Consider the following 141,564-nt stretch of genomic DNA (forward strand, 5'->3'; position numbering starts at 1 on the left):
GGGGGTCACGGTGGGGGGGGGGGGTCACGGTGGGGGGGGTCACGGTGGGGGGGTGTCCCGGCCCCACCACGGCCCTCGTGGGGAGAGGTGGGGGGGGGGTGGTGGTGGACAACCCAGTGCCGACCGTTGCTCGTCCTTCACCCACGGCGTACAGCGGCAGACGGACGATACCGAATCACCGAGCACCTCGCCCACCCAACCACCACCAACAACAACAACCACCACCAACAACCTGCACACGGCTCTATTCGTGGACGCGACTCACAGCGCCGGGGCCGTGCTGGTGGGAGGAGAAGGAGGGGAGGGGAAGGGGTGACCTGTCACTCGTTATTTTTCGAAACTTTGGAGAGTGGAACCTCTGGAGATCACTGATCGACGCGCACGAAGGGGGGTGGGTGTGGTGCATTATCACCGCCACCACGTGCGAGTCCACGTGGAAGTTTTGGTTTCTGCTCGCCCCCGTGCTCCCTCGCCAGCATTCACGAGCCCCGGGTGGAGGTTTTGAATGTTATTGTTGAAATATATAATGGCCACCCCGTTCTTTTTTTGTTTGCGATTCACTCTGAACCCACCCCCAAATATCCTCGAACACCGCATGCCCCACACACCACCGGTGACCCCAGGCGCTCGCTCACATTGCCAGGGCATTTCGTGTGTTCGGGTACCGTCAAGTTCCTAAAAAAGACGCGCCACTACCACCCCCCGTGTCTCCACCCTTCCCTAGCCAAGCTAAGCCCGTCCACGCTAACAACCCAGCGAAGCGCGTTCATTGGGGTTGTCGCGGTTGCCACCGACTTCTCTCTCCTCTCCTCCTGCTGCTTACCCCTGCGTCTCCTCATTCCTCCTCCTGGCGGAGATTTCCAATTCAAACGGCGTGTATCGCCTCTCTCCGTGCCACACAATCTGACTCGACACCGAGCTGAACGCAAGACGTCTCGAGGTGATAGAAGCCCTGAGCCTGCCCCGTGACCTTCCTTACCCGGTCCCACTCCTTGTCCCACCTGGGCCCTCCCATTCGCTTGCCCCATGCGGTACCCCAATTCATGTTGTTTCGCTGCCCATGCGGCACCTCCTACGCCCAGCCATCACTCCTCCTTCAAGACTCCAAGACTCTTTCTTCATGCCCTGTACAAATCCAACAGTGCCTGAATACACCCCCCCCCCCCGCGTCCTCCTTTCACATCCCGCCGAACCGACAGATTTTTTTCGGAGGTAAACATTCACCTCGGGGGGAGCGGAAATTTCGTCTTTTCGTTGTTTGTTGTCGATCACATTTGGAGCGATGCGACAATCTCTGGCCTGTGAGTGGATTAGTAGCAGTGGTTTGTGTGTGTGTGTGGTGTTTTCTTTTGTGGAGACAATTTACAGAGCGGGCGTATTTGGGCTCCTTAAAGCGTTGCGGCGTTTGCGGTGCCTTTTTTTAATGTTTTGGGGATGAGCTTTGGGACGCGTGGAGGCCGTGGCATTGAGCTGCGGCCCATGCATCGGGTTGCGTTGTACAGGGTTCGTGTTGGGGCTTGGCACGTCCGCGATAAAGAGCTTATTCTAGAGCTCATCGGATTCCTCCGGCCCAAATAGAGATTCTGCCGGTTCTAGATTGGTGTTTGTCAACGCAGTGCCCACCACCCCTCCTGCAGTCCGTCATGCGAAGTGACCCCCGTGAGCCGTGAGACGGGGGGGAGTGAGTGATTGTTTTGCCTTTGTGGCTGGGCGCTTTGTGGTCGAACGCGTCTAACCCAACGTGCGTGGCGCGTCTATTGAGGACGTGACGGTAGGACCGGACACACTGTGGCCCCAACACCCTGCTTGGTATAGTAATATGTTTTTACCCTTTCAACTGGTACAAAAACTGACACCTTTATACAAGGCATCATGTTTGCAATAACCACAACACAAGCAGTCAAAATGCAAACAAAAAGAAACAACTCTGATGATGATAATGATATGCACTGTCCTTGAAGTTGATTGGTCCACACCCGAGACAGCTTTCTAGAGCCTAGTCTCCATTGGGTGTTGGACCAGATGACGCCAAAAGGGTAAAACCTATTACTATATTTTGCCACTGGTAAAGGAGGTCTCATAGTGTAAAGAACCCAGGTTGGTCACTGCCCCCCACGACACCCCCACCACGTTGCTCGTGAAGCTGGGAGTTCTCGAACGAGCGCTCGCTTCTTGAGGATTCTGGCTGCATGAAACCGCGGCCACGTGGCCTCCCCTCATCCTCCTCCACTGCCCGGCACCACCTCATTCACCACCCACATCATCATCAACATCAACAACAGCAGCAGCAGAAGCAGCACCATCGTCGGTTACAACGCAACATCGCTCGTCCGCTGCACGCGTGCGTGTCACTGGCTCGTACAACAACGCGTTCTGGAGACGCACTGGCCCACGTGCGCGAATGCCATGGCCCGTCGAGATTAACCCGTTTCAAAGGGGGCCAACTCCATTATTTTGAGAGAGAGGGTAGGGTGGGGTAGGGTGAGAACTTCTCAATTTTCCGCCAATTCATAAATATTTCTCATCGCTTCGTTTTGCGAGCGAGGAGGCTGTGACGGTTGCGAGCGCGCGCGTTCCACGTCGCGATAGAGCGAAGGGGCCACGTGGCAATTGTCGAGAGTTGGGGCCAAAGTCACGGCGATTGGTGGTGTGGGGAGAGGGGGGCCGTGAGAGGCTGACGCTCCTGTCCGGTCGCGGGGAAGACGCGTCCGCGGGAGAGGGGGCCCCCAGAGCCACGCGTGTACAAGACGAGAGACAGAGAGAGACACCACAGGCAGCCTCGAGCGTCGCGACACCGATCATTCGCGTGGTCACACACGACCGTCGTCGTCATCATCATCATCACCATCGCGTGGGGCCCCCGTCTGTTCAAGCGTCAAACGGATAGGGGAGAGTGGTGGTGGTGGTGGGGGGGATGGCTTCGGCCAGCGCTTAACGACGGTGCTGAACCATGACAAACGCCGCCACCACCACCACCATGGCCACCACCATGGCCACCACGGGGTAAAAAAAAGCTTTTCTCGGGCCGAGGAGGCCGGCAACACAACGCGCGGGGGCAGGAGGGGTGAGGGCCCCCATCGGGCCCGCAAATGAACCTGCCACTATTTTGGTTTGCTTCGTTACAACTCCCCCTTAAACTTAGCGCATTCGTTATATATATACCCTTTGTGGTTTGTTTTTTTTGTACACACGCAGTTACAGCTTTGAAAACGCAAAACATTTTTTTTCAAAAAATAATTGTAAAACAAAAAAAAGTAATGTTTCGTTGTTATTGTACAATACAACACCTGGGTTTTTTGTTTTGTTTTAAACTCGTGCGAAACATTTCAGCAAATGTAGATTTTTTTTTCTTCTTCCGTTGAGGTGACCCAGAGGCATTTTTGAAGTGTGCTTTAGCAAAAGTTGAACGTGGTTAAAGCGTTATAAAAAAGTGTGATCGGCTCCGTTATTCTTATTGGTTTTACATTCTGTGTTCCCCTGATATGTTCTATGGCTAGGTAAGGTACTGTGAATAAAAACTTGAATGTGTATCTCTTGTGTGTGTGTGTGTTGTGTAACAGACAAAAACAATGAACGAAGCAGAAAATTTTAAAATAAAAACCTCCACACAGAACGAACCGTGCAATAAATACATTCACTGATAGCAAAAAAAAAAAACCCGAAGGAACGTGAGGAGAAAAATAATGTGAAATAAAAACTAAATTCCGAGAGTAATCGATGAAAACACTGTTTCCGCGTGGTTCTGGCCTGAACATGAAAGAAAAAAAGGTCACGGCGTTTATGTCGGTTAGTGAGAGTGCTACCACTTTTCTTTTAAAAAATACACTGTAAACTTTTTTTTGGTTCTTATAAAAATGAGGTTTCGATTTCAAAAAAATAAAACTTTGGTTCAAAAAATTCACCCATGGTTTTGGACAGAAGCTGCTAAACAGTTTTGAAGTTTGAGCTGGGTTATGTAACACTGAGAAATATTTCATCTTAAAACGTTAAAGAGAACTACGTAAAATTTTAAACCCTCCCCCCCCAAACCCTCACCCCGCCACCATAACTCTTATCATAAAAAGTACGTACACAATAATAAGGACTAGTGTTATTTTCTTCCCTCTCGTTTTGTTTCTCTACTCTAGATCCCTGCAGAAGACTTCAGCGAGCTGCAATACTGCATTTCAAAAAAAATGTCTTGAGCCCACAAAGTCGTACAAATCCCTGCATCGTGTTAATCGAGACGCCGCGGCGTGGCGAAGGGTCGGCAGGGTGGCACGGGTGTGTGGCACCGAGTCACCGGCGCTCAGCAACAACACCGACACGCTCATCACACAAAGCACACGCGGCACAACACCGAGACACAAGCCCACGCTCAACACACAAAGCACACGCGGCACAACCCCGAGACACGAAACCCACGCTCAACAAAAACCACACGCGGTCTCAACACAATTCATGCGCAAAACAAAACTGAGACACCCACCACTCTCAACACACAAACCAAACGCAGCACAATACCGAAAAACACAAACCAAGCTCAACACAAACCACACGCAAGATAACAAAGATACAGACCACACGCTCATCACAATAGAAACACAAACCACACTCAACACAACACAGACAAATCATACGACAAATATTATAACACCGAGACAGAAACACGCCAAACAAAAACGCTCAATGACAAACCCCACTCGGCCACAACCACCACGCTCAGCACCACACCAGAGACAATCCGCACTCAACACAATCCACACTCAACACAATCCACACTGAACCCAGCGATGCAATGCAAGCAGTCTGTCCCCCCTTTGGCTGGAAACTCGTTTGAGTTCAATTGTTTCTAATTACAAGCTAACAACTGTAACGAAGGCGGTTAAAACAACAGGAGATGTGTTTACCCTACTTGTAATATTATATACACGTTATCAATTTACAATATGGCAAGTTTAATTTAATTGTTAGTCTATGGTCCGTGATTCGTTTGCTCCGTAATACGACCGATATCTCTACATACCATTTTTTGTACGATTTAACGGAATCCGATTCAACATTCTGTAACGTCTGGTGTCTATATTGCTTGTGACACGGTTACATTTAAAACACACAATACTCAAAACGCCAAAAAGTTCAAGGCCTCTTAAGTGTCAGGGCAACACCTTGTACATCCACTGGCAGCGGCACGTGAGGAGAGAGCGATTCGCTTGCGAGGTCGTGCGTAACTGAGCGGCAGGCATTCGAAGACAACAACACGGGGGACAAAAAAAAATGAAAGCTAATATAATCGTGTAGACTGCTCTCCGCTGCACACATTTAAGACATGAAAAGCTTAAGATCTGAGGTAGAGTTTGTTTTCATTTTGTTTAAAAAAAAAAAAGCTTATCGGTATAACAGCCTATCTTTCTCGCAAGTTCTTTGACGGCAATGGCTAAAATGAAAAGTGACAATGAGACGCAAACTAAAACGAACTCCTTAAACGTTATTCCTGTAAACAGCTGGACAACTTTGCAGCTGAATTTAGCTGCCAGAGTTAAAGCTGACATTTTATTACAAAATATGACTCTCAATATTTTTTTCTCTTCTTCTAAAATACCTCATCACACCCTGTTTGTATAATGCCCTCCAACGAAGAGTTTTGGTTCATTTTGTTTTTAAATAATTTTTTAGGTTTTTTTTTTCTCTCTCTTTCTCTTTAAAGCAAACGTCGGCAGCGGTCTGCTACCTCAATGACGGCGTCACGACCCAATACCCTGGCCCCAGCCCAAGGCGCGGAGTAAAAACCGCCACCCGAAATCTGCGGATAAAAAAGAAAAATATGCGTCGATAACGCAAAATCTGCGTTAAAGGGGGGGGGGGGGGGTCCCGCCCGCAAGCGCCAAGATTTGGCAGTGAGGAGCACGCTTAGCTACGGAGGTCTGGCCACACCAGCCCGTGGCGGCGGTGGCGGGCGGGCGAGCTCCAGAGTTTGTGGGGGCGGCGGTGGCGGGGGGGGGTACGACTGCATTGCCTCGCTGGGAAGAACGGCGGAACCGTTCCCACACACGCACGAACAACGCACGGATAACAACACGCACGGACGACACACGCACGAACGACACACGCCAACACCCCGCGCTCGGTGCACACAGCCGGCAACTCTCCTCCCCGCCGTTCGGAAAGGTAAGTGTTGTATTGTTTGGAAAGGGTTTAAAGCAGCTGGTTTGCTTGCGATGGGTCAGGTGTGGGCTTTGGAATAAAAGGGAAGGGGAGAAAGGGGAACTTAATAGAAAACAACAAAAAATATCATTAAGAATAATTATTTAACAAAAAAATTAAAATTATAGGAGAGTGTTGAGGGTGAGTGAGAGAGACGGAGACAGACAGAGAGAGAGAGAGCAGAGGACCCATAACGTTATACGCCAACAAAACGTACTGCATTACTAAGCAGCTATCCAACATAAGTGCTGTGCAAGAACCATGCTACTGTCAAGACAACACCACAGACACCGCGCCGGCTGTCACCGCTACCAAAAAACAGACACAGAACAAAGCTAATACGCGCGCAAAAAACCAGGTACGTACAAACGAGAAAAAGCATGCTAAAATATACACCTTCGTTATTATCCTTCGCAATTTTTACATCCTTATCATGAGCCTGCCATCACTGCTTTGATCCAGAGGCGTTTTGGTCAACAGTTGATAATTGTTGTTATTAATAATAGTTTTTTTTCTTTTCAAATCTTCTTCCTCTAAGTGACTATACAGACATTAGGACATTGATTAAAAAAAAATGAACTGCAAATAAGAACAGGTTTTCGTCACTTTCGCCACAGAAAATAATGATCATGGTAGGCGCCAATTTTGGCGTTGGCAAGCGGGGGGGTGGGGAGAGGGTGGGCAGGGGGGGTGGTGATCGCCACCACCCCCCCGTGCCGGATTCTCGGCAAGAGCCGGAGAGAAGCTCCACGCTCGCGCAGCCAGTGCTGATGTTGAACACGACACAGTTTTAACTGTAACCGAAACATCGTTCCCCTATTTAGGAAAACATCTCTCGACAAACATTTTTTTTGTACACATTTCAATTTAACCAGTGAACATACGTTCTTTAGAGTCCTGTGGACAAACATTAGGAATATTTCACCTTTTGTTTTGTAGAAATTCAAAACGTCTTGATATTACCGTTTGCAAAGAGCGAGAGTATCCTATATATATATACTTTTTACATCGCAATGTTCACTGAATTTTTTTGCAGTCAATGATTTTACGCCCCCCCCCCCCCCCGATTGCGAGGAAGCGAGCGAGCGAGCGAGCGAGCGAGCGGAGGACGAGAAAGGGTCTGGGGGGTCCTCGAGTGTCTCGTTATGACATCAGCCGCTGCGTGTCCCGTGGGACGGCCTTCGTTGCTCGGGAGCCGGGGCCTTGCACCAAAATGCACCAAAATGCCTTGTGCCCGCCACGCATGTTACACTGCACATATATAAATATATGTATACCTGCATACATATATTCACAGACGTACAGCATGTGTTCAAGGGTTTATAGACGTCATCTCGAGCCTTCTGCTCGCAAAGCGTATATTATAGAAATAATTTTGCATATAATTGGTATGTTTATGTTTGGGCGTGCGTGTATCTATCTACACACACACAATTTTTCAGTGCTGTGCTACATCATATTAATTACCAATTCAAACCTTTATAAAGTGGCATTTATGATTCATGTACAAAAGCCATTTGGCCAAAACGAATGTTGGTGGCAAGTGCTTTTTTTTCTGCGAGCATCTATCAGGACCAACGCTGCAAATAAGGTGGTGGTGGTGGTGGTCAGCGCCACAAACTCGGCCACCACCTTTGTCTGCCAGGTGCCGATGTTCGATTGCACAGCACCAGGAAAAGTTAACCGAAGGGAGCCCCCCCCCCCCCAGGTCAGGCTTAAGATTCCAATTGCAAGAGGAATTGTGCAAGGGCAGGGAAATGGAAGCTAGGTGGCCGGAGTCATGGCGCAGCGAGTGAGACACTCCACATTCATCTATGTGCATAGACAAATATCCCCACCCCTTTACAGATTAAATCTTGACTTTACAGATTGTTGGTACAAGTGCTGTTATCAAGCATCTATAAAGGCGGGCACGGCACACGAGGTGGGGGGTCGGTGGCCAGCACCATGTTCGGCCACCTATGTCTCTCTGGTACGATGTTTACGCGTCTTACTGGGTACTCATTTGAGGCTGAGTCGAACTACGGGAGGCCAAGGATCGCTTCGAATATTCGTTATTGGTGTTGGCCGTTGAGTGTTTGCACACACGTACGTTCGTGCGCGCGGCGGACAGAGGAGATGCTTTGCAAGGGAAAAGCATGGCCCGAGTTCACTCTACGTGCGCATTCACCTGGGGGACAAACGTTCCTGTACGCTCGTGTACAGTACACGGGTAGGCTCACGTAGACGTGTGTGCGTCTTTACCATGATCATTATTTCTGCTGTATAGCCACTCTTCCCTCCTGCATTTTAAATTAGTTTACAAGTCACATACACTTACACAGAGTGCCTGTCAAAGAGTCAATGTAGGGCCTCCAATCATATAAATATATATACCGTATACCATTCGTAACAGAGATTAAACAGATAAGACAAAAAAAAAACCTCACTACGTCACAGGTAGTGTAAGCTGTTCCCGTTTTTTGTTATTTTTCTTTTTAAAGCCTGCAAAAAGGAATGTGCAAAGAAAAAAAAAAGACAGATTCAATTCATTGGTCAAAATCGAGAGGACACGGTGAGGGGTTGGCGATACCGGCACAAAGCTTCGGGAAGCCCCGCCGGCGGGCGCCCGCACAGTCTGCTGCGGCGCCGCGCCTCGGGCAAAGCGGGGCAAGTTTTCGTTTTTTTTCTTTCTCTCTTCCCGTTTTTCAAAGACGATCCGACCCCTCGCGTCGGTTGACCCTGTCAGCCACTGGTCCCATGCAAACCACCGGCCATTAAACAACAACAAAAAATACCTCTTTGTTTTGTTCCTTTTTATGTTTTTTAAAGAGTGGCATTGTATCGCCTCCTGCCTGAGTTGCGGGGGTCGTGTGTGCGAGAGAGGGCGAGCGATGCCATGGAACGGCGGCTGGAGGTGGTGGCGTGTGAGCTGGCGGGTGAGCTGGCGGGTGAGCTGGCGGGTGAGCTGGGGCTGCGCACGATGACCGTACACACCTGTTGGTTGGCGCAGGCCTCACGTGGCGATGACTTCGATTGGTTCAGACGGCAACCAAGACCCTCCACCTACCCATCCCCACCACCCCCTCGAGCCTTAATGACATCTCACGATATGCGAGCCGTTCGCTCAGAGCGATCTTTTAGGACAAATCGACATCACTAAAATTAATTAACCGTTTTCGTAAAACGAAAATGCACCAAGCCCAATTATGACAGCCCAACACCTGTAAAATTATAACCTTTAACATGTTACTTTAAAAGGGACGTACACTCATATAAAAAAAAATAACGCATATAAAAACCATCGTAAATTTTGGTCCATGGATTTCTTAAAATCAGGTTATAGGTGCTGCTGGCGCAGTGTCACGAGGTTAAATCTGTTCCAGCGGCAACGCCGATGACAAACGGACGGTTAATCGAAAACCCTACAAACTGCGGATGCCTGCTCGCCAGCTCACAGACTCGGCCCGATGCAAACGCGCCGGGCTCACCGGCTAGCTCGCTCACCTCCACGCGCCGGCCACCACAGCCCATTGCGCCGGAGGGGAAGGGGGGGGGGTCCAGAAAGAAAGGGAGCGGGGGGGGCGGCCTCACATGGCCTGCCCGGCGCTGTGCATCTTCATGTGGCTGATGAGGTTGCGCTGCTGCGCGAACTTCCCGCCGCAGAGCTGGCACTCGTAGGGCTTCTCGCCCGAGTGGATGCGCATGTGCTCTGTGAGGCGGTACTGGCGCGTGAAGCGCATGCCGCACTCCTCGCACGCGAATGGCTTGAGGCCCAGGTGGCTGCGCATGTGGCGCGTCATGGTGCCGCGCTGCGTGAACTTCTTGCCGCAGATGGCGCAGGGGTACGGCCGCGTGAGCCAGTGCGTCTTCTCGTGCTGCCGCAGTGTCGCCGCGTCCTTGTAGGCGCGGTCGCACGCCATGCAGCGGTACGGCCGCGCCTCCGCCGAGTCGTCGGCGCAGCCCGCGTCGAGACCGCCGGGCCCCCCGCCGCCGCCTCCCCCGCACGCCGAGGGAGGGCCGCCGCCGCCCCTGCCGCCTCCCGCGCAGCCGCTGCTGCCGTCGTCGTCGTCGTCGCCGCCGCCGCAGCCGCCGCCTCCTCCGCCGCAGCCGCCGCCTCCTCCGCCGCCTCCGCCGCCTCCGCCGCCGGCCTCGCGCTGGTAGAGCTCCTCCTCGGTGTGCGTGTCGACGTGCGCGTTCAGCTGCTCCGAGCTGGGGAAGCCCTTGCCGCAGGGGATGCACACGTAGAGGTTGTCGCCGCCGAAGGCGTCGGGCTCGCCGTAGGCGGCCGCGTGCCGGTGGTGGTGGTTGCAGTGGGCGTAGCGCTCGAGCCCGGGCTCCGAGCCGCCGCTGCCCGTGTCGCTCATCCCGCTCTCGTCGTTCAGGCTGCGGTTATCGTCGTCGTCGTCCTCCTCCATGGCGGCGACACCGAGGAGCGAGCGTGTCGTCTGGTAGAGCCCCGTGCCGCCGCCACCGCCTCCTCCACCGCCGTCGGACTTTGAGCTTCCCGAATAGACGACGACGCCGTTGCTTGGCGGCACGGGCACCTCGTCGTCATCGCCGGACGCCCCGGCCCAAGAGTTCGGAGGGGTCTTGTGGTCGCCCTGAGCTGATGGCCCATGGTGCAGGTCCTGTGTGAGAAGCGTATTTACACACACGCACGTACACACAAATACAAAGCTAAAGATCCCCTATATAGCCTTCAACAGACTGTCGTGACAAGTGCGCGAACCTATTAAGGCCGGTTAGGGCACACGACCAGCACCATGCCCAGCTCCCTTTGTCTCCCTAATTCTTATATTTACACACGCAACCAGGTACTCATTTATGGCTCAGTCGACTTAGGGGAGGCCCAGGGCCAGTTCGGATATTCATCACCCAGAAATGCGCACACCCAGTGCTCGTGCAGAGGGCTGGACAGCATCGCTGAGGAGAGTGAGCTGGCCTCATAGGAGATGTGGGGGCCCGACATTAATGTAGGACAAAACATTTCATTTAATTCACTATGTTTCTGCAGAAGGGGCAGGGTCTGGGGGAGGGGAGAGAGACAGGACACCATGGAATTTGACAGAGAAGGTCCAGGATGTACGTAATATTTTCTCCGAGTGAAAATTGTGGGTAAACAAAGATTAAATCTGACCGCTCGCCTGGAGCTGTGAGAGCAAAAGAGCGTACGTGCACACAAAATGCACCCGTGTCTCTGCCCCAGGAAACGCTGCCGATATTCTTTTCTTAACCTCGTCGCGAGTTCCGCCCCAGGCACTCACCTGATCCTTCCGGTCGCACGGCCGCTCGGCCGGCTCCTGCTTGAGCCAGCTCGTGTTGAGAGGCAGTGGCAGCCCGTCTGCGGCGCCGCTGGAGACGGGCAGCTTACTTCCGCCGCCTCCGTTGCCGCCACCGCCGCCGCTGCCGAGCGGGGACGGCGCCGTCCGTCGGATGAGGCCCAGGCAGGCCTCCGCCTCGCCTAGTCCCGAGCCGCGGCCCTCGTAGCCGTCGGCGCCGGAGGGGGCGGGCGTCGGCGAGTGCAGTCGGTCCGCGTGCTCCGCACCGCCGCCGCAGGACGAGCGGGAGTCACGAATCGGACTCTTCTTGGAGAGGTCGAGGCCCACGAGCTGGCTCCGCTCGCTCGACGAGACGCCACCGCCGCCGCCACCGCCGGCGCCGCCGCGCAGGTCGAGCCCCGCGTCGTCCGGAGCCACACGCGATGGGAAATATTCGCCGACGCCGGAGCCCAGGGTGTGCAGCTCCCCGACGCGCTGCAGCTCCCCGACGCGCGGAACTTCCCGGCTGCGGAAGACGACCCGGAGAGAGCGGCACTTCAGGACGGGGCCCACGCAACGCGCACGCAAACCTGGCCCATGGGCGCAGGCAACCGAGCAGCATTTTGTTTGACTGCCCATACCCTGCTCACGCGACTTCTCCCCGAGCTTTGCTGCTTAAGTTTTGCTGAAAAAACCAAGTCCCTGTGATCCACAGCTGGATGATCCCTTTAAAAGTTATTTCATTTATACTTGGCAAAACAGACCCTTTGCTATTTATTACCGCTGGATGGCTTTTTTTATTTTATTAGTCCAGACATCGGCATGAATGCAACCTCTCTATGAATTCCGCCGTAGTGATCAAAGATCAACGCTTTCTGAATTTTAGATAAGAGAACTAAATAGAATATTAACATTTTAAATCCAATATCCGGTGGATCGTCCTTAACAGCAACTAAGTCTTATATCGGCAAGGTGTGGGGCCAGACAAATCACTGCAAATAGGCAGCTCAACCACAACAACCGTAAGATACACAAACGCCACGGGACACACGCTGAAGGCGCAGCGGTGGGTCGCCGTTGCTTCTGGGAATCGTGGTTTTCGAGAGACTGCCCGTGGACGGGGAGAATTGTTTTGCTTTTGCGAACGCGCGCAGGCAACCCACGCCCATTCGTGTTTTCACCACAAGTCGCCGAAGCAACGCACCCCTACGCGTGACTCGCGCGCGAAAACACCCGCGCACGTGTTAGTGCGAGGTTGCCATGGTGCCACCGGTGGTACCGACACGGGCACGAGAACAACAGTGTCCAGCTGCCATCGCATCTCCCAGCGCGCCCCCCCACCCTGTCCGCCACCGCCGACACTATATTCTGGTGTCAGCTAATCGACAGGCTTTGTCCGAATCGCACCCGAGTGGAGACGGTTTGTAAACATGGACCAAAGGGGGAAGGGGGCGGAAGGGCACGTTTTGCGAAAGCTGCGACATTTGGAACTCTGCCCGTGGCCGGGTCCAGCCTCGCTCGTCCGACGACAAAAAAAATGCGGGTTCAGATCTTTACGTTTCCCCTTCCCCACTTTCCGACGTCAACCACAGACATCTCGTTTTCTCTTCCGACAGAAAGCCACCCGCAACCTCCGATTAGCACGGTTGGCAACGTACGGTGTGAAAGAAGTTAAACTTATGTACCCCCCCCCCCACCACCCAATTTCCAAGAAACGATAAAAACTTAAAATGTACACACTCACACCACCACTCAGTCTGAAAGCCTTGAGGCCACCTCAGAGAACATTCACAGAAAGCACGTCTGCCGAATGGACGCGTAATGAAACAAACAAGGCGACGGCCACAATATCTGCGCCTATTGTAAACGTAAACGTTCGCTAAGTTCAGCTTAATCTTTCAAGATACAAGAAGAGTCTCTCTCCACACACGAGGCTGTTATGACAACACTGCCCCGTCCCCCATTCTGCTACAACTGGTTAACCCTGCACCAGGCTCTCTGCGGTATGCGAGTAAAAAAGAAAATGACCCGATGCGTCTTGTCAACGCTTATCTGCAAAGGCATGCGACTTCACTGTCATGAAGCCGACACGAGCACGAGATGGGCAATTGACACCAACACCCCCCATAGCCTCCCCCAGATGCACGTATACCAACGCGGACGTGTGCAACGTCCATTTATTTGCCCAGAAAAGCCTCACCGAGACACCAAAACGTTTCTGGGATGGTTCGGACAATTCCATTAATGAGTGCTTGGCACGTGGCAGGAAACGGGAGAGAATCCGGAGAAAACCCAAGTGTACGAAGGAGGAGGGCGACACTTAAAACCTCCGCGTGGATTGATTAAAGACCCCATTTGTTGTGTAGGCCGCCTCGCAGCGCAAGGCTACAACACCTTGTGTATTCCCAGTCACTCTCCCATCCAAGTACCAAACCAGGCTCGCATGCGCTTGCTTAGCTTCTGAGATCCGATGGGTTTGGGGCATTCATAATGAGTTGGTGGTATATTATTATTATGCAATCTTGATTTGAAGCTTTCGTGACTGCAGGAATCTATACTCTTTGCTTCTTTCGGTAAAGTCACGTAGATAGAAAAAAAAATCTACGTGACTTTACCGAAAGAACCAAAGAGTATTATTATACATCAACAGCATCATAAAAAAACACAAGTCTGAACAAACTATTAAAACAGTTTAAATTTAAAAAACGGCCAAAAACCTTCACGTGAGATTATACTCGGCTCAACATGATACAAACCAGGAAACGAATCGGTGTCCACGTATTTTTTTTTCTTTTAAGTTAGCGAAGTGCGCCCTTCTCCACACCCCACCGAAGAAGACCGCACGAGGTGGGAGGCGGAGGGGGGCAGCGCCACACTCGCCCAACTGGCTTTCCCTCCTCCCTAGAGCTTGCGCTGCCTGCCCGCACACCTCACCATACCTCACCAGGTGCTCACCGTCAGCCGACTTGACCTAGGGGAGGCGGTTCCCCAGACCAGGTGAAACCCCAACTTGCCACTTGATGTGCGTCGCTGGGAGTTTATTGCCGTATATTGCCCGCAGCAGCAGCAGCGACACTCAGCACTCATGCAGCCGCAAGCACGCACGCACAGGCACGCATGCACAGGCACGCACGCACAGGCTCGCACACACAGGCTCACACACAGGCGCACACCCACACGCAGAGCGACGTTGGCAGCACTCACGTCGAACGAGCTTGCGCGGGCATCACCTACAGGCAACTGGGGGTCTCTCTGCCCAAAGAAATGTGAATGTAACAGCAGCGTCATTGCACTGGCTGCAACTCCAGGATCACTTGGGACTGCCTGGACCATGTGGTCCTGTGCCGATTCCCTGAGCAATAACTTGAGGAGTTAATGTATTTGCCGCAGCACACCGGAATGAATGGGATATGCCAACGCTCGGCTCCGTATGCATCACTCTTCATTGAGAAGGGGCAATAGCGGCGGTGGCTGGGAGCATAATTCTTGGGCTATACCCAGAGCATGGATGGGTATGGGACTGCTGAAGTTTAATCTGATAATATGATAACATCTATCGCCAGCACACACACACTTAAGCACGTGTGGAAACACACTTACTAGAACAAAAAGGCACCCAAACACAAGCCCACACACCCACAAAGGTCTGTCACTAGCAGCCAAATCGAGGGGACCCTTTCTTGCTGTTTGTTGTTGTCACGTTCTTACCCGCCCCTACTGGACTTCTGTGAAAAAAAGCTTTAGAGCTCATCGGATTCCTCCAGTATAAATATTGATTCTGTCAACGTTGCCGCATCTGACAAAAACCCCGTTTTCCTGCTACACCTCCATGAGCCACACGCCAGGTCTCGGTGAATCGCTCCGAGCTCTAGGAAACAAGACGCCCTCTCACTGTTCTGCACGCTCGACCACTGACCCTGCAAAGCTCTCCCCTCTGGCAGCAGCCCCCCCCCCCCAGCCTGCCAAGCTGGCGTCAGTCTCTAACATCACGAGCTTCTTTGGAAAAAATCCTATCGGGTTTCTCTTTCCTACCTCGGGGCATTGGCAGTTACGACTGCAGGTCCTGTCTCGCCGCCTGTGACGATCGGGGCAAATACTGCCACAAGCTCTCCTCCCGAGTCGCATTTGTTGCAAGAGGCACTGACTGCTGCAGTGCCCGCATCCGGAGCCTGGCCCAATCATCTAACAATGCCGCCGCCATGTGTCCCAAGGTCACCCACGAGCAGACCCTTGCTGTGGCTCCTGCCCCCTCGATCGGCCTTCTGGTCTCCGCTCGCAGCCGGCCGATTTTTGAAGAATCTCCAACTGGACCTGTGCCGAGGGAGATCCCAAGGTGTTGCAGGCCACCTCAGGGGTTAGACCCTTTGACCCCTTCTAACAAGGAGGTTTAGGATCTTCTTCTTGGTTCTTTCGGTAAAGTCACGTAGAAGGGAGATAATAAAATAATAAAAATAAAACATAATAAAATAATACAATTCTCACGACGTTTCGGCCACAACGCAAGCAGCCGACCTCAGGTGAAGAACAGGTCTGTCGGAAAGACAGCGTCTGAATAAGGTTTAGGATCTTCTCCCCCCCCCCCCTCACCAACGCTGGTAGATAACCGCCTTCATGTCTTTCACTAGCACTCTCTGAGGCTTCTTCTGCACTCTTGAGAATTTGCCCTCCTACTCTTCTTCTGCCCATTCATCAGTTTCCTTGCACTCTCCCTGGGCCCTCAGACTCCTCAGGCGAGGGGCTGTGGGCCCTCCTCTGACCGTGGTTCTCACCACCACAGGTCGCTTTCTGTTGAGTGGCCGCCGAGTGCCGGCCCCGGACCGCTCCTTTCGAGCGGCCGCATTCACAGAGATTCTCTGCCCGTACTTCGGAAAACCGTGGCTCTGACCGACGCCATCGTCCTCGTCACCACCGTCAGTGTTGTCTTGTAATTTCTCCGTGGCTTCGTGGGCGCCAAATTTTCAGCTTTGCACGAGCACTCTGCCCCATCTCTCAAGCAGACAGGGCCATTGCATCAGACGCATTCTCCCATTGCGCGTCCGTGCCCCAGGCGGTGGAGGCCTTTAGAGAGACACTCGGCACTCTTGTTACGCGCACGGCCGTGCCCGCTGAGCGCTAACGCTGCCTGTTTCATGAAAGAGAGCGCGCGTGAGCGTTCCCTCTGCTCCGTGGCTGGGGTCGTCACCGAATCTAACTTTACTCACCTAAACTCAGCTCGCAAAATGACTGAAGGCTCTAGCCTATGTGCAGAAGCTACACTAAACTCTGGGCACCCGGCCCAGAGAAAACTAAAACACTAAGGAAATGGTGGGGGGGGGGAGGGAATCATATGGTGCAGTACGGGGGGTTTCCCCCCTCCCCTACCACCCCGCGTTTATTAAATTAATATAATATGGATACAAGTTTTGTGGGTGCCCGTGACAGGATGTTGTTCATCTGTATAGAGTCGCAGTGCGTCGGTGACCACCATTAAAATAACCTAACACACACACGCATCACTCTCGCACACTCGCATACGTACACACACTCACACTCTCACATGCACACAACAAAAACAAAGGTTACCTATATAGTCCTCTATGCCACTGTTGGAGCAAGTGCTGTTCGCGAGCATCTATTAAGGCCACCAGGGCATGAGGGGGTGGTTGGAGCAGTACCGCACGCCCGGCTGCCATCGTCTAAAAAAAATCGTCATTTACACACACAAGGAACTTATTTAAGGCTGAGTCAACCCAAGTGAGGCCCGGGTTATCAGTGCGCTAACCGCTACACTACCGCTCACCACACATGCACACAATAACCACTCTTCACCACTAAGTAGTGGTGACGTCACCACGGTGCTTGTGCCAGGCTAAGTGCACCTTGAGGCCACGTGAAGTATCGACGGCTCACTGCTGACAGGTCACAGGACCGACCCAGGTGTTATGAGTTGACTGGCAGATGCACCGTCTTGTGCTCCCTACTGTGCCAATAGAGAGTGCGCACAAATACAAAGAGCCCCTTGTAGCCTCAACAAACTGTTGCGGAAAGTGCTCGTAGCGAGCACCTATGAAGGTTGGCATGGCACAACAGGGGGTGTGGGTGGCCAGCATCACGTCCGACCGCCTTTGTCTCCCCAATGGCGATGTGTACACACTGCCCCAGGTACTCATTTGAGGCCGAGTCTACCTAGGGGAGGAGCGGTTCAGATATTCGGTCACCGATGTTGGCCGTGAGCGGGAATCGAACTCGGGTCGCCGGCCTCCGCAACCAAGCGTGCGCTCACCACTGCGTCCACAACTCACAAGACGGGCACGCGCACGTTCACGTTCACGCGCGCGTTCACGGGCACGCGCGCGTTCACGGGCACGCGCACGTTCACGAGCACGTTCACGCGCACGTCCACGGGCACGTTCATGGGCACGCGCGCGTTCACGGGCACGTTCACGCGCACGCGCACGTTCACGAGCACGTGCGCACGTTCACGGGCGCGCGCACGTTCACGAGCACGTGCGTGTTCACGGGCGCGCGCGCGTTCACGTTCACGGGCACGCGCACGCGCACGTTCACGAGCACGTGCGTGTTCACGGGCACGCGCACGTTCACGAGCACGTGCGCGTTCACGGGCACGTGCGCGCTCGCCGCCACTCGCCCCGCCCACACAGCGCCAGGGGTGGCTGCGGCGTTCGCCCATTGGCTGAAGCGCCGCCTCTCCAAGGCTGTTGCCAGGCAACGGCGCCACCGCTGCCGCCGCCGTCGCCCCCCCCCCCCCCTTAGTGACGTAGGCCAAGGCCGCCGCACTCGCCGCGGGGTGGGGCCACAGGCAGGGGGGTCACAGGGGGTGCTGCTGTACAAGTTCAAGGGTCATCGACATGGCAACCAGGTCCACTGACTGCCCACCATTTCTGTGCCACGTGGAAGGGCTTTTCAGGGCGAGCGCTCTGCCCCTGCGAGCCGACGATAACATTGAGAGGGGGGGGGGGCGGTGAAACCGTGCGTCGTTCTTTAATCTTTAATCGACGATCAAATTAACGTCGTCAACGTCGAGCTCCTTGGAGTCTGTGCGACGTGCACTCGAGCAGTAAACGTCTCGGTGCTGCGTCCCGGTCTAACTCACAGGTTGAATTATACTGGTAGGAACCTCCTGGTTACACCAGCCCACAGGGGATTATTGTGTCCGTCGTACAGGGAAGGGCTGGGTGGGGAGGGGAGGGGCTGGGTGGGAAGGGGCTGGTCACCCCGTGGTGCCCTTATAAAACTCAACGTTTAACCTACTCACGCCGGCTTGTGCCCGCCCTCACAGTCAGGCATATTTGCGGAATACACCACGCCGCCGTTGACCCTGGCCATTGACCGAGCAACCCAACGTTCCTACCAGCTCCCTCCGCAGGAATGTGTTAAACTGTCTAGCACCGTTTGAGACGAGGCTCAAAAGAAAACTCTCTGGTGTGGACCAATCAGTTTCAAAGACAATGCATATATTATCAAGAGTGTGTTTTTTGTTTGCATTCTGACCACAAGTATCTGTGGTTAATGCAGACATGATTCCCTGTAAAAGGTTCCAGTTTGGTGTTTTAACATCTTAACACAGCTGTTTTGTTGCCAGAAAAAGGGGAAACCCTATTCTTATGCGTTTGGGTTCTTCACCAACGTTGCCATTGTAGGCACGCAACAATACACTTGACCATTCGGTACACCTGTAACTTAACACAGCCAATGCACACGTGGTGGAAGTGTACGCAAAGACCTTGACAGTGATATCCTACTTCTTCGCCAGCTATCCTTCAAGGGCCTCACTCATCAACATGAACTCTACATTGCCCCCTCTGAAGCGATTACAGATACGCGAGAGTGGCTCTCCCCTCTTGCCTGCTGGATAAATACCCCTCTAGGGTCGTTCTCTGCCGAAGAATTAAGAGCAAAAAGCTCCATCTTTAGTTGTATTACTATGATGGCGGCGTTGTGCAGTCACCGGTGAGCAGCGGAGGCCATCAAGCTCGCCGCACTCAAGAAGCCTCTTCTATAATCTCGGGCGGGAGCCGGGGATTGGAGACCCTGGAGGTTCTCCGTGGTGCTGGCTCAGTGCTGCTCCGACACGGGCCACGGGGCGATAACCCTCTGAGCCACCCGGCCACCTCAGCAATCAGCTTGGCTCTTAATTACGCGCCCCATTCACGGCGGTGACGGTGGCCGGCCGTGCTAAGCCGACCGCGGACTCGCATGGACGAGCGGCTGCCTTCCCCCCCCCACGCTAAGTCGCCGTCGATTTCCTCTTGCAGGTGTTTTTGTGCGCGCGAGGTTACGTCAGGGCGCCGGGGAATGCGTCAACACAGGGCCCACAGAAGGGCAAAGGTCATAACACAAGGTCACCTGTACCCACATCGGGGAGGGCATGACGACTCCGCGTGTTGACAATGCATTCAGTCTCTTGGGTTTTTTCGGTAAAGTCACGTAGGTAAAAAATCATGATATAATAATAAATTAAAATAACTAAGTTAAATCACGACGTTTCGGAGGCATCATAAGCTTCCTTCATCAGGTGTAAAAAAGGCACAGCAAATAACTAGTGAGAGTTATTTGTGATGGGACATTTGTTATTTAGGGTAAGAGGAGGAATTATACATTCAGTCGTCAATTCAAATCAGTTCGTGCGCTCTCCGTACACGTGAGTTGAATCGCACGTATGTGTGCGTGAGAATTGATTACTTAGGAATTATACAAATTATACGTTGTTACGTTTATGCTCATGGCGTGAACAAATCTGCACAAACGAGACAAAATCATTACATGCCTGACAAACACCCACCGCATCGCGACGTATGGGTGTGACGATACAAGTAAGCTCAGAGATATTTGCTACACGATCATTAATGCAATTGGACAAACATCCCAACGCAGGGACCTCCTGAAAGAGAGTATTAAAACTCAATTGGGGCATTACTATTGTCATGACAGCGTGATTATAAAGTTAGAATGTAAAAACTCAACTAAAACTATTTTTTTTATTTACCAGCTAAAGCTCTTTTTCAGAAGCGACCTGGCCACAAATGTATCGTGTGGACATTTATAGCAGCCAGATACTCTAAACACGCGCTTCTAAATGTGGAGAAGAAAAACGGAGGGCCTGGACAAAAATCCATGTGACCGAGGGGAGAACATGCAAACTCCAAATATACAGCAGTCGTCAGGGTCGTAATCGAACCCACAACCTCCTGTATACCAGGCGAGGAAGTTAACATCTCGCCACCGTGACTGTAGACCAGTGGTTCCTAACCTTTACCGCACGAAATGTTTTTATCATGTAAATAAATTCATAACTTTGATGAAACAAAGTAGTTGTACTGACGTGCCCGTGCTTAATTTGTGCTTCGATGGTTTACCTTAAAAAAAATCTGGCCATGTCTCGCACCTCGAGAAAGGGCATCTCTCGCACCCCCCAGGGGGGGGGGGGTGTGTGAACCTCAGGTGAAGAACCACTGCTCTCGACTCTAGTCACGTGGAATAGTATTACCACAACCGCACTTCCTCTCCACCAACTCAATGGAATTTCACAGCGCTCATCTATCGTCTGTTCGTCCGCGTGCTTCAGAAGCGACGAATGGCGGGGCAGTATCTGCAGTCACGCACTTAATATTTTATCTTTAGTAAATTTCTTGCATTACAATTTACAGCTGGTGATGCAAAAGTGTGATTGTTTTACATTTTGATTTTGACCGACACTGCTGTGTAATCGTTTTAAAACACTACTTTTTGTCAGAAATTATAAGTTTAAATGATTTCTGTCCTATGATTTAAAGCTCTCCCATGTAAAACAGTGGTGCCTCTCAGTCAACTCTCAATGCATTCTGAATGAAATACACCTGCATGATATAGCTATTAAATCACCCACATGCATACTCCAAGCACCTGCCTTCCCATCCTGTTCAAAATACCTAAATACCTACTCATCTGCCTACCAACCTACCTACCCACGCACCTACCAACCAAACTACCGATAAACATAATTACATTCATACCAATACACATTTAAGTGCATAGACGTATGCCAGCATGTGTAATAACTGAACTCCGCACCTCCGATTAGCACGGTTGGCTACGTACGGTGAGAAAAAAGTTTAATATACGAACGTACAAACTTGTGTAATGAAATAATCCAGAGCCCTTTGTCAATCCACTCCCCCCATGCGTGTCGGTCGTGGGGGTTGTTTGACCATACTTCACCACGCCGGTCAGTGCTGACGGGTGAAGCGGGAGCTCAGGACCGGTCCGGTTATCGGGCACCACTTACGTTAGCCGTGGTCAGTAACCAAACTCAACGCCGCCAGATTCCTCGTGCGGTGAGCTACCCGCCGCTCCCCCGAGCTGCTACACTATGACTAATAGTCAAATAATGTTGCAAAATAACGCACCATATTAACCGCAATAATAACACTGGTCGATAATTTTTAGACGTCTGCTTCAGAGATTAAATGTGCTGTTTATTATGGATTTTGATGTGCTTAAAATAACCGATTGGCTATCGTTCCCAAAATATTTCAGTTTTTACATTTTACGTCTATGTATAGTGTAGATAGTATAGTTTTACTCATAAATTGTAAACCTAGGTCTTTTTATGTCTTTATGGTTGCTTTACATGATAACATGTCACCTGTCCTGTTCATGTAACACTTTAAAAAACAGCAAAAGGGTTATATTAATAAATGAAAATATGAAACAAAAGGCAAAAAACGATTATGTTAATATTAGAGTACGTAGTTTAGTCCTTATTCAGTGTCTACTCAGCGCGTCTTGGCTTGTCTCTTGTATTCATTAAATGGAGCATCTCTCGTCACTGTCCAGCAATAGTCTGGAAGCATTGATGGGCTCCATTTGCCCCGATAGCGTGTCTCCATTGTCGCAATGTCCTGGTGTAATCGCTTGCCATGCTCGTCGCTCAAAACATCTAGGTGAGAGTGCAAAACATATATCTTTAGTGACATGTTGCAACTAAGGCTTTTGTATGCCTTCAGGAGGTTTCCACCAATTCCCTGTAGTTGTCTTCCTTGTTGTTTCCGAGAAAATGTGTTGCCACTAACTGGAAGGCTTTCCATGCCGTCTTTTCCTTGCCATGCAGTGCACTGTCAAATGCAGAATCTGGAAGAAGTTCACGAATCTGAGGACCAACAAAGACACCTTCCTTTATCTTAGCTTCACTTAACCTTGGAAAATTCCCACGGAGGTACTTGAAAGCTGCCTGTGTTTTGTCCATGGCTTTGTCAAAGTTCTTCATCAGACCCAACTTGATGTGTAAGGGTAGTAACAAAATCTTCCTCGATTCAACAAGTGGTGGCATGCTGAACACTTTACCACCTCCCAGGCTCCAATGACTGTCGGAGAGGCCAATCTATCTTGATGTAGTGGGAATCTCTCGCACGACTATCCCATTCACAGAGAAAACAGCAGCAGTACTTTGTGTATCCAGTCCACAGACCAAGCAAGAGAGCAACAACCTTCAAATCGCCACAAAGCTGCCACTGATGTTGGTCATAATTTATGCACCTCAAAAGTTGTTTCATGTTGTCATAGGTTTCCTTCATATGGACTGCATAACCAACTGGAATTGATGGCAAAACATTGCCATTATGCAGAAAAACAGCTTTAAGACTGATCTTCGATAATCAATGAACAGTCTCCACTCATCTGGATCATGAACGATGTTGAGCGCTGCTATCACACCATCGATAGTCGCAGGCTACAAGATCACCTTTCATGAAGAAGAATGGGGCAAGATCCTTTTGACGGTCACGGAACATGGAAACCCTAACATCACCTGCCAGGAGATTCCACTGCTGCAGTCTGGAGCCCAACAGCTCTGCCTTACTCTTGGGTAGTTCCAAATCCCTGACAAGGCCTTTCAGTTCACATTGTATTATGAGGTGTGGTTCAGAGGAGGAGGATTGGAGAACATCTGGGTCATGTGACCTTGATGGTTCAGGACCAGAAGCTTAATCCTCTTCCTCAGTCTGACTCGAGTGAGAATTATTCTGGTGCATCTGGAACCGGCAGTCCTTCTCTGTGGGCGTATAGCCGATGGTATGTTTGGATAATGCACAGTCCTCTTTTTCTTCTTTGACACACCTTTCCCAACTGGAGGCGCCATGCAGAAGTAACAATTGTTGATACGATCTGTAGGCTTTCTCCAAATCATTGGCACTGCAAAAGACATAGATTTCATTTTCCTGTTCAACCACTGGCGAATATTTGTTGCACAAGTGTTGCAGCATGTGTGTGGCCCACATATTGTCCGGATCTCCAATTTTCCAGCCAAAATCAAGGTGATAGGCTTTCTTAACATAGTGGTTATACTGTGCTTTTGTGATGCAAAAGTCACTTCACCACAAACATAGCAGAAGTTATCTGCTTTGTTCACACAAGTACGAGGCATCTCTGCTCACTTTGGCTAAACAGAAATGTTTCCCTTTGCAAAATCAAACACTGACAAATAAGAGAGCTGATATCAGGCAATTTGTTCAAAAGAGGGATGTACGCCTAGTTATGATTGCATCATCCATGACTTCTAGGAATAACATGATGCAATTCATATCATGTATGATGCAATACCAGGTTCAAATTGCATCATTCATTTTTTTGCTCAAAGAGCAAGTACTGTCCAAACCCAGTCATAGATTTATTCATAGATCCAGTCAAATATGTATTCGAGTAATTTCTGGTTGAAATTGAGATCCCTTCCCTTGAAAACACATCCTCTGCCATTCCCAAGTCAAGGGTCGTATACACTCAACCAGTAGCATATCTTGGAAACTAGAGGCAATAAACAATTTGAAGCATAATTTTCAGTCTCAGTGACCCAGAATTAGTCAAGTTGGACTACATTCATTTCGGAAGCATTTTGGCTGTAGACCAGTGTAATCAATACATCCAAGATCGATTAGGAGATGGCTATTAACAAATACACTCGAAAATGTAAGTGTCATGTATACAAATGTTGTGGCTGTTGCCAGTGCCTTTAGGTTGCCGGGGCCTCGTGTCACGCTCTCGACTCTCCACGCAGCGGAGTCCCTAACGTGGCGTCAACGAACACCTCGAACCCAGAGGCCAAACGTGTTTCGTGGTGGATCACGCTGCGATGGAGCCTGCGTGCCTCCACACCTGCAGGAAAATGACGGACCCAAGCAGGTTGCCGACGGGACATCCGAGTGGAGTGAGGTGTGGAGCTGAGCGGACTTTCTGAAGACCGGTACCAGCGGTGTCAAGGTCGACCTCTGTGGTGGAGGCTCGTGAAGGACGCTACTTGGGTAGTTGGAGGCAGTTGCCCTTAAACAACAGCGGAGGGCAGAGGGGCGATGCTCACAACAACGAGTGGAGCGGTGGGCAGCTAACATGCAGAAAGTTGGCACGGTAGGGGGCACAGTTGGTGCATTCGACCAGTCGCCTCAGTCAGTCAAGCCATGGCACCTGGGTCTGTCCAGTGACCTTCTGTCGGCGAGTCTTTAATGCTTTACGTGGCCTCAAAGTGAACCTGGCCTGGCACAAGCTCGCTGGTGACATCACCGCCACTTCGTGGCAAATGTTGGCTATTTTTTTTTGGGGGGGGGGGGGTTTCAGACACCTACGGCACTGCAGAGGTTATCGCTAAGCTGTGCTATGAACCTGACGACCCGAGTTTGATTCCCACTCATGGCCAACACCGGTGATGATGGTCCGAACCGGACTTGGACCTCCCCGAGGTCGACACAGCCTCAAATGTGGAGTAGTGTGTAAACATCGGCACGAGGCCAAGGGTGGTCTTGGACACCCAACTCCCTTCGTGTTCCGTGCCGGTCCTTCATGGATGCTACTCGCTCACAGCACTTGCCCCAACAGTATGTTAAGGTTATACATGGGATCTTTGTGGGTTTTTTCAGCAAAAATGGACACGCATCGTGGTGCAGAACCCAACCTGATGCAGGACCTTCCTGGAAAAGTCTTGAGACTCAGTGAGGTTTTACTGGACACTTGGGGAGAGTACTGAATAGTATTATTACATTTTTAAGAATACTTAAAGACAAAATGTACTCGACCGACATGTAAAAAAGTGAACACTCCGACCCAGTCTGTGCCTGCGGCCCACCGGTTGCTCAGACAGAGACGTAGTGTATGAGGCATCACTGCAAATAAAAGCATTAAGACTGAAATGCAAGAACCTTGCGCGAGAGGTAGTGCCCCCACATCCACATCTGTGACCCCTCTCGCCCCCCTGAGCTCTTGCTCTTTTCTGCCCCCCCCCCCCCCCAGCATCACAGGCCAACTCCACCCCGAGCCCCCATGCCTTCCCGGGGAGGAGGGAGAGAACCTGTTTGTGTGGAGTCACCCGCAGGCACAGAGGTCACATTCCTCAAGCCGCAGGTGACGGCACTCACCACAACCGCCATCACCATCATCACCCCCATCTCTACCACACAACCACCATCAATACCTCCACCACCGCCCCAACTCCCCTTGGTCACGCCATCATCACCTCCATCACCACCCCATCACCACGACCATCACACTCACCACCGCTTTTACCATCCCCACCCTCATCACCTTCAATGCCTCCATCACCAAACCCATCACCACCACCATCTCTGTCACCACCGCCATCCCCACCACTACCCCCCCATCACCACCAAAACACACCACCAGTCCTACCATCACCATCCCCATCACCACCATCAACCACCACAACACCATCACCTCCACCCCCCCCATCACCACCTCCACCACCCACATCACCTCCGATCATGACCACCAGCACCGCCGCCACCCACCCCCACCCTGTACTCAACGCTACCTCCACGCTCTCCTAAATCTCTCAAACAAGCTCACCATCTGTTCTCCCACAGGCGGCCCGGGCACTGCCCGCAATATCCTTCACACACGCCGTGACAGTGCCTTCTGCTTTTTTCCCCATTTTGTGATTCTGACAGGTCAGCAGCTGACCTGTCTGTGCCGAGTCGGGAGCGTTCGCCCTCTTGGGGGTTTCTCTCGGTACCCGGTGTCCTCCCGCGCATTACAACACGAAGCAGCTCCCAATGAGCATGCCCAGCCCAACGACCCCGAGCAGTTTCCTCCCAGAAAAAGGAGCAATCAACGAGATGCATTCCAGATTATGTGCACATGCACGGCACACCACTGCATATGCGGCGCATCAAATCAGGAGATGCGTGTCGCCGGCTCCACTATCCCATTTTCCAAGCACAACAACAAGTTCCTCGACAAGTTCACTCTTGACTCAAACCTCATCCCCTTTTGACAGGCCCACCAACCACAGAGTCAGATTCTCCCAACTACCACCTCGGGGCGCCCCGTCATTCACGTCCACCCATCGCCACCGAAATCGCCAAACATCCTCACTCGCACTACGACTGCAACCATCTCGTCCGCATCGTCCTGGGCTAGATTCCCAACGCCTCCCTCCGCTCCCTCCAACCGGCTTCCCATCGCCATCAGGGCCAGCTACAAGATCGCCTGCTTGTGCCACCGCGCCTCTACTTTCGTTCGTCCACCGTGTCCCTCTTTCGTTGCTGTCGTCCTGCGAGTAAAAGCTCAGAGTGGAACTCTCCGCAGCAGCGTGACTCACAGCCTTCTTCCCCCCCCGCCCCGCTGCCTAGAACGCCATCATCCTGCCGAATCAGAAATATCAGAATATTAATTTAAAAGGCCCCCCACCCCACCCTCTTGCCTAGCTTTTGAGCGACACCGAACTTGGCTCCACGCAACGCAGTCAATGGTCATCCACGTCGAGAAAAAAAGATTGTGCGCGTCACTAATTGCGTTATTGTTCTATCCGGACACAGGTGGCGTTGGCAGCTGAGCAAGTGGCTCGCAGTCAGAAGGTTGAAAATTCAAATCTCGGTTCGGGAGATGGACTCAACCCATCGGGGTCCCTTCGGGGCCAACAAAATGAGTATCGCTTTGGTGGGGGACGTGAACGGCAGTTGTCGGCTCGTCCCTGCCACAGGAACACATCATTTCGATCGCCGGCTCAGCGCTGTAAAAGGGAGGTGGAGCACCGCCTCAATATTCATTCGAGCGGAAAAATCACCGACTCAGGCCCCCCCCCTCCACCCTCCCAGTAAGAGGGGATTGGCACTGGCGGGAACGGATGGACGCAGATTAGCGGCAACGGCGTACAACGTGCCGCGCGAGGTTGGGGGGCGTCGTGGAGGGGTTGATGGTGTGGGAAGGGAGGCCCGGGTCGTGTCCTCCACATCGCGTGAAAACAACAGAATGGGGCATCGCGTAGAAACAACAGAATGGGGCATCGCGTCGTCCTCTCTGCCGGCATCGCGGCGTTCCCCGCTCGGGGTGGCAGTGAAACCGGATGCAGGTGCCCCCCCCTGCCCAACACAGCATCACCCGAGTGATTAATCTCGTCAAATTACACCGCAGCAACCGCCAACCGCCATTCACTGCGCCTGACAAATGGCCGCCGATACAAATTTCTGTGAAGAAAGAAAATATAATGGAGCAATTGCTCGTTTTCATTAATCATGGGTGCCGGGCGGAGGGGACGCGCGCTCGCAGGGCCGGGCGTTTATACGTCAGGCTCCGCTTCACAAATCCATCGGCAAGAAAATGAAGAAATATTAAAAACAGTTTTACAGATGTTTTTCGCTCGCGGTAGTGATACGGGTTGGCCTGGTTTCATGGTCACGTCAATTAAGGTTGCCATGGCAATGCGTTTCTCTATTAGAGGCTGAAGCATTATTTTTTCTGGCGTTGGGGAGCAGTGGTTAGCGCGCTGCGCTATTATGAACCTGGCGGCGTTGAGTTTGATTCATTCACGAGCACGGCTATCACCGGCGGCGTGTGATAACGGACCCGCGGTCCTGAGCACCTTTTCTCTTCGCCCGCCCACACCGTGGGCAAACAACTCCCACGACTTGACACGCGTACGGGGAGGGCATTTATGCGGCAGTGGATTGACCAAGTGCTTTAAATCATACATCGCTACACGTGAGAGAGAAGCAATAATGAAAGTCCGACCATGTAGAGCTTAATGTTTTTTTTTTAATCTCTGCCACCGATTGCTACCGTATTGTATAACCAAACTGTCGTCATTTCCCCTGCACCTCCGATGAGCGTGGTTGGCTACGTACGGGTGCGAAGGAAGTTCATCATACGTACATACAACACGTGAAGAAGTGTCTTTGTGGAACGTCTTCAGTTGGCCAACTCTCGGATCAAACCAGGGAACCCTTACTCTTTGGTTCTTTCGGTAAAGTCACGTAGGTTTAAAATAAAATAAATCACGACGTTTCGGGCGCAACACAAGCGTCCGTCATCAGGTGGGAATCCTGTTATAGTCTCGCGTACGGCAAATTACGTTCAGGAGCTAAAGTTTCAACGTTGAGAAGGAACCAGGGAAACGTTCGTCTACCATGACGCAGCAGTGGACATCACTGCAACCGGTTGTAAACCAATATTCTCGCACGATACACGCGTTTACTCATGCATCCCCCCCACCCCCATTTCAATTGATCTCCCGCACTCAACTCGAGATGGCGCACGACGGCGCTCTCCATAGGGGGCTCGCGACGTGTCAGTTCTCCTGTTATATTCTGGTCAATGGCACGTGCTGCTACCCGTCAATTGTTGCGTAATCACACGATGTGGTGGGGGGACAGGCGAGCCATCGAACAAAGACGGTCACCACATCGCGCGGCGCTTTCAGATGCGCTTCCGCGGCCGTCTGGAACGCTCTTCCTTCCGATATTAGGAAGCCACTGGAGCTATGCACTATTAAATGTAGATTGAAAACTAATTTCTTTAGTTTTGTTGTCCTTCCCCCACTCTCCCCCCGCAGCTCCGATTAGCACGGTTGGCTACGTACTGTGCGAAAGAAGTTCAACATGCACACATACAGGAGGGGGGTGCGGGTGCTCGGAGTGGGGGGGAAGCTGACTAGTTCCATTGTCTGTGGTGACGGTAATTCTCTGCAGTCTGCGATAACCCCTGGGTTGGTGTAAGGCCACCACAAAAGGACAAAGATCCCCTGCTCCGTACAGCCTAAACAGACTTATTCTGGGCAAGTGCGGTGCGCGAGCACCTACGAAGGTCGGCACTGTGGCTTACACGAGGGGGCGGGTGGGTCAGCACCACGCCCAACCGCCACTCGTTTCAACGCACCCGTCTCGGCCGGTGGAATATTCAAGAAGAAACAGAAACGGAAGTCTCGTTCATTTTACTGTGCACAGTATACTACTCTTTTTAACCGTAGACTGTTGTGGGTAATCGAATGAGAGGTGAACAGCCGAGCGTTCACTTTCACCGTGTAAATCGGCTTGTCGGGTCTTCTGGAAAACGATGTTTTACAGCCGCATTTCATTTGACTTCCTCCGAGTGTCACCAGCGGAGTGTGTGGCCTGTTCAGACAAATGCTGTTGTGTTACCTGGCGTTCTCGACACGTGCCCTCCCACAAACACGGTTGGTCTCAGTCAGTGAAGTACTGTATAGCACCCTACACTCTTTAGGATTTCTCCTTTTAGCGCTCCGAAACGCCTTTGTGTTCCAGGAACCCGTTCCACTGCTTCTAGGAGTACCTTCAAAACACACGTGGAGTGACCAAACATTCCTACACCCTCCCCCCCGACCCCCCCCCCCCGACCCCTCTTCAACGAAATGGACCGCTCTGGAATAAACACTTCAAGTGCCGCACCGCCGAGCTTGGCCCAGAGGTCGCAACCGGGTACCCGATACCCCTACCCTACCCGATACCCGGCTACCCGTACCCGGCCAGGTACAGGTACGGGTACCCGTTTGCGACCCTGGTGCGGCCGGGTACGGATATGGGTAGGCCGTGAGTCACTGGTGAGTAACCGTTTGTCACTCATTTCCCAACGTCTTGTCTCTTCTCACAATTCAAGTTCGTAGAATCAACTCACCCGCGCCTGCAACATGGCTTCATCCCAGAGGTCGCAATCGGGTACCCATACCCGTACCCTACCCGATACCCGGCCGGGTACGGGTAGCCGGGTATCGGGTAGGGTACGGGTACCCGTTTTCGACCCTGGTGTGGGGCCAGGTACGGTTAAGGAATCAAAACCCGTTTGCGACCTCTGGCGTGGCCCAAAAAAACGGAACGTCTCATTTCATCAGAGGGGGGGTGGTGAGTTAGGTCGTGCGGAGTCCTCACCGCTTAGGTCGACGGCCACACAGTCTACAGTGTAGCTCGTGACTACAATAGCTACAAAGCAATGTTCTAAGCGTACTTATTTATACCACTGACTTTCCTGATTTTAATTGGGGGGGGGGGGGGGGGAGATGGACAATACTTTTCATGGACTCTTCAATGTTCTAAGCGTACTTATATATACCACTGACTTTCCTGATTTTAATTGGGGGGGGGGGGAGATGGACAATACTTTTCATGGACTCTTAATGTCAGGCTCTAAGTCTAATCGCGCGCACTGGGGGGGGGGGGGGGGGGGGGGGGTGCTTCGTCACGTGTTGGCAGAACCAACTTTTCCCACCGTTTTCCGTATAGAACCCATGACCCAAAAACACTCTTTTTTCCCTTCCTTCCACTTGCACGGTTCAAATCTGCCTTTGCTGGGCGGATAAGTGAAGAGTGGGCCCCCGTTGCGTGATAGAGGCATATACGTTGTACCCGATTTTCAGTTTTGAAATCGGAACGAACACACCGCCGAAGTTTCTCCGAAAGAAGCGATACCTTATCCCGAGCGGACTTCCACCTGATTATACGTGCAACAATTATCGTGCATTCCTCCCCCTCCTTCCAACCCTGCCCCCTCCCCACCACCCCCCCCCCCCGTGTAACACAGCACCCGCCTGTGTCTCTGTCCCAGGCAGTGGGCCCACACACACGCAACCAAGCCAGCCCGTACCAGTTGGACTCCAAACACCGCCTGATAACGAATTCGGGTGTCTATTATTATTGTTGATCAAAGCGTGCCATGCGCTGTTCAGTGGCATTCAAACATTCATGTGACATCGTTACATTGTAAAGCAGACATTAAACACTCAAGAAATATGATGATGATAATGACGATAATAAAAATAAAGACTGCCCCCCTATTAGTTTAGAGGCCCGCCTGATGCCATCAATAAACTGATGAGACTGTAGAACAGAGAGACGTTAAATCACCTTGAGCCAGCCAACACAATAACATGATAATTACGCAGTGTTCTCATGCGGCACGTTACATTCATAAACCAAACGTGTAAAGGGGTGGGGGGCGGTGGAAAAAAAAAACCTCACAAACCATTTCCTTAAAACCCTAAAAAAGCTAAACCCTACCACTACTACGAATGACTGGAAAGCACAAACATAACTCGTGTTACGCAACACGCACGCGAGTGGGGAGGGTGGGTGGACATGCCCGCAGCCCTTTCTCTGCCAGGGGCTCTCTCAGATTAGATACCACGAGGTCCGGCACCAAACCGTCCACATTCCCCCCTTTCTCACCCGCCAAGCCCTTTTTTGAGAGCGTCCCCCCTCCACATTTCACAATTCGCGGCGGGCAACAGACCACAGACGTGCGACCAGAGGCGCTGCCTCGAACGCGTTGGGCAGGTAACGGCGCGGCAGGGCGTGTGACGGGCAAAGTAAGAGGAGGCAAGAGAAGAAACTAGAGTTGGGGGGGGGGGGGCTCGCGGCGAGCGCACGCAGCCCCCCTCATTGGCAAGCGACCCGTCCCCAGCCGGCCGGGTAACGTCACTCGGCGACAATCGCTCCGTGACTGCGACCATGACTATTGACCATGGCACCGTGACCGTGACAGGCACTGTGTAGACCAGCACTCCGTGAATATCATTCTACGACTAGGAGGACTGTGACCGCTCTGCTACAATCACTTTGTGGCTGGGACACTGTGACTAAGATTCGGGGGGGGGGGGGGGGGGGTTGGACAATGGATTGGGCGTTGAAGTGACCGAATTAAGCCTCCACTCTGCTCATGGAAACAGATCACCCCCCCCCCCCCCCCCCACCAGCAGAGCGAGCCCTGTGATCTTTCCAGAGCTCCGTCTGAATCCCAGTCGATCGGACAACAAGATCTCAGGCGGCCGCTGTTGCCACGCTTGGCACTACCCCAGAATGCGATGACGTCTCAGCAGAGTTGCTGACACACCTGGGTAGCTCCCCGCTCTAGAAACTCTCTCTGGGTTGCCCGGTTTTAATCGAGACTTTGATCCCGCAGGTAGATTACCTAAACTTAGGCATGAATCAAAAGTCATCACCCTGCTTGAGCAAAGGTAAGGACCCACAAAATGCAGCCAGATATCATCAATATTTCTGCTTGGCATCTGCTGCATGGTCCTGGAAAGGAATAATCATCAACGGTGGGCAGCGTTCTCGTCAAAGAGAAAGCCATTTTTTTTTTACGTGCCAAAGCTGGAGCGCACCTGTGGACGAGTACCAGCACTAAACAATCTTTGAAGGAAACGGCTTCTCCGAAAAAGGGACTTGAAAAAAGGGACTTGAAAAAAGCGAGCGCCGTGTGTGTTGATCTCCGCCACACCCCGACACGTCGGTCAACTCGTGAAGCGGTCGCAGTCCTGCCAGGCTGGGTTGTAAACTCGGTGGGGGCGGACCTCTGCTACGAGACTATCGGGTTCAGAGTTCATATGGGGCAATAAAAACCAGTTCATGGTGCTCTTGGGTCAATGATCTACCTCGTCGTGGATCCGTTGTGGCTCAAACTCTCCGATACATCACCAACCTACAGCACTCAGTACCGGCAGGTTATTCTATGCAAATGACATAGAATTTTCACCGATCAAAGAAGGCACTCTGAACTCTGACCTGGCTGTTTTAGCCAACTACTGCCATAAGTGGTACCTACTGCCCAACTTGTATTTTGAACTCTGACCTGGCTGTTTTAGCCAACTACTGCCGGTAATAGCGTCTACTGCTCAACTCACCTAGAACTGTTCCGAAAGTGTTTAATCTTTACCATGCTAAAGTAGATCGTGAAGGAACCAATTCCTCAATTTGAAATCAATGAAAGCACAAGTCTCAATCCGGTTTACCAGGATTCACTCTTGATGGGATACTGATAAATCATAGCCACCCATTAAAGCCGGCTGCCAAAGTCAAGACCCAATATAATTTACTTAAAGAAGCTCTCTTCATCCACATGGGGAAGATCACACCGGAACTCTCGGGACATCTGCCCTTGCACTCTACGTTAGTCAGTGGCCGAGTACTGTGATCCAGTATGGACGCGTTTATCACACACAGAGCTTGGTCGACATAGAGCTCCACTCAACAATATCTCTTCGGTGGCTACCAGTCCAGGGCTGCCTACCACTGCCCCTCCACACACCCGGCCAGCAGTTAGGTAGCCAAAGCCAAGCCGATAGCAAAGCTGCAAGATACGACAAAGCTGCCACTGGTTCTCATTCTTCTTGCATCCTCACCCAGTGCTCGACTTCCATCATCACCAAAACACCGACTGAGGTCTGAGCTTCCGCCCCACAACTTCTGTATGTATGTTTAACTTCTTTCGCATCGTACGTAGCCAACTGCGCTAATCGGAGGTGCAGGGAAGGACAACAAACTAAACACAAAAAGCTGTTCTAAATAAATTAGTTTTCAATGGAGGTTTCAGAGTGCACAGCTCCAGTGGCTTCCTAATATCAGAAGAGCGTTCCAGACGACCGCACAAGGGCATTTGAAAGCGGCGATGCAGTCTCAACACTGGACAACAACATTCTCTGAGTGGCATCTAAAGTGGCGGGCAGAATGAGCCTCGTCAACAATCGCAAAACAATTTTTTCATCCTGAGAAAACGAGCCCGCCACCACTGCCCGTCATCCATCTTTCCGCCTGCATGCAGCCTTTGCCGTCCGTGGGTTCTGCCGAACCGTTCTCTCACTCGGCAAAAGCAAGGCCACACGGAGCACACGGAACAGCCCAGAGTGTGAACGCACACAGGTGCAGCAGACTGTGACGCACATACGGTAGTGGAAGAGGACTGCATGGAACACTTACAAACACCGACGATAACACCGTGGGTCTGGCTCGGCCAAGTATGCATACGCGAGCAGGACTATACTGCAACTAGCACTCCGTGACTGTGATTCTGACCATGAATCCATGACTCTGACTCCTCAACCTTACCTTGGACAATTCACCCAACTGAGTTGAGATGGAACGGACTCGGTTGAGTCAAGTTGCCGTCTACTGCGACGGGTCAACCTATGGCGTCTGATGATCGAGGCGGACACAGCGGTTTTATTCGCGACGCCTAATCTCTCGGGCCTCACAGACACCTTCGTCCAGCGGGAAAAAAAAATCACTGGGGGGAAAATAACCCAAGCGAGCAGAGCAGAAACCGAGCCCTAACAGCACCGAGCGGAGAGTGTCCAACAAAGCAGACATTGGGAGACGGTTTGCAGGAATGTGTATTGCAATCCTCACTCTGTACCTGCATGGACATACCAATGCGCCATTTGCATCTTTGACAGAGCATGAGCACGAAATGGCAAAATACCCACTATGGCCATAGCGTGGTAATCTCAAGAAGATGAACAGAATTGTTTCGCCATGGGATCTCCCCTTGCCAGTATCAAAATATGAGAATAGGTTTTACCCCTTTCCGGCAATAATACAGGAGGTGTTAAGATATTTAAACACCAAACTGAAACCTTTTGCAAGGAATAATCTACTGCATTAACCACATATGGTTGTGAACATGCAAACAAAAAAGCATGCTCTGGTAGTATGTGCGTTGTCTTTGAAACGGATTGGTCCACACCAGAGTCAGCTTTCTTGAGAGACTAGTCTCAAACACCACAAGTATCTGTGGTTAATGCAGACATGATTCCATGCAAAAGGTTTCTGTTAGGTGTTTTAACATCTTAACACCTGCTTTGTTGCCAGAAAGGCTAAAATCTATTCGCAAATAATTGTTTTGATTTCAATAACACGATGTTAGAGATATTATCGGGCAGTTACAAATGCAAATGTTTTAGACATACATTGTTTTACACGAATGCACCCAAATGAATGGTTTTCCGCTTTAAATTAAAAACAATAGGACAGTACTAAGCGTATAATAATCTGAAGGTTCGCATTTTACCATGTATTTATCGCAATGTACATTTGCCAAACTGCGCATTCTGTGCGGTTGCCATATACGCATTCGGAAATTTGTCGATATCTTTGCCCGTACTCTTAGAAACTCAGCTCTCCCTAGGAAGAAAAAAAAAGACTTTTGGTCCCAATGGGTAATCTCAGCTGATCAAAAACAAAGGTCATCTATCTATCATTCAAAGCTAAATGAAAGCAGCATCATCTCTCATCAGCGCACAACGGTCCTCTCCCGGGGCGTAGTAACGCCGCAGGACCGGAGACCATCCCGAGCCAGGCATCACCAACAGCGTCGACGTTCCCGTTCCCAGGGCCGCCCCCCCCCCCCCCGTCAACTCTGTTGGGAATTACCAGAGCTGCACCAACCGCTGGTCAAGTGGACATTAAAAAGACCCTTGTGAGATCATATATACCACATTTTTAAATGTCAACATGCTCCAAAACAAATAAAATCTGACAATTATGGAAAAACCGAACAAAATTAATCCAGCCACTTTGCTTATAGAGCCACTCACTCGCACGGTCACACAGGACTACCTGTCTGAATAGAAATGGTGTCAAAATGGTCCTCCTTACTAAGAGTCCTTTGGCAAGAGACATTTGATTGCTTTTGAAATACCAAAACGCACGCATTTGTGGTCGACTGCTCTGGGACGAGAATCTGGTTTCCCGATCTTCCGGCCCGCCTCGCCATGAGCGACTCGCGTCACTCAGGACGACGGGAGCCTGCATTCTCCGCGCGCAGGAGCCACAGCGGACTGTGTAAAAGTGCAGGGGCACCCCCGCCATTGCGATTCATCATTGCGCTTTTTCGATTCATCGGTGTTGCACGGACACCGATGAGCATTAATGCAGCCTTTAAAAAAAATACATCTTCCACGAAACTACAGCGGAGTGTTGATTAACAACACACATTAATCTCTTACAAACGCTTTCCAGATAAGAACCAATTATTATTCGATATTGGTCTAACCAAAAATGAGGCGACGGTTTAAAGAGCTCCTAAATATGGATGTTAAATTGACCCCCCCCCCCTGCCGAGTATGATAAATACATTTTCTGGCTTTACGTTCACCGCCAAAAAATGTATTTGTGCCCCGGAATGGATTTTTGACTCTCTGCTGCCTTGTAAATTGCCATCGTCGACGCATCTGCGCTCACAGCGCAAGCGTCGCCCCCCTCTCGGTGCCGCCATCGAGGGGTCCTCGTTGTCACCACGCACACGCTGGGACGCGAGCGCTAGGCCCCACGTGAGCGCGCGCGTGCTCATCAGTATGCACGAGCGGCGAGCGAGAGCCGGGCGGGCGAGAAGGAGGAGGGGGAGGGGGACGCGAGCCGGAGGAACGAAGGCACGCGCGGCACCCACAGCTCCCACCATCAAACGCAACAACACACACCGCTACGATGGCTTTTGTCAATAGTGTAAGAATTAATTGCATTTCGGCAGCCCTGATAGGCGAAGGGCCTGCCCTCGCACCGTGTCGGCCACGTGGCTTTCCCTGACCGTAACTTCAGCACGCCGCCAGTTGAAGCGAGTTTGTCGAAGCAGAGAACCGAGGAGTGGAACCAATATCACTCGCAACTAATGTTAGCCATGGCTGGGAATGGAACTCAGGTCTGCGGGTTCAAAGCACAGACTATGAATAGGTGCAGCACCAGCCACACCCCCCACCACTCCCCGAGTTCAATGTATGTCTCTTTAATATTTTGTGCTCACACGCTTCACTAGCTATAGACGAATTACTTCCGCAAGTAACGGGAGCCATTATTGCGCCATGCAATGAAGTGAAGTTACAGACTCTTACCCAATATCCTTCAATGGTCCATCGAACTCGAATCACTTGTGCAGCTGTGCGGGGACGACTGATTGGGTCACCGTGACCTCAAAAGTGCGCTCAACCAAATCCAGAGGAAACCCTGGAAAACCCCAAATTCTCTCTTGGCTGCACAGTCACTCGTGACACAGCTGACGTGAGCAAGTCCCAACCACGAGGCCCCGGCGCCCCTGGTTGTTTCGTTTAGGAGCCCAGGATCCCAGCTTCCGTAAAAGCGACATCGTTGCTCAGACGCGTGACGGAATTGGCCCCCCGAGCCATCGTGGTTGTCACGGTGGCTCGGAGATGTTAACTACCTAGCCTGGTATACAGGAGGTTGTGGGTTCAATCCCATCCCTGATGCCTGGTGTATATTTGGAGTTTGCATGTTCTCCCCGTGGTTGTATGGATGTTTCTCTGGGTCTTCCAGTGTTTCCCTCCACATTTCGAAACATGCGTTGAAGAGTATTTGGCTGCTATAAATTTCCACGTGATAGGCCACTTTGTTGAACTATCATTTGTGGCCAAATGTCGCTTCTCGAAAAAGAGCTACATAGTTCAGTGGGCCTTACCTGGTAAAATAAAAAATAGTTTAAATAATAATTCGAGTTGTATTTATCTGATGTGCGTATACCTCTCAGACTGGGTTTAATTGCCCCTAACATGCGCTCTCGAACGGTGTATGTGTGTGTGTGTGCGGACTTGAATGTATTTGTGTTCTTTTTGCGCGTTTGCCTACCTGTGTCTGTGTCGCTGTGTGTGGAGATGTTCGTCTCTGTGCCGATGCGTGTGTACGCACGCGTCCGAGGGAGCAGTGGGCCCCAAAGTTGGGCACTGGGCTACGATGTCCGCTCCTAAAATTTCAAATCTCCAGCAACAGACCGCAGCAGTTGACTGTGTCTTGGGCAGCTTATAGGGCAACTCCACCTTAAATGGGTATCTGTTGTGATGTGTGACCATCAGAACGTGGCAGACAAAGGCATCCAGGTGCGGTGCTGGAATACCGCACCACCATCTACCACCACCCTCTGCACCATAAATCGCTAACAAACAGCACTTACACCGACACTTTATAATAACACTGTAGGGGGATCTTTATCTGTGCGTGCGTGTGCACGTGTATAAATAGACGAATGTATGAATTTCCATAGCGGTAATGTAATCATGCCTCGCCGCTTGCCCCTGAGAGTTCTGTGCGCGAGGATTTGTGTTTGCGTTTCAATTACGGTCCCGTGCCCGGAGTGAGCGCCGCAAATCGCAAATTCTGCTAAAGCTGCCGACTCCCCGCTGCTGGCGTCTGCGGCAGCGCAGGCAATGCCGCAGAGCCGCGTTCGCAGGCAGACGCCCGGCTCGCAGACCGCTCCCATCGGAGAGAGAAGCCGCGTTCCTATACGGGACCCAAAGCCTTTTTTCAAGGAGGGGTACCTCTCTCTCTCTCAAATGACAGCTCTACGAATACAAATATCTACATATGCCCTAATTATTAGAAAATAATAGGTTAGTTTGCGAACGCGATTACATTTCCCTCAAGCCGACTGGTTCGAACAGATCACGTGACCTTTTATATTCCGCACTATTCTATACACGTAGCCATAGCGACAGTTTGTGCATGCGCAGTCGTTCCCTAGCAACCAAAAATATGGTGGAGGGGAATTGAAACGCGCTGCCGAGAGGCCGAATTAACTTAAATTGGTGCCCCTTCCTTTCCAACAGCGATGTTAAATGAAAACAACTCTCACATGCGCGTACACACAAATATAAACATCTCCTCATTAGCCTCATAAATTACAAGAGCAAGTGCTGTAAGCATGCACCTGTTACTGTGCACAGGCTTTTATGAAAAAACAACAACAGCTGCCATTCGCCACCGAGTGGCATTGATGTCACCACACAGCGCTTGTGGCTGCCTAGGTACACTTTAAGAGGCCATATGAAGTGTCCGAGGTAGACCCCGGTGTTGTGTGTTAACTGACTTTGATGACTGGGAGATGCAACACTTGTGCATTTCAATGCACCAACTTTTATGCATAAGTATGTATGTTGAACTTCTTTCGCACCGTACGTACCCAACCGTGATGATCGGAGGTACGGGGGAAGGACAACAAACTATAACACACGCAACATACTGTTGGGGCAAGCGCTGTTAGCGAGCACCTATGAAGGCTCATGAGGCACACGGAGGGGTGAGTGGCCAGCACCACGCCCGGCCACCTTTGTCTCCCGAACGGTGATGTTCACACATCGCATCAGGTACTCATTCGAGGCTGAGTCATCCGAGGAGAGGGCAAAGACAAGTTCTGACATCACTCGCCACTGAAGCTGGCCACGGGCACAGAATAGAACCATGGTCACGGGTTCGTAGCGCCGTGCGTCGATCACCGCACCCGCGTTCCCTGCTACCCACGCACGCGGCCGCGCTCGCGCCTTGCCTCGGGGTTGAGGTAGAGAAATACGATTGGATGACGGGGGTGGGCGTGGGCGTCCTCGTGCGTTCCTTCTCGTCGCCGCTCCGCTCCAGGCCCGGCACGGCCCCGGGCGGCCCCCCGACTCCTGGCACCCCGGCCGCGGAGCCGGTGGAAGCGGCGGCCGCCGCGGCAGCGGCCGCGGCGGCCGCAGCGGCGGCGGCGCGCACGGCGAGGGCCGCGGCGCCTCCTCCGACTGCCACGGAGGGCGGCCGGCCTGGCCCGATGCGGCCGTTACGCTTGAGGCGCTTGCGGCACAGCGCCACGAGCTCGGGCAGCTGCAGGTAGCTGGCGGCGGTGAGCAGCGCGGCCAGGCCCGGCTCGCTGCCACCCACGCCGGCGCCGCACGCCGACACGGCGGAGCCGCCGAGCCGGCCCGTGTAGATGTACTCGAGCACGGCGCGGAACACAGGCGGCGTGATCACGTCCGAGTCCAGGTTGATGAGGTTGTCGTGCACAACGAGCGACTTGAAGTAGAGGCTGCTGGCGGCGAGGACGGCCTTGTGGGCGCGGAACAGCGCGTTCTCCACCACCACCACGACATCGCACAGGAAGCCCTGGCTGCGCTGCTTGTTGAGCTGCGACAGCAGCTGCTTCGCGTGGCTCGGGACCTCCATCATTTTCGGCGGCGCCGTTGGTGGCGAGAAAATGGGACGGGTTTTCCTCTTTTGTTTTTGTTGTTGTTTTCTTTTGTTAAGCTTCGTCCTCTCTTCCTGCGTCGCTCCCTCCCCCTCTCCCTCGCTCCTCAGCAGCGACACACTCCGTCTAATTACACACACACACACGCGCACAGATTAAGGAACCTTAATGAACAGATTCTAGTTAATAGCACCGTCCCCCAACTGTCATGCCCGTGGTCCCCAACAACCTGGTAAGATTCACATGCACCGTCTCCCACGAGCAAGGAGACGCAGCGGCGTCTGGGGTGATGAAAAACTGACCAACAGGCTTCATCGATAGAGCACCTGCAGGGCACAGCACTAATCGAAGGGAACCAGTGGGGTAAATCTTGGCAGTGCCTGGGAACAGTGACTCCAACAAGAGAACCAACAACACTTCACGAGCACACTGATGAGGTAGCAGGAGACTGCCATTTGCACGTAGACAATAACCAAGGGGCATGAACCGGGCACTGACAAACGATGCATCAAATCGTGAACTAGAAAGGGACCCATTGAGTAGCCAATAGCACAGGCCTGCGGTCATAATAGGGCATCAATAGGCACAGACATTAATAGAGCATCCTTCTGATACCAAGAGGGCGGTGATAACGCACCAATAGAGAACCGATACGGCCCCATTACGTTATCAGTGGCACAAGTAGCGTCTCGCAGCGGCGCGTTAATACGGAGATGAGAGGGCATCAATAGGCAGCGATAAGGCGCGGCGGCGCGAGTGTCAGCGGGGGGGGGGGGGGGGCCGCAACGCAGCGAGAGGGCCGGCAGCACCGTGCCTGGGAACGCGCGATGGTTGGCAACTGCCGCTGCTCCCCCGCGCAGCCGCCGGCAGTGGTGGGTGGAGGCGCAGGCTCGCGGCACAACCCCCTTGACACGTTTGTCACAATTACCATTTCAGATTTTGAGAGTGTCCGAACGAAACCCGCATTTTCAACAGTTGCGCGAAAAAAATTTGAGACAAGCGAAATGCGGGCAAAACTATACGATTATGTCTACTCTATTTGTTTAGGGAGAAGAGACGGTTATGGGCAGTGGGAAACGAAGGTGCCTTAGCCGTGATCTTGAACAAGAACAGTGACTCTGGCAGCATAGACGACCGGCGAGATGGTATCGCATACTATGGCAGCAGCAGCGGGCTTTGTAATCAATAAGCTACTGTTCTCGGAACTGGAGCAGTGAACTCAAAAAGTCAGAAGACTGTGGTTTTGAGATGCAGAAGACTGCACTTCACAATTGCTTGCTCTCAGTGTGCGGCCAAAATGATCCGCTCCTGGTTTTGCAGATGGCCCGTGTCAGACTTTTCCAGCAACAGTTACCGAAAATCACACCGACAGTGCCGTCAAATCATTCAATTAACCTTGTGACGTGGCTGCCGTGAAACACCCGCGGGGGCCGTTAGGCTGCCACCTCTCATTTCAGCAGCCGGGCACCCGGTGTAGAGTTTCACCACAACGATGATTAAACAACAACAAAAATTTCTCTAAACAAATCGGCCGTGTAATTACGGCACGACATCTCGCACCAACCAACGCGGTAGTTCCCACACGCTGTCCCCCCACGTCCCCACCCCCCCACCCCACCACTGTTCAGCTTTTCACGTCTGCCAACCTTCTCCATACACGTGGAAGATTAATGCGCGTCGCCCGCTCATGTGGGCTGGCAGGAGGCCTGACGGCGAGGTCGGGAGGTCGAGGGAAGGGGGCGCTGCAACGGGCGTTTTGAGGCCCCTTGGCGGGGGAGCTGCAGGCGAAGCTCCTCCCCCCGAGAGCTCAGGACCTCGCTAACGCGGTCCAGAGCGTGACACGGCGGTGGCCTCGTTCCACCGCCAGCCAGCGAGCAAAAGGGAGCGAGACCCTCTCCGCTCACGAGCACCGCCGCGCGAGAGCCAGGGCTAGCGCCCGCAGGGCACGCAAGAAAACCCAAGATCCACCAGATAACCCATGCGCCAGCGGGGCAAGCCCTATTAGTGAACGCCGATTAAGGCGACCACGTGGTACGGTGGTGTGGTTAAGCCTCGGACACTGGCGAAACAAAGGCAGCCGGTTTGCAGGGTAGGGTGCTCTCACCGCAACACCCTGTGGGGGCCCAGGCGTGACTTCTGCTGTGGCTGTGGGGTCATTTCCCAGGGGGAAGCGTACGGGAAACGCTCCCAACGCCTTCACTGCAACACGGCGGGTTTTTTTTGTTATAAAAGTTCAACCGTGGTGCGGTCACAAAACTACCAACTTCTTTTCCCGACGTTGTCAAAGGTGTTCATACTGAGCCTAGTTTATGAGCTACACTTACATCATCAGCTGGGTAGATTTGCATGCAGAGCAGATGCGCGAGGCTGAGGAGGCATGTAAAGTGTTTGTAAAATGGGAAAAAATGCATTGAAGTTTTTTGTTTAAAGGTGCGGTAAAGGATTTTATTATTATTGTTTAACGTGCAGACGCCGGCGGGCTTTGGTAAAGCCCCAAGAAAATGATGGGGCGGTCACGTGAATGGAACTTTTGAGTAGCTGCTCAATCGGCTCGGCAGCAAGGGGTTTCTGTCACATCGCCATGTGCCAGCAGAGACAAACAAGCAACTTGAGTGGCTGAGCGAGTGTGTGGCCGAGCTGGTGACTACTGAGTGATTGACCAGTTGACTTGAGCGACTGGGTAGGCAACAGTACTGGCTCCTCCCTGCCACGGCCACCGCTTTGTCGACAGCGAGCCAAGTGCCCAACATCACGTAATGAGGTTTAATATCTCCCAGCAAACTGGACAACGAACAGGACAATCAAGTTAGGCAGGACCCTCCCGAAAAAGAGCCTTGAGGTTCATGCATATTTTAATTGGTAAATTAAGGACAATTATGTCCTTAAAAACACGTTCAGCAAAATGTAATCCTATTGGTTGAATGAATACTGTAAAAAGAAGTATATTTTTTGTGGTGTCATTTTGGGAACAAATATTAATACAGAACAGAAAAAAAGCGGTAGAGCAGGGGGAGAAATGATGCACTACGTGAATAGCTGAACAGCACGTCTTACGGTCTAAGTGGTGCATGGAACAGTGAGCGTGGCGCCAGCTATGGAGCGTTTGAGGGGCCAGTGCCACCTGGTACCATTTTTGTGGTTGCCAATCAGCGGCTTGCGCATGTGCAATGTGATGGCGCCTTCGGTCAAGGGAACATTGCCCACAGAACGGCGGTCAGTGGGGCAAAGTACAAAGGTCACGTCCTCACTTTAACCAATCAGCTGTCAGGAAATGGCAGACCGTTGCAAATTGAAATACACGTAAAAACCTAAATTGTTCACAATCCCTATTATCCACAAAAACTAGAATCCTTGTTTTTGTTCTCTCCCCCCTCCCAGATAACAAGAGTTGTACTCTTAGGTGTTTTCGGTAAAGTCACGTAGGTAAAAAGACTTAATTAAAATTAATAAAAGTAATAATAAAAATAAAATACTTTTATTCATTTAAATAAAAAATTTTACCTACGTGACTTTACCGGAAAAAAAACCTAAGAGTATGAATCCTTGCAGTCACGAAAGCTTCAAATCTAGAACAAGACTTGTGTTTATCTGTGGGTGACCATGCAGATATCTGGAACAATTTCTACGGATAAACGAATAAGAGAATCTGACAATAGCGCGCGCCACGACAGACCCCATCAGCGTCGCCAAGAGGTGTTTCAACAGCTTTCCTGCAGAGAGCTCACCCTGTGAAGCCAATCACTGTCTCCCCGTCCCCCTTCACGGTGGCAAGAGAAGCGTGGTCCTTGAGGAAGCATCCGCACCGGAGATGGCTGCGCCGCCCCCCCCCCCCCTATTTCTTATTCATGTTTTTTAATAACCACGGGCGCGGTTGCCGGGAGACAGGAAGGTTAGCGGGACACGGCGGTGGAGAGTGCCGTGTGGCTGCTGGCTTCGTCAATCGAGGAGAGGGCACGGAGGCACCGCACGGCACCGCAGCTCGCCCGACGCGGCGCTTCCAGGATTTGGGAGATTGTCCGTCTGCATGTAAATTATTTAAAGTGTAAATATTTCGAGTTAAATTTCAAGTTTTTTTTTATTTAGCACCAGATCCAGAAATATAATCCCAGCATCCCTCCCTCCATACGAAGCCTCTACCTCCACAAGCAAATATCAAAAAAATACACATCATCAACATCAGTCTCAGTAAAAAAAAACACACACAACCGGGGGCTAAAAAATCTTGCCACCAACTAAATCTAAAAAAGCATCGATCAATATTGTTTGGTAATCCACACTGAGCAGTGTGGTGAAGTATGGTCAAACAAACCCAAGTGCACGGACGAAATCGCAAGCAGGTGTGAGTAAAACTCTGACAATGCGCCGTACAGACGCCTGACCAAAACAGAGCGTGTCCAATCGCATGCCAGGCAGCCAATAAGGATTGTGGTTCAAATGCTGATTTGCAAATGCTGATTTGCCCACAACCAATGGGGGTTCGGGCACATGACGTGGCCTGTGACGCTTGGAAACGCCGCAAAGGTTCAACGCTTCCCATTACAGTGTTCAAATCCAGCCCAGGTCAAATGACCCAGAAGCCAGCGAATCAGAGCACAGACGACCCCCATGTGCTTGCCTGGGTCGGTCACGGTCTCTCAGGAGGCACAAAGGAGCGGCATGGGCCAATGGGCACGAGGTTTCTGCTGCGGTGGCACAAAGACGGTGTCATTAAATACCATTCCCCGAAATCATCGCAGTGTTCTAACATATACTCTGGAATCGCACTGCTCAAAACGCTTACGTGTCTTACAACGTCTTATTTTTCCAGAATGTATCGTGGTTTTTAATTATTTTCCATCGCCGCCTGCCCCATCAGAGGTGAATTCGCGGTCTCTGGGAGGGAAAACATGCAGGGGGGTTGTTCCCCAGCCCCAGAGAGGGCAAATTCATCATCTCGCCCTCACCCACACAATGAGCACTGTCTGCTCAAATAATTGTCTCTGCAGAAAGTATGTACATGCAAGGGGCAGCAGTGTGGCATACACAATGCTTTGGTAAAGCTTTGCAATATCCGAACCACAAACCCTTCCAATCTGCCACGTTAATAACATGCCCCGTCAATTAATTACGCTGGAGTCATTCTGAGCCTTTTGACACAAACTGCAGCGTAGGTTTTCTTTGGCCGATGCCTGTGCAGATTGATCGCCGGACAATGAGGATCATTTTCCGTTATTTTATAAGGAGTAACCGAGTGTTATTTTTGGAGCCGAGCGTTTTCAGGCGCTCCGAAGCTGCAATTACGAATGGGGCAGCCCCGCGCACTGCATTTGCAGGGGCCGCGATCGATCGGGGGGGGCTCAGCACCCCTCCCCAGCTGTAATTCATGCGGATTTCACCCTTACCAAATTGTCCAATTGAATTACTCGTTATTGAGTCCCAGCGTGTGTGGGATCGGTGGCCAGAGCCACTTGCCAGAGAGCAACCACCTCTCAAAACCGCATCCCCAATTTGCTTCCGAATGCGAAGACGATGCAAGGTTGTGCTGGCAGCGAGCATCAGAGGACAAAGCTGCGTTGCTCAGTGCGCCCGCATCGTATCCAAGATGCCTGCCCCTTGCCGTCGGGTTTCACACAGCATTGAGGTGTGCGGGGGGATGGGGGGCAAACTGCTGCAAAGCAATGAATGCTGTGAGTGCATGTTGATGAAACCAATGGCAAAGCCTTCAAACAAGAGTGCATTGTGAATTACCAATGCAGATTATACTGCGTATTATAGTGCGTGTGTCCCATTGGTATGTACCCATTCAAAAAGCACACAATTGTATTGTGACGTGTACTTTGCATAACTATTAGGCGTGTAATGATGCATTGGTGCACGAGTTTATTATGCTCACAATATGGGCATCGAATCGTGCGCGTACGAATCAATAAGGTTCTTCATGTTGTACAATTGTTAAAGAAATCAGTTGGTCCACATGACGGCTGCTGCCACTTCGCAGCCGCTACATTTGCCACAAAACAAATCGTGAAAAGTCATTAAATTACGAAGGGGGATAGAGGCGAGCTAACATTTACAAGCGTACTCGCATATTCCGCACGGGAGGAAAGTTTTGCTGGCTGAAGTGAGAGACGGTATGGACAGTCACATCCAAAGGGCATGGGGGGCTTGCTGTTAGTTATTACAGAAAAAAAAACCCGAGGCTATTATCTACACAAACCATTTACGCCCAAACGCTCTAAAGTGTGTGGTCAATAAGCCTGATAACTCTGGACAAACATCCCAACATAGACATGGGACATAACCACATAACTATGGACACATAACCATGGCAAATTGCTACCGGTGCTACACACAGGGTTGACGTCTCTTCCACTGCAGACAAACCCCAGTCATAATTCTCAGTCATAATTCTCAGACATTATTCTCAGTCATAATTCTCAGTCATAATTCTCAGTCATAATTCTCAGACATAATTCTCAGACATAATTCTCAGTCAACCAAGGTCTATTATAAAAAAATACATAAGTTTACCGTGATGAAGTTGAACATGATATCACTAGAACAGAACCAATACTTGGCTACCCAAACACAAATGCCAAACTGTCCCAGGTCAAACCCGGAAAGGTGGTAACCTCGACTTCTTGCGCACTTTGTACTGTAACAGCACAACGTGTACAGTATTATTAGTGGTTGTTTGACCATACTTCACCAGACTAGTCAGTGCGCAAGGGGGTAGGTGGTGGTTGGTGCAGGATTCTGAATCAGTGATCACTCGCCACCGTCCCATGTATGCCGAAACAGCGAATACCGTGTACGTTTTAATGTTAACAATAACTTTTACTGCGCAAGAACATGCTATTTACATGCGTGTCACACAGTAGCATTCAGTTTACACGCGTGTTGCGCAGTAACGTGCACTTCACATGTTACACAAAAACACAAAGGTTACGTGTGTCACACGGTAACATGCAAGTGTACATGTGTTACACAAAAAACCATGCACTTTACATGTGTTGCATAGCAACATGCAGTTCACGCGTGTTACATAGAAACAATGTGCACTGTGTATATTTTATTAAGTGATTTGTTTACCTTTTCTATACTTTGCACTGCTATCGTATTTTTGTTGTATTCTTTGTTGTGGTTGTAACTTTCTAACCCCCCGTGCCCCTACTGGAACATCTGTTGGGGTTTCGGGGAATAGATTTTTGAGCTCAATCTGATTCCTCCAGCAGAAATAAATACTACATTTGACTCGTCTTCTGTGTTTACACGTGTCGCACGTAAGGTGGTGTAGAATTAGCACGGGAATTGCTGAATGAGAGAAGATGCGTGAAGGGAAATGAGCGGCTTGCCGGGAACACTGAGAGATGGTAAATCACGCGTGTTGATGGTGGTGATGATGGTGGTGGATAAAGCGGTTCGCAGACTTTCGAACCATCATCATCATCATTCAACCTCGCACGTCATCCTCGCGAGTTTACATCATCACCCCTCCGTCGAACGCAGGGGTCGGAGATGCATGCGGCGGGCTCTTTAAAGACTGCTTCGTGGTGGTGGCGAAATGTTAACTACCTCGAAATGTTAAACACCTCCAAATGTTAAACACCTCGCCAGGTATACGGGAGGTCGTGCGTTCGATCCCGACACCGATTCCTGCTGTATATTTGGAGTTGGCGGTGTCTCTCTCTCCCCGTGGCCGCGTGGAATTTTCTCCGGTTTCCCCCCTCCACATTTAGAATCAACACGCGTTTAGATTATTTAGTCGCTATACATTTCCACGCGATAAGCCAACTTCGTTGAGTTATCGTTTGGGCCAGGTCGCTTCTGAAAAAGAGCTATGGGAGCTTCAGTGGGCCTGAAAAAATGAAAGTCCATTTGTTTAACAAGTCGGAATAGTTTTATTTATTGAGCACCGTCTCGTATTGCATTGCGGCTCTTGTAATATTGATCGGTTTTTATTGTTTTACCCTATTCGAACAAAAATGGCTTTTGTTGTTGTTTTGGTTTTCCGGCCCTTGGGTCTAACTCATTTCACCCCCCACGCGTGCTAAGTTAACAACATTACGATTTCATCACGTGGCCCAATTAACACTGTTGGGGGGGGGGGGGAGGGGAAGCACACAAGGTGCTTGATAGTCGAGCACCATCTATCACGGCCGCCTTTGTCTCCCCAGTGCCGATGTTTATTGAGCCTATGCGAGTCCACTTAACAGGGGAAGAAGGCCCTCTCACTGCCACTGGTCGGCCGTGGCTGGGGGGCATTGTGGACATCGGAGGGTATATAATTTGGGTCTTTCGGTAAAATTACGTGACTTTACCAAAAGACCCAAAGAAGAAGCTTTAAGTCGACATCGGAGGGATTTGCCAGGGGGCCGTCCATAAATGACGTCACGCGAATATCGGACCCCCCCCCACTCGTCACACGGCGTCACAAAGTCAGACTCCCCTCAAATATGACGTCACAAAGCTCTGCCCACCCCCCCAAATAAAGCATTGCTTCAAATCGCTTTAAACTATTGTCATTGTAGTGCGTATTTAATGCACTCTGATGCTGTAGGAAAAAACATTTATTAAAAAGTCTATTTAATTAAGTAGAACGTGTTGTCTATATTTATTTAAAGTTGTGCATTTTGATGTGACGTCACATTTCTCAACCCCCCTCCCCAGCTGTGTGACGTCATTTATGGACGGCCCCCCCAGCTGTGTGACGTCATTTATGGACGCCCCCCCCAGGGTAGATTTTTCACGTTACGATCCGTATCGCACGTGATTTGGACAAGCTGACAAACGCATCGCGCCTTAGGAAATGATGGGCGTCGTTCGTAGTGACATGGCAACAAGCAACGCTCGTGTAAGAATCGTTGCTGTTAAAGAGTTTGTCAATGAACCTCGTCGTACATCCACACACGCCACCGCAAAACGTTCGTTGTTGTAATGTACTTCCATGTCCCCGTGTCTCTTCACTTGCCCGCATTCGCCAACGCGTAGCCGAGCAGTTTGATCGCTCTCGTGAAGCCAACGTCAGAGTGCGGAGGTTTCTAATCCAGCAGTGGATGACGAACTCGCCTCCAACACTTGCAGGAAGAGGCGAGTGTTTATTTGTATCACGACGGAAAAGAGAAGAATGGTAACTTGAGCGACAACTCACGACTTACAAGCAAACTCGAACGAAACCCACGACTGGACAAACATTCACTCAAAACACAAGCTGCAACCCGAGACGATAAACAACAACAACAACAACTTCCACGCGTTACAATCGACATCGGGAGCGGTTCTGCGCCAATCCTAAATATTTTTTCGAAACTTTACAAGCGGCCAATATCGCGACTAATTCTAGATTTGAAATTTTCGTGACTGCAAGGATTCGTACTCTGTTTTTTTCGGTCGAGTGACGTAGGTAAAATTTTAAATAAATAAAATAGAATGAAAACTAAAATACGACGAAACGTCGAGATTTGATTTAATTTAATTTTACTTTTCATTCAATTTTATTTTTTACTTACGTAACTTTACCGAAAAAAAAACAAAAAATATCGCGACTTTTCCTTTTATTGACGAGGGGGGTGGGAGGGTTTGTGACAAGTCTCATCTACGATGTTGCACGGCGATTACATCTGGACTCTCGCCCACCAACCCGAGTGCTAGAGTGCGCTAATCACTGCGCCACCGCTCCCCAGAGATACGCAGTGGCCAGTGCTGTATGTTACTGGTAGGAACTTCCTGGTTCCACCAGCCCACAGGAGATGATTGTGTCCGTTCGTCGTGCATCCAAAAATGGGAGGGGTGGGCTGGGTGGAGAGGGGAGGGTGGGGATGGGCTGGGTGGGGAGGGTGGGGAGGGTGGGGATGGGTGGGGGGAGGGGTGGGGCTGGGTGGGGAGGGGCTGGTCACCCCGTGGTGCCCTTATAAAACTCAACGTTTAACCTACTCACGCCGGCTTGTGCCCGCCCTCTCAGTCGGGCATATTTGCGGAATACACCACGCCGCCGTTGACCCTGGCCATTGACCGAGCAACCCAACGTTCCTACCAGCTCCCTCCGCAGGAATGTGTTAAACACCGTACGGTGTTTTATAAGTTTCTTCGTAAGAGGTTTTTTTTTGTGTTGGGTAAGATCGCGTAAATATAAATGCGTCGTTAAACCCGACACAGCCAAAATGGTAAGGTTCGTCACGTAAACAAAACGTGTCCAATTTGTTACGAGTACAGCACACGCGGTTGTGTGTGTTGAAGAGTAAACCCACAACAACATTTACAATCTACAGACATTACTAATTGGTTGTGTCGGGTGGTGGCGGGTTTAAACGACACATTGTATATTTACACAATATAGCCTCCCTCCAAAAACACCCTCTATTATGAATATTGGTCGCGAAAACTTACTACTGCGTGTTAAACTTGAAAGTTTAATCTCAACGATGCAAAACAAACCCTCGTCATCCAGAATGCTACATTTCCAGTAACAAACAATATAAATAACAGGATCCGTAAGGTAGGTACAAGAAAAGATAGCCATGGAACAACATCGCCCGAGTTATGTGACGATAAAAAAAACACCCCTATCAAAGTCAACAAAATTGGGCTAAAACAATTGGCATCAATTTTCCCATCTCTGCTGTAAAACTTGGGAGAATGAGGCCGTCCATAAATGACGTCACGCGATTTTGGACGATTTTTGACCCCCCCCCCCCCTCGTCACACGGCGTCACAAAAAGTCAGACCCCCCCCCCTCAAATATGACGTCAGAAAGCTTTGCCCCCCCCCCCCCCACCAAAACCATATTTCCATTTTGAAAATAAAACATGCTTCAAATCGCTTTAAACTATTGTCATTGTAGTGCGTATTTAATGTGGCGCTGCACTCTGCTGTTGTAGGAGTGTTGTTATAACAATTCTATTTTTATTTAAAGTTGCGCATTTTGATGTGACGTCACATTTCTCAACCCCCCCCTCCCCTATCACACATCGTCACCAATGTCTGACCCCCCCCCCCCAGGTGCGTGACGTCATTTATGGACGGCCCCAAAGCCGGGAAAATCATCCCGAGTTTCTTGAACCGAATCCCTCCTCCCTAGTGGTGACCATTCATCGAACCGCGAGGGGAGAGGCAATTGCTAAGAGGGGAGAGGAATAACGAGCAGGCACGTGCAGCAACAACAACACGCGGAGAGGAACAACAACAACAACACGCGGAGAAGGGAGGGAGGGGGGGCAGGGAGGGGGGGGCTCAACTGGAGCCGCATCTGCTTGGAGGCGGAGACGGAGCGTGAACAACCCACGACCCCGGCTCACAGCGAGGCGGCCCCCGGCTCCTCATTCACCCCGCACCCACCACCAACAACAACCACCACCCACCACCATCAACAACCACCACCAACAACAACCCCCACCCACCACCACCAACAACAACGTCCACCCACCACCATCACCCACCACCACCAACAACAACCCCCACCCACCACCCCAATAACAACCTCCACCCACCACCACCACCAACAACCCCCACCCACCACCATCACCCACCACCACCAACAACAACCCCCACCCACCACCATCACCCACCACCACCAACAACCCCCACCCACCACCCCAACAACAACAACCCCCACCCGCCACCACCAACAACCCCCACCCACCACCATCACCCACCACCACCAACAACAACCCCCACCCACCACATCACCCACCACCACCAACAACCCCCACCCACCACCCCAACAACAACCACCACACAACAACCACCACCAAACCTCCACCACCAACAACAACCCCCACCCACCACCACCAACAACCCCCACCCACCACCAACAACAACCACCACCAACAACCCCCACCCACCACCACCACAACCCCCACCCACCACCACAACACCACCACCAACACCCCCACCCACCACCACCAACACCCCCACCCATCACCACCACAACCCCCACCCACCACCTACAACAACAACCCCCACCCACCACCAACCCCCACCCACCACAAACATCACCACACCCCACCCAACCACCAACAACAACCCCACCCACCACAAACATCACCAACAACCCCCCACCCACCACCAACAACACCCCCACCCACCACCAACAACAACCCCCACCCCCACCACCACAAGCAACCCCCACCCACAACAACCACCACCACCACCACCAACAACAACCCCCACCCACCACCACAACACCCCCCCACCCACCACAACACAACCCCACCCACCACCAACACACCCCCACCCACCACCACCAACACCCCACCCACCACCACCAACAACCCCCACCCACCACCAACACACCCCCACCCACCACCACAACAACCCCCACCCACCACCACCAACAACAACCCCCCACCCACCACCCACCAACAACAACCCCCCACCCACCACCAACAACAACCCCCACCCACCCCACCAACAACCCCCACCACCACCAACAACAACCCCCACCCACCACCCCCAGAGCTGCACGCGTTCCTGCCCACACTGGAGGAATCAAGCACTGCCTCCCCCTCCCCCCTCCCCCTCTCTCTCTCTCTGCCCACTGAGTGGCGGTGATTCTGCCTCGTCACAAAGGAGAAGACGGCAGGCAGCGATGGCACAAGCAAGGTGGGGGGAGGGGCTGGGGGGAGGGGCTGGGGGGAGGGGCGGGGAGGTGGGGGGAGGGGCGGGGAGGTGGGGGAGGGGAGGGGAGGGCGGGGAGGTGGGGGGAGGGGTGGGGGAGGGGCGGGGGGAGGGGCGGGGGGGGGGGAGGGGCTGGGGGGGAGGGGCGGGGTGGGGGGAGGGGCGGGGTGGGGGGAGGGGCGGGGGGGGCGGGGGTTTGTTCCCGAGGGGCTGCCCCATTGTTCGTGGGGAGCCGCTCCTCGACAGAGTGGAGTCCTCCTCCACCACCATCCCACACACACCCCCAGTCCACCACCACCACCACCACCCCCCACACACCACACACACCCCCAGTCATCCACCATCACCACCCCCCACACACCACACACACCCCCAGTCATCCACCACCACCACCCCCCACACACCACACACACCCCCAGTCATCCACCATCACCACCCCCCACACACCCCCCCAGTCCTCCACCACAACCACCACCCCACACACACCCCCAGTCATCCTCCACCACCACCCCCCACACCCCCAGTCCTCCACCACCCCACACCACACACACCCCCAGTCATCCACCATCACCACCACCCCACACACCCCCAGTCCTCCACCACCCCCCCACACACACTCCTAGTCCTCCTCCACCACCACCACCCCCCACATACCCAGTCCTCCACCACCCCACACCACACACACAACCCCAGTCATCCTCCACCACCACCACCCCACACACACCCCCAGTCCTCCACCACCACCACCCCTCCTAGTCCTCCTCCTCCACCACCACCACCCCCCACATACCCAGTCCTCCTACTCCACCACCACACCACACAAACCCCCAGTCCTCCACCAGCACCCCACACACCCCCAGTCCTCCACCACCACCCCCCCCCCACACCCCCAGTCCTCCACCACACCACCACCCCCAGTATTCCTCCACCACCACCCCCCACACACCCCCCACATACCCAGTCCTCCACCACCCCACACCCCCAGTCCTCCACCACCACCCCCAGTCCTCCACCACCACCCCCCACACACCCCCAGCCACCGCGGGCCGCGAAAGAGGCAGCGTCCACGTGCCCCGTCGAGGTACGCGCACGGCAAGTGAAACGCCTCCATAGAAGCCGCTGTTTGTTTTCATTTTAGCTGCGGGCGGGGGGAGGGGAGGAGGTGCAGGGAGGGGAGGTAGCGAGGGGGGGCACGAACGCGGTGATGCCTCGAGTGAAGAAAAGAGGAACTGGGGGGGGGGGGTCTCTCGCTCCTCGAGAGAGAGGAGGCACCACCCCCCCACTCCCCAAGTGGCAGCCAATGGCGTGCGGCCACGTGTAACTCTCACTCACTCACCACTCTCAACCACGGAGCTCACGCTCAGCGTGCCAGAGGCGGGGAGACGTGGATGCAATAGGAGTCGCTCCTACCCAAGGGAGGAGTGGGTTGTTCTTCTTCTTAAACTGCGGTGCAGGCAACCCCCTGGGGGGTGCGGCGAGATGCCCTTTCTGGGGGTGCGAGGCACGGCCAGATTTGTGAGAATTATCTTATTATGTTTTATTTTATTGTTTTATTATTTCCATTCTACGTGACTTTACCGAAAGAACCAAAAAGATGAATCCCTGCAGTCACGAAAGCTTTACATCGAAAATACGGCCAGATTTGTTTTAGAAGCTAAATAATCGAAACACGAATTCAGCACGGGTACGTAAGTAATACACAAGGCCGCGGTAAAGGTTATGAACCACTGCAATAGACAACGCCAACGTTAGGTAACGTTGGCATTTGGTTGGTACCGCTGGATCAACGGTTCCACGTTGACTGGGTACTAGCCACCACGTGTGATTGGGTTTGTTGTCAAGCCACGTGTAATCGTGTAATCACCGGTACGACTACTGCCACACACACACACACGTGATGTGTTAAACGTGCACATCTTTTAATGAAATACTCTACAAAGCACTTCGACGCTTTGAGACTTGCCGAGGAGACTGCGTTGACACTATTCGCTCAGCGATGAATCTCAAACATCTTTTCATGTACACATGCAAGAAAAAACAGCAGCTGAAGTCTCCGTGTGCACCTCTGTGACAATTACAACCGTTACGACGTTATTAAAAAAGAAATACTGCTTTTTAAAATTCTATTGGCCTTCGGGCAAGCCATAAAGTAGGCCATCAACTGACATCACCACACAAAAAACCCGTGATCGCATTCTTGTCTTGCTTGTATTTTCATTTAAACGCTTTTAATGTCCGTTAACAAATATTAGACATCTGAAGAGAGGGCCCTCCTAACAAGGGGCAACAAAGGGTAATTCATGGCCATTAGATCAAGGGCCAATGTATTTCCAGGGTCAGAGTTCACGCGAAAGGGTCAAGGTTCCCGCCGTCTCCTTGGGGAAATCACGAATCGGCGCCGCGATGCGTCTCCCGTAAAGATTTTCTTGTTCATTATTTTGGATGGCTTTTTTCAAAAAATATAACCCGGTGCATTCATCGCATAACAATTCACGCACATTATTAGACCGCGTGCTGCCGATTACGAGCCCACGTTTGTGCTAAAGGTTCCTGCGGCTTCGTTCGCAAGAGCCCCCCCCCCCCCCGGCCACAGAAATACGAGCGCAACATTCGCGTGCCGCAAACACGACCCCGAGCCGCTGTGAAGCTCATCCCGACTGCACCTCCAACGTGACAGGTCAGGAAGAAAGTCAGCACCCCCTTGCCTGACATTCGATTGGCTCGCGGCTAAAAACTGCATCCCCCAGAGCTAAACCTCGGCTCAGAAATCGCATCACATGGCATTGGGGGAAGGAAGGGGGTTAGCGGGAACAACCCCCCCACCCCCCAAAAAAATCTCACAATTGCAGTCTGTTTATCTTATATCTTGTGGATTTTTGTGTCCAAACGGTAGCATTGGAGGATTTAGCCGGGGGGGGGGGGGGGGAGGAGGAAACTGCTTCCTTCTGTATGGCAAGTCCCTGTGACATTGACTCTCACCCTTTTTGACCTCGTAGAGGCACCGGGCCTGGCCTAGTTACGCCGCCCCCTTGCCATCTGTCGGCAGGGCCGGGCAGCTCAGAACACACTCGGCGAGTGAGGAACGATTGGTGGCGCTTCATTTGTGGGGGGAAATAACAACGGGATGGGGCGTCTCCTACCAAGCGAAAAGAGCAAGTCTGGGTGTATTTACCCATACTTAGATTCCTACTCTCTTAGTCACTGCCTTGGAGATGAACCACTACCAGAGATGGCATGCATACATACGTGAACTTGCAATCTCACATGCTCCTCAACTCGCTTAAACCCAGGGTGCTCCCGTGAACAAAAGACTGTTGGTCCCAATGGACCAACACAGAAATAAAGAACAATAATTAATTTACTACAAGGCGCGCCGTGCTGCGTGGATGGCACCAGCGACAGACAGCATCCCTGTTCACGTGACAAACCTTACGAATTGGCTGCGTCGGGTGGTGGCGGGTTTAACGACACCTTTATATATTTCCGCGATCGAACCCAAAAAAATACCTGTGATATTCGTCGCGAAAGCCTACTACGTGTTAAACAGACAGCATCCCGTCGTCTTTCCAGGTATATCAAATCAAGGGGGCAATGACTCGCTTTTAATAGATCCCTAAACTTCCTTCGGGTAAGGCGGCTGAACGGAAACGATGAAGCAAACAGTCCCCGGTGCTTAAGAACACCCAACGACCTCGCACTGCACGCGCGGCGCATACTACAATAATTACATTTCAAATAATTATTAGAAGCCACAAGGGTTACCTTCAAGACTCGTGTGATGGAGAGGCGTGGGTCAACATGTACAGTAACTACATGAGCCAAGGACGTTTAGAATTGTGAGGATTTATATTAATAAACGCCTAACACTATAGGCAATTAAAGTACAGCAGTAGGATATGGGAGAAACGTCCTAAAACTGACCTGCAATGACTGCCTTCTTATTATTGATGGTTAAGCTGTCTGTGCATGATCTGTGAAGCAGCAATTCCACTCGTACACGGACAGGCAGCACACAGCACAGATACAACCAGGGTCTGTGGTTTATAATAAAGGTTTTTGGGTTAAATCGCGTAAGTATAAATGCGTCGTAACCCTCCACCACCCGACACAACCAATAAGCAAGGGAATTGTCACTTAAACAAAACGCCAATTAGTCACTACTTCAGCCCACCGGTGTGTTGGAGAGCAAATCCACAACATTTACAATTTGAGTACGAGGGTACACGTGGGCAGAGCACAGGGATGAGGCCAGCCCAGAGAGCATGAGCACGACTTGAAACTGCCAGCGGACATGACAGGAATGAGAGAAGGGGACAGTCGAGGGTAAAACTGGACGGACAGGGCGGACGAGGCCGACTTAGACCTGACGGTGAACTGACAAGACCGGACACGACAAAGCGAGGCAGGGTGGACACGGACAGACGGCCCAGCGAATCCTCTCGCGCAAACCCGTGGCAATAAACAACAGCGGAAAAAGAGCACCCCCCCCCCCCAAGCTAATAACGAGGGTTTCCCTGTTTGTTGTTTTATCGCCGTTGTTTGTTTGTGGTTATTTACTGCACGCGCGCGCCTCTCTCGGCTGCCCCCCACCCCCCATCTCAACACGAGCGCAGCGAAGCGGCAATTGCAAAATGGTCGTGAGCGGCCAAATTCAATTTGAACGGCTCAAGGTCATCAATGGCTCGCTCTTCAACACGGGGAACGAAACGTTGCCCCCCCCCTCCTCCTCCTGGATGTTACGGAGCGCGAGTGCCGTGCGCGCGCACGCACACACACGCACACACACACACCTGCACACCTGCACACACCTGCACACACCTGCAACCTGCACACACCCGCACACACACACCTGCACACACCTGCACACACCTGCACGCACACACCCGCACACACACACCTGCACACCTGCACACACCTGCACGCACACACCCGCACACACGCACACACCTGCACGCACACACCCGCACACACACACACACCTGCACACACCCGCACACACACACACACCTGCACACACCCGCACACACACACACACCTGCACACACACCCACACACACACCTGCACACCTACACGCACACCAAGGCCGTATCCATGGAGTCAACATTGGGGGGGACCAAATCTTCCAGGGCCCCCCCCCCCCCAGAAAAACATCTAAATTTGAAAACGAATTTCCTGCCATTTCCTGCCTAAAATATTTAAACATTCACTAACACATGGGATGGACTATTTTTTTTTACAATAATGTCTAATAGTGTATTGTATTACATTGCTCTGTTTTTTTATTTTTTACCTTTTCTTGTTTCATTGTATGTAATGGCAGAGATTAGGGATTAATAAAGTACAACCATAACCACAATCATATAAACAGCAATCTATTTTATAGCAATATATTGGGGGGGGGGGCATTTTGAGCATATTTGAATAAAGGAGGGGGGGAGATGTGTGCCCCCCCAATAAAAATTATAATTACGGCCTTGACGCACACACGGACGCACACACGGACGCACACACGTACGCACACCTGCACCACACGCACACACATCCGCACGCACACCTGCACACCTGCACGCACCCGCACGTGTGGATGGGGAAGGCCCGACTACGGCCTCGGCCCGCCAACAGAGGACGTGCTCCCATCGCAGCCGTAGGTAGCTAGAAAGTCTTGTGTTTATAAATCTCATCTCTTGTATATACACACCTATACAGCACGATCTTTTCGAAGGTGGATCTGTTGACATATTTTGGATAATTATCAATACAGAAATGCTGCATATGTACATATACATAGTCACAAATTAACAATAGCTGAATAATACTTAAATAAAATGTACATGGAAATAAACAACACTGCACATGCAACACATCTGGTTCAGGTGATCAGCCGCGGCCGGGATGAAATTATTGAAAAAAAATGCAACTTGAACGTAAACTCCTCGAGCAGGAAAACACCTGAAGTAATGTTAACACTTCTTGGTTCTTTCGGTAAAGTCACGTAGAAGGGAAGTAATAAAATAATAAAAATAAAACATAATAAAATAATTCTCACGACGTTTCGGCCACAACACAAGCAGACGGCTGCTTGCGTCGTGAGAATTATTTTATTGTTTTATTTGTATTATTTTATTATTTCCCTTCTACGTGACTTTACCGAAAGAACCAAGAAGATCAATCCTTGCAGTCACAAAAGCTTTAAATCGAAATTTATGTTAACCCATTTAAGAAGCGTTCGTCTTAACGCGACAATCAAACAACGAGTGCCTATCTTTATTTATCGATGTAGGAATCGCTGCAGACAATTCTTCGTTTTTATAAGAGAGAGAGAGAGAAGCTTCGGTGAGTGTGGGGGCGCACTGCAGGAGGGGGTCTCCCCTGCTCGGGATATCGGTGTTGGAATGCCCAGCAATTAAAATCCACGTGCTCCACAGCAGCATAACACCATCATCACGCAGACTCCGCTCATCCGGGCAACAGCGGCTTTTGGCTAACCATTGGACAAAGAAGTTCACCGCATCGCGTGCTTTCAGATGCGCTTCTGCGGCCGTCTGGAACGCTCTTGCTTCCGTTATTAGGAAGCCACTTTGAGCTATCCACATTGAAATAATCGAGTTTAAAATTTATTTCTTGAGAACTCGTTTTTGTGTTTCGTTTGTTGTCCTTCCCTCGCGCCTCCTATTAGCACGGTCGGCTACGTACGATGCGAAAGAAGTTCAACATACATACAGGCGAACATACATTCTGGCGAATTGCCCGATGATGCTGGATGCAATTACCAGTGAAACGTCGTACTCAAATTGTAAATGTTGTGGCTTCAACACACCGGTGGGCTAAAGCAGTGAACTATTTGTCTTTTGTCAACTTGACACTTTTTTACTGATTGGCCGTGTCGGGTGGTGGAGGGTTACGACACATTTATAAATAACGCGATCTAAACCCCAAAACGTTGATTATGAATACATACAGGAGAAGGAATTTAAAACTCTGAACGAACCTCGCCAACGTGCTTGTTGCTGTACCGTATTATTTTCTTTCTCTCTGCCCAGCGAGACACACGCACACACGCCGATCCTGCCGTGATACACCAATCCCACCCGCGCAGCGCCACCACGCCTGGCTCTACCACAAACACCGCGGCTAGCGAGGGCGAACCCACGCCAAATCTCACCTCCTCCCTCGCACGCACACGCACGCACATGCCCAGGTGCGCAGGAGCGATGTGCTGCTGCTACAACCCTACAGTTCCGTTCCTGTGCGATTACGAGGGCGCTGTCCAGTGACCAGGGGTCAGAATCATTAACTCGCAGAGCAATTAGACCCAGTTTCCTTTTTTATGTCTTCGTGCCTTTCACCACCACACCCACCACCACCACACCCACCCAACTCACCGGTGTGATCCGGCACTCTGTGTTACTCTCCAACACCCCCCCTCCCTAATAGCCCCCCTCACTCACTCTTACCGCTCTCTCACGCTCTCCGACACTCGGCGTCACCCTCACCGACGTCCCGTGTCCAAAGGGGCCCGTCCATAAATGACGTCACGCGATTTTAGACGATTTTTGACTCCCACCCCCCTTCGTCACGGCGTCACAAAAAGTCAGACCCCCCCTCAAATATGACGTCACAAAGCTCTGCCCCCCGCCCCCCAATTGTTTTTAAAACATGCTTCAAATCGCTTTAAACTATTGTTATTGTAGTGCGTATTTAATGTCTATTTAACTAAGTAGAACGTGTTGTCTATATTTATTTAAAGTTGCGCATTTTGATGTGACGTCACATTTCTCAACCCCCCCCCCCCCCCCATCGTCACACATCGTCACAAATGTCTGACCCCCTCCCCCCCCCTAGGTGCGTGACGTCATTTATGGACGGCCCCAAAGCTCGCTGGCATGCGACACGGCCGCCATTCAGGCACGTTGCCGCAGCCTGGGCTACGACTTTTTGCGCGATTTTTCACGACCCGCCTCACGTCGGTTCTCACATCCTGCGAGACTGCGCCAAACAACTCGCTTGTTCGGCTTCACCGCACAGTGTCGGCAGCAGCGCAACGCGCTCGGGCCCCGCGTGCCGGATTAACGGAGTGGATTTTTTTGAGTGGGGGCGTCGAGTGGACCAATGTCCTCAGAATGGACATCTGACAAAACCCAAGTGGACGCAACGACCAGACGCGGACAAGCTCGCTGCGAGAGACGGTGTTCGTGCGACAATTGAACATGCTGAATGCAGAGGACGAGAAGAGCTCCTGTGGACGGTGGAAACGAAAAAAACCGCGGCGTCTCTCTGCCGCGTTCCCACAAAAGCACTCGACGTGGGCTAGCTGGGTTCGTGAACCAGGCAAAGTGGGCTCCGCCTTGATTTCCAGAGCAGCCTTACTTGGCCAAGCCGGCAGAATTAGGAGCCGCGTGTGGCTCAATTCCACTGTGCTACGTGGCTCTCCTTTTGCTCAGGGCGCCATGTGCGCGTTTAAGCCAGGCCTCGATGTCACTGGGGGACGATGCGCAAGAAAGAACGAACTGGGGTTGACACAAAGGCGGACAAGGTCGTCTGCACAACGTAATTTGGCGTTTGAACAGAAAAAAAATATTAAAAATCAAATGTGACAAAACTAAAACGTACAAAATCACGTATTTCATTGACAGCGGTGCACAAGCACAAATCTAGCACCGCCTCAAGCAGAGCCCTCGCCGTGGAGGTGAACTCGCTGGCAAGGTGGCGGCAGCAGCCCAAACGCTTGATCCCAGATGCGAGCAGCGCTTGAGAAGGCAGAGAAGACGCCGGACGACACCCGGGTGGCGAGGGCAAGCACGCCGCACCGTCACGCCGCTTTCCGCACCACTGAGATTTAGCAAAACCGACACATGCGGGCACCATACGCAATGATGCCCCGCTTTATCCTGGATAGATTGTGTGTATGCACGTGTATGTATGTTGAGCTTCTTTCGCACCGTACGTAGCCAACCGTGCGAATCGGAGGTGCGGGGGGGGGGAAGGACAAACTAAACACAAAAAGCGGTTCTAAAGAAAGTTGTTTTCAAACTAAGTGAGTTAAAAGTGCATAGCTCAAGTGGCTTCCTAATATCGGAAGGAAGAGCGTTCCAGACGGCCGCGGAAGCGCATCTGAAAGCGCGCGATGCGGTGACCGTCTTTGTTCGATGGCCAGCAGCCAAGAGCCGCTGCTGCTGCTGCTGCGAGAATGACCGGAGTTCGCGTGATGATTCGTGCTCCTTGTACGAGGATCAGCAAGGTATCGTGGTTCATTTGTGGCAAGCAAGTGTGATGTGGCGATGCTGCCAGCGAGCTCCTATTATGGCCGGCAGAACCCAGCGGGTTGGTACGGCCGGTGCCACGGTTGCACCGCGCACCATCTCTGCGTTCAGTGTTGCCAGGAAACATTTCTGCAGCGCGTCTGACGATGCGGAAAACTTACCGATACGATTGTCAAAAAAATATATATAAATCCGTAATAGTTTTTTTTGGGTTAGATCGTACAAATATAAATGTGTCTTTAAACCCGCCACCACCCAACACAGCCAATTAGTAAGGTTGTCACGTAAACAGAACATGCCATTTCATTACGAGTACAGCACACCGGTGTGTGTTGGATTATATTGGTCGCGAAAGCCGACGCGTTCAACTGATATAAACCCGACCCACCTCCGGACAGTATTGCATTGGTTTATGCATTTGTTTAGCTGTCAAAACTTGACATTTCCAATTTAAAAGGCATGTTATGTAATTAAATGTATTACTTTTCTCAACGCAAGGTTTTAGACTTGTTTAAATTTTTTGATCAGTAAAAATCGATGAAGCAAATTGTTAAATGGTAACACTCGGAAGACATTTATAGACATCTGACAGTTGGTTGCGTTTAGACAGTTATTAAAAATGCACATTATATTTTAATTGTATTGTATTTACATTCTCGACAAATATTTACTCCCCCAACAAGAAATGACAAAAATAATTCAGGAGCACCTGCGATGTCACATCTAATTCTGCCTCCGCATACCTCGGAACAATTACAAATCGTATCCCCAGCTGTGTTGCGAGTTAACGATATTTGATCCGTACCTTGTGAGAAAAAAATGCAATTTTAACGTAATTTTTCGTTCACAACAACAACAAAAAATGTAACAATTTTTCCGCCCTTTTGCGAGCCGCACGAGAACACGGTAAAACCATCGTAGAACGTCCAAGGCGCTTGAAGCGTGCGCGGTGGCGCTTGAGCTCGCCCTCGTTTCGGGAAATATCACTGGCATTCGTCCGTTGGCGTTTAAAATGTATTCACAAATGCGAGCCCACACTTGGCCGGACGCGCGCACGGGGACACTGGCAGGCCGCTACCCTTACCCTCTGCTCATCTCGAGATTTTCCATCAATTCGCCACCCACAGTGCGACGAAAGTTCTGGGGAGTCGAACCCAGGCTGCCCCCACTCTCGGCAGGCTATCTCTGGGACGCACAATGCCGGTCGGGCTCCACGCATCCGAGCTCGGCAGTGGCGGCGACTCGACCCGTTATCGACGTTTAAAAATATATATAAAGTGACACAACAGGATGTCGCACGCGCAGACAACATCAGCGTTGGGAGTTCTGGGGCTTCCCGTCGGTTTGCAACCAAGAGAGAGAACCCCATCCCAGCGCAGCCGACGACGTGAAAAGCGAAGCGGCAAAGTGAACGGCGCGGGTTCCTCCCACAGCGAGCGCCAGCTCGCAGGGCCGAACGTCGCTTCTTTGTTTACTTACGTATGTACATTGAACTTCTTTTGCACCGTACGTAGCCAAGCATGCTATTCGGAGGTGCGGGGGGAAGGACAAACTAAACGCAAAAAGCAGTGTTTTAAAATAAATCCGTTTTCAACCTAGATTTTAAAATGCAATCGCTCCCAGTGGCTTCTCGACATCAGAAGGAAGAGCGTTCCAGATGGCCGCAGAAGCACATCCGAAAGTGCCGCATGATGGCGGGTGACCGTCGCAGCTCCAGCCGTCCGAAAATTCATTCTCCCTCTCCTCTCGCTGAGCCTCAACATCGGCGTCGGTGTCGTTGCGTCTGTCAGAGAATCTGAAGCCTTCTCTCTCCCTCTTTAATTTATTCTCCCGCGCCTCTGAATGTCCTTTTGAAGTTCAATTTGCGCGCCTCGTAATTTATTAATGGGCAAGCGAACGCGAGGCGCAGTTCACCCGTGCCCAGCCTCCCAACGCGGGCAGCCGCGTCCGGCGTTGCCCCGGAAAGAAGCGTTCACCATCCTCCCGAGACGCTGTGCCAGAGTTTACTCAAGGCTGTGTGCGAGCGAGCGAGAACCATGAGCAGAGCGGTCATCTTGGAAGGAAGTCGCTATCAACAGTTGCGCGCGTCCGATTCTGAAATCGGGTCACGATTTGGTGGATAAATAACGACGACAATAAAAACAGATGGAAATTGTAGCAGCCCGAAAAGGTCACGGTTTGTTTCATTTTAATTCCAATCACCGCCGAGCCTCAGCATAATCCCTCACGCAGTAATCGCAAACATAAACCACATTCCCCTAATCACGATCAACACTCGCGCCCGGGTATTGTGAGCATTCACCCCGACCCTAATCACCGTGAATCAAACCCTAACCCTCGTGATCACCACTCTGCGCACATCCACCGATAATAAAGTTGATTGCAGACCCACGGCTACTGCCTCAGTCGCCGGCAATTTCAACGAGTGTCATCGAAGAGCAGCCCCCCAATATCCGCAAATGCCGAATTCCCAATCTGCCAGACGGACTGAGAACATGCGTCGGACAGCTGGAGGCATGAAGGGCTCATCCGAGAGAAGCACCCCCCCGGCCCCCCGTTGCTTCATTGCCCACGCACGGGTTCTCTTGCTCTGTTTTAACTTGCTTAGCCACACCCGAGATGGGATTTGTACTTGGTCGCCTTACGACACAAAAACAAACAACGTAAACATCGATCGGGTAAACAACCCGCCCCTCCCTCCCTCCCTCCGGTGTGAAGTTCACGCGCGTCCAGGAACATACTAAAACGTGGACAAAACTGCCACCGAAATCGGCTCCGGCTTCCGTGCGGAAATCCCGAGGGGCAAATTGCAAATCGTCGTGATAACGAATCCGCTTTCGGTTGCAAACCGAACGCACGGCGGATGCGTCAATTCGTCCCCGCTCGAGCACAGTCCCTACCCGACGTCACCGCACACTTTAGGAGACATTTTTGTTCCGACGGCCCCGTAGGAGTCCGATTACGGAGCCAGCCAACCGCAAGAGAAGCCGGCTTTCAAGTCGAGGGGGGCACCCACCAGGGCTCGAAACGTGGGCCTCGTACATGACGAATCCACTTCTGCCATCTCAGCCCAGCCACTAGAGCACGGGTCGGCAGCCTGCGGCTCTGCAGCCACCCGTGCGTCTCTTGAAATTCGAGCAAAAAAAATGCCTGTCCTTGTTATTTTGGCTGCCGAACCCAGTTCACCATGGAAGTCCAGTTCACCGGAAACCCGTAGCCACACATGACTCATTAAGGACTGTTTTTGTGAAGTTATTGATTAAGGGCCACCGTCTTCGCATTCACGCGCACATTGCGGCTCTTGAAACAGAGGGGTCTTTTTTTCCCACCGAATTCTAAGAAAATGGCTCTTCTTGTTGTTTTGGTTCCCGACCGCTGCACGAGAGGGTCCGCCGAAATCCATCGCGATAACGAAGTGCGCAGGCGATTCGGCCGAGCCCGGCTGCGCGGAAGACATCGCGCGGACTCGGCAGTGAAGAATTTGGCTCCTCCTGCACGGCGGGGGAGAGAGTGGGCGCCGCAGTGCACAGCGGCACGCAAGCAAGTCCCGTTGAGCACAGCACCGTCCACGCGTACGTCCGTAGCCGGTGGGCACGTGCGTGGGGGAACGGCAAGCGCACACGGGTTTCGCAAGCGCCGCGAACCCGGGGTCGACTCACGCTCGCGGCCAACGCCGGCGTGACGATTATCCAAACCGGTCGTGGCGCCTCTCCGATGCGTAAACGTCGCCATTTGGGAGACAGAGGCGGCAGGGGCGTGGTGCTGGCCATCTGGTCACCCACCCGGTCGGTGCGCCGTGCCGGCCTTCATAGGTGCTGCGACTCGCTGACAGCACTTGCGCCTTGCAGTCTCTGTTCTGGCTACATGGGGGGGATCTTTGTTTTCGCGGATCGGTAATCGCCAAGGACGTGCGGCAACTCAAGCTGCCCTCTCACTGTGACTCATCCACTCGCGGTGTGAACTCGCTTCACCTCACTGCTGCCGCAGCCATTTCCTGTGCTCGGAAAGCGTCTCCGTGTGTAAGTTTATACAACGTACGGCACCCTATGTCAATCCGCTACTGGATGTTAAACAACCCCCACCCCCATGTCAGTCACGGGCTACTATTCGACCATACTTCACCGCGCTGGTCAGTGCTGGTTGGTGAAGTGGTGGGGGGGGAGAGGCCAGGACTGGGTCATGTGTCACTCAAGACCGATGTTAGCCGTGGATGAGAATCAAACTCAGATCACTTCACAGGGAGTGAAAGGCGTGGGCTGTGGCTACCTAGGAAGAGTGGTTTGCGTGCATCGCCCTTACGACCGCCCCTGCACGCTGTCCTGTGCCGACAGCGTCCACTGGGGAATCGCAGATTTCTACTCGCGACACAGACGATCGATCGGTCTGAAGGAAATCTGCAGAAGCGGTCGGCAGCCGTGTTCAAACGCACGTGTACGGGAAGCGCGTTCGGTGGAACAGCATCCATTCATCCTTCTCACTGTGGTCCTGCACTCGTTTTGCCGCTTCCTCGATACGGAGCGTGTGGGAGGAAAACAGAGTGCCCAGGGGAAAACCTCACACGAACGAGGGGGGAAAGCACTCGTGGCTCCGCACAGACGCGCTCTCCAACTCATTTGCTGCACGACAAACGTCCGGCTTACCTCGCAGCCCAGCGGGTTTTGGAGATTCCGAAATCCGCGCGATTCAAATTTTTTTTTAAATCGCTCGCCTCGAGGGCACCTTGTCACAGCAGTGCCCCACCACCACGTGTGGCTGCGTGTGGCAGCCAAGGTGACTAATGAATATTAACATACATCCGGGTCAATACCCAAAATACACTGATCAATACCAAAATATAGCAATACATATCAAAATACATCAACACCAAAATACACTAATCAATATTAACATACACAAATAAATACCAAAATACACAGCCCTAAATGTTTAAATACACCGATATAAATGTAACAAAATGCACCGCTAAATACCAAAGCACACTCAACGCATCAAATAAAAATGCACCGAGAAAAATATTAAAACGCACGCCGATTAACTTCCTGCGCGATACGAAATGCTCCAAAAAGTCAACGAAACGGCGCGGTTAAAATGCGAAAAAACACAAAACCTGCCCCCCCCTTTGTAAACGGGCCGAGGTTGTTCCCAAACGCACACCGCGAATTTGGAAGACGACCGAGGCCGTCCGCTTCCACCCTAAAAAATAAAACCTCGCAATCCTCGAAGCGCCAATAGACGACGGGCTAATTCCGTTAGCGTTAATTATCTCCTTTTTTGCATTATGCAAATCAGATCATTGCCTTTAATTAGATTTGCTCCGCATAATCTCAATCAAAAGCAATCGAGTAAATTTGCCCGCAATCTGCCCCGCCGCTAATTGGTAAAAAGGACCTAAACCGCACTGCCCTGGAGCAGTGATTAATAAGTGCTCGCTGATATGTAAATGGATGGGGGGGGGAGAGGGGGGGATGAGGGAGGGGGGTGTTCCGTCAGCACACATTTAATCACCGCCACGTGTCCGTTCCCTGCGTCCTCAAAGGGTTTTCTTGAGTAATTTTGGCCGCACGCACAACCACACGAGCTCGAGTCTCCGCGGTCAAACCATCAACACGGCGATGGTGGCGGTGGGTGGAGGAGTTTGGTGCTTAGGCGATGGTAACGCTCATCCTAACGCGCGCTCATCATACACGAACGCGTTCATCATACACGAACGCGCTCATTCAACGTGCAGCGCGCCCATCGCCGCCGCCGCACGCACAGCTTGACAAGAGGCAATCATTTAATCCGTTCATTGGGGGGGGGGGCGGTGGCCGGGGGATAGGGGAATTCATTCGCGTTGCTCGAATTCGAAACGCAACATTACCTCGCAGACGCGCGCGCGAAGCAACGCAGCAGCAACCCGAATTAAACGCCGTCGTTACCGCCCCACGCACGCGCAAGATTTTGCATTTACGCGGCCGCGAAACTCGACGAGAAGAAAAACACCACCACCACCCCCTCACCTTCCACCACCACCCACCACCACCACCCACCACCACCACCCACCACCACCACCCACCACCACCACCCACCACCACCACCCACCACCACCACCACGGGCCATCGGGCTCCACACCACGTGCGGCCGTGGGTGTGGGGGGGGTGTGGGGGGGTGGAGTAGTCGGGGGGGGGGTGGTGGATGGTGGGGGGGGTGGTGGATGGTGGGTGGTGGGGGGTGTGTGGGTGGTGGGGGTGGTGGATGGTGGGGGGGTGTTGGATGGTGGGGGGGTGGTGCATGGTGGGCGGGCGGGTGGGTGGTTCGGGGTGGTGGGGGTGGGTGGGTGGGGGGGGTGGTGGATGGTGGGGTGGGTGGGGTGGATGTTTGGTGGGGGGTGGGTGGGTTGGTGGGGGGTGGGTGGTGGGGGGAGGTTTACTTCTGAAGGGTGTCGTAACGCGCTCTGTCGCGGTGCCATGTCCGGGACTTGCACGAGGGCGCCCGTGGTGAAAGAGATTTCAAGGCGGATGACTTTTCCTCGTTACATCTGCCGATCGCCGTGTAACACTCCGTTTATAATGCATTTCCCGTGGCTTCTCTCTCTCTCGGTTTTTTTTCTCTCTCTCTCTGCTCGCAATGTTAGCCTTTGGAAAACATTTAAATAATTCGCGCTCTTTAACATTTTCTCAGAACCTCCCTCCCTCTCCCACGTACCTCCTTCTCCGTTCACGATCTCCACGCCTTCGTTGAAACAAACTAAACACTCCAAAAAAAGCAGTTCTAAAGAAACTATACTCTTTGGTTCTTTCGGTAAAGTGACGTAGTTAATAAAAGGAGGAGTCGCGATAGTCTTAGTTTTTTTCGGTAAAGTCACGTAGGTAAAAATTTTAATAAATTAAATTTAAACAAATTAAATTGAATCAAATCACAACGTTTCGTCGTATTTTAGTTGTTTTCATTCTATTTTCATTCTTTTATTTTCTACCTACGTGACTTTACCGAAAGAACCAAAGAGTATGGTTTCCTGCAGTCACGAAACCTTCAAATGAAGACGAAAGAAACGAGTTCGTCAATCTCACAATTCGACCGCGCGTAGCTCCGCTCGGCTTCCTCACATCGGAGGGAACAGCGCGCTCCAGACGGCCACCAGAAGCCCATCCTTGGAAGCGCGCGGTGCCGTCACCGCCTTGACACGGCACCGTTCGGTTTCTGCCGATGCCACGAGAGGTGCCTCCATAGGAGAGACGACGACGTTCACGGCACTCGCTCACTGCCAAGACGATGGGGGTTGTGGTCGCCTCCTCTCCCCTCTGTGGCCAAACTGCCCCAAAGCAACGATCGGACGACGTAGAGGGGGTGCACTCTGGGGGGGGGCACGCGGTGGGGGGGCACGTGGGGGGGGGCAGACACCGGGGGGGGGGGGACTCCGAGAGGCGGCCCCCTGGGGCTGGAAGCGGTGGTCCGGCGCTGCGGTGACGCCGACTGCCGCGCGCTCTCACGCGGAGAGGGAAACGCCGCCTCACCGCCTCGCAGTGTCAGCCTCACCACCTCACAGTGACAGCCTCACCACCTCACAGTGGCGGCCTCACCGAGCCCGGAGCCCCCCCACAACGACGCCGGCGCTCGTCACGGAAGTGGGACGGTAAAAACGCGCGACGCGTCCGCTCGTACGTCGAACTTCTTCCGCGCCGTACGTGGCCAACCGTGTTCGTCGGAGGTGCTCTTGCGCGACGAGGCACCCGCTCTAAACGCTGGACCGCGCGCAGCGACGTCTCCATGCGGTGGAGGAGGTTTAAAATGCAAATCCCTCAAGTCTGACAACAAAATTCACTCAAAACGATTGTCGATTTTTGCACAAGAGGGGACGGATTACGAATCCTTGCCAATCCACGTCGCTAAATCCAGTTTTACATCGACACCTGTGTCAATGTGTAATTGGGGATAAACATTTCTTTTAATGTTCTGAGACAAGTAAAATGTTATTATGGCCACATTGTTGCAACAATAGTCGATCGAGTACGACCAACGATGTATCCTCAAGATGTTTTCAGCGGGCGTGTAAACCGCACAAACATGTCGCGTAAATATATTTTTACCAACATACCAAACTAAACTAAATAATTTTTTCTTTTAGCAGGTAAGGCCCACTAAGCTATGTAGCTCTTATTCAGAAGCGACCTGGCCACGAATGATCGCTAAACGAAGTGGCTTATCACGTGGAAATTTATAGCAGCCAAACGCGTGATGTTCATTCTATATGTGGAGGGAAAAACTAGAGGACTGGAGACAAATCCACGCGACCTCGGGGAGAGAGACACGCAAACTCCAAATATCCATAATATAGTTTTTTGGGTTAGATGGCGTAATTATATAAATGTGTCGTTAAACCCGCCACCACCCGACACAGCCAATTAGCAAGGTTTGTCACGTAAAGAGAACGTGGCCAATTCGTTACTAGTACAGCACACCGGTGTGTTGGAGAGCAAATCCAAAACATTTAAATTCCAAATAAACAGCATGCATCACGGTTGGGATCGAACCCACGACCAGCGGTGCCCTTACAACGGTGTAAGTCACGATATAAATATTTTTAAGAATGTTCGTAAAATACAAACCGCACGTAGCAGAAGCCAGGCGCACTGGCACTGCCCACCACTGCAGTCGACTGCTTTCTGCCGAGGATGAGGACATCTGGAAACAAGGCCGGGGTTTTGGGGCCTCCCAATGAGTTCTGTCGGCCAATCTCAACGCCACTCTCACATCCCCATTGACGACAAACCAGGGGGCCCCAGTAGCGTCAGCAGCGCAATCGTTTTTCTGCCTTGGTACACCCCGATTACAGGCACACGCGCACACGCGCGCGCGCAAAGTAAGAACGCACAACGTGACGATGTGAACGACGATTATACGTACAAATTTGTACACGGCACAGTATTACAAAATATACATCCGTAACGCTTTATATACTGCAATTTATATACTGCACGTGTGTTTATAAAAAGGATATACACAGGAAGTAAAAATGTGTGTGCACGTGTTTAACATGGAAATCACACCGCAAGCACAGTCACAGTCGCCACGAGCATTGGACGTTGTAATAACATTACTGCTACGGTATTAAGACGCTGCCACAGCCACACGCTGGATAATTGGCGAAGGCTCACGGAGAGCGTGGAGAGATACCGTGGGGAGACCCCGGAGGAGAGCGTGGAGGGAGAGGTGTGGGGGAGGGATAGAGCCGAGCAGAGGAAGAGCCGAGCGGAGGGAGAGCCGAGCGGACGGAGAGCCGAGCGGAGGCAGAGCCGAGCGGGGAGACGCTGGAGGAAATCGTGGGACTATACGCCGAGATTGACACTTCACCGGAGAGCAGAGAGAAACGTGCCCCCCCCCACTCTCCCCCTTACCCCCCCCCCCAAACTCTGCATTGAGAGCAGCTTAAACAAATTCACGACTACTTTTGTGAGGTCCCCAAGTCACATCAGGGCGCCCGCACAAACGAGCTGCTGCTGAAGGGCGATCGCACACGTCGCTCGCCATCGCCCTCTCCCCCCGTGGAAGCGTGCGGTGCCGCACAATTTGTTCCTTAATTTACAAAGATAAAAACAATAAAGAGCGCGGCCGCCCCCGCGGCGACGGCGCCGTTACCCTCGGAGCGCGTTCGTTGCCCACCAGTCTCCGGTGCCAAGCAGGAGGGCGTCTCCACAGCCGACGGCTCGCAGAGCGAGGCGCGCATCTCGTTGTCGTGTAAAAACATCACCGCAGGCGCAATTCGCGCCGCGGCGTTCCGACGAGATCTGCGCCCGTGCGCAAACAAGAAATTTGCACCTCCCGATCGGTTGGCTGCGGGTACGCTGCGAAAGAACCTCAACGTACGCAAGTGCGCACGTACGTAAACAAACGCGCGTTTCCGACAATGGCGCTCTGGACACCGCGACGTTGCAGGCGCGGCTCTTTGCGGGCCACCGCCTGGGGGAAGGGGGGGGGAGGGAGCCGTGCCCCTGGCAGGGACGCCAAGCGGTGCGGTGGCTTTTTGGGAGCGAAATGTCGGGGGGCGGCGGCGGCGGCGGCGTCCTCTCTTTTGAGAGCTCGCGCCGGGGAGAAGAGACGAGGGGCCGGGGTCGGCCCCTTAGCAGCGCCCGGGCCTCTGTAGGAAGGGCCCTTCCTGCTCCCGGACGCTTCCCGGGAGAAGAGGGAGGGAGTTCTCAATTTGGGGTAAACCCTAATGCAGGAGGGGACGCGTGGCGCAGGGGAGGACGGACGGGGTAATCCCATCACGCACTCCGCGGCTCACGGAGGGCCGAGCGCTGCTTAATGGATCAGCCGAAAACCCCAAAAAAACCGGCGATGGCGAGCGTTGCCATGGGGACAGAAAAATATTTTTAAGTGAAAATCCTGCACTTTAACCGGATCAGAGGAGAAAAACCGTACGCGCGTCCTTTAGCGCGATTGTGTTCGCGAGGGACACGTTGGTGGCGCGCAAAAATCTGGCTCCTCTGACAACGCTCGCCGTGCCTGGCAGCGGTTTAAAAAAGAAAAGAAAACGGATCCATGGATTTCTGGCCTTTGTGCGTTTTACAATTCTCACGTATTGCGTTACATATATTTACGTAAACAAAAATAGGCTTACGGGACAACACGTCAGCCGCGCCGGTGACACAAGACTAATCGTCGTCATCAAGATTAGGAGAATTGAATTTGCGTCTAGGCCACAGCACCAATGGCTGCGCAAACAACTGCCACATTTTAATCAATCCAAACCCAGCTTTACCGACAGAATAGTGCGAATATTTGAGACCATCGCCGCGTGCCGAAGCCTCCTTAAGGGAACAGGTCAGAGCAGCACCGCCTGGTATCGGGAGGCTCAACGAGACAACTCCAGAGGAGGGAGCTGAGCGGCGTCGCCTCCCAGGGCCGACACGGCACGTAAGCTCGCCGAGCTGGGAGTCCCCGGCGAGAGGTTTATTCAGACCGACGTGGCCCCAGCAATTACAACAACAAACCAGGCAAGAGTCCGTCGGTACGACACGGTCAGGGAGGAAAATCCAAACGCCGTGCGCCTACAAAAATTACACGAAGCTCCCAATGAGAAAAAGAGCACGAATTCAAGGAGAGGAAAGGCCGCGATTTAGGGGCCGCGGGGTTGAACATTTTCCTCCGGCGACCGCTCGTGTCGTGGTGTCAGGCGAAACGCGCGGCACGAGGACCCCGCGGTGAGCGGGGGGGGGCAAAACTCCGTCGTGCGGGGATCACGCCGCGACACGAAGGCGGGTCGCGCTCGCGCCCTTTAAAGACGCGTGCTGGGGGTAAAAAAAATAAAGCGTCCGACAGGACGAATCCATCTCACTCCTGGCGAGGCGGTCGCAACAACGGGCGGGGAAAACGAAACCACCGTGGTGGCTGCGGCGTCACCCCAAGGTTTCTTTTTTTCTCGAGGGTCAAAAAATCGAAACGCGGCGAGCGTCGGCACGGCGCGTCGTAGCATCGAGCCAAGCCGATGCGCGTGTCGACGCCGAGCACCTTTCCGCCTCGCTCCGCTCTCTCTCTTTCGTTGCGAGCGCTCGATTCCGCAGTCGCCGGAGACGCCGGGGTGCCTCTGCCACCGCAATCGCCACACGCGATTAACTGCGTGGTTTATTCCGCGTGTCGAATTACATCTTGCAACTGCACTCCCCCCCCCCCCACCACATCCCCCATTCCCTCCACCCCCGGGGCACCCCCCCCCTAGCCCCAAAATTACGATCCCGGACGGATGGGGACGGCAATAGCAGCTTGAGGGCGGGGAGTGGGGCACCGGCGTGAGGGGATGGAAGGGTTCTCGTGCTTAGAAGGGACGAGAGGGGTGCAATAGATGGATGGGGGTCCGGGTGTAGTGAGTGGGGTCTGCAGACAGAGGGGGAGAGAGGTAGCAGGAGGGATGGAAGCAGAGGCCAAAATCCGAGCGTGCTCCGATCGCCTGATCTCAGCGTGCGCCTCGCGGCACCGCGGGCACAGAGGGACGGGCGAGCGGACGCTCTCATGTCCCAGGCACCCCACAGGATCCGCTGATATTCCGCCAGTTATTGAAATTAACGAAGGGACCGAGCGCATTCGTTCTCGACGACAACACTTCGAAAAAAGAAAAAAAAACACGAAACGGCCCATCGGAAAACGCAATCATCCTGTCTTTTCTAATAGATCTCAAAACCCCCGCTGGCCCCCAGGTGCTTCAAGGGTTCCCGTCTGGGATCTCGGATTTCATCGTCTTTGCCCCGAACGCGCGCTGCGATTGCCGATCTATTATAATCGGCTGCAGTTCACGTGCGTGCGTGAGTGAGTGCTTTGGTTAGTGCGGTGGTGGGTGTAAATGCGTGCATTTGCATGTGGGGAGCGGCGGCGCAGTGGTTAGCGCACTGCGCTACGAACACGGCAACCCGAGTTCGATTCCCATTCGCGACCAACACCAGTGGTGATTATCTGAACCGGTCCTGGACCTCCCCAAGGTCGACTAAGCCTCAAATGAGTACCTGATGCAATATGCAATCATCACCACTAGGGAGACAAAAAGGAGCCGGGCGTGATGCTGGCCACCCACCCCCTCGTGCGCCGTGCCGGCCTTCAATAGGTGCTCACAAACAGCACTCGTCCCAACAGTCCGTCAAGGCTATACGGGTGCCTCTGTCTTTGTTTGCACTAACGATGGCACCGATGGTTTGGCGCGAGGGGCCGGTAACGCCTCCACCTCGAATTAATTTTCCAGAGAACCGCGAAAAGGGATTCCAAATAAGCATTTGCCGCCAGAGGTACCCAGGGGATAGGCCGGCCATCACGTCTTCGAGCAGAGCCAGGGGACTGGGCGCCGCCAGCCCCCTGCACCCCCACCTACACTCCCCACCGCCGCCCCCTCTCAAAAAGCCCCCAAAAGCAGTGGACAATCGTTGGGGAGGAAGCAGGACCGGTACCGCCTGGACCTCTGCGGTATACAGGAGGTCCAGGCTCAACATCAAACAACAGGGAGTGGCTCTCCTTCCGAGCAAAAGAATTAAGGGGGCGTGGGAGCATGGCGGCGAGGTGTGGGGGGAGTGCCCGCGCGGCCCCACGTTGTTGTCGGCTCGGCCTCCATGTTGTCTCTGCCCCAGAGGTCGCAAACGGGTTTTGATTCCTTACCGGTACCTGTACCTGGCCGCACCAGGGTCACAAACGGGTACCCTACCCGTACTCGGCCGGGTACCTGGCTGGGTACGGGTAGGGTACGGGTATTGGGTACCCGATTGCGACCTCTGGGATGAAGCCATGTTGCAGGCGCGGGTGGGTTGATTCTAGGAACTTGAATTGTGAGAAGAGACAAGACGTTGGGAAATGAGTGACAAACGGTTACCCACCAGTGACTCACGGCCTACCTGTACCCGTACCCGGCCGCACCAGGGTCGCAAACGGCTACCCGTACCCGGCCGGGTACGGGTAGCCGGGTATCGGGTAGGGTACGGGTATCGGGTACCCGGTTGCGACCTCTGCTCTGCCCCCACTGAAAGTGAACATCCGTTGCGGGGATGCAGGCACGGCTTCTTTCACTTTGCTGCCTTCCCCAGGTGTTCGCTGTGGGGGGAGGGGGGGGCCTCAGGTTCGAGCCGTCCTATTAGGCGAAATTAACGGCCGAGTGGGTTGTGACGCTCGAACTTGGGGTGGGAGCGATTGTAAGACGTGGGCCAGGTCGGCTAAAAAGAATGGAAGGAGGCCACGGGAGCTTTAAATGACCGGTGCGCCGTTCTGCCGTCGGCGGATCCGAGCAAAAATCTTGGGTTGCACGGCAAAAGAGCACTCACTATGTAGCGGGAGATACAGGGAATGTGGGTCCATGTCCTTGATACCAGGGGACCTACTGTGGAGCCGATTGGCTTTTGTCATCTGTAGGATGTTCTTCTACTGGGAGCCAGGGAGGGGGGGGGGGCAGGTATCCACATAGGACCCCATTGCAACCCACAGTTAGGTGCTGAAGGTTACGAGTGAGAATGCAATCATTACCTGGAAGTGGGGTTGGCATCCCCCCCCCACCCCCCTCCCCCCAAGGTTCAGGACTGTGGCCCATATTTCGAAATGTTTAAGCGAAAAGCCGGGGGACCCCGAGAAAAATCCATGCAACCACGGAGCGAAAGAGACACGCAAACTCCAAATATACAACAGGCGTCAGGGTCGGGAATGAGCCCACAACCGCTTGCGTACCAGGCGAGGGAGTTAACATCTCACCACCGCGGCGCCCTGCTGCCATGGCTACATTGAAGACCCACATAAACCCTGGATGGCGAAGGAGGGGTCCCAGCTGGCGGAGAAATGGCAGCGGTGCCATTATTTCCGCCTACAACATTCCACGCCAAAGAGCGGGAACGGCTAATCGCAGCCTCGGCTTGGAGAGCCGTTCGGCAACGCAAGGATGAGTGGCCGTCAATGGTTGCTGAGGAGATGACCTCCCAAGCGAATAGCTGGGGGAGGGTTGGCCATTGTGTGCGGACTGCCCAATATTACGACTGCGTGGACCGCCGGACGGGTTTCTGCAGGGATTGGGAGGATAGGGGAACGAAATTATCGTAACAACTACCAGGGCACCTCCCTTGTCAGTGTGCCGGGAAAGATCCCAGCAACGATCATACAACATCGTCTCGCCAGGCGTATGAACGAGAAGCCACCGTGGATTCGGTCGAGCGGCGATCCTGCCCATCGTATTCTCTGTGGCGTAAGAAACTTCAACAAGGCCAACACCTCTGGTTTATAGACCCAGTCAAAGCCTACGCTTTATAGACCTGGTCAAGGCCATGAAGAGACCAGGGCTTGTTCTTTGACCCTCCGCCTGTGATAATTTCGAACCTTCGTGATGGTGGGCGGGCTACAGGATAGCGAGCTTCTCCCACAGGCGAGGATGCTTTTGGCTGTGGCATGTAGCCCGGCAGGCCCAGCCACCGCATGCCCAAGTGGCTACGGATAGAGGGGGATAAACAGGCGCAGCACGGGCTGGAGAAGAGATGGGCTGATGCGATACGGAAAAATGTGGAGCCGAGTGGAGGCAGTCAACCACCGGCAACAGCGGAGGGCAGAGGAGCGACGCTCACAACAAAGAGCGGAGTGCTGGGAGGCTAAAACGCAGCAAGTTGGCACAGTGGGGAGCACAAAGGTGGAGCATCTATCTGTCAGGTCATCTCAGTCAACCCATGGCACCTGGGTCTGTCCGATGACCTCCAGTCAGCGAGCCTTAGATACTTCACGTGGCCTCCAGGTGCATCTCGTGTGGCACGAGTGCTGTGGCTACATCATGATTGCTTAGCGGCCAATGGCGGCGCCACGTGATGTGCGTGCGTACATCACCATGCCACCAACTGACATCGCCCTTCTCATCCAGCGGTGGACTGAGCAATGGCAGACGACAGCACGAGCGCTGACAAGTGACCCCGGCGTGCGGGGAGACGGGGGCATGTAGGACGGGCTACGGGGGGATAGGGGTGGTGAGAGTTGTACAGTACACACGTGGGGCACCTGGCGCAGAGCTCTGGTCAGCCCTCGTTGACGAAGGTGGCGACGCGATACCGGTTCCCGGGCCCTCGACTGGGGCGGGACGTTACTACCACGGCGGAGCACGTTGCACCAATTGCTGCGAGCAATGTCAACTCCCATTTCCTCATATTTTTATTATATATATATTTACAGTGACCGAGCCCAGGCCTAAAAAGCCAGGATCAGAAAAATCATTTTTATTTACACTGGAGGAATCCGATGAGCTGCAAAGCTTTATCCACGAGTGTCCAGTAGTCGTCCAGCAGTCACAAATGTCCAGTAGTAGTCTAGTAGTTCACATGTCCAGTAGTACCCCAGAAGTCACGAAAGTCCAGTAGTAGTCTAGTAGTTCACATGTCCAGTAGTACCCCAGAAGTCACGAAAGTCCAGTAGTAGTCTAGTAGTTCACATGTCCAGTAGTACCCCAGAAGTCACGCATGTCCAGCCTCAGCAATGTTAAGCGGCCAGCTCGATGGAACTTGCGGGAACGGAAGCCCCGAAGTGAGCGAGAAAGTTACGCGACCGAGGAGGTGACACGAGCGAGGAGGTTACACATTATAACTTTGGGGGACAGAGATGACAATTGGGAATTCCACAAATCGCCGAACGTGCACCCTGCGCTATTTCCACGCTAATTAATAACCTTAACATGCGTTTACTAAACACACCCGCGGTTCATTTGGAAAAGATACACGTGTACACACACAGTTTTTTAGGCGCGGAAAAAAAATTAGAGGAATGCAAATTACAAACTGTGTGGATTTTAAGTGGAAACCTATAACTGGTGACAAGTTTCCGTCACCGGCGTCTAGTTTACATTCACAACTATATGAGCCTTTATTTTCAGAGCACATTACACTCAAGTCACATTTGATTTTCAAGTGCAACTTTAATTGAGTGCTGTAAACAAAAAAACATCGCTGCCAAAGAGACATTCCCCACGCTCTCCCGTTGCGACCAGCTCCGCGAGCGGTGCCGAGTCCATGGCGAACATTCCACGTTGCCATGGCAGGGCTGAGTATACTTCAGCGAGGAAGCCACCACTACCGCACGGTGGTCATCGCACAGACCCAGACCAAACCGCGACCACGCGGTTCAACTCAGGCAATCGCAGCCACGAGGCCACAGCCACAGCCTGAGTGGAATGCGTGTCCCTGTCTCTGCGTTATTACACTCACGGTTTAAAATGCCCAGTGTACGCACGGTGTACTCATAGTTCCCCGACAGGGCATTCACAGTACACTAATAGTACACTTGTAAGTACACTGACACAGCATTCACAGTACACTGATAGTACACTTGTAAGTACACTGACACAGCATTCACAGTACACTGACAATACATTCTCAGAGCGTTGCCAAATTTCAAACTACACGTCGAGTGGACGGCGAGACGTTGTTTAGTATCAACGGCTGAGATAGAACAATTGATACCACCCCCCCCGCACAGGAAACGGTGCGGCGATACGAATCTACGTCAAATATTGCGATGCGACGCGAGCCCTTCCGCAGCGCGTGGATGGGACAGCGGCGCTGCGAATGCACGTGCGCGTACGTACGTGTATGTACGTGTATGTACGTGTACGCAGAACTTCTTCCGCACCGTAATTAGCCACCTGTGCCAATCGGAGGTGCGGGAGAAGGACAACGAACTAAACGCAAAAAGCGGTTCTAAAGAAATTAGTTTCAAATCTAGATCATTTAAAAGTGCATAGCTCCTGTGGCTTCCTAATACCGGAAGAGCGTTCCAGACGGCCGCAGAAGCGCATCTGAAAGCGCGCGGTGCGGTGACCATCTTTGTTCGATGGCCAGCCAAGAGCCGCTGATGCGAGGACTACCAGAGTTCACGTGATAGTTTATGCTTCTTGACGAGATCACCAAAAGGTGTTGTGGTTCATTTGCGGCGAGCACTTCTGTGTGTAACGAGCGTGACGCATGGGAGCAGAGCTCCTCTACCTTGAACTCCCCCCCCCGCCCCCACAATCCTAAATCCTAACCCTGCACCGTGACCCCGTCTCTAACTGGGCCGCCTGGTGCAGGAGAGGAGGGCTCGCAAGCCTCCCGGCGCCGTACTAGCGGGCATCACCACGGGAAGGCCCCCGAAGCCGTGCGCTCGCTGCATAGGGATGCTCGCTGCACACGGCTGCTCGCAATCGCTCCGATGTCGGCAATAAAGTAAAAAAAAAAACAACCACCTCTTGGTCAAGCGCTGTAATTATAGGTGGCTTTTAGTGGCGGAACAAAGTCCAGCGCCTTCGCTTTGCATGGACAGTGAACCCTTGGACCCATAAAAGTGGCACCATTAGCGCAACTTCAAGCGATGGTCAACAAACACGGGGGTTACGACACACGTTACATAACACCTGCGCCGGATCGGGTTCACACGCAGGTACGCACGCGGATACGCGCGCGGGTACGCTCGTACGTACGCATGCGCGCGCGCGCGCGCGTGTCCTGTGACACGGCTCGCCGTGATGAAGTGACAACGAGCTCTCGACCGCGTGTTGCACGTTGCCGAACGGGGCGGGAAGGAATATTAATGAGCAGAGGTGTGACAACCCCTGCATTGTGTGCACGCCAAACATGCTATTGCAAAGAAATCAATCTGGACGACACAATACACAGCTTGGCTTTAGATCGCTGCTCGAGTCAATGGTTTCGTTATTTAGTTGATTACGTTTCCAGGGACGTGTGATGTCGCATTGCGTACTATCACGAACGTCGCCACCGGAGATCTTGACTCCACCCTCTGGTCTCTCGCGTGTCCTCCACCCGCTCGAACAAAATGAAACTCGCACCAACTATTGTTGGCGCTACTGTGACCTGCACCCGCAACCTGGAAGGGCAAAGCGCAGCCCGGGTCGAAGCGGCCTCGTCGCATGCGCTGGCCACGGTCAGGCGGAGTCGGCCCGCTGTCACGCCTTCGCGAAAGTCTCCAGGTGAGTTCTCGTGCTTTTCAATAAAATGGAAAAGGAACCATGGTGGGGGGGGGTGTGGGTTATGAATCCGTGGCTTCCTCTGCCCCACTTTTCCACCGCTCGCCACTGCCGCAGAGAGGGGCCGGCAGCCGTTTAACGAACAAATCTACGGCGTGCGCCGCTCTCTGTCGAAGCCGCGACGGCTCGGCGGTGGCGGCTCCGCTTCGAGCGACCCGTGAGGTTCCCACACGCGACCTTGGCCCGCGAGCTCTTCCCGCGACCTCTACACACAGCTCGCGACCTCCACCCGCGACCCCCTACATGCGGGCCGCGCTCACGTGCCATCGACGGCACGCCCCAGGAGGATTTGAGCGGCTCATAGGCGGCGAAAAGAATTGGCCGATTCCCGGCTGTCGATGTCGCGGCAACCGTGTCGACACGCCACTGTCCGCCGGAACACGCGGATGGATATACGAGGGGTACGAGACTGTGGCCCAGAAACTGGTGCGCGTTCTGATCGACCGTGAAACTGCGCGCTTCCAAACGGCGCGCACGACAAGCGCGAGAGGTGCGGTTTCTCGATTCGGCCTCCGCTTAGCGGCGCTGCCCCCCCCCCCAACCTGCCCCCCCCCCGCCCTCCCCTCCCCTCAGCTTCCCCCACCTCACCAAGGAAATGCGACGGCGCACGAGAGGGGCACGCGTCGGGCGAACGCGCCGAGAAATCATTCACGCCGTAACGACGTGCACCCTAAACCAGATTTGGGCTCCGAATACTTTTTTACTTCACTTACCAAATCGTATTTTTACGATTTAAAAATGTGCCAATGTAATTACGAAACGAAAGCAAACGGTTGCGCATTGTAGGCGCGGTTGTAATATGAACGAGGTGCATTATTTAACCACGGCAGCTTTCCCCGAGCCTCAAGTATGGTTTTCAAGAGGAGCGGGCCTGCAATGGGATGCTTGGTTGATTCCTCTCTGAGGATTTCAACCCAGGGAAGCCAGAAAGACCCTCCACGCATTCGGAAAAAACAAGCTTCCAGGTCTGCGCCGTCGTTAACATGACGTTATGCTTTAATACGGAGGGTTTAACATACTTCGGGTTTTAGGTGAGCAACGGGAAGCCTGGGCCTGAGCAGCATCCCACCGCAGCACTCACACGTCACAAGACATCACATCACTCACACAATACACCACAACCCCAAGACAAAGATCCCCCGTTTAGCCTTAGACTGTCAGGGCAAGTGCTGTTCGCGAGCACCTATGAAGGCCAGCACGGCACAAGAGGGAGTGGGTATCCAGCACCACGCCCGCACCAGGTACTCATTTGAGGCCGAGTCGCCTTAGGGGAGGCCCAGGACCGGTTCAGATAATCGCCACTGGTGTGGCCATGAACGGGAATTGAACTCGGGTTACCGGATTCGTAGCGCAGCAGGCTAACTCACTGCACCACCGCTCCCCACACACATCATAATACACACCACAGCATTAACATCACACGCACACCTCACCCCACCACACCACACATCGTACACACCACACACATCACACTACACACCGCACACGAATCGCACACCGCACGTTGTCACAACCAAACTATGACGCCAACTAAATCCCACGCATCGCACTGCACACCACCACCATACACCACCATGCACCATCACGCACCACCACTCACCACCACGCACCAAGATAATGAAGGAACCGCACCAACTAAATAAACAAACGAACAAACAGGCGCGGTCGCTACGGTGAACACTGGAGCCGGGAATGATCCCGGCGAACGCCGACGCATCGGTTAAACTTCATTATCCGTGCAACCTGTACGGAAATTACATCACCGCCGTGTTTGTATTTATCCGAGTGGACAAAGGTAAAAACGATGAACAATATAAACGAGGAATTTTTTTTTTCTGAAATCGAATCGCCACCGCGGAACGCCGACAAGTCATCACTGGGGCACGGAGTCGCTACGTCGGTCGCCCTCTGTCAGAGGTCGCAACCGGGTACCCGATACCCGTACCCTACCCGATACCCGGCTACCCGTACCCGGCTGGGTACGGGTAGCCGTTTGCGACCCTGGTGCGGCCGGGTACGGGTAAGGAATCAAAACCCGTTTGCGACCTCTGCCCTCTGGGCATGCATGCCAACACCCCGCTTGTTCTTTACACGCAACGCAGAGGTCGTCGCACAGCCGATCGCCGAACTCGAGCGAGCGCGATGGTTCCGTCCACGCCGCAAGAACCCCTCCGGCCACGGCGCTGGTTATCGGCACGGTGTTACGGCCACGGTGGCGAGATGTTAACTACCTCGCCTGGAATGCAGGAAATCGTGGGTTAAATCCAGACCCTAATGCCTGTATATTAAGAGTTTGCATGTTCTCCCTGTGGTCGCATAGATTTTTCTCCGCATTTAGAATTAACATGCGTTGAGAGTATTTGGCCGCAATACATTTTCTAAGTGATGAGCCACTTTGTCGTGCTATTATTTGTGGCCAGGTTGCTTCTGAAAAATGGCTATATAGCCCAGTGGGCCTTGCCCGGTAAAATAAAAAGCCAATATGAAAATAGTTAATCGAGGCGCACGCAATGCGATCCGCACGTGCGCAGGGCTGCATGGGAGTTTTTGAAAGTATCCCACAAAGATTCCACCAAGTCCCTTCCGATGCCACAATAACCTTAGTTCAAAATGAAGTGACGGTCACGCACACGAGCACGACGGACGGACGGACGGCGCGGTAACGAAACGGCGGTGAGCGCCGCGTCTCCTTGGGTGAAGCCGGTGGAGAGCGCGGTGCCATCGCGTGGCTCACCACGGGATGGGGCTCGCAGCTCCCAGGCCAAGAAAACTGACAAGTGTCACCCAACGTGTAACCCAAATGTTCAATCAGAGTCACTTGGTGTGTCACCCGGGTTACCCAGAGAGTCACCACAACTATTACTTAAATTGTCACTTAAAAGCACGACGTTGCCTAAATTGTCTTCCCAAAGTGTCACCCACGGTGTCACCCACGGTGTCACCCAAGGTATCAGCCACGGTCACGTGAGAGCGCGCACAGAGGTGACATTATCCACCATATACACACAGCACATCACCCACCGTATGCTTTACAGGCACCATATACACTTCACATCCAACGCATACACTTCACGTTCACCGTATACTTTACAGGTGCCATATACAGACAACGTGAAGGAGTAAGCGGCACAGTGGTGACCCGAGTTCAATTCCCGGTTAAGGATAACATCCGTGGAGAGCGATATCCGAACCCGTCCCTTGGCTCACCCTTCACCAACTCCGCACTGACCAACATGGTGAAGGATGGCCATGACTGACACGGCATTCATCCGGCGGTCGATGGACTAAGGGGCTCTAGGTTATTACTCTTAATCGGTTAATTTTAATGATTAAATAAGAGACACACATCTTTATGGGGATTGATGGCGCCGGCTTGGGGAAGTCTTCACTGTCCCTGCGGATGATGATGATGAGACTAACATGTCCACTATTGACTTGTAAGCAGATATACAGACAGCCCCTGAGATACGGACGTCCAACTTACGAACATCAGTTGTACTTACGAACCGAATCGTGGAACTATTTTTATTCGGGAGAGTGATCTTCCGCGAGATGTAATGAGGCCCAGCATCCCACGTGATGCACGCACCCTTGCGATGAGCAAGCGAGCTCAAGGACTCAAGGTAAGCGAAAGTAAAACGGATTTATTTTTCCATTTCATGTTACTTATTTTTTAGTATTACATGCCATTTGTACGATATTTGTTGTTATTTATGAGTTTAATGCTTCCTTTTTTTGTTGAACCATAACATATTTCATACCACTGACTGTATATGCGATTAGAAAAAAAAGTACCATAAAGTGTGGAGTTTTAAAATACGAAAAAAATCTACTTATTCATAATAGAGCTTTTTTTAGGTTAGATCACGTAAATATGAATGTGTCGTTCAACCCGCCACTACCCAACACAGCCAATTAGTAAGGTTTGTCACGTAAACAAAACGTGCCAATTCGTCACTAGTACAGCACACCAGTGTGTTGGAGAGTAAACCCACAACATTTACAATTCGAGTGCCACGACGTTTCGCCATTAATCGACTTACGAACGGGTCTCAGGAACGTAACCCGCTCGCAAGTCGAGGACTGCCCGTACATTTTTATATATACATCCATCTCATACACACACCAATGTACAATATTACAACGCATCGACTGGTCACGCTGCTGCGCCGGCAGTGGTGCACGAGCACAAATATCAAACAAGAAACTCGCCGTTCGTCAATAAACATGTGTACCGTATATAATAGGCGACGTTTAAAGCAAGGGGCCTTTTTCACAGCACATAGGTAAGTTAATTGACATACACATACCGTACACGTGCACTGCACAGACACACAAGCGCTGTATAAAGACGCATGCGTGTTGAACTTCTTTTGCACCGTACGTAGCCAACCGCGCTCATCGGAGTTGCGGGCGGGAAGACAACAAACTAAACACCAAAAGCGGCCCTAAAGAAATGAGTTTTCCAATCTAGAAACGAGTTTTCAATCTGGGAAATGAGTATTCAATCTCAACTACGTGAAGTCGACAAAGAGTTGTTGGGCATATACCCCACGGTTTCCCTCCTACTACGGCAGGCACACGCAGGGTTATAGGCGGCCGACATCGTGGGCTGCTAACAAGAGCAGCATCAGCGAGGAAGGCATTGCCCCGACTGCTGCAGACACGTAATTTGCAATGCAATTACCGAATTGCATTGAACACAATGCAACGTGTGAAAAAATAAGAATATGTTCTACCCTTTACTGGCAATATTTTTCATACTTTGATACTGGAAAAGGGGTCCCACGGTACAATGAAAATGTACTCAACGCGTACAATTATCGATTGTTTGCGAAATGACACTTGCAAAAACGCATTGAAGTTGAGTTGTACATTTTTTGGTTTGCAATGCAATTCTAAATAAAATCACTAATTTCAACTGTGTCGTTGTCCGTTGCATAATTACGCATAGAGCAGGCATACACAGACAGGGGGGGAGAGGGCTCCTGTTATGCCTATTGCACACAAATACATAATCGCCGGTACACAACCCGCAGTAGAAGTCAAAGATAACCTTTAACAGACTGTTGGGGCTGAGCGCTGTTAGAGAAGGCCGGCCGGGACGGCACAAGAGGCAGTGAGTGGGGTGGCCAGCACCACGCCCGACCGCCTTTGTCTCCCCAGTGGCGATGTTTTACACACCGCAGCAGGTCACTCACTCACTCATGGCTGAGTAGACATAGGGAAGGGCCAGGACCGGTTATACAATTTGTCCTTATTGGTCGTGAGGAGGAATTGAACTCTGGTGGCCGGAATTCGTGGCGCAGTGCGCGCTAACTGCTGCACCACCGCTCCCCATATTGTTAACACACACCACTCCCCACTCCACTGTGCTTCACGTGTCTCACAGGGTGTGCACGTCGCTGTGTTAGCGATACACAACACTGACATATACACAACAGATCATTGGTGTCTACACCACAGTGCACACACGCGTGCGCGACTGCACACACGCGTGACACACGTGCAGCACGTGTGTGTGCATCAGGTGTGTGTGCAGGTGCAGCATCTGACGAACAAACCTCACACGGACGTGATCACTGCGAAGCAAACTCCGCGCACAGCACTAACACACACACGCACCGCAGAGCGTACACACAACTGCGTACAGCACAGTATAGTATACACACACACACCATTAACACACACACACAGCATTAACACACACACACATAGCATTAACTAACACACACAGCATTAACACACACACACATAGCATTAATACACACACACACATAGCATTAATACACACACACATAGCATTAACTAACACACACACAGCATTAACTACACACACAGCATTAACACACACACAGCATTAACTAACACACACACAGCATTAACACGCACACACACACAGCGCTAAACATGATTACACAATATAAGAATATTGTTTTACTTTTTCTGGAAATTAAACACGTGTTAAGATGTTAAGAAACACAAAACTGAAAGCATTTTGCAAGGAACCACGTCTGCATTAACCACTCATAATTGTGAACACGCAAACAAAAACGCACGCTACATTTTGACACTGGCAAGAGGGGTGCCACGGTGATTACACATTTACACAAATATAACGAAACGTAACGCAAACATCGCAAAACGTGACGCGCATTTACTAAAGTTGGACAAGCGGCGACACCAACGTTATGGACGATTATCGCACAAACACAAACACGCGCATCGGACAGCACACAACGCAACTCGGGAAACACAACAACAGACAGCTCGTGAACACATCAGTCGATATAACACGGAAACACATTACAACAACAACAAACAACAATGCAATATTACGCTGTTAAATGTAAAAATAAAATGTTTACAACGCTCAAGGCACATCAACGCCGTCTGTACACCTCGATGCGAGCGCGTAGAGACGCACGGATTTAGTCATCAACACACGCGCACACATCACGTTACACACAGACACAAAGACACACGCGCACACGTGAATACACACAACACAACAACAACACAACAACACAACAACACACAAAGACACACGCGCACACGTGTATACACAACACAACAACACACAAAGACACACGCGCACACGTGTATACACAACACAACAACACACAACAACAACACACAAAGACACAGGCGCACACGTGAATACACACAATACAACAACACACAACACAACAACACACAAAGACACAGGCGCACACGTGAATACACACAACACAACAACACACAACAACACACAACACAACAACACACAAAGACACACGTGAATACACACAACACACAACAAAAACACAACAACACAACGACACACGCGAATACACACAACATAACAACACAACAACACACGAAGACGCACACGTGAATACACACAATACAACAACAACACACAAAGACACGCGCACAGTGAATACACACAACAACACAACACACAACAACACACAAAGACGCACAGATTCCCCCCTTATAACCTCAACAGACTGTTGGATGGGAAATTGCGCCTTGAACGCACACAACACGCGACACGCAACACGCAACATACAAACACGCGTGTCACGCACACCAACACACGTGTGACTGAGCACGTGTACCACACAAGACAAAGACACCACCACCACCGGTATAGCCTTCGACGGACTATTGGGGCAAGTGCTGTTAGCGAGTCGCTAGCACCCATTGAAGGCCGGCACGGCACACGTGGTGTGTGTGGTGTGGCCAGACCCCACGCCCGGCCGCCTTTGTCTCCCCGAAGGACGGTGTTTACGCGCCCCACACAACCTATTTCATGTCAAGTCAACACACACACACACACGTGTATAAGACTACATAAGTGTACACTGCACGGTCTTTACATGCGTGTTCAAAACCCTACACGCGTGTACATTTAATTATACACAGAGGCACAAAACGACAAATCACGCGCACACAATCATGTACACGCACACAGATATATACAGATTTGAACGCGTCTATTAGCACGTGGACAAAGCTATACATGCATGTACAACAACATATATACACACACACGAACATGCAGACCTCAAAGATTATACAATGAACACAACTACACACGCAACACTATATTTAATAAAAAATACACACACACACGTGTAGACTACACACACACGTGTCCAATACTGTGCACCGACATTTCACACGGTGCACGTACGTACAATTGTACATTTACAAACGTGTACACCGATACATGTCGACGTGCACACCACTAAATGCGCGTGCAGATGTGTAGAAGTGTGCAGATGTGTAGAAGTGTACAGATGTGTATACGTGTACACACGCGCACAGCACTACACGTGTGTAGATCTAAACATGCACAGCACTGCACAAGTATGCAGATCTAAACACACGTTTGCAGATCTAAACACACGTGCACATTACACACGTGTGCAGCACTCTATACACAGAGCGATGCACCCGTGTGCTGACCCAAACACACGTGCACATGACATACATGTACAGATCTAAAACACTCACACTCACTCGTGTGCAGCTCTAAACACACGCACAGCACTGCACCCGAGTGCAGATCTATAGACAGCAGCACTGCACACACGTGTGCAGGTCTACACGCGTGTGCAGATCTACACACGTGTGCAGATCTAGGCACACACGCACATGACACGCGTGTGCAGATCTACACGCCAAAACACGCGTGCAGGTCTACACACGTGTGCACTTCTTCTTGGTTCTTTCGGTAAAGTCACGTAGAATGGAAATAATAAAAGAAAAAAAGAAAACATAATAAAATAATTCTCACGACGTTTCGGCCACAACGCAAGCAGCCGTCCTCAGGTCTACACGCGTGTGCAGGTCTACACGCGTGTTCACGGCTGCGTGTTTAACGCAGGTGCGTGGCGCTGCACTGACGATACACTCCGATCCCCGCAGCGGGGAGGGTCTCACTGAGACTCCGTGAGGCTCAGAGCAGCTCAGCGAGGCTCTGGATTCAGTGGAAACACAAACGCGGCCTGGTGAGCCTCACCGTGGCTCTGGTGTGTGGTGTGTGGTGATGTGGGGCCTGGTATAATGTGTTGTGGTGCATGGTGCCGTGGTGTATGGTGTTGTAGTGTGAGTAGTGGTGTGGTGTGGAGTGTGCGATGCACAGTGTGATGTGTAGCGTACGGTAATGTAGGGTGCTGTGTGTGTGTGTGTAGTCTATGGTGGGTGGTGTGCTGTGTGTGTGTGTAGTCTATGGTGGGTGGTGTGCTGTGTGTGTGTGTAGTCTATGGTGGGTGGTGTGCTGTGTGTGTGTGTAGTCTATGGTGGGTTGTGTGCTGTGTGTGTGTGTAGTCTATGGTGGGTGATGTGCTGTGTGTGTTTGTAGTCTATGGTGGGTGGTGTGTTGTGTGTGTGTGTAGTCTATGGTGGGTGGTGTGCTGTGTGTGTGTGTGGAGTCTATGGTGGGTGGTGGGCTGTGTGTGTGTGTAGTCTGTGGTGGGTGGTGTGCTGTGTGTGTGTGTAATCTGTGGTGGGTGGTGTGCTGTGTGTGTGTAGTCTATGGTGGGTGGTGTGCTGTGTGTGTGTGTAGTCTATGGTGGGTGGTGTGCTGTGTGTGTGTATCGTCTATGGTGAGTGGTGTGCTGTGTGTGTGTAGTCTATGGTGGGTGGTGTGCTGTGTGTGTAGTCTATGGTGGGTGGTGTGGTGTGTGTGTGTGTAGTCTATGGTGGGTGGTGTGCTGTGTGTGTGTAGTCTATGGTGGGTGGTGTGCTGTGTGTGTGTAGTCTGTGGTGGGTGGTGTGCTGTGTGTTGTGTGTGTAGTCTATGGTGGGTGGTGTGCTGTGTGTGTGTGTAGTCTATGGTGGGTGGTGTGCTGTGTGTGTGTAGTCTATGGTGGGTGGTGTGCTGTGTGTGTGTAGGTCTATGGTGGGTTGGTGTGCTATGTGTGTGTGTAGTCGTGTGTGTAGTCTATGGTGGGTGGTGTGCTGTGTGTGTGTAGTCTATGGGGGGTGGTGTGCTGTGTGTGTGTGTAGTCTATGGTGGGTGGTGTGCTGTGTGTGTGTGTAGTCTGTGGTGGGTGGTGTGCTGTGTGTGTAGTCTGTGGTGGGTGGTGTGCTGTGTGTGTGTGTAGTCTATGGTGGGTGGTGTGCTGTGTGTGTGTGTAATCTATGGTGGGTGGTGTGCTGTGTGTGTGTGTGTGTAATCTATGGTGGGTGGTGTGCTGTGTGTGTGTGTAATCTATGGTGGGTGGTGTGCTGTGTGTGTAGTCTATGGTGGGTGGTGTGCTGTGTGTGTAGTCTGTGGTGGGACGTGGTTGGTGTGCTGTGTGTGTGTAGTCTATGGTGGTGTGCTGTGTGTGTGTGTATAGTCTGTGGTGGGTAGTGTGCTGTGTGTGTGATGCAGTGTACGTGGTGGTTAAGCACACCGCACAACGAACCCGGCGACCAGAGTTAAATTCATGCTCACGAACAATATCAGCGACGAATACCCGAACCGGTCCTGGGTGCGTAAAACATTGCCACTGGGGAGACAAAGGCGGTCGGGTGTGATGCTGGCCACCCACCAACCTCGCATGCTGTGCCAGGCCTTCATAGTTGCTGCTGCCCGCTAACAAGGCAATTGCACCAACGATCTGTTCATCTGATCTTTGTATTTGCTGTGTAGTGTGAATTGTGCAGTGTACATTGTGCAGTGTGTGCATAACGGCGTGGCGTGTATCGTACCTGGAGTGTGTCTACCACCGTATGCACTGGTGCTGTGTACCATGTGGACACTGTATGTGCTGTGTGTATACTCTATCCTGTGTGTATGTGCTTTGTGTGAACACGGCGTGTGCTTTGTGTATGTGTGTACTCTATCCGACGGGTATGATGTGTGTACTGTTCTACGTATGCGGTGTGTGTGCTCTGTCCTGAGTATGCGGTGTGTGTGCTCTGTCCTGAGTATGCTGTGTGTGTGTGGGCTCCGTGCTGTGTACACGACTTGTAACTCCTTCGGCTCCGGTACCTTGCTACGGACGAGTCGCTGGACCCCCTCTCCTCCTCTTCCTCCTCGTCGTACCCACGCGGCGCAGCTGATCAAAGTGCCCCCCCTGCCCAGCGTGGCGCGGCCGCGGGCGAACGGGCGAGCAAGCGCGACTTTTTTGTATAGTTTTAGTTTTACCACGGAGCCGACCTACAGCGGTCACCCGATTCGGACGGTACTGTGGGCCCCGCTCTGCACGCGGCCGCAGCGCCAATAAATAATAATAATGATGATGATTGTAGCGGTCTCACAGGGACCACAGTCCGGCGCCATGCCAGCCGGTGAGTGAGTGGGAGGGGAGCCGGAGGAGGAGGTTGGTGGTTGTGGTGGTGGTTATGGATGTGGTGGTGGTGGTGGAGGAAGAAGAGGGGGACGAGCCGTGTCTACGGTGAGAGCGGTGAGGATGAGAGGTGTACGGCCACCCCCTCTCCACCACGGGGAATCCCTCTGGGACCCCCCATCCCCGATATACACACACTGCCCCCTCTCTCTCCAGCCACTTCGCAACTTTATCACCCATCCCCCCCCCCCATGTCTCTTAACCCCCAAACACACGCACACGCGCGCGTGCGTATAATTTAATACGCGCGCACGCACGTGTCTAAGTCACACACAGATATAAACAAAGACAAAGGTTCCCCGTGTAGCCTTAACAGACTGATGGGGGGGGGGGGTGTTAGCGAGTAGTAGCAGCACCTTCGACTCAAGAGGGCTATACCTAATAAATTAAATTTGAATAATGAAGGTCGGCACGGCACACGAAGGCGGGTCGGTGATCAGCACCACGTCTCGACCGCCTTTGTCTCCCGAATAGTGGTGATGGTTTTTACGCCACCGCACCAGGTACTCATTTCAGGTTTGAGTCGCACATACACACACACACACTGTAACATACACACACTATAACATACACAACACGTTCAGACGTCAACGAGGCAATGATGTTGACGCCCGTAATGTGGCCTTAGAAGACTGTTGGGAACGCGTGGATCTTCTCGAGCACCTGCGAAGGCCGGAACAGAGGAGGGTGATTTGGCCAGAATCGAATTTGTCTCAACAGTCCCGATGTTCACACACCGCACCAGGCACCCGTTTAAGGCTGGGTCCACCTAAGATGATGTCCATGAACGGTTGAGATATCCACAACCGATGTTAGCCACGAAGGGAAATCGAAACCCATACGACACGGAGTTAGGACACACGCACACACTAACACCTGCCCTGCCACTCTTCACTAGATACACAAACTCATCACCGCTCAGCTCACAGCTCTCATCTCCAGCCTGAGACCTCATATTCCAACAACACCGACCTACAGTCTCAACCACCACCTGGATCCATCACCACAACCATCACTGGCACTATTACCACCATCACCATATAGCGCTGTCAATTACATTATCACGACCATCACTACCACCGTCAACAACATCACCGGGACTATCGCTACCACATCACTACATGTCACTGTCACCACCAACACCACCACCGCCACAATTTCTAGCACCGTAACAAAGAGCAAATCATCCATCGCCAGCATCATTACCAACTTGATCATCGCTATCACGCCCATTACCAGCACTGCCACTCCAAGTGCTCCACCATCCTCCCACCTATGTGACCCGTGCCACACCCCCTATGTGACCCGTGCCAACCCCCCACCTATGTGACCCGTGCCAAACCCCCTCCCCACCTATGTGACCCGTGCCACCCCCCCCACCTATGTGACCCGTGCCAACCCCCCACCTATGTGACCCGTGCCAACCCTCCCACCTATGTGACCCGTGTCACCCCCCCTATGTGACCCGTGCCACCCCCTTCCCACCTATGTGACCCGTGCCATCCCTCACACCTATGTGACCCGTGCCATCCCTCCCACCTATATGACCCGTGCCACCCCCCCTCCCCACCTATGTGACCCGTGCCACCCCCCCTTCCCACCTATGTGCCCCCCCCCCCCCCACCTATGTGACCCGTGCCACCGCCATTCCAAATTTAGCACCAAAACCCCAAAGGCAGCCAAACAACATTCTCTGTCCGTAGCCCATCTCACGGCCTCAGCTGCCCGGCACCACCACCACTACCAACCATCACCAACCACCACCAACCATCACCAACCACCAACCACCACCACCACAAACCACCAACAACCACCAACCACCAACAACCACCAACCACCACCAACCACCAACCACCACCGGGTTCACGGCAGGACTCACCACAGCTGGCGTCTCAGCGCTGACGTCAGCCCGCGCACACCACGCTCTTCCCCTCCTGCTGCTGTTGATGATGATGGAGGAGATGGTGGTGGTGTCTCTGTCGAGGCTCCCGGTCCCCCTCCTCTTCCTCCTCCTCCTCCTCGTCGCTGCTGCCGCCGCCGCCGCCGCTGCCCCTGCTGCTGCCCCTGCTGTTGTTGCCGATGCCCGCGGCCCCACGGCCCGTCCAGGTGGTGGCCCCCGCGCCTTGGAGCCGCTTCCTCCTCCGTCTCCGCCGCCGCCTCGCTCCGTGCGCCGCGTCTGCGCTCGTCCGCAGCGCCACTCGCATTTAAGCGCGGAGCCACGGAGCGGCAGCGGCGGCAGCGGCGACGTCCGCCGCGCATTGCCCGACTCCCACCCCGCGGCTCTCGAGCGCGGCTCCGCGCGGCTCCCTTTCGCTCGGCACCGCGGCTCGAACCCCGCTTGTGCTGGTCCGCCGCTTGCACCGATCGGCACCACGCGCGCTTGGCACCACGGCTCTCTTGCTGCACCACGGCTCACCCACACGCTCGGCACCACGGCTCTCTTGTTCGGCACCGCGGCTCAATCACACGCTTGGCACCACGGCTCTCTTGCTCGACACCGCGGCTCACCCACACGCTCGGCACCACGGCTCGCAACTCGCTCCAAGCAGCTTCGGAACAGGACCCCCCCCCCCCCCGAAGTGGCGCTCGCTCACCACTCACCCCACGCGCGCGCGCGGCAGCGAGAGGAGCGCGCAAAGGGGGAGCGCTCTCTCGCTCTCTCCCCTTCTCCCCCCTCTCTCTTCTCGCGTCTCCTCTGCACCTCCCCCCCCTCTTCTCGTCGTGCCGTCCCCGCTCTGCGTCGCCACCACCGCCGCCGCCGACGATACTCGCTGTGTGCCCGCGTGGATGATGATGGGGGGGGGGGGGGTGAGCGCGGCGTACGGCGCGCAAAGAGCGAGACCTCCTCCTCCGCGTTGTCGTTGTTTTTGTTGTTGGTTGGAGAGAGAGAGGGGGGGGATGGCGCACACAGCCTCCCCGTGGAATCCCCGCCGCCGCTGCCGCCGCTGCCGCCGCCGCTGCTGCTGCTGCTACTCCTCAGTGGAGCTGTGGCATAGCGCGGCGCTACCTGCTGCTGCTGCTGATGGTGCTGATGATGGTGCTGATGATGGTGCTGCTTCCTCGCGGATACCTGCTCGCAGCCCCGTCCTCCATTTTCTCTCTCGCCAGTGCGGGCAGAGCGGCGGGCGTCGCGGGGGGCGGACGGGGAGGCTCGAGGATGGGGATGGGGGGGTGCGAGCTGGAGGAGGAGGAGGCGGCTGCGAGGGTTGTGTGTGGCAGGGAGGGGAGGAGGGATGGAGGAGGGTGGGAGGGAGGGAGGGAGGGCGCGCGCGTGTGTGTGTGTGCTGGAGGTGGTGGAGAGGAGGGGGGAGGAGAGAGCGGAGGGGATGGGTTGGGTGAGAGAGGCAAGGAGGGAGGGGAGGGGAGGAACAATCGTCACTCGCTCTTTTCTCTCATCCATGTCGCTTGCCCTGCCCTCGCCTTGGCCCCACCCCCTTGACACACACACGCACGCACACGCGCGCACGCACGCACGCACTCCTCCTTACCCCTTGACTCACGCTATACGCACGTGCGCGGACACGCACGCGCTCGTCCGCGCGCGCGCGCACCTCGTCGTCTTACACGGACGACCGTGCACGGACACGCGCACACTCCTTGTCTCAAACGTGCACACGCTCATCACCCCTTGATTCACACACACACGCACTATTGCACACGCACGCACGCACACACTCATCACCCCTTCACTCACACACGCACGCACACACTCACTCTTGTACACGCACGCACACACTAACCCCTTGACGCACACACGCATGCACACACACACGCACTATTGTACACGCATGCACACTCATCACCCCTTGACTCACTCAAGCATGCACACACACGCACTATTGTACACGCATGCACACACTCATCACCCCTTGACTCACACACGCATGCACACACACACACGCACTATTGTACACGCATGCACACTCATCACCCCTTCACTCACACACGCATGCACACACGCACTCTTGTACACGCACACACACTCATCACCCCTTGACTCACACAAGCATGCACACACACACACGCACTATTGTACACGCATGCACACTCATCACCCCTTGACTCAAACACAAGCATGCACACACACGCACTATTGTACACGCATGCACACACTCATCACCCCTTGACTCACACACGCATGCACACACACGCACTATTGTACACGCATGCACACACTCATCACCCCTTGACTCACACACGCATGCACACACACGCACTATTGTACACGCATGCACACACTCATCACCCCTTGACTCACACACGCATGCACACACACGCACTATTGTACACGCATGCACACACTCATCACCCCTTGACGCACACACGCATGCACACACACGCACTATTGTACACGCATGCACACACTCATCACCCCTTGACTCACACACCCATGCACACACACGCACTATTGTACACGCATGCACACACTCATCACCCCTTGACTCACACACGCATGCACACACGCACTATTGTACACGCATGCACACACTCACCCCTTGACGCACACACGCATGCACACACACACGCACTATTGTATACGCACGCACACGCACTATTGTACACGCACGCACACACTCACCCCTTGACTCACACAAGCATGCACACACACACATGCACACACTCCTCACCCCTTGACGCACACAAGCATGCACACACACGTGGGCGCACACACTCCTAACGCCTTGACGCACACACGCACACACACGTGCGCGCACACACACACACAGTGGACTCGCGCGCTGTATAATCCAGTCCCGTGGGACACTTACCCGGTCTACGTGTACACTAAGAGACTCACAAACACAGTCTGCCGCCGACACACGCAGGCCGCTGTGCTCACGTGCGCGAGCACAAACACATCAAAGGTGGCACGGCCCGACGAGGAGGTTTACACACCGCACCGTGTGTTCATTTAGGGATCAGTCAACCTGTGGGAGAAAACAGGTTCAGAGAGCGTCACTGTTGTAAGGAGTGAACGGGAATCGAACTTTAGTGGGCCGGGTTCGTTGTGTAGTGCGATAACCACTACACTACCCCTTCACGTCCGCACACACACACACACGAATACACACGAACTCTCAATCTCACACACAGACACATCCAAACACGCAAATACGCAAAGGTGCCCATAGAGTGTTGGGACAAATTCTGTCAGCGAACACCAAAAAAGGCCGACACGACCCACGAGGGGGTGGGTGGCCAACACCCACTCCCCGCCGCCTTTGTCTCCCCAGTGCTGATGTTTGCACACCGCACCAGGTACTCGTTTAAGGCTGGCTCGACCTAGGTGAGGCCCAAGACCGGTTCAGAAATTAGCCACCTGACTGTGAGCGGGAATCGAACATTTCCGCACGCTGAAATACACGCGGTACAATGCACAATCACACGCAAGCACACACACACACTTCCACGCACGCGCACACACACACGCACACACGCACGCGCACACACGCCAACACACCGAACACGCACGCACTCACACACACACGCTCGCGCGCACACACCCACGCGCACACACACGCGCGCACACACACGTGCACACACACGTGCATATACACACGCGCGCACATACGCACGCGCACGCACACACGCACTCACACGCACACACACACGCGCATACACTCACACACACACGCGCACACCGGGACTCGCGGCGTCACGCACGTGGGGTGCGCGTGCCGTGTCATTGACCAAGGAACACACACAAACACGCACACACAAACACGCACACAAAGACAAAGATCCCCCGTGCAGCCTCAGCACGCTGTCGGGGCAAGTGCGAAGGCCGGCACGGAACACGAGGGAGGGTGGGGGGTGGGCGGCCAGCGCCACGCCCGACCGCCTTTGTTTCCCCAGTGTCGACGTTTTACACACCGCATCAGGTATACATTTGATGTCCGCCCAGGGAACGGTTCAGATATTCGTCAAGTGTTATTATAATTGGTCGTACACATACGCACACGCACGCAGGGACACACGCCCGTGTACACACACACACGCGCACACAGTGGATTCTCACCCACCACCACCACCACACACGCACACTGCTCGCTCCCTCGTTCCGCCCGGGGCCATGTGCTTGTGTGAGACGTGTGTGTATGTGTGAATGTGTGTGAGACTTGGGTTTTTCTGAGTGTGTGTGTATGTGTGAGTGTGTGTGACACTTGTGTGTATGTGTGAGTGTGTGTGAGACGTGTGTGTGTGTGTGAGACTTGTGTGTATGTGTGAGTGTGTGTGAGACTTGTGTATTTCTGAGTGTGTGTCAGTGTGTGTGAGACTTGTGTGTGTGAGACTTGTGTATTTCTGAGTGTGTGTGTATGTGTGTGTGTGAGACGTGTGTGTGTGATGTGTGTGTATGTGTGAGAGTGTGTGAGACTGTGTGTGTGTGAGACGTGTGTATTTCTGAGTGTGTGTGTGTATGTGTGAGTGTGTGTGAGACGTGTGTGTGTGTGATGTGTGTGTATGTGTGAGAGTGTGTGAGACTTGTGTATTTCTGAGTGTGTGGGTATGTGTGAGTGTGTGTGAGACTGTGTGTGTATGTGGCTGCGTTGGCTGGGTCATGTAGCCCGCATGCCCAGCCACCGCATGCCTAAACAGCTTTTGTTCGGCCGGATCGAGGGGGCTAAACGGGCGCGGCATGGGCTAGAGAAGAGATGGAGTGATGTGGTACAGGAGGACGTGGAGCTGAGTGGACTTGCCGATGACCGGTACCAGCGGTGTCAAGATCGGCCTCTGTGGAGGAGGCTCGTGAAGTACGCTACTACTGGGCAGTTGGAGGCAGTCGCCCTCCAACAACAACGGAGGGACGGAGGAGCGACGCTCACAACAACGAGCGGAGCGCCGGGTGGCTAGAGCACAGCAAGTTGGTACAGTCGGGGGCACAGGTGGTGCATCAGCCAGTCATCTCGGTCATCTCGGTCAGTCGACCCGTGGCACCTGCTGGGTCTGCCCCGTGACCTCCAGCCAGCGGGCGTTCGACACTTCACGTGGCCTCAATGTGCACTTTCCCTGGCACAAGCGTCGTGGTGACGTCACCGCCACTTAGTGGCGAATGGCGGTTGTTGTTGTTGTATGTGTGAGACTTGTGTATTTCTGAGTGTGTATGTGTGTGTGAGACGTGTGTGACATGTGTGTGTGTGAGATGTGTGTGTGTGAGACTTGTGTATTTCTGAGTGTGTGAGATGTGTGTGAGATGTGTGTGAGACGTGTGTGTGAGATGTGTGTGAGACGTGTGTGAGACGTGTGTGTGAGATGTGTGTGAGATGTGTGTGAGATGTGTGTGAGACGTGTGTGTGTGTGAGATGTGTGTGTGAGATGTGTGTGAGACGTGTGTGTGAGATGTGTATGTGTGTGAGATGTGTATGTGTGTGAGATGTGTGTGTGTGAGATGTGTGTGTGAGATGTGTGTGAGACGTGTGTGTGAGATGTGTGTGTGTGAGACTTGTGTGTGTGTGAGACTTGTGTGTGTGTGTGAGGCGTGTATGTGTGTGAGACGTGTGAGAGATGTGTGTGTGTGAGATGTGTGTGTGAGAGATGTGTGTGTGTATATACGGGGATTCCTGCTCACGACCGACATCAGTGACGATTATCTGAACCGTTCCTGGGCTTCCCCTAGGTTGACTCAGCCTCAAATGAGGACCTGGTGCGGTGGGATACAAAGACGGTCGGGCGTGGTGTGTTCTTCCGGCCTTCATTGGTGCTCGCTAACAGCACTTGCCCCAACAGTCTGCTTAGGCTATATGGGGGATCTTTGTATGTTTGTCGACTTAGTCTGTGTGGCTATTCGGGGGATCTTCGTTATTTAATATTTGGGTATCTACGATCATGCGTATATGCTTACGTGTATATGTCTGCATTGCAGAAGTGTAACATTGAATATGTAGGTCATTGTATTAGTTGTGTTTATTATGTATGCCTATATATTACGTATGTTTCTATTATATATATGTGTACGTGTTTATATTAAGATATGTGTAAATATGTATGTGTGTATATACAGTATCCTGTAATTATCACGATGTTTGTACATCTGTGTATGCATCAATGTTTACATGCGTGTATATATAAATATGGGTAGGTGTGCACATGTGACATCATGCATATGCGCACGTATCAATGTGTATATGCGTGTGTCCACGTGAATGTGTGTATGTATCAACATGTGTTTATATGTGCCCAAGTATGTATCATTTGTGTATATGTCTCAACACGTGTATACGTTGTGTATGCGGTACACGTGTGTATGGGGTACACGTGTGTATGGGGTACACGTGTGTGTGTGTGTATGCGTGCGGGTAGCGTGTCTTCGTGGACCAAGACTCAGTGACGATAATCTGAACCGGTCCCGGGCCTCCCCTAGGTCGACTCAGCCTCAAATGAATACCTGGCGTAAACATCGTCACTGGGGAGACAAAGGCGGTCGGGCGTGGTGCCGGCCACCCACCCACCCCCTTCATAGGTGCTCGCTAACAGCACTTGCCCCTACAGTCTGTTAAGGCTACACGGAGGGGGGGGCGTCTTTGTCTTTTGTGAGGATGGATAAGACGCAGTTTTTGTGTAAATCACGGTACAGCAACAGCTCCACGGCACACACACGCACACACACTTAATTATTCACACACTCACACTTGGACTATGTAGAGCAATAATCGCCTCCCTGCTGGCAGGAGAATGTCCCGGGTCACTCTTGCACATGAGCCGGAGGAGGAGGTGTGGGGGGGGAGGCGAGTTAGCGTTCAACAAAATCGACGTAAAAAAAACAACAACTCACAACTCGAACGTACGCACACGCACGGGCGTGTGAGTGTTTGAATGTTTGTGAGTGAGATGTGTCTTTGTGTCTTCGTGGTGGTGGCCACCCTCGTGTGCCGTGCCGGCCTTAATAGGTTCTCGCTAACAGCACTTTCCCCAACAGCCTGTTAAGAAGAGGCTATATGGGGAACCTTTGCGTATGTGCGAGTGTACATGAGTTGAGGTGGGGTAAGCGCACTTCGCTGCGAACCCGGCGACCCGAGTTCGATTTCCCGCTCACGACCGCCAACACTATTACCCCTAGGTCGACTCAGCCTCAAATGAGTATGACCTGGTGCGGTGTGTTTAAACATCGCCATCGGGGAAGACAAAGGCGGTCAGGCGTGGCGCTGACCAACCCCCCCCCCCCACTCCGTGTACCTACGTTCCATAGCTACTTAACTCGCTCACAAACAGCCCTTGCCCCGACATTCTGCTAAGGCTATACATGGGGCTGTGGGATCTTTGTCTTTGTCTGCGGCGCCGTGTGGCAGCAGTGGCGGGGTGACCCCAGTTCGCTCCGCTCCTCATCCTCCACGGATCCTGCGCCACACGCGGCGCGCCGTGGGGTTGGTGGGTGACGGGGGGAAGGGGCGGGTGGTGGTGGCGAAGGCGCGCTGCTGCTGCTGCTGCTGCTCCTGCTGCTGCTACTGCTGCTGCTCCTGCTCCTGCTGATACTGCTGCTGCTCCTGCTACTGCTGCTGCTGATACTGCTGCTGCTCCTGCTACTGCTCCTGCTACTGCTGATACTGCTGCTGCTCCTGCTACTGCTGATACTGCTGCTGCTGCTCCTGCTGCTGCTGATACTGCTGCTGCTCCTGCTACTGCTGCTGCTACTGCTGCTGGCGGGCTGCTGCTGCTACTGCTGCTGCTCTGCTGCTGCTGCTGCTCCTGCTACGCTGCTGCTACTGCTGCTGGCGGGCTGCTGCTGCTACTGCTGCTGCTCCTGCTGCTGCTGCTACTGCTGCTGCTGCTCCTGCTACTGCTGCTGCTACTGCTGCTGCTCCTGCTACTGCTGCTGCTGCTACGCTGCTGGCGGGCTGCTGCTGCTACTGCTGCTGCTGCTCCTGCTGCTACTGCTCCTGCTGCTTCTGCTACTGCTGCTGCTACTGCTGCTGCTGCTCCTGCTACTGCTGCTGCTCCTGCTGCTACTGCTACTGCTGCTTCTGCTACTGCTGCTGCTGCTACTGCTGCTCCTGCTACTGCTGCTACTGCTGCTGGCGGGCTGCTGCTGCTCCTACTACTGCTGCTGCTCCTGCTACTGCTGCTACTGAAGCTACTGCTGCTGGCAGGCTGCTGCTCCTGCTACTGCTGCTGCTGCTCCTCCTGCTGCTGCAGGCGGGCTGCTGCTGCTCTTACTACTGCTGCTGCTCCTGCTACTGAAGCTACTGCTGCTGGTGGGCTGCTGCTGCTCCTGCTGCTATTGCTGCTGCTGGCGGGCTGCTGCTCCTGCTGGCGGGCTACTGCTGCTGCTGGCGGGCTACTGCTGCTGCTGCTGCATAGGGAGCTGCTGCTGCTGCTGGCAGGCTGCTGCTACTGCTGCTGGCGGGCTACTGCTGCTGCTGGCGGGCTACTGCTGCTGCTCCTGCTGCTGCTGCATGGGGAGCTGCTGCTGCTGCATGGGAGGGGTGGATGCGCGCGGTGCCCCCTGCTGCAACTGTCAAGCTGCCCGCCCGCCATCTTACGGCCGTGCGACGCTTGCGTGTGCGCAAGCGTGGGGGTGGTGTTGTGTGTGCGTGTGTGGGGTTGTGTGTGTGGGGTTGTGTGTGTGTGTGGGGTTGTGTGTGTGTGGGGGGGGGTGGCGCGGTGGTGCAACGGTTAGCGCGCTGCGCTCAGAACTCTGGACCTCCCCTAGGTAGACTCGGCCTCAAACGAGTCCCCGATGCGGTGCGTAAACATCACCGCTGGGGGGATACAAAGGCCGCCCCGTCGTGTGCCGCTACCGGCCTTCGCAGGCGCTCCTCGCTCACGGCACCACTTGCCCCAAACAGCCGTGCGCCAAGGCTACCTGGGGGATCTTTGTCTTTGCACGCGTGAGTGCACGCGCACGTGTCGATGTCGCTGCTCGTGCGGTGACGTCACCCCGCTGCCCACCGCGACCTTTATTCCCGGCCTCAACTCCACGTGTGCACCGCACAAAGACAAAGATACCCCCCCCCCCGTGTAGCCTTAGCAGACTGTTGGGGCAAGTGCTGTTAGCGAGCGGCACCTACGAAGGCTGGCACGGCGCACGAGGGGGGTAGGTGGCCAGCACCACGCCCGAGCGCCTTTGTCTCCCCAGTGGTGATGTTTACACACCGAACCAGGTTACTCATTTGAGGCCGAGTAGACCTAGGGGAGGAGGAGGTCCGTGAATCGTCACCGGTGTTGGTGACGTGAGCAGGGTGGGTGGCCGGCACAACGCCCGAGCGCCTTTGTCTCCCCAGTGGTGATGTTTACACACCGAACCAGGTTACTCATTTGAGGCCGAGTAGACCTAGGGGAGGAGGAGGTCCGTGAATCGTCACCGGTGTTGGTGACGTGAGCAGGGTGGGTGGCCGGCACAACGCCCGAGCGCCTTTCTCTCCCCAGTGGTGATGTTTACACACCGAACCAGGTTACTCATTTGAGGCCGAGTAGACCTAGGGGAGGAGATCCGTGAATCGTCACCGGTGTTGGTGACGTGAGCAGGGTGGGTGGCCGGCACAACGCCCGGCCACCTTTGTCTCCCCGGTGGCGATATTTACACACCGAACCAGGTTACTCATTTGAGGCTGGGTCAGATAAAATCGTCACCGGTGTTGGCCGCGAGCGGGAATCGAACCTGGGTCCGCCAGGTTCGTAAGCGCGGCGGCGCTCCGACCCGCTCCCACTTGCCGGTCCCCACGGCACGAAGACGCACAAAGCGCACACTGGGCGCGCGCAAACCTCAATGCGCGCGCACGTGCATGGCATTGCTAATACGGCTCGGTGAAATAGTTGTGAGAATTGGCCATTTATATGCGCACTCGGGGCTGGCGTTTCGTCGAGGAGCTGTGTTTATCGTGGCACTGAAAAGCTGCGTTCCAATCTGGGGTTTTTGTTTTGTTTTTTAGGGTTCTCGAAAGTGGAGAGAGTGAGTTGATCGGTCTTGGGCAGGTCACCAAGTGACCGAACCAAAACATTATAACCTTTCATACTTAATTTGGAGCTTTCGTGACTGCAGGAATTTACTCTTTGGTTCTTTCGGTAAAGTCACGTATAAAGAGAAAATAATAAACCTTCTAAAAAAATAATAAATGTATAACCTTTGCCGTCAAAACTTACGGTATTTCAGTTATTGAAAATTAACGATGTCGCTATTGCTTGATACAGTACGTGAAGAACACTTTTCGTTGTCCATGAGATGCCTCTTGAAGTGAGATCAAGAAGTAGTTTTGTGACACCATCAGTATCTTCCGGGGAGATGGGTGGGACACGGTGGGGCGATTTTGTAACCCAAACTGGTGGTAGATGGGTGGGTGGTGGTGGTGCTGGTAGTGGGTGCCACCGCTCGCCGCTTTGCTGCATCGAATTCCCCAACCGGGAATTCGTTTTGGACCCCTCTGGGTAGCACGCGCGCACACGCGCCGCCACCACCGTCAGCTCGATCTGAAAAATCTCTGGCAGGAAAAATACGCGGGAGACTTGGACGCGCGCGCCCCCTGCTGATGCACAGAGAGGTTGTGGATCGTGGTGGTGGTGGTTGGGGGGGGGTCGTGCACTGTCGGTGTCTCTCTCCGGCAGCTGGGACACAGCTGGGACGCGAATGGCCGTTAAACATGATTTTTTGCCACCGCCGCCACTGCTGTAGTCTGCTGTTTGTGTGCCGTCTGTGGGTTCCGTACTCGCAGAGCGAGAGCAAGCAGGAGTGGGAAGGAGCTGATGCTTCTGATGATGATGCACAGATATTGGATTATTTTTCTCTCCAACAACTCCTCTTGTAAAGAAAATATCTGGCGGAGGCTGCGATGGCACGGGGTACACACAAGTAACAGAAGAAGAAAACTAAACCTCAATACATTTCATACAAAAAAATTGTACAGGAGATGGTTCGAGTAATGATGTGGAACTTGTTGAACGTATAGTAATATGCTTTTACCCTTTCAACTGGTACAAAAACGGACACCTTTATACAAGGCATCATGTTTGCAATAACCACAACACAAGCAGTCAAAATGCAAACAAAAAGAAACAACTCTGATAATGATAATGATATGCACTGTCCTTAAAGTTGATTGGTCCACACCCGAGACAGCTTTTCTTAGAGCCTAGTCTCCATTGGTGTTGGATCAGATGACGCCAAAAGGCGTACAACTCAAAGACAGCGCACTATCAGAGTATTGAGAGCTCGGGGTAAGCATTTACACTATGAGACATCTCCTTTACCAGTGGCAAAATATAGTAATAGGTTTTTACCCTTTCAACTGGTACAAAAACTGACACCTTTATACAAGGCATCATGTTTGCAATAACCACAACACAAGCAGTCAAAATGCAAACAAAAAGAAACAACTCTGATAATGATAATGATATGCATTGTCCTTGAAGTTGATGAACGTATTTCGCACCGTACGTAGCCAGCCGTGCTAAGATTGGAGGTGGGACCAATCTTCATAGTCCCCAGGGCCCTTCGCGGTGTCGAGTGCAGTCTAACGGTGCACCGGCCTGTAGAGTTGAATGATCACAACTTGTGAAACTGGACATTGAGACGACGTTGGGATCGGTGAATAGTGGCAACCGTGCTATCGCAGACAAAGAGTTTACGGCAACGATGGAGAAGTGGGGGTTCTTAGTCACTCGGCGAGTTTGAGAGTTCAAAAGTGCATCAGGCAGAATTCCCAGCCGATGCTTCTTCTGCTTTTTCCACGCGTTTGTCCCACTCATGTGATGTGTTCCGCTGTCCTCGCCAATCTTTTACACGCTGCCCTGCAGTGCCGGATTATCCTAGCAGCAAAAGTAGCTACATATCTTGATTTGAAGCTTTCGTGACTGCATGAATCCATACTCTTTGGTTCTTTCGGTAAAGTCACGTCGGTATAAAATACAATAATTTAGCTAACATATGCTACGGGCCCCGCACTTTCAAGGGCCCCGCGCTAAACGCTTTCAAGCTATCAATTCCGGTCAGTGATTTTGCACTTGCTCTCTTACTATAGTACTATACTGCCTTCAACTTTTCTGAACTATTGGGTGTTTAAGATTAGCGATTTGTCGTATCATCTGGCTGTATAGCAAATAAAATATACAATTGACTATGCAAGTAAAAAATGTGTCATTTTAATATATATTGTTTTATAGGGCCCCTTTATAACATATGCTACAGGCCCCGCACTAGCTTAATCCGGCACTGCTGCCCTGTTCTGCCCCATCTCTCTTACCGCTCCTCGGGCCACCACGGTCCAATCGCACCACATCGCCCCCCACCACCTCCCCCACCTCCCTCACCTCGTCTTCTGCCTTCCTCTTGATCTCTTTCCTTCCACTTGCATCACTTGCACCAATTTTCCTGCTTTCTCTCCACATGACCGAACGACATTAGCCTTTTCGCTCTCGTCTTCCCAGCCTATACGAAGGCTCTCAAAGCACCACAAGTTACAGATTATATTATTCAAGTACATCCTCCAAAAACAGCTCGCGTTCTCTTTATGAAGGCGCAGATTGAATGTGATGAGAAATTACCAAAACTACAACATGAGCTCATCGTAACAGATGACGCAGATGCCAACGTATAGGTAACAGGTGCAGCGGCGAGAAGGTGAGCGGCGAGTTTGGCATCGGAATGAGGAATGAGAGAGGTGAGCAATCTACTCGAGTTCACAGCCATCAAAGGCATGGAAATCGTGAAGACTTAAAAAAAAGATAAAATCTAGGAAACTGATGTGAGAGGCCGAATGGTCAAACTCAGAGTAAGATTGATTTGACCCTGTATACACATGCGTGTGTAACTAAGATGTGCACTATATATAAACCAAACTATGTTTTATTTGACCGGGCAAGGCCCACTGAGTTATATAGTTTTTTTTCAGAAGCGACCTGGCCACAAATGATAGCTCAACGAAGTTGCTTATCACGTGGAAATGTATAGGGGACAAATACTCTAAACGCGTGATGGTGATTCTAAATGTGGAGGGAAAACCCCGTGGACCCGGAGAAAAATCCACGCGACCACGGGGAGAGAGAGACACATTTAAACTCCAAATATACAGGCATCGTCAGGGTCGGGATCGGGATCGAACCCACGACCTCCTCCAACACATTCCTGCGGAGGGAGCTGTAGGAACATTGGGTTGCTCGGTCAATGGCCAGGGTCAACGGCGGCGTGGTGTATTCCGCAAATATGCCAGACTGTGAGGGCGGGCATAAGCCGGCGTGAGTAGGTTAAACGTTGAGTTTTATAAGGGCACCAAGCGTGACCAGCCCCTCCCCACCCAGCCCCACCCCTCCCACCCCCCACCCAGCCCCACCCTCCCCACCCAGCCCCTCCCCACCCTCCCCTCCCCACCCAGCCCCTCCCTGCACGACGGACACAATAATCCCCTGTGGGCTGGTGTAACCAGGAGGTTCCTACCAGTATAACAGTCGAGAGAGTTAATATCTCGTCACCGCGGTACCCTGTACAGTCGCAAAGTATCCATTAAATATATCCAAGCAGCTTTTTGGGCCCTTACTGCTGAAATAAAATCTATCTGATTTCGTCTGACAAATCCCAACTTTTTAGAGACGTCTTTCGCATCGATTATAATATTGCTCAAACATACACGAATGTTAAATTTAAAAAAGTAACGAAAAATACATCCTCGAAGCAAAAGCTGGCTTGGGCAAGAGTATAGAATGATAGCGGAATGACAACATGAAGTTACTGAAACATTAAACAAGATGTGGGGGTGACTATTGTACCAATCAGTAAAAAGACGTGGATATGTACGAGTCAAATCAAATTGGATGGCGACCTATCATGGCAGCGTAACCAAGGACCCGTGTGAAACGATTTGAATTCATGCCGATTTGCTACACCGGGCTGGTGATGGACAGTGTTCCGTATTGTCCAGATAGGACTTCTCCTACAGAGTTGCTGTGCCCCCCCCCCACCCCCCGTATGTCCTTGAACGCTGGCAAATGTGGCATGTTCTTTAAAATTTACACTCGGGTTATTGACGTCCTGACGGCCGGTTTCAGGTATACGTGATGTTGGCTAGGGCCCTGTCCTACGAGTATATATATTTTTTAAACCCCATCCATTCTGATTGACAGAAGATGTTGGACAAATATAGATTGTGTTGCAATTCCGCGAGAGGCCGTTTCTCAGCTCAGCCTCAACGTCATTCGCGTTGCGCTGGCGCGAACGCGGAACCCCGGCAGCGTCCAGCGGTGGTGGCATCAATTCATCGGCGCTGCGCGACCCGTTCAAGTGAACAGCAGGGGGAGGCAAGGGGGGTCGTGTTCAAAATTGTTGCCTGCGCAGGGCCATCATTCCTTCAAGAGGCTCATCGGATACAATTGCGAAGGGCTGCCCAGATGCAGGTCCGTCGAGTTCACGCCACGTGTGTGTGTGTTTGTTCAACGAAGCGAGAGCCCTGAATGTTGGGGACTGGGGTGGCGGAGTACAACACCAATTTCCGATGTGCTCGCGCACGGAGGACGAGGAGTGTTTTTTGCGAAATTTCTGGACTCAATGTGCGGGTAGTGGTCGGTTGTTTGAGATGATTAAATGAACGCAAATGAAATGTCAAACACGTGATTGCGTCCTTCTCGCTGAAAAGGTATAACGAAACATGTCGCGCGATGTATTCTGTCGGAGTTGCAGCCCTCCAAGGTTCGGTGACAGTCACGAGATTGTTTCTGAACATGGAAACAAATTGTTGGAACGACTGCAGTGACCGCGCAGTGGCCGATACGGCAATGATGCCACAGTGGCTGATGCCACAGTGATTCCACAGTGGCTGATACCAAAGTGATTCCACAGTGGTTTGAAATCACAGTGGCTGATACCAACGTGATTCCACAGTGGCTGATGCCATCGTGAATTCACCGTGGCTGATACCAAAGTGATTCCACAGTGGCTGATGCCACAGTGAATTCACAGCGGCTGATGCCATAGTTAATTCACAATGGCTGATCACACATTCATACCACAGTGACACCACAGTGGCTGATATCACAGTGAATTCACAGCGGCTGAGACCACAGTGACTGATGCCACACTGACACCAACAGTGGTTGATACCGCAGTGAAACTACAGTGTAAATGTAAATCAAGGTCATCCTTTATTATCATCACACAAACCTACAGGCAGCCATGCCCCCCCTCCCCTCTTCACCTCTCTCCCCGCCTCCCCCTTTGTACCCCCCCCGCCCCCGCCTGCTCGGCTCCCACTAATCCTATACGCCACCACCCCCTCCCTCTCACACCCCCTCCACCCTATCCCCAATCCCCCAGCCCTATCTGAGGGGTGAGATGAGAGGCACGGGGGAGGGGAGGGGGGTGTGAGTAGGAGGGGGACGGTGGGGCTATCCCCCCCCCCAGTGGGGAGCGGTGGTGTAGTGGTCAGCGCGCTGCGCTCGGGACCCGGCAATCACCGTTCGATTCTTGCTCACGTCATCAACAACGGTGACGATTCAAGGACCTCCTCCCCTAGGTCTACTCGGCCTCAAATGAGTAACCCGGTGCGGTGTGTAAACATCGCCACTGGGGAGACAAAGGCGCTCGGGCGTGGTGCTGGCCACCCACCCCCCCTCGTGTGCCGTGCCGGTCTTCATAGGTGCTCCTCGCTCACAGCACTTGCCCCTACGGTGTGTTAAGGCTTTATGGGGGGGGGATCTTTGTCTTTGTTATTATACCCCCCCCCCCTCATTCGCCTCCCCGTCGTGTGCTTGCCCACTCGACACGTGCACACAGCCGTAAGTGGCTGTGGCGTCACCACGGCGCCTGTGCCAGGCTAGGTGCACGTTGAGGCCACATGAAGTGTCGAGCGACCGCCGGCAGGAGGTCACGGGGCAGACCCAGCAGGTGCCACGGGTCGACTGACTGAGATGCGTGGCCGATGCACCACCCGCGCCCCCCTACTGCGCCAACTTGCTGCGTTTTAGCCGCCCGGCGCTCCGCTCGTGAAAAAAAATATGGTATGCACATAAAGACAAAGATCCCCCGTGTAGCCTGCACAGACTGTTGGGGCAAGTGCTGTTAGCGAGCACCTTTGAAGGGCGGCACGGCACACGAGGGGGTGGGTGGCCAGCACCACACCCGGCCGCCTTTGTCCCCCGAGTGGCGATGTTTACACACTGCACCAGATACTCATTTGAGGCTGAGTCGACCTCGGGGAGGCCCGGGATCGGTTCAGATAAAATCGTCACTGGTGTTGGCCGTGAGCGGGAATCGAACCCGTGCTGCCGGGTTCATAGCGCAGCGCGCTAACCACTACACCACCGTTCCCCACAGCCACACACAGCCACACACACAGCCACACACACAGACACACACACACAGACACACACACACAGACACACACACAGATACACACACAGACACACACAGTCACACACACAGCCACACACACAGACACACACACAGACACACACACAGCCACACACACAGACACACACACTCACACACACACAGCCACACACACAGCCACACACACAGACAGACACATACTGACACACACACAGCCACACACACAGATACACACAGACACACACACTCACACACACAGCCACACACACAGCCACACACACAGACACACACACACAGACACACACACACAGACACACACACACAGATACACACACAGACACACACACTCACACACACAGCCACACACACAGACACACACACAGACACACACACAGCCACACACACAGACACACACACTCACACACACACAGCCACACACACAGCCACACACACAGCCACACACACAGACAGACACACACAGACACACACACAGATACACACAGACACACACACTCACACACACAGCCACACACACAGCCACACACACAGACACACACACTCACACACACAGATACACACAGACACACACTCACACACACACAGCCACACACACAGATACACACACAGACACACACACACACAGCCACACACACAGCCACACACACAGACAGACACACACTCACACACACACAGCCACACACACAGATACACACAGACACACACACTCACACACACAGCCACACACACAGCCACACACACAGACACACACACAGACACACAGACACACACACAGCCACACACACAGACACACACTCACACACACACACTCACACACACACAGCCACACACACAGATACACACAGACACACACACTCACACACACAGATACACACAGCCACACACACAGCCACACACACAGACAGACACACACTCACACACACACAGCCACACACACAGATACACACAGACACACACACACAGCCACACACACAGATCCTCCCGACGGCTGAGACGAGAAGTTCCGTCTGTCAGTGGCCACCGATGGAGAGGGCCGGCAAGGCGCACGCAGGGAGGTGACGTGGCAGGCACGACTCCCGGACGCCTTTGTCTCCCCCGCAGTGCTGACGTGTACACGTCCCTCTTCTGCTGTCCAACGCCCTTACAGACGCCGCTTGGTCCATAGCAGCAGCAGCAGCACCGTTTGGCGATCATCACCGTCATCATCCTCACCATCATCATCATATCCCATATGTGGCCGATGTTTCGTCTCCACTCGGATAGGGCCTCCTCCTCCTCAGGACCGTCTATGGGCGGGGGAGGGGGGGGGCCCAGGGTTTAATCCGAAACGCGCCCCCTACCCCCCCTCCCCCCCAAAGCGCGGGGCCCGGGACGGTCACCTCGATTCGCCGTATCCTCGGGACGGTTCTGCACTCTAAAAAATAATTCCGTAAATTTACAGTAACTTTTCTGGCAGAAAGTTGCCAGTGAATTTAACCGTAATTATACGGAAGATTAAATCCCATTTTTTGCAGAAATATGTACATAAATTTACAGTAATTACTATATTTTCACATAATACCATCCGTGTTTTTTTACAGTAATTTTTCCGTAAAAACACAGTTGTATTCAGTAAAAAAAATATCCCATGACTGTAAAAAAAATGGGATCTGTAAATTAACAGTAACTTTTCTGGCAGAAAGTTACCAGTAACATTTTCTGTAATTTTACCGAATTTTTTTATTGTGTTATCTTACTGTCAATTTCTATATTTTTAAAGACACTCCATATTTTAAAAATGTCCATTATTAACAACAAATCAAACCCAAAATAGATTTAGTTTAAATGGAAATATGTTTCACCCTATACACGGGCAGTTTTTCTGCAGCTCTCCACCATTACCTCTTCCTGGCAAGAAACTAAACAAAGAGCAAGCCCGCCTTGCTCTCTCTCTCTCTCTGCCTCGGTCGCCTTCCGCTGGCGTTGCCAATGCTTTCGTCCAGCAGTGGATGGATCACGGCTGACCCACGACGATAATCGATTTTGAATGCTTGGCGATGGGTGGGTGGGGTGGGTGGGGTGGGTGGGTTTGTGGAAGCTCAACAACGCAGCTCTTACGCGCGGCGTTGGATACCGCTCAGCTCTGCCGCGTGACTCCGGTATCAACCTTGAGGCGCGATAGGCGATGGAGAACCTCGTTGTCAAAATAAGAGCCCCCCCCCCCCCACACACACACACACCCACCTTGACGAAACTCTGCAAGAGTGCACAGCGATGAGCACTTTAACGTCGTGGACAGAGACGCGTCAACAGCGGGGGGGAGGTGGTTATGATTTGGGGGGAAGGGGGGTTATGAGTTGGGTGAGGTATGAGTGGTGGGGGCACTGGTGGAAGCAGTGGGGGGGGGGGCACGTGCCCCCCCAATGATCCGATTGAAATCCCTAATTTCTATCGGATCATTGGGGTTTATTAGTAATAAATCGGCATTTTGCGACCCCCACTGCCGCTGTGTAGCATAGTATTACGTGCCAGGGAATCTATGAGATGATAGGATAATAGTCTGAGTCCATAATTGGCAATTATTGGCAATTATGGACTCAGCAGTTATAAGTGACTCAGAATTGTGCGCAGTTGCGTATACAGCGTTGATATACGGTGCTTTTTTCTGGAAGATTTTGCTGTTTTTTCTTGGATTTTTCTGTTGCGCGTAGTCACTTTAAGATGTTCTTTGTTCATGTTTTTGTTTGTTGCGGTTGCACCCGGGTCAAGAGCCGCATGGCTCACAGGGCTATACCTAATAAATGAAAACTGAAAAATTAAAACTGAAAACACGACTTCCCTGAAGGCATCAACACCTTCAGCGAGCGCGATGCCGATCACACAACGCGGTTCGAAATCGACCCTCGCCATCGCCGCACACGCGTCGAATAAAAAGCAAGGGACAAGTCCTTACTTACTAACAACTCCTCTATCATTTTTAATTGCTGTAGGGGTTGCCCTCCCTACCTGAAAATCCTGGCTCCGCCATTGGGTGGGGGTATTATTGGTGGGGGGGGGGGGGGAGTCTCGTTGTGGGGATGCGATGAGAAGGGGCGGCAGGGAATAGAGAGGTCGATTGGGGTCATTGGAGATTAATTCGCAAATGACTCACGTTGACATCTCGTGCGGTAGCTGTGTCCTCAGCGTTCTCAACTATCGAGAGTGACAACGTATGTTGAACTTCTTTCACACCGTACGTAGCCTAAGGTGTCGGGGGAAGGACAACAAAACTAAAGACAAAAAGCGGTTCCAAAGAAATTCGTTTTCAATGTAGATGACTTAAAAGTGCACAGTTCCCAGTGGCTTCCGAATATGGGAAGGCGAGAGCGTTCCAGACGGCCGCGGAAAGCGCATCTGAAAGCGCTGCGCGATGATGCGGTGACCGTCCTTGTTCGATGGCCAGTTCCCGCGTCAAGCCCCTGCTGGATGATGGAAAGGGCCCCCTTTTCACGCCGTGTCGATCATAGGGGGGGTTTGTTTGACCATACTTCACCACGCTGGTCAGTGCGAATCTAATGAAGGTGTGTGGGGGGGTGGAGTGGTGGAGTGGCGGCCGATGGAGGGCCACGCGGCAGTCGATGCTGACCGTGCTCAGGAATTGAACCGGGGCGCGCCGGGTTTGAAAGCGCCACCGGCCGCTCCGGGTCGCGTGAGCCGAGAGCCGAGACGCGCAAAACAAATATCGACGGTGTTCATCCGAACGCGAACTCTAATGATTTATTCACGTCTAAATAATAATAATTATTTTTTTAACCAAAAAAAAAACACACCAATTTGCGACTGTGCCGTTAATGGGCATGGATTATTATCCGTGACAAATCGTCTTGTCGCGTTTCATTTATTAACGCGGATAGGGGAAGATGAAAGACGAGCGGGCGGGCGGGCGGGCGAGCGGCGCCCTCGCAGATTTCGTTGTCGCCCGCCGTGTTTGTCTTTCCCCTCGCTCGGAAATCGTTCACTCGCGGGGAGGGGGGAGGGGGCATTAACCACGCACCCCCCAAAGGGTGGCCGACTATGGGACCAGGGGCTGGGGGGTGGAGGTGTGGGACCACCTCGCACCCCTCTCCGCTCCCCCCACAGCGACCGCCTTTCCAAAGAACAAATCTCTGTCGTCGTCGCGGGAATAGAATCAGCTAGAGAATTCAAGCAGACATTCCGGCTCCTTCACGTATAAATAAATAAATAAAAATATGTATTTGACCAGGTAAGGAAGGTCCCACTAAGCTATTCATTGCAGAAGCGACCTGGATTTCACAAATGATGAGCCCAACACAGTGGCGTCTCGTCACGTTGGACATGTTTTGCAGCCAAATAATGGAAACGAGCGACGTTGATTCTAAATGTGGAGGGAGAAACGGGAGAAACCCCGGAGAAAAATCCACGCGACCACAGGAAGAGAGAGACACACGCAAACTCCAAATATACAGCAGGTGTCAGTGGTCAGGATCGAATCTACGACCTCCTGTATACCAGGCAAGGTAGTTAACATCTCGCCACTGTGGAACTCTGTCCCGACACAGAAGGAAATACAAGTAAATATATATTTTTTATACATCCCATCAGCCGCACAGCCTTTTGTGAGTGAATGCTGCTGAATGCATTCACTGGCTGATGTAATGTGTCAAACAAAATACGATATGTGAAGGAGAGGGTGGGGGGCGGGGGGGGGGGGGAGTAACGTCTTCTTATCTATTTTGTCACAGCCCAGAGAAGATCACAGAGGCTACAAATACGAAGGCAAAGATTCCACCCTCCCCGTATAGCCTTTAACAGAATGTCGGGGCAAGTGCTGTCAGCGAGTAGCAGCACCTATGACGGTCGGCACGGCACACGAGGAGGGGCTGGTGGGGGGGCGGGCTGGGAGGTTGGGGTGGGTGGTGGGTGGGGGGTGTTGGATGGCCCATCATTTTACACCGTTGGGGCCCTGGGAAAACTTTGAAGCTGACAAATGATCAGTTTTGGAATTGACACGAATTCATCAAGGTATGAATAGAGGATATCAATTATACATATTTCAATTGATATATGAATACGTCAATTATTCTACAAAATACATCAATCAGCTGGTCACGTGACAATTCGAACACTTCATTTGTCAGCTGAGATCACTACAACACTACACAGTCTGATATCACTACAACACTCCACTACACAGTCTGATATCACTACAACACTCCACTACACAGTCTGAGATCACTACAACACTACACACAGTCTGAGATCACTACAACACTACACAGTCTGAGATCACTACAACACTCCACTACACAGTCTGATATCACTACAACACTACACAGTCTGATATCACTACAGCACTCCACTACACAATCTGAGATCACTACAACACTACACACAGTCTGAGATCACTACAACACTCCACTACACAGTCTGATATCACTACAACACTACAGAGTGTGAGATCACTACAACACTACACAGTCTGATATCACTACAACACTCCACTACACAGTCTGATATCACTACAACACTACACAGTCTGAGATCACTACAACACTACATAGTCTGATATCACTACAACACTTCACTACACAGTCTGATATCACTACAACACTACACAGCACACACCCTCTCTGGCTGCATTGCTTCACACAGGTAAGCCTCACTGAGTCGCAAGGCCTCTTTTTAAATCTTGCTTTTGGGTGGATGGACCATTCCGTTAAGGAGGGTTTGTTTGGCTTCTCAACTATTTTTTATTGTACCAGATAAGGCGCCACTGAGCGATGTAGCTCTACTTCAGAAGCGACCTGGCTTTCAACAAATGGCAGCTCAACGAAGTGGCTTGTCACGTGTAAATGTATAGCAGCAGCCAAATACTCTAAACGCGTGGTGTTGTTTCTAAATGTGGAGGGAAAACCCGGAGGACCCGGAGTAAAAATCCACGTGGACCACGTAAAAAAAGGGAGAGAGAGAGACACGCAAAACTCAAAATATACAGCAGCAGGCATCGTCAGGATCGGGATCGGGATCGAACCCACGACCTCCTGCACACCAGGCGAGGGAACGAACATCTCGCCACCGTGGCGCCCCACGACAACGAGATGTGAAACTGGAAGCCCACACTTGGGGTTCGTTGGTCTCTCTCAAGGGAGACCTGACCTCGAGTCTACAGCGGGAGGGAATCCTTATCACGCAATGCACGCGCACAGCACGCGCGCGCAACTTTCACACGGCGTGTCTCTCGCACGCACTCTGAAACAACGCCAATTACTTTCCAGTGTACCTCACTGAGCCCCCGAGGCTCCTTTTGTCGGAGGGTCAAGCGTTGCGATGTTTTGGGCAATACCCATGAATGAGTTGTTTGGTAATCGTCTGAAAAGGAGACTGGAGTACCCGGAGGAAACCCACGGACACGAGTAACGATTTGTCACCTAAGAAGCCAGTGCGACCAACTTTCTCAAAGGAATAGTGGGGGGGGGGGGGGGTGCTCGTCTGACTTTAGGAGCCTCAGTCAGCGGTGGAAAGTCGACAATCATACGGCGGCGCAAAGTCCAAAGTGTTACCGATTTTATCGACCCTACAAGGATGGTTTGCTGAGTCGAGCCCCGACAGCCACTGCTGAAACTCGCACACAAAGTGGCACGCGCTGACCCGCGGCGTCATGGCTCATTGATTCTAGACTTGAAGCTTTCGTGACTGCAAGGATTCATACTCTTAGTTCTTTCGGTAAAGTCACCACGTAGGTAAAAAATGAAATTAAAATTAATTAAAAATAAAACAATAAAAATCACGACGTTTCGGAGGCAACACAAGTCTCCGTCATCAGGTGGGACCGTCGCAGCAAATCTGTCTGTATGGCTCATTGAGTCACAGACAGAGCACGGGATCGGTTTCCCCACGTGCACATTGAGCGACGTGAACGTCCGGCAGCTTCAGGACCCTCCACGAAATCCCCCCCACCCAGGCTGACGACGTACGGGGAATGTTGTTTCATCTTCGCGTGGAGATACGGGCCTGAGTTCATTTGTTTTGTATTTGAACAATCCCCATTGCGCGACCGTGGTCACCCATAATAGGTCACGGACAGATTAAAAAATATCGGAGGTAGCTTCACAAAGCGATTCACCACGCCACTCGTGACGCAATCGTCCGGCTCAACCACCTCAATGTAGCTTTTTTCCCGACATCAACATCAGCTAAGCGAGGAAGATGATGATTCGTTGCATACTCTCGTCGATGCCACGAGGTTGTAACAATGTTACCGGTTTGCACAGATCCGATCCCATCGTGAAGGAGGCGTGGCAGGCTCTGGAGAATAGGACATTCGGCCACCCGGTAAGGATTTAGTTGTGTTTTGTTGGCCTGTTTTGATACTGCCGATGAGACTGTGGAAGTGGAAACCGGTCCGGAGTTTATACTCTTTGGTTTTTTCGGTAAAGTCACGTAGGTAAAAAAATAAAATAAAATAAATGAAAACAACTAAATTAAATCACGACGTTTCGGGCGCAACACAAGCGTCCTTCTTCAGGTGGGGACAACGTAGCGAAAGCACAACCGGAGTTTGTCTGCTCGAGCAACACGGGCTGTCATCCGATCATCACTGCACACACGTCTCAGCAGCAGTGCACCGACCCACCTACCCCACCTACCCACCCCACCCCACCCACCTTACCCTACCCACTCCACCCACTCCACCCACCCCACCCACCACACCCACCCCACCCACTCCACCCACCCCACCCACCACACCCACTCCACCCCACCACACCCACCCCACCCACTCCACCCACCCACCCACCCCACCCACTCAAACCACCCATTCCACCCACTCCACCAACCCCACCCACCCCACCCACTCCACCCACCCCACCCCACCCACCCCACCCACCCCACCCCACCCACTCCACCCACTCCACCCACCCCACCCACCCCACCCCACCCACCACACCCACACCTCTGCATCGCCGGACAGATCACGCGAAGTTCGTGAGAAGCTTCAACACAGCCGCTGGTTGGTGGAGAGACAAAAATTAAAGAAACAAAAATAAAAAAAAGAGAGAGAGAGCGAGAGAGCATCGGGTGCCCGCACGTGGTGGTACGGGCGAGCGGGTTCGCTGCCTTCGCCCGTCTCGACTCAGACGCCTCGAGCAGGACCCTCCTGCAGGTACACAGACACACACACACGCGCGCGCAAAACAAAAAATAAGCTATCGAGGCTCAACGGATGCGTTTTGTTGTTGTTGTTAAGAGACAAACACAGAAGGCCCGCGCGTTATTGATCACGCCAGCAACAAGACGGCTCGCTCCGAGAGCGCGCGTGGGTTCCCTTTGACTTGATCCGTCTGCGGTAAATTGGCCCCGGAAAGAGAGAGAGAGGGAGATAATTAATTTCTCTTCACGGACTGCCTTCCCCATCCCCACCGCCCCCAGTGAGACGGCGATAACGGCGAGGATTTTAACAGAATTTCTCCAAGCCGCCCTCCCCGAACGCATCTGGTGTATTCAATGAGTATTCATCTTGATTTGAAGCTTTCGTGACCGCAGGAATCTATATTCTTTGGTTCTTTCGGTAAAGTCACTGTGCTACAAGAACTCCCTCGCTGTGTTCTTCCTGGTTCAGCAGTTCCACTGCTGGATGATTTTTTTTCCGCCTGATGACGACCGCTTGCTTGTGTTGCGATCGAAACGTCGTGATATTTATTTTTTTATTTTATTTTTCTACCTACGTGACTTTACCGAAATAACCAAAGAGTTAATGAGTATTATTATTACTGATGCGTGCCACACGCATTAATTACTCAACTCATTGGTGGGAGGTTTTTTTTCTCTCCCCCCACCCCCCCCCCCCCCCAAAAGTTACGCAGATGAATGAAGAGAATTCGACGACACGCAGTGGATTCGGGTCCCGGCTGATATTCCCTTCCTTCTGCTACAAACTCTCAAGCGCATTCGGCATCATCGATCGCGGCAGCAGCAACAACAACAACACCACAGACATCTTGACGATTCTCGCGTGAACCTTACTCAAAAGCGATCACAGTGCACATTTGGGTGCGCAACACAAAACGACAACACAACACTGGGGAAACAAAGGCGGTCGGGCGTGGTGCTGACCATCAAACCCCTTGAGTGTCGTTACGGTCAGCATAGGTGCTCGCTAACAGCACTTGCCCCAACAGCATTTTAAGGCTATACGGGGGATCTTTGTCTTTGTAAAGGGGAGCGGTATTGAAGCGGTTAGTGCGCTGCGCTACGAACCAAACGTTTGTTTGAACCGGTCCTAGGCCTCCCCTAGCTCGACTCAGCCTCAAATGAGTACCCGGTGCGGTGTGTAAACATCGCCACTGGGGAAACAAAGGCGGTCGGGCGTGGTGCTGACCACCAAACCCCTCGAGTGCCGTGCCGGCATTCTTAGGTGCTCGCTAACAGCACTTGCCCCAACAGTCTGTTCAGGATATACGGGGGATATTTGTCTTTTGTGTGTGTGTGGTGGAGGAGGAGGCTCGTGAAGGACGCTGATGGGAAGCTGAAGGCAGTGCCCCCCCCCCCCCCCCCCAACAACAGCGGAGGGCAGAGGAGGGACGCTGAGCGGCAAAGGGGTCATCTATTGAATAGGAACGCAAACATTCTGTCAAAACTTGACCCCTCCCGCCCTCCCTGTACGTACGCCTGACGCACCCCCCCCCCCCCCCCCCGAATCCTCTAGAACGGCCGATATTTAATCCACGCAGAAACGATCAAGGATTAATAATATTAACGTGTTTAAGCAAACAGATAGTCCACCGCCGGACTATCTAACTCATTTGAAGGCAAATGTAGGCAAATTATTATCGAGGCTTCACCCCCCCCCCCGTTTCCTATGCGTACGTACACTGTCAGTAGACCCCCCATACCCAAGCGTAGGCATTTGGGTTACCCCCGCCCCCCTCCCTGCGTACGTACTAAATGGATGGCCCCTATAAAGTAGGGGCACAGGTTGTGGTGCATCATCTGCCAGTCGTCAACCTACGAGTCAACCCACGGCACCTGCTGGTTTGTGCGGTCACAACTCGCCAGCGAGCCTTTGACACTGCACGTGTCCTCGGAGCGCACCTAGCCTGACACAAGCGCCGTGGTGGACGGCTGTCGTTGCTGCTTGTTGTGCGGGTAGCGCTCAGCGGGCGTACCGGGCTCCCCGTCCCCACGTGTCCGTGGTTGCCCCACCACCCCCCGCCACCTACTCGGCGACTCCAATTTGCGCGACCCATCGTTCCGTCTTTCCGCGTGAACTTTGGGCCAGAGATTGGGCGCTCTGAACTTGACGGCAAGTGGTGGAGTAGCCGCTCGGAGAGGTACACGTGAAGACGACAGCGGCGATGATGGCGAGCGAGGAGACAAAGACACGGATGATGATGAGGATGATGATGATGATGATGGTATTACCATTGTTACTGCTGCCGAGAATTGAAAAGATCCAGGGGCAGGAGAGGTGGTTTTCCTGGGGAAGCTTCACGGGATTGAGCCCTGAGACTCGTTTTTTGAAGAGCACTGGCACGAGGGAGGAGACCGCAGAGACATCATCGATATCGTTATCAATATCCTTGCGGGCTACGTCGATACGGTTGATATTTTACTTTGAAATGTACCAACATGTGAATGCTCAATTCACAGCCCCTCTTGTCAACGCGGCGACATTGATCGCTCACTGTGCGACCCAAGTTTGATTCGCGACCAAGGCGAACATCATCAGTATAGCTCCTGTTCTGAGCCTCCCCGAGAGCGACTCAGTCTTAAATGTGCGTCTGCTGCAAGTATGTATGTGCTGTATGTCGAATTCCTTTCGCACCGTACGTAGCCAACCGTGCTAATCGGGGGGCGCGGGTGAAGGACAACAAACTAAACACAAAAAGCAGTTCTAAACAAATGAGTTTTTTTTTATGTAGATGGTTTAAAAGTGCGTAGCCCCAGTGGTTTCCTAACATCGCAATGAAGAGCGTTCCAGACGGCCGCAAAAGAACATCTGAAAGCGCGCGATGCTGGAGGGTGAGGAGGGGAGGAGGGAACAGCCCCCCGGTCGTTTCCCAGTCGACGGATTACGATTTAACTCGCGAATTTCGCCGCTACGACTCGTACGACGAGGGCAGTGCTGCACCGCGCGCACTAATCATGCACGCCACGATGACGTCTCCCGCCTCGTCCCAAAACGCCAACGAGCATCGCCCGCTGTGGAGGCGTCCGCGTTGCTGTGCATCTATTTGTTTATAATTGTTATTGTTACTACCGTGCGCGTGCACGCGCGTGCGAATTGCTGCAAGGCATTGGGGGCTTTAAAAAAAAGAGAGATGAGAATGATTATGCAGAGAGAACGAGGCCCCCACAAGGACCCATACGAGCACTGCATGCATAAAACATGCGGAGGAACCCCCCCCCCCAATGGTTAATGCCTGCGACGTTTCTTTTTTTATCTCAATAATATCTCATTGAACCCAAACTACATTTGAGATCAATCGTCATGGAGATGTGAAACCGGAGGCACCCACCTCACTCTTGGAGTCGGAGTGGTCCCTGACAATGGAAACCTGGGCCCGGGTCCAACGCGAAGAGTGAATCCTGATCACACGCACACACACAAAACGAATCCACGTAACCACGGGTGAGAGAGAGAGAGAGGGAACACGCGAACTCCACATCTACAGGTGTCCGTGTCGGGATCGAACCCACAACCTCCTGGCGCACGAGGGCGAGGTAGCTGACATCTCCGAGCCACCGTGGCAAAGTCTCTCGCCCTCCTCCACTCCTTCTGGCAAACCCTTCCCCGTCCCCGCGGCGATGATCCACGCTTGCAATTAACCGTGGCGCGTGCAACAGATTCCCCTCGTGCGCGCTCCGTTGTTTGCGTTCGGCTCTCGTTGTCTCCGCGAATCAAACAAAATCAGCCGGCGGGGGGGGGGGGGGGCTACGAACGGACGATGGAAGACCAGTCGCGACTCGGGCCATTCCGATGCAGCAATCATTCACGTTCAACTCATCAATTGCGGGGTGTTCTTCACTCGGCCTGGCGATGGCCCACTCGGGTTCACGAGCTCTCCTTTGGGATGAACAACTTGGCGATGATGGTGATGAGATCCCGTTAATTTTAACTCAACTTTTTATTTTTATTTTATTTCACCAGGTGTACGGCGCCCTGAGCTATGTAGATTTTTGTTCAGAGGCGACCCCGGTTATCACAAATGATAGCCCAATGAAGTGGCTTATCAGTGTGGAAATTTAGAGCCGCCAAATACTCTAAAGGCGTGTTTCTAAACGTGGAAGGAAAACCCGGAGCACCCCGGCGAAAAATCCACGCGACCACGGGGAGAGAGAGAGAAACACGCAAACTCCAAATATACAGCAGCAGGTGTCAGGGTTGGGATCGAACCCACGACCTCTTGCACACCAGGCGAGGTAGTTAACATCTCGCCACCGTGGCGCCCCTTGATTGACCTGAAGTCCTCTGGATGTCCAGTCCAGTGTGATAACCAACGCACCAAGACACCATCACCCTCAACTTGCCTCTACGCACTTCCTGCAGTTGCGCTCAGCCGCGATCCAAACACGAAGAGCACAAATGCAAACCATTACATAAGTGCTCATTGTACCTTTACGATAAAGATTGGGGTTTCATTTCTACCTTCCAGTCCTATGTCAACATCTCATCATCGTGGCGTCCCCCATCCACCCTCCCCGCTACACCCCAGACCCTCCGTCGCCCCCGTCCGCACAAGCAGTGCCACTTTCTCGGGGCGGCAGCGCTGGCAGCTGGAGATATCTGGAAGAGGTCGCAAGTGAAAACAAAACATCATTCACTCCGCGCATCCGGCGCGCGAGAGCGCAGCGGAGGTGACGGCCAAACACAGCGGCGTCAAATCAATCACGGCGGCGGTGGAGGCGGCCAACCCCGTGCCAACCCCACGGAGTGCGTGGCGCGCGCGCGTGCGTGCGGGCGCGCGCGCTGGCAGCGTGCCGAGCGAGTGACCTCTTTCGTGCGCGTGCGTGCCCCCGAGTCCGCGCACCACAGCAGACCCTCCCCTCTCTCTCTCCTGGCACACAACAGAGACAGGAAGCATCGGGAACGGAAGCAACCGAGGTTTTCACTTCCCCCCCCCCTATCTTTTGTTATCACTGGCTGCGTGCGTGACCTCCCCATCGTGCGGCCGCTGACAAGCCGGGGACGCGGGCGGCTTCCCGGCTCCGCCGTGCGCGGCTCACGGAGCCCGGCCGCTCGTATTTCTCCGGCGCCGTTTGGGGGTTTCGGTCTCCTCGTTTCGTCACCGGGCGTCAGTTGTTGTCACCGTCCGGGAAGAGCCTCGAAAGCACTAGGTTCATGATGAGCGACTCGATGTTGTACGGGGTGGGTAGGTGGCGAGGAGTAAGGATTGGATCGCACGAGAAAAAAAAAACGTACGCAAGGAAACGCGCAAACGCGCGTGCAGAGACGCACGCTGTCACAGCCACGCGCGCTCGCGTTCTAACGCGCGCGCGCGTTCTCGCACCCACGGTCCCTCGTGCAAAGAGCGGAACCACGTCACCGCGCGGACTCCGCTCATCCTCGCAGCGGCAGCGGCGGCTTTTGGGTGCTAAGCCGTCGAACAAAGACGGCGGTCACCGCATCGCGCGGCGCTTTACAGATGCGCTTCTGCGGCCGTCTGGAACGCTCTTCCTTTCCTATGTTAGGAGGCCACAGGGAAATGTACACTTGTACATCTATTTTGAAAACTCATTTCTTTAGAACGGCGTTTTGTGTTAAGTTTGTTGTCCTTCACCCCGCATCTCCGATTAGCACGGTTGTCTACGTACGGTGCGAAAGAAGTTCAACATACATTCATATTTGCGTTTGAACATCACGCGCGCACGCACGCGCACGTTGCTCTGGCATGCAGCGTAATATTTGATTAAAACACATTCCTGCGGAGGGAGCTGGTAGGAACGTTGGGTTGCTCGGCCAATGGCCAGGGTCAACGGCGGCGTGGTGTATTCCGCACACGGAGAAGAGGGGGCCGCCTGCAAGTGCTTGTGAGACTCCCGGGACAAGTGATGGCAAGGCCAGTACAGTACAGCCGAAACCCGGTGCACTGTGGTCAAAATGAGCACTGGGGAGACAACAGCGGACAGGCATGCGCTTTGCCGATGACACGTGGTGCGTGCGGCGATGCTACAAAAATCCCGGAATGCGTCCGGTTCCGTGGCTCTGCGTTCACAAATGGAAGTGTGTGCGCGTGTGTGTGTGTCGAACTTCTTTCGCACCGTACGTAGCCAACCGCGCTCATCGGAGGTGCGGGGGAAGGACAACAAACTAAACACAAACATTTGTTCTACATAAATGAGTTTTCAATCGAGATGATTGAAAAGTTCACAGCCCCAGTGGCGTCCTACTATCGCAAGGAAGAGCGTTCCAGACGGCCGCGGAGGCGCATCTGACAGCGCTGCGCGACGCTGTGACCACCGTCTTTGTCTCAATGGCCGAGCCAAAAACGCCGCTGCTGCCGCGAGGCTGAGTGGAGTTCGCGCGATGATGGTTTATGGCTCTTTGTCGGGACATCGGCAAGGAAATGCCGGCGACACCGCGAGATGCGTGATTCATTCAAGAAACCCCCACCCCACGCCCGCACCCCACAACAACCAGCCCCTACGGACGGTGCAGAGGAAAGAGAGAATTGCCCGGCCCAGTCCCCCATCGTACTCGCGCCACGTGGGCGCTAAGGGGATCTGGGGGGAGCTGCAACAGCCTCCACTCCGAGGCTCGGCAGGGAGACGCCGGAGAGGAGTAATGAGGGGGAGAGGGAAGAGAGAGAGAGAGGGAAAGAGATAAGAGAGAGCGCGCGAGGGAGTGGGGACGACAGCTCCCAAGGCGAGCGTCGTTAAAGAGGACGAGCCCCGTGGGGCTTCACCGGTGGCTCGGGGTGTGCGGAGCGGAGGCCGCTTTCCACCGAGGGGGGGGGGCCCTGAGTCAACCTCCCCCCCCCCCCGGGTGCTGATCTGAGTTTGAGCCAGGTTCTCGTTTTGTGAGGATCTGTATTTATTTACTTTGTCTAAGCCCGGCAGTCACCAAATGGCTGGGAAGTGAGCTGGCACCACTGAGATTCTGGGCTTGAATCTGTTTAGGCGCCCGTGCTTCACGTGCAGTGAGCGCAAGATCTCGGCCAATGATGTCAAAAACAAACAAAACCATCTTCTTGGTTCTTTCGGTAAAGTCACGTAGAATGGAAATAATAAAATAATAATAATAAAACATAATAAAATAAAAATAATAAAATTAAAACATAATAAAATAAAATAAGTATTTTATTATGTTGAATTTTTATTATTTTATTATTTCCATTCTACGTGACTTTACCGAAAGAACCAAGAAGATGAATCCCTGCAGTCACGAAAGCTTTAAATCGAAACAAACAAAACGTTCTGCAATGTACTCACATTCGGATTTTCCACTAAATTTGCTCGAAGAGAAAGAACCGCAATCCGTTTTATTGACAAGCGACAAACACCTTTTTTTTCGTATTTGGGCCAGGATATTTAGAACGTGTTGCCAAGAATGCGGAGCTGAAGAGGCACATTGGAAAGAGGATTTGTGACGTCGTCTCCTGGGGCTGTCTCACAACGTGGTTGTCCACGGCTAGCTACGAGGGTGGCCACCGGTGCCGTCACAGGGCATTGATAGCGCGATTATGATTGGGGGTGGGGGTGAGAACATCAACACAGGGCCAAGCAAACATAAACGCTGTGAATTTGCATTCGCTCCGGGAGCCGCGTGTCGAGCAGGGCCGATTCATCTGCACGGTTGAGTTGCGGTGGCGCTGCTGCTGCCACTGCCACGTGGCCGTGGTGAGTGGCCCCTGAAGACTCCGCGAGTGGTTCTGTGATGCCCCCCCTCACCCCCCCCCCCAACGTGGCGATGTGCTGCCCGCGGGCCCCTTCGCGACTGATGAAAAACGCCTTTCAAAGTGAAATCTCACGTCGCCTGCTGCCTGACACAGCTCCCCCTCGGTGACAACGGCCTCTCCCTCCCGTGACGGCAACTCATCCTCGGTGGCGCGACCAGCGGCGAGCCCACTGCCACGCGCTACACACACACGCGCTCACTACACACACGCGCTCACTACACACACACACGCTACACACACACACACGCACTACACACACACACGCGCTACAGACACACACTACACACACACTCACTACACGCACACACTACACACACACACTACACACACACGCTACAGACACACACACGCACTACACACACACACACACTACACACACACACTCACTATACACACGCGCGCGCTACACACACGCGCTACACTACACACACTACACACACACACTACACACACACACCACACACACACTACACACACACACTCACTACACACACACGCGCTACACACACACACACTACACACACACACACCACACACACACACTACACACACACACGCCTACACACACAACGCTACACACACTCACTACACATACACACTACACACACACACGCAATACACACACGCGCGCTACACACACTCACTACACACACACACACGCTACAGACACACACACGCACTCACCACACACACACTACACACACACGCGCTACACACACACTACACAGACACACTACACACACACTACACACACACTACACACACTGCGCGTGCTGCCACTGTGCTCTAGAGATGAGCCATTCTCAGCGGTGGCGATGCGTCCAATTGTCCAAGCCCCTTGCCGCAGAGCCAGGCCAGGTGCGTGCACAGCGAGAGACACCGACACGCCTTGGGTGCTGTGGGGGAGCGTCTGACGGTGCAGCTGGAGGGGGGGGGGGGTATATTCTTAGGTTTTTTTCGGTAAAGTCACGTAGGTAAAAAAAGAAAGTTCATAAAAGTAAAATAAAAAATAAAATAAAAATCCCGACGTTTCGGAGGCAACACAAGCTTCCGTCTTCAGGTGGAACCGTCACAGCACGATAGCTGTATCAAGTGAGAGAAATTCCAAGGAAACAGTATTTGTATATATATATTGGTTCAAGTTCAAGTTTCAAGTTCATTTATTAGGTATAGCCCTGTGAGCCATTCGGCTCTTGAATCGGGTGCAACCGCAACAAACAAAAAACAAAAACATGAACAAAAAACATCTTAAAGTGAATATGTGACTGGTTGAGGGTGGGAGGAGCCAAGGTAGGCTCTGAATATTATTTTTGTGAGGTTCGGTGCGGCTGAAGCACGCTGTTAGGAATGAGCCTTTGTTGTGTAAACTAGGTGCGGATGATGTAAAGGTGCGTGTAAAAGGGACTGAGCCTTTTGTTATGTAGAGGTGATGCGGCTGAAATCGCTGCCAGGAGTGGGGGGGGCTCTCACAACAGCGCGGCGGGCAGAGCCCCGCGAGGTGGCAGGGCCAGGTGGCAGCCTGGCACGGGGTGGCCACTCTCACTGATGGGCGTCTCGGTCCAGGTGCGTCGTCGCGTGATTTGCGTCAAGGGGGGAGGGGAGGCGTTCATCTCGCGAACCGGGAAGACACTTTCGCGTTCGCAAATTCCCGTCGGCTTCACGGGCGAGAGAGAGGTGCCATGGGCAGCGATTGAGGCCCGTGGCACAAACGTGTAAAGTGGAGCCGGCACGAGGTTGGAATGGGGGAGGGGGGGCGGAGTCTGTTCTTTATTTCTACCCCGAGTCCACAATTGTCCGCAGATATTCTCTGTCCGTTCCCCGCCAGCCATTCCCCCAGCCCCCCTCAGCCCCTCTCCTGTATCTCTTCGCCTGCTCCTCCCCCTGTTCCCACTACACTGCCCCCCCCTCCTGCTTTCGGGCGGAATCCTCTCCGTTACTACCCCTGACATCCCTTACGAATGCAAGGGCGCAACTGGGGGGGTGTGGGGGGGGGTACGTGGCAGCGTGGTGCGACGCATAGAGACCCAGTCGGCCACAAAGGGGGGCCATGAATCAACAGATAAACAAATCACGACTATGTTAAGATGTTTTTGTTTTATTCATTAAAAATTACCAAGCCCAATTGACGCATCAGGCTATCGCATCAATAGACCGTGCATTTGTGCGATCCGCCCCCTTTGAGGAAATCCTCGACCGATGGGGCCGACATGAAAGCAAAACACACGATAACTTAATTGTGAGTATTGTTACCTTTAAAATAATAATAAAATTAATACTGTCACCGTGAAGACTGTCTTACTCTAAACCCCAATATACGGTGCAACTAGAATAATACTGGTAGGAACCTCCTGATTACACCAGCCCACAGGGGATTATTGTGTCCGTCGGTCCGTTGTGCAGGGAAGGGCTGGGTGGGGAGGGAGTGGCTGGGTGGGGAGGGGAGGGTGGGGCTGGGTGGGGGGTGGGAGGGGAGGGGCTGGGTGGGGAGGGGCTGGTCACCCCGTGGTGCCCTTATAAAACTCAATGTTTAACCTAGTCACGCCGGCTTGTGCCCACCCTCACAGTCGGGCATATTTGCGCAATACACCACGTCGCCGTTGACCCTGGCCATTGACCGAGCAACCCAACGTTCCTACCAGCTCCCTCCGCAGGAATGTATTATATATATGTACAGGGTGCTTCAAAACAATGTTAACGCTTCTGAGAATTTGCAACAAAACCACGAGAAATGTTCTGCCTCCGGCCTCTGGGGACCACTTGGAGAAGATTCCAGGCACGCGTTGACAATGATGGCGAGCAAGTGGGAAACTCTTTTAATTTTTTGAAGCTATTAACAATAAATTTGTAACCACGTTACAGTTGTATTATCCGTTAAATTTTCCCATAAAAAAACTATAGTCCCATATAAATGTTAACATTGTTTTAAAAAAGCAGCCTGCAGTTATAGCCTCACATATTATTGTATACGGGGTTTAGAAAAAAAACATCCGTAGCTATCTTCTTGGTTATTTCGGTAAAGTCACGTAGAAGGGAAGTAATAAAATAATAAAAATAAAACATAATAAAATTATTCTCACGACGTTTCGGCCACAACGCAAGCAGCCGTCCTCAGGTGAAAACCAGGTCCGTCGAGGAGGCAGCCGTCCTCAGGTGAAAACCAGGTCCGTCGAGGCGACAGAGTCTGAAACTCAGACTCTGTCGCCTCGACGAACAAACCTGTCCGTATGTCCAGTTGCCTGTTCAGACCGAGAGTCGTAAGTTCAATCGCCGCGCAATAGATGGCGGTGGTGGCATCTACACACCACACACAAAACTCCCCACACACAACACTCCCCACACAACACACACACAACACGCACACACACCACACACACAACACACACACAACACGCACATGCACCACACACACACACAACACACACAGCACCACACACACACACACCACACACACACAACACATACACACCAACACACACGACACACACGCGCACACACCACACACAACACACACACACCATCACACACACAACACTGAGACGCGCACGCACACAACACACACACAACACACACACACACCATCACACACACAACACCGAGACGCACACACACCACGGAATATAAATGACACCTCGTGGCGCGGGCAGCAGCTGCGGACACGTCCGTGCCACCGGGAAGTCGGCGGTGCCGCTTGGGAAGTGGATGTTGTGATTCCACAGGGGAGTGTTTACCCTGGAAACAATAACACTTCACGCTGATACAAATGGTGCGCTTCCCTCTTGCCAGCAGCCTTTCTCTGCCAGCTCCCCTCGCCCACGACCGGTGTGGCAACCGAGGTGGGAGCAGGGGGGTGGGTGGGTGGGTGGTGGATTCATCATCCTCGCTCGCTCCAACACTCCCTCCACTCCTTCCTCCTCCACTCCGCGGAAGATGCGGGGGACACTTACTGGTAGGAAACTCATGGTTACACCAGCCCACAGGGGATTATTGTGTCCGTCCGTCGTGCAGGGAGGGGCTGGGTAGGGAGGGAGGGGCTGGGTGGGGAGGGGAGGGTGGGGATGGGCTGGGTGGGGAGGGGCTGGGTGGGGAGGGTGGGGAGGGGCTGGGTTGGGAGGGTGGGGCTGGGTGGGGATGGGCTGGGTGGGGAGGGGCTGGGTGGGGAGGGTGGAGAGGGGCTGGGTGGGGAGGGTGGGGAGGGGCTGGGTGGGGCTGGGTGGGGGGTGGGAGGGGTGGGGCTGGGTGGGGAGGGGCTGGTCACACCGTGGTGCCCTTATAAAACTCAACGTTTAACCTACTCACGCCGGCTTGTGCCCGCCCTCAGTCGGGCATATTTGCGGAAAACACCACGCCGCCGTTGACCCTGGCCATTGACCGAGCAACTCAGCGTTCCTACCAGCTCCGCAGTAATGTGTTTCCACAAATGGAGAATTAACGATTGTCTGGGCTCGCGGCCGTGTCACGACATCGAATCATTCGACGGCGACCTGACACAAATCCACGGCGGCTACTCCTGAAGCACTCGAACGGAGAATATCAAATCTCGACATCAATTTGACAATCTGCTGCAATCCCCAAAGAATGGCACACGAGGGAAGAGAAGAAGACTCCCTCCCTCCCAGCCCCGCCACTCCACCCAGCGCGTCTTCACTGCCGCCCGCGGCGCTCTCACTCCGGTGGCCAAATCTGAGAGCGAGGAGGGGGCTGGGCGCAGTGCCGGATTATCCTCGTAGCAAAAAGACACCACGTGATGTAGGAGCACCACCACGTGATGTGAGAGCACCACCACGTGGTGTGGGAGCACCACCACGTGGTGTGGGAGCACCATCACGTGATGTAGGAACACCATCACGTGATGTGGGAACACCATCACGTGGTGTGGAAGCACCATCACGTGATGTGGGAGCACCACCACGTGATGTGGGAACACCACCAGGTTATGTAGGAGCACCACCACGTGATGTGGGAGCACCATCACGTGGTGTGGGAGCACCATCACGTGGTGTGGGAGCACCACCACGTGATGTGGAAGCACCATCACGTGGTGTGGGAGCACCATCACGTGGTGTGGGAGCACCACCACGTGATGTAGGAACACCACCACCAGGTGGTGTGGGAACACCACCAGGTGATGTAGGAACACCACCACGTGATGTTGGAGCCGGCTTGGGCTGCGAAGTGGCCACGAGATGGCAGCACAGCGATTGGGTTTCTTGTATCTATCTGTGCGGAGCGTCCCCTCCTTTAACACGCGTGGTGAGCTTTCCCTGTGGTCTCTTGTTTCCTGCCACGTGAAGCGTCACGGTGGCTATGAGATGTTAACTCCCTCGCCTGGTTTGCAGGAGGTCATGGGTTCGATCCCGACCCTGAAGCCTGCTGTATATTTGGAGTTTGCGTGTCTCTCTTTCTCTCCCCCCGTGGTCGCGTGGATTTTACTCCTGATCCTCCCGGTTTTCCCCTCCACATTTAGAATCAACACCACGCGTTTAGAGTATTTGGCTGATTTAAATTTCCACGTTGAGTTGTCATTTAGTAGAGCTCCATCGCTCAATGGCGCCTTATCTGGTACAATAAAAATAGTTTAGAAGCCAAACAAACCTTCCTTAACGGAATGGTCCAACCACCCAAAAGCAAGATTTAAAAAGAGGCCTTGCGACTCAGTGAGGCTTACCTGTGTGAAGCAATGCAGCCAGAGATGGTGTGTGCTGTGTAGTGTTGTAGTGACCTCAGACTGTGTAGTGTTGTAGTGATCTCAGACTGTGTAGTGTTGTAGTGATCTTAGACTGTATAGTGTTGTAGTGATCTCAGACTGTGTAGTGTTGTAGTGATCTTAGACTGTGTGTAGTGCATTGATGTAGTGATCTCAGACTCTGGAGTGTTGTAGTAATCTTAGACTGTGTGTAGTGCACTGATATAGTGACCTCAGACTCTGGAGTGTTGTAGTGATCTTAGACTGTGTGTAGTGCATTGTTGTAGTGATCTCAGACTGTGAAATGTTGTAGTGATCTTAGACTGTGTGTAGTGCACTGATGTAGTGACCTCAGACTCTGGAGTGTTGCAGTGATCTTAGACTGTGTGTAGTGCATTGTTGTAGTGATCTCCCACTTTGTAGTGATCTCAGATGGAAGATGCGCGCAGAGGGCGCCACCTGCTGCTGCTCCATGGAATACAACTGCATCATGCTTACTGACACTCCGTCACGCTTACTGACACTCCCACACGCTTACTAACACTCCACATTTTCTAACACCCCATCACGCTGACTGACACTCCCACACGAACACTCCAGCGCGTTGACACTCCAGCACGCTTACTGACACTCCAGATCACTAACACTCCGGCACGCTTATTAATTATCCAGCACGCTTACTGACACTCCTGCAAGCTTACTAACACTCCAGAACACGAACACTCCAGCACGCTTACTAACATCTCCAGAACACTAAACACTCGGGAACACTCACACTCCAGCACGCGTACTGACTACGAAGAACGGCCCAAGACATTTGAGGGCGCGCCACGGTGGCTAGGAGATGTTAACTACCTCGAAATGTTAACTACCTCTCATGACGTGCAGGAGGCCGTGGGTTAGATCCAGACCCTGACGCCTGCTGCTGTATATTTGGAGTTTGCGTGTCTCTCCTTCTCTCTCCCCGTGGTGGTCGCGTCGATTTTTCTCCCGGGTCCTCCGATTTCCCCCAATCTTGGCTTCATTCGCGGCCCGAGTGGATGGGAGATAGGAATAGGTTTTACCCTTTCTGGCAATAAAGCATGTGTTAAGATGTTCAAACACCCATTAAATCGCTTTTGCAAAGCGTCATTTTTGATAATGCAAAAAAAAGGTCCCGCAGATATGAAGCTAAAAGGCTTGCGGGCGAGTTAAACCTGGACCCTGAGGGCAGTGGCCACGGTCAACTCAGAAGCACGTGATGCGGTCTATCGTTTAATTATATTTTTTACGGAAGAACTTGTCTTTTTATTTCGATTTGTGATTTCGGCGGTGCGATCCGTGCCGTGCCGTGAGACGCAAGTTCCCTTTCAGAGCTCACACAGAGCGCAGAGCATCGCCGCGTGTTAGAGAACGGCCCCGCGGAAGGAGGTTTCACAGAAACACTTCTGAGATTCCTTGCAGTGACCTGTTATCCACGCTAGGGGGCGCTGCACTTTCTCACTCGTCCTGCTGTAGTAGAGATGCCCGGTCACATGGCAAGTCATCGCAGCACATTTCAATTGAATTATCGGCTGGAATTATTCCAAATTAAGAGGAAATGTAACTTCACGTGACCGTTTTGTTTTTTGGTGTACAGTAATTCATGACCGGTCATCCTCACAGCGGCGGCTTTTGGCTAGCCATCGAACAAAGACGGTCCCCACTGCATCGCTCACTTCCAGATGCGCTTCTGCGACCGTCTGGAACGCTCTTCCTTTGGATATTAGGAAGCCACTGGAGCGATGCACTTTTACATCTAATTTCTTCAGAACTACGTTTTGTGTTTAGTTTGTTGTCCTTCCCCCGCATCTCCGATTAGCACTGCTGGCTACGCACTGTTGCAAAACAAGTTCCACACACATACATACAGACCCTCGACTGGCAACTGAAGACCTGGATCACGAACACCGGATCTCATCCATGCCGACCACCTCGCTGGTCTGACTTCTCATGACGAGGTTTTACATCTGCACCCACAACGACACGCGAGGCAGAATTCTCGTTTCAGCTTCTCACGAGAGGGCCTCTTACACGAGGAGCTCCCCAAATGCCACTCCAGGTAGAGAGGGCCCAGGTAGGTCGGTGGAGGCAAGACAGCAACAAAGCGATTCACATGTCAATGGACCGTGAGTCGCCCAAGTAGCCACGGCTGTGCGTCTTCCCCGTTGGGTTAGATGTGTGTGTGTGTGGTGTGTGTGGTGCGTGCTATGAATGAATATCCGAGTAATGCCCTGGGTATTTATTATTCATCGTTTGGCACTTTGTTTCATGTTTTTTTCACCGTTTCACAACCTTTACAAACCTACTCCCAACAGGTTTATTCAGGACAACAAATGGAATGCTTATAAATAGAGGAGCGGCGACTTGGTTTAACACCACGTAGACTTTCGCGACCAATATTATGCATCGTTCAACCCGCCACTACTCGACACAGCCAATTAGTAAGGATCTCACGGTGAGATCACGGTCAAATTTCTCTTGAAAATCACGGTGAGATCGCTCACGGTGAAATCACTCATGTGGAGATCACGGTCAAATCTCTCTTGGAAATCACGGTGAGATCGCTCACGGTGAGATCACTCACGGTGAGATCGCTCACGGTAAAATCACTCACGGTGAGATCACAGTCAAATCTCTCCTGGAAATCACGGTGAGATCGCTCACGGTGAAATCACTCACGGTGAGATCACGGTAAAATCTCTCTTGGAAATCACGGTGAGATCGCTCACGGTGAAATCACTCACGGTGAGATCGCTCACGGTGAAATCACTCACGGTGAGATCACGGTAAAATCTTTCTCGGAGATCGCTCACGGCAAAGTCACCGTGAGATGGCTCATGGTAAATTCCCAAAGAGATCACTGAAGGCAAAATCATGGTAAAATCCCAGCAGGAGAACGCTCGTGGTAAAACTCGCGTGCGAGATCGCTTACGGTAAAACCACCGCCGTGACCTCACAGACACCTCTGGCCACACGTGGGACATATTCATGAGATGACCTCTTCCCCCCCCCAACAACTCCCCACAGTGCAGGGACTGTGACCACCCGAACAACACAGGGGACTAAATCGTCGTGAGCTATCGCGTGGCTCAAACAAAAACACTTAAACCTGGACGTATCGTTCATTTACAAATTTGCCGCGAATTGCACAACGAGATAAACGAAACTAAACTATGTTTTTTTTTTAACCAGGTAAGGCCCACTGAGCTATATGGGGCTATTGTTTCAGAGGCGACCTTGCCACAAATGATAGCTCAACGCAAATGGCTTATCACGTGGAAATTTATAGCAGCCAAATAATTTAAGCGCACGCTGATTCTAAATGCGGAGGGAAAACCCGGAGGACCCGCAGAAACATCCACACGACCGCAGGGAGAGAGAGAGAGAGACAGAGAGACAGACCGCAAACTACAAATATACAGCCGCATGCGTCAGGGTCGAGATCGAACCCACGACCTCCTGTACACCAGGCGAGGTAATTAACATCTCCGAGCCACCGCAGATACTCCACGTGGCCTGTCCAGCCTGGGAGGTGAGTGGCTAGGAGAGGGATGGATGGGAGCAGAGGCAGTGCTCGCCTGTGACCAATAATGACTTCATACGCAGCAAGCCCCCCCCCCTCCATCTCTGCCACCTCCACTCACTCCTCCCTGAGTGCTCTCGGAACCTCTGAGGGCCCTCGCTCAATATCCCTAATGCAGCCGTCACGTGTGAGATGAGGGAGGCCCGGGCGTTACCACTCCTCCTCGCCAGCCCGGGGGGGGGGGGTTGTGGGGGGTGGGGGACACGTGGCTCATACCACGGAACACCTTGGTGCATTCCTGTTATCTCTGTTGCGCAACAACTTTGATTGCGCTGTTTGTTGTCGGCCGCTTGACGCTCTCGAGGGACCCCCTCTGTTTGCGTGTTAAACGCACACACCAACAATAACAACAACAAGTGTGACAGAGGCCTCGATCGTTCTGTGTCCACTACTCGTCACGTGCGCGCACGCACGCTACACTTTTTTTGCACCGTACGCAGCCAACCGTGCACATCGGAGGCAGTGCCAGATTAAAATAATAAAAATAAAACATAATAAAATAATTCTCACGACGTTTCGGCCACAACGCAAGCAGCCGTCCTCAAGTGGAGAGCAGGTCTGTCCTGTCTTGTCGACAGACCTGCTCTCCACCTGAGGACGGCTGCTTGCGTTGTGGCCGAAACGTCGTGATAAATATTTTATTATTTTTTATTATTTTATTATTTCCATTCTACGTGACTTTACCGAAAGAACCAAGAAGATGAAACTAATTTTATTTGATCAGCTAAGGCCCACTGAGCTATACTGTATAGCTCTTTTTTTTAGAAACGACCTGGCTGTCGTTAATGACAGCTCAACGAAACGGCGTATCACGTGGCAAATGTATAGCAACCAAATACTCTAAACGCGTGATGTTGTTTCTAATTGTGAAGGGGGAAAAACCGGAGCACTCGGAGAAACATCCACGCGACCGCGGGGATAAAGAGACACCGCGAACTCCAAATATATAGTAGGCGTCAAGGTCGGGATCGTACCCACGACCTCCTGTAGACCAGGCGAGGTAGTTAACATCTCCTAGCCACCGTGATGATGAGAGAGAGAGAGAGACACCACAAACTCCAAATATACAGCAGGTGTCAAGGTCGGGATCGTACCCAGGCGAAGGTAGTTAACATCTCCTGACACACGCACACGTGTGTGAGGCAGCTCAAGTGAGTAGATAGGGGGCACGGGGACCCCGCCCGCGTCATCTCCTTCTGTGGAACGAGTTGCACGAGGTTCTCGCTGGAATTTCTGTCGTCATAACCACAACAACAACAAAATGAATGGCGCGTCGGCAATGCAATTCGGCTGCTCGTGTCAAGATGTTTACCGCAGCTTGGGGGCCTTTTGTGTGAGCGGCTTCCACGTGGAGATTGTCGCGTGGAGACGACCTCGCCATGGGTCGACTTGGCCATCGACGTTTGGAATCGTCACAAAAAACAAAAATCTCACCCCCCCCCCCCCCACCCCCCCGTGTAGCCTTAACAGACTGCAGGGGCAAGTGCTGTTAGCGAGCACCTATGAAGGCCGGAACGGCACATGATGGAGGTGAGTGGCCAGCACCACGCCCGACCGCCTTTGTCTCCCTGAGTGGTGACGTTCACACACCGCGCCAGGGTACTCGTTTGAGGCCGAGTCGACCTAGGGGAGGAGGCCCAGGAGCGGTTCGGATATTCGTCGCTGGTGTTGGCCGCGAGTGGGAAATCGAACCCCGCTCCTCCGGGTTCGTAGCGCAGCGCGCTAACCGCTCCACCACCGCTCCCTACATTGCCGCACGTACAACAGAGACCCCCCCCGCCCCCCGTACATCCTGACCAGACTTTAGGGGCAAGTGCTGTTAGCGAGCAGCACCCCTGAAGACCGACAACGGCACACGAGGGAGGTGGGTTAGGGCAAAACAACAACACCACGCCCGGGCCGCCTTTGTCTCCCCATAGCGGTGATGTTTACGCACCAGCTACGCATTTTGAGGCTGAGTCGACCTAGCGGAGGCCCAGGAGACACACGCACGCCACAAAAAACATTGGACAACAGCGACAATCACAGCACCAGCACCAGCACCCCCACCCCACCGCCCGTCCGTCCCAGCGCCGCCTCCATTCACGGCCACGAGATTGCGTTACATTCAGTCCCACGGGCACCAGACAATCTGTAGAAGAAGAAAAAAAAAAACAACTGCTGCAAGCGGGGCCACGGAATTATCCGAGCATCATATTCTCACAAACAAGAATAACACACTCCTCTCGGCAGCATTATTATTGCTGCTGCTGCTGCAAAGTTATTATCATTGCTGGTGTATGACCGCGTGTCCCGTGGGCGTGGAAGCACTGGGACAGATCTGCCCCCCCACCAACACCAACACCACCACCAACACCACCACACACATGCGTGCTGTACCCCCTAAATTATAACCTCTACGGCTCCCCGCTGGCTACTGGATATGCATCCCCCCCCCGCCCGCCTCCCCACCACCTTGGAAAATTGCCCCCCTCGCCACTCGCACCCCCCTCCCCGCCCCCAAAATTGAACACCGTCCCACGTGTCAGTGAAATATGTCCGCTCAGCAAGCTCGCCGACTGAGCCAGTTCGATTCCCACAGCAGCGTGCGATGAGCGCCAACATCCTCCTATTGCCATCATCGCCCAGTGACCGTGTCGGTGGGAGCCGCGGTGTTTCGCTCAGAGGGCACGTCAAATCCCAGCGTTCCCTCGTTATTCGCGAGGGATTCGTCCCGGAGATGCTCGCGAAATTGCAAATTTCGCGGAGAATATTGGCCTACGAATATCGTGCGCGCAACTTCTGCAGATGCTTATAAAGCTTTGAGAAGTTCACCCTCTCTCTCTCATCTCTTTATCTGATCACTTTCTCTCTCTTGTCGATGCAGTCGCATAAAATTCCAGATGCAATTCGCGGAAAACCAAAACCGCGGACATCAAGTTTCGCGAATAACAAGGAAACAAATTTCGATTTAAAGCTTTCGTGACTGCAGGGATTCATATTATTGGTTCTGTAAAGTCACGTATTTTATTATTTCCCTTCTACGTGACGTACCGAAAGAACCAAGAATAAGAAGGAAACAATGCACCGCTATTTTCTGACGGGGCACTTTTCTGCCACGAAATAAAATATTACACGAAACGAAAAAAACAACAACAACAACAACCCCTTTCCACCGCCACGATTTTGAACCCAGCGAGCGCGATGGTGGGTGGGTGGGTGGAGGAATGAACCACCAAGAAGTGAGAAAAATGCGCGAGGCGTTCCCCCACGCTGCTTCGCGACGTAACAAAAAAAAATGCGGATCGCCAAGATCTCATTTTGTCCCCTTCGGCAGCCCTGGCTCGCCCCCTGGCTCGCCCTGGCTCGCCCTGGCTCGCCCTGGCTCGCCGTCACCCCGCGAGCGACGCCGCAGCAGCAGCAGCCAACACGCGCCGTGCATCATTAACGACCGCGTGCGCTTTTTGAGCTCCTTCGACGGGGACTTCATCTCTCGCACCCGAGAGCCGCGCTGACTTGACGCAGCCTCGTGCGTGACGCGTGCCAGCTCCCCCACCGGCCACGTTCCCGTCAATTTGTTGCACCGCGGCCAGGCACGCGGCAGGCGCGCGATGAATGATTTAGTGCGGCGAGCGCGTGTGAGCTGGGGGGGGGGGGACCTCGCGAGGCGTGGGGGAGCGGCCAGAGCGACGCCGACGATCCCGGCGACGAGCACCCGAACCGGTTCGTGGATCTCGCCTAGGTCGACTCGGCCTCAAATGAAACGATAAGCCACTTGATAATTGGTTCTTTACCCTTTTATTTGGCAACAAAACTGACACCTTTTTTACGAGGAGTCATGTTTGCATAGACCACAATACCTGCAGTCGTTATGCAAACAAAAAACATAACTCTGATAATGTATGCACTACCCTTACCTTTACTGACAAATGAGGTTCCAGTGGTGTAAATGCTTACCCCGAGCTCTCATACTCTGATGGTGCATTGTCTTTGAGTTGTGCGCCTTTTGGCGTCATCTGGTCCAACACCATGTGAGACTAGGCTCTAAGGAAAGCTGTCTCGGGTGTGGACCAATCAACTTCAAGGACAGTGCATACATTATCAGAGTTATGTTTTTTGTTTGCATTATGACTGCAGGTATTGTGGTCTATGCAAACATGACTCCTCGTAATAAAAGGTGTCAGTTTTGTTGTCAGATAAAAGGGTAAAGAACCAATTATCACATTTTTTACTGGCAAATGAGGTAACAATGGTGATAATCCACTTCTTTGAGATATCATTTGTGGTGGCCAGGTCGCTTCTGAATCAGAGCTGCGTAGCTCAGTGGGGCATTTGCCTGGTGAAAAAATAGTAATCAAATTTTGACTACCTGGACCGGTGTGTAAACATCGCCACTGGGGAGACAAAGGCGGCCGGGCGTGGTGCTGGCCATCCCAACCCCCTTCGTCTGCCACAGTGCCGGCCTTCATAGGCGCTACTCGCTAACAGCACTTGCCCCAACAGCCTGTGGAGGCTATACGGGGGGGGGAACCTTTGTTTGTTTTCTCCGGGTCCTCCCGGAGATGATGAGGCACGACGTTGAGCGATCATTTGTGATGGCAAAGTCGCTTCTGGCAATGAGCTGTATAGCTCAGTGGGGCCTTGCCTTGATAAATAAAACATGGGGGTTGTTGTTGTTGTCTAGTTGTTGTTGTTGTTTTGTAGTTTTTTGTTGTTGAACGAGTGCGCGCCTGCCCTCTGGATTGCGTGGCAACGAAGCGAGGGAGCCGCTGCAGTTTTGTTGTTGTTTATTGTTTTATTGGTGTTGTTATTGGTGTTGTTTTTACTGGTGTGGTTATTTTTTATTGTTGTTTTTATTGTTTTTATTGTTGTTGTTACAAACGCGGTGATTGGTGTCCCAGACGCCTACACCCAAGTGTCGTGGTGACAGGAGCCGTCTCCCGCTGCTGATGGGGGTGGGGGTGGTGATGGGGGGGGGGTGATGTGGGTGGTGTTGGGGGTGGTGATGGGAGTGGGGGTGGTGATGGGGGGGGGTGATGTGGTGGGGGGGGGTAGTCCTTGTCAGTGACGCCATCCGAATCATGTTAATCCGAGTGCGATGTTGTCTGAGTGACGTTACCTGGGAAGCGATGTCATCTGACAAGCGCCGTTATCGTCAACGCGATGTCATCTTGGGCTGCGATGTTATCCCACGTTTCGCCGTCTTCTGAGTGACGTTATCTGAACGGTGCTAATCTGGCCGTCCTCCTCCGCCTGCTTCTTCTCGTGGTTGTGGCTTGGACGTGGTGGCGTGACAGTTCCCGACGGGGGGATGTGAGCGCGCTCGCTCCCCCCGTGGCTTGCGCCCATCGTGTGACGTGGAGCCGCAGCATCCTGCACTCGCCGTGGCGCTCACCGGATTTGCAGTCGGCGGGCACAAGCCGCTCCACTCCTCACCGCCAGCCGAGACTCTTCACGCAGAGACACCCACGGACTGACACAGAGACACCCACAGACTCACACAGAGACCCACAGACTCACACAGAGACCCACAGACGCACACAGAGGCACCCACAAGGCTCACACAGAGACCCACAAGACTCACACAGAGACACCCACGGACTCACACAGAGACCCACAGACTCACACAGAGACCCACAAGGCTCACACAGAGATCCACATGGCTCACACAGAGACCCACAAGGCTCACACAGAGACCCACAAACTCACACAGAGACCAACAAGGCTCACACAGAGACCCACGGACTCACACAGAGACCTACAGACTCACACAGAGACCTACAGACTCACACAGAGACCTACAGACTCACACAGAGACCCATGAGGCTCACACAGACACCCACAAGACTCACACAGAGACCCACGGACTCACACAGAGACCCACAGACTCACACAGAGGCACCCACAAGGCTCACACAGAGACCCACGGACTCACACAGAGACCCACAGACTCACACAGAGACCCACAAGGCTCACACAGAGACCCATAAGGCTCACACAGAGCCACCCACGGACTCACACAGAGACCCACAAGACTCACACAGAGGCACCCACGAACTGACACAGAGACCCACAAGACTCACACAGAGGCACCCACGGACTCACACAGAGACCCACAGAGACCCACAAGGCTCACACAGAGACACCCACAGACTCACATAGAGACCTATAGAATCACACAGAGACCCATAGACTTACACAGAGACCCATAGACTCACACAGAGACCCACAAGACTGACACAGAGCCACCCACGGACTCACACAGAGACCCACAGACTCACACAGAGACCCACAGACTCACACAGAACCCCACAGACTCACACAGAGACCCACAAGGCTCACACAGAGACACCTACAGACTCACACAGAGACCCATATACTTACACAGAGACCCATAGACTCACACAGAGACCCACAAGACTGACACAGAGCCACCCACGGACTCACACAGAGACCCACAGACTCACACAGAGACCCACAGACTCACACAGAACCCCACAGACTCACACAGAGACCCACAAGGCTCACACAGAGACACCTACAGACTCACACAGAGACCCATATACTTACACAGAGACCCATAGACTCACACAGAGAC

General features: G+C 52.7%; 1 protein-coding gene across 2 annotated transcripts; it reads right to left on the minus strand.

Annotated features, from left to right (window-relative positions):
- Window positions 1-408: 408 nt before the first annotated feature.
- Window positions 409-94,779, minus strand: HIC1 (HIC ZBTB transcriptional repressor 1). Of its 2 annotated transcripts, none has more exons than XM_061561989.1 (4): window positions 93,446-94,779; window positions 39,726-40,523; window positions 11,430-11,949; window positions 409-10,793 (listed from the first exon to the last, which is right to left on the minus strand). In XM_061561989.1, the coding sequence occupies exons 2-4, from the start codon at window positions 40,376-40,378 to the stop codon at window positions 9,753-9,755; spliced, it is 2,214 nt and encodes a 737-aa protein (XP_061417973.1). In that variant the 5' UTR covers window positions 40,379-40,523; window positions 93,446-94,779; the 3' UTR covers window positions 409-9,752. The 2 variants fall into 2 exon arrangements, with proteins under 2 accessions (XP_061417973.1, XP_061417974.1); XM_061561990.1 differs by lacking the exon at window positions 93,446-94,779 and adding an exon at window positions 44,123-44,208.
- Between the last annotated feature and the right edge of the window lie 46,785 nt (window positions 94,780-141,564).

Source organism: Lethenteron reissneri, chromosome 28, assembly GCF_015708825.2.
Source record: "Lethenteron reissneri isolate LAM-NWPU_2019-01 chromosome 28, ASM1570882v1, whole genome shotgun sequence".
Taxonomy (NCBI): Eukaryota; Metazoa; Chordata; class Hyperoartia; order Petromyzontiformes; family Petromyzontidae; genus Lethenteron; species Lethenteron reissneri.

Bases quoted from the DNA above. Each gene is read 5' to 3' on its own strand.
- HIC1 (XM_061561989.1), bottom strand. From the start codon at position 40,378: ATGATGGAGGTCCCGAGCCACGCGAAGCAGCTGCTGTCGCAGCTCAAC. The intron at 11,950-39,725 runs GCAAGGCGCGAG...CGTCTTCCGCAG, and splicing joins TTCTCTACCTCAACCCCGAG to CCGGGAAGTTCCGCGCGTCG. The intron at 10,794-11,429 runs GTGAGTGCCTGG...CTTCTCACACAG, and splicing joins CGTGCGACCGGAAGGATCAG to GACCTGCACCATGGGCCATC.